At 33.7% G+C, this 142,500-nt stretch overlaps 3 protein-coding genes and 2 long non-coding RNA genes across 11 annotated transcripts; 1 reads left to right on the forward strand and 4 right to left on the reverse strand.

The window, feature by feature from the left end:
- Positions 1 to 1,743: 1,743 nt before the first annotated feature.
- Positions 1,744 to 3,360, reverse strand: LOC134238782 (uncharacterized). Of its 3 annotated transcripts, none has more exons than XR_009986088.1 (4): positions 3,295 to 3,360; positions 2,910 to 2,976; positions 2,563 to 2,614; positions 1,744 to 2,358 (listed from the first exon to the last, which is right to left on the reverse strand). It is a non-coding gene; the product is annotated as an uncharacterized LOC134238782 (long non-coding RNA). The 3 variants fall into 3 exon arrangements; XR_009986085.1 differs by lacking the exon at positions 3,295 to 3,360 and adding an exon at positions 3,065 to 3,236; XR_009986087.1 differs by lacking the exon at positions 3,295 to 3,360 and having other exon boundaries at positions 2,910 to 3,031.
- A 12,254-nt stretch (positions 3,361 to 15,614) lies between these two features.
- On the forward strand, positions 15,615 to 17,298 carry LOC134238807 (tubulin beta chain-like). Its single transcript, XM_062720921.1, has 2 exons — positions 15,615 to 16,244; positions 16,410 to 17,298. Exons 1-2 carry the CDS (start codon positions 15,723 to 15,725, stop codon positions 17,226 to 17,228), a joined length of 1,341 nt encoding a protein of 446 aa, XP_062576905.1. The 5' UTR covers positions 15,615 to 15,722; the 3' UTR covers positions 17,229 to 17,298.
- Positions 17,299 to 22,289: 4,991 nt separating this feature from the next.
- LOC134238816 (muscleblind-like protein 1) lies at positions 22,290 to 91,081 on the reverse strand. 5 transcript variants are annotated; one of them, XM_062720942.1, is made up of 13 exons: positions 90,928 to 91,081; positions 63,234 to 63,734; positions 44,420 to 44,599; positions 42,646 to 42,720; positions 41,287 to 41,331; positions 39,556 to 39,744; positions 37,696 to 37,932; positions 33,342 to 33,407; positions 32,263 to 32,422; positions 30,780 to 30,866; positions 29,987 to 30,093; positions 28,351 to 28,435; positions 22,290 to 28,127 (listed from the first exon to the last, which is right to left on the reverse strand). In XM_062720942.1, exons 2-13 carry the CDS (start codon positions 63,423 to 63,425, stop codon positions 28,009 to 28,011), a joined length of 1,542 nt encoding a protein of 513 aa, XP_062576926.1. In that variant the 5' UTR covers positions 63,426 to 63,734; positions 90,928 to 91,081; the 3' UTR covers positions 22,290 to 28,008. The 5 variants fall into 5 exon arrangements, 1 of the variants encoding a protein (XP_062576926.1); XR_009986092.1 differs by lacking the exon at positions 29,987 to 30,093; XR_009986093.1 differs by lacking the exons at positions 29,987 to 30,093; positions 90,928 to 91,081 and adding an exon at positions 87,306 to 87,431.
- A 5,812-nt stretch (positions 91,082 to 96,893) lies between these two features.
- Positions 96,894 to 98,281, reverse strand: LOC134238837 (uncharacterized). The gene is made up of 3 exons (XR_009986100.1): positions 97,969 to 98,281; positions 97,621 to 97,724; positions 96,894 to 97,395 (listed from the first exon to the last, which is right to left on the reverse strand). It is a non-coding gene; the product is annotated as an uncharacterized LOC134238837 (long non-coding RNA).
- Positions 98,282 to 138,955: 40,674 nt separating this feature from the next.
- On the reverse strand, positions 138,956 to 142,407 carry LOC134238798 (uncharacterized). Its single transcript, XM_062720914.1, has 4 exons — positions 142,257 to 142,407; positions 141,448 to 141,642; positions 140,250 to 140,309; positions 138,956 to 139,232 (listed from the first exon to the last, which is right to left on the reverse strand). Exons 1-4 carry the CDS (start codon positions 142,405 to 142,407, stop codon positions 138,964 to 138,966), a joined length of 675 nt encoding a protein of 224 aa, XP_062576898.1. The 3' UTR covers positions 138,956 to 138,963.
- Positions 142,408 to 142,500: the final 93 nt, after the last annotated feature.

Genomic DNA, 142,500 nt, shown 5'->3' on the forward strand with positions numbered 1-142,500 from the left:
TATGATCTAACAAATGCTTGTGTTTGGCCATTGAAACTTAACATAAATCTATTCCGAATATATCCATCGACAGTCTTGTTAACAATTTCATTTTAATAGTATGTTGCAACATCGTTTGTCAAAACACAAACATACGTAATTTTCAGCAGATCTGGAAAAATATAACCTAAAATGCAATGATTCAAACAAAACTGAGTATTGTGTGCCTTTCAGTATTTGAAATGTACGGGACCGTCTTGTGTTCTGGATTCATTTGTTTTGTTTCTTTTTCCTTTTTCTTTTTGTTTCGTTTTGGTTTTTTTTTTTACCAATTATAAGCCTATGAATACCTTGTTTTAAATTACCAACAACAATTAAATTTATATTGACGAAAAGTCGCATATTAAAAGTAAACAAACTGCAAAAAGGTTGCTAAAGATGAATTTAAGACACATAGAAATAAATTTTCTAGCAAGTGGTAACAGTCCACCACATTTACGAGGATTGGGGTGCATTTAGATGGATTTATGTGGTCATTTGTCGAATGGATTGTAACGATAATTTTGTTTCGCTCGTGTAAATGCAATTAATTGACTAAATAATAAAAAAAATGTCAGTTAGAAATGCGCAAAATGTACGTTACCATTCGTAACGTACATTTCAAATATAAAAATCAATTCTCTTCCACAAGCGTACGTTAGACACGCAATATATTGATACTATTTGAACTTGCATATCATAAGAAATGCATCATACAGGTTTCGTATTCAAAAATATATACCAGGTATCAAAATTATATTACATATAATTGACCTTAATATATTTTTTTCCTCAGCAGAAAGGTTTCTTTTCATTAATTTTGGGATTTAGCCGACCTCCAACCTTTGAAACTTTACTTTGTGTACACATTCGAGTGTGTGAAAGTATGAGAATACATGAAAATTCGTGCGAGATTCACCTAATTCGAATTTCATGGTAACGTACATTTCAGTCACGTACATTTCAAATGATCACTTTTCATGTAAAAAATAATTTTTAATGGTGTTAAGCAAAACGTCTTTGCCAGTTTACAGGATACAAGGGGTTGCTTATTCAGAGTCGTCTCATATTTTCTACTTAATATATATTCTTAATGGAAGAATATAGGTAACGTACATTTCTTTCTTATCTCTACGATTGAAAATGTCTTTCATTCCGTAAACATATTTATAAAAGTTGCTCAAATTGTTCAATTTCATGTTACATTATCTATGAAGGAGTAATTAACCCTTTGAAATTTCAAATTTAGCCCATCAATAAATAAAGGAGAACAAAACTATCAGGTGTATAATCTTTGTGTTTGCTTGCAATGTGGTTAAAATAGAATTAAGCGACAGGGACATTGCACAATAAAAATTATTTATTATCACAATGTATTTATTGTTATGAAAAGAAGTATATATGATACAAGGTTTAACTTATCAGAAAATTTTTACTTGAGAATCAAAACTATATATTACACAGAGGGGATTCAGCATAATATTTGCCTCGGCGACAGTAACGTACATTTCAAATAGGCTACTATATTTGAATTTTGAATTCCTTAAATACCCTTTCAGATCGATAATTATATGAATTCTTATTCATTGTTATATGACTATTTATAATGTTGATTTAAAAATTACATCAGTGGTATTTCTTCTAAATGAAAACGAGGCGACATTATTTGCGCCCTTATATTGAGAATGGGTGACAATGAAAACTGAAATAATGATAACATCACAATTTATCATAGATCAAATCTATATTTTCAAAATTAAAAAAAAATAGTTTCTTTTACAATGTGTTTTGAAACAAATATTACATATACACTTATAGATGTACAATGTAAGCACATTTTTTCAAAGTATTCTCACTGATTGACATTTCTTTGTAATAAAACAAACTATTTCTTTTTTTAAAATATGGCATTTGACCTAATGACATTGGGAGAGGTCATTGAAACCTCAACGGGGTATACAGTTACAATGAACTTCCAGTTGCCCATGTACATTTACATTTACTAGAGTGACAAACACATGTATTAAGTACAAAATATCCACTACACAACTATATTAATAAAAAGATCCAATAAATCAACACATACTATTTTCCCCGAATATGCCAAAGATCCTAATTAAGTTAGATCCGAAATTTCTCAAGTGTTTGCTTGAATCACTTCCTCACTGATATCCCATGAAATTCACAATAATAAATAAATAAAAGATGGCGTTATGTTAGAGGGTAGCAAAATAACTGGTCATGTCACGAACGGATTCACTTTAAGTACAAAGGCTCAGAAAGTTCAATGTTCATTGTTGATCATTCCCATAGACACTTCAAACTTTTCTGGCACAATTTCTGAAACAAAAGATGACCATTAGGATGTATTATCATCGATATTTTTCGCATATATAAACATAAATATATGACAAATAATAAAGCAAGGCTCTACAAGACTGTAGACAATTGCTTATTTCAACCTGACAGTTCAGTATAGGGTAGAAATGTAATTTCAATTCATGTGATTTTATTGCTCTAATCAGAAAATTTAAGAAATCTTACCTTTGTGTTAATTTTCATACTGCTTTTGTCCTTCTTGTGAGCATTCAGATTCCTGTAAATAATGCATGTATAATTGTGCATCATAGAATATGATAGCTATTTTTAATAATTAATGCTTAAATATTTATGTAAAATAATTATGCATAGCTGTGCAATTTATAGCATGTTTAGATTACCTGTCAGAATCCATTGTAACTGTTATGTATTTTTAGGAGAAGGAATATAAACCTCTTGTTTACTTGGTATATAGTAGATGCAATATCTTTATAGTTTATGCTAAAAGATACAAGTTAATAAAAACAATGTTAGGTTATTTGTGTTAAATGAAAATTTGAGCTGGTTCTCACCATTTTTACAAGCTGACTATTCGCCGGCGCAGTGGGAATCGTCTCGGGCACAGTCCACTGCATGCAACTATTAAATAATCAAAATAAGTGCTGAAAATGATCTTGCACATGCATTTAAAAATAAATATACTTTATTACATTGTACAACTCTTTACTCTGTAAATGTTGAAGAGAGGAACACTAAAATTCGATCCCAAACGAGGAAACTCGGGTTGAAATCCATCTTTATGAAAGATGTATAGAAGTGTAAAATTATTATAACAAAATTAAAATAGCGCTTGCTCAAACGATTTTACTGCCAGGCATTTTATGTGTAGTGTCCTGACTAAGGAAGTGTTCAAGGACACATGTTATACTATAAAAATATTTTGTACATTGTACCTACCGCAGTACCGAGTCGTAAAATGTCTTCATCTTCTGTCAAAACAGAAATTCGATCCAAAGCTAGTCATGATTCTCCTTTTCGCGACACTTTTCCGAACTTTCCTTCTGTACAATATCAACATGGCTGCGTTGAACACCCCAAAAATTTAAATTTCGGCGCGGTGTGTTGTTTAAATTAATTGCTCATCGAGCCCGACTTCGATCCCGATGTAATTGTACTATTAGTCGATAGTTTTAGAGAAAAATCTAAGTTATTTTCCATAGTTTTGAAAATCTACGTAAGGATTAAATAATTAAAAATGAATAAATAAACAAATAAATAAAAAATAAAATAAATAAATAATTTTTTAATGTTTCAACATATAAGTTGGTTCAACAATGTCGGGCCAACATTGCAAAGATGTCCATACTTCAATATTAAAAATAACAATGTTCAGGCACGTAGCAACAGGGGGGCAGGGGGGCCTGACCCCACCCCCAACTTTTTCCCCAACATTACCTTTACTACAGAAAATGTCCATTGAAAGGATGCCCCCCCCCCACTTTTTACCACAGTATAGTGATATCAAGAAAAAACAGCAAAAAATTGGAAGTGAGAGGAAATTGGCCTTGAAAAAAGTTGGCCACTACCCCACCCCCCCTCCCGCCCTTTTGCTTGTCAACTTTTTCAGGTAAGTAAAAAAAAATTTTGTGGTTGCCCCCCCCCCCCTTTTCAAAAACGATGCTACGTGCCTGATGTTGGCCCGAAAAGGGAACAATGTTAGTGCCCCAACTGTTGTAATGACAATGTCGGACCGATGTTGGTACAATGCCAATGCACCAACTGTTGTAATTACAATGTCGGACCGATGTTGGTACGATGTCAATACACCGACTGTTGTAATGACAATGTCGGACCGATGTTGGCCCAATATCATTCTGCCAACCGCGATATGTAGCCGATCTACCAACCATATGCCAACATCGGCCCAACGTCAGCTTGCTATCTGGGTGGGGGCTCTGGAAAAAAAAATCTGCGTACTGCAGAGCCGTGCTACACGTGTATCATTAGATCTATTTTTCCAATTATAGATTTCTTCCGTATAAATCCAGAACAGATGTAAAGTCCCAGCCATTATGGGTTATATGTATAAATATAGGCCATTTTTTTTAAAACGACAAAACTATATAGGCGAATCGGAGATAACATTTAACACTTTTGCTATGCTATCAGTCAAAGTAGGCAGATCATAATAGAAAATGTGAACGAACCTACATGAATATTCACTAAACCTAGAAATTGCCTTGAATTGAATTTCGGTTAGAAACACATGCATGTGGTCCACGTATTGTAGTCCTTTTTTGTAAAGGACAGCAACTTGTTTAAAGTATAAGGAAAAGAAATAAAGGCAAGGTGTATCTAGGTTAGGGGGATATCTTTTTTGGAAAATTGAGGAAATTCAGAAGGGGGCCTGTAGGCCTAGAGCCTTCAAAGGGGGGGTCCCTGGCTGAAATTGAATTTGAGCAAGCATATCTTGACCATATTTATGGCCATTAAGCTATTTAGAGTGCCTAAAATTGCAAAGCAAAACGATTTTCTGTGTCAGTCAAAATGCACATATGACAAGGTCTACCACGCATACCATGGCAAAATGCCACCACTCCTTGAACAGTGGTACGATTAAAACCCCAGTCACATTTCCAAAAACGACCAAGGCCGACGGTTTTTGAAGCAAAAATAGGATTCTTCGGGTGACAGTCGGCAGTTCATAGGCCGTTGTCTTGCTCGATTTTGACCTCTTTTTTTTTTTTTTTGTCGGTCGACCAATTTTGTGTCCATCGGTCCAAGTTATAATTTTTTTTCTGTAATTTATGCAAATGAAGCTAATTCTATGCAAAAATTAAGCTAATTTTATGCTAATTTTTGCAAATGAAGTTAATTTCATGCAAAGTGCTAAAATGAAGCTAATCGTATGCTAAGAAGAAAGTACGGTTTGAGCTTTATTGCGCCCAAAAAATTTAATGTTCTTAAAAAGTTATGAAATTGGCTTTAACAGTAGTTGAGTTGATGAATATGATAAATCAATAAAGAATATGGCAAGGAGAAGGACCTTTCTGGAAATATGACGTCATTAATTTGGTACTTTTTTTAAGTTAAATGCAGAAAAGCCTCAAAATGACTCATTTCTGTGCTAATTTTCCTTTAGAAAATAGTGTCTGCCACCGTCGCCCACTTTAATTTTTGAATATATTATGTTTTATGCTATGAAAAATCACATATCTCAAAATCTTTCTGGGCGACGGTGGCAGAGTATGTTTTCTGAAAGAAAATTCCACTGAAAATTGATGTATTCTGCAACTTTTTAACAAAATACGGAAAAATGCACAAGTTGATGACGTCACAATTAGCATTAAGGAGGTCATATGAGAAAAGCGATTTGTGTTTTCTTACTGCAGGGAATTCCTATGATTCAGAAAGAATGCATTTTGATTCTTTATATCACTTCCGTATTTTAGGAAAATATAGGGCTTAATTTTTGTTGAAACTGTACCTTGTTCTTTATGCAATTGAAGCTAATTTTATGCAGAATTGCGAAATAAAGGTATTTTTGCGCTAATTTATGCAAATGATGCATGTGCAAATGAAACTTTATTTATACAAATCGCCCAATTTTTTGCAAATATATGTTAGTTCAATATAATTTTTTGCAAATTTGTGTAACATTGCAAAATAAAGAAATTTGAAAGGTTTAAAGGTGTGCTATTGAATTTATTAAATTTTAGCTAATTTGTACTGATTTATTTAAATCTTTTATTATTTATGTATATTTACGGATTTCAAAATAATTCAATGTTAATTTATGCAAATGCCTAGCTGTTAATCTATTAAATTTTGCTTAATTTTATTTGTAAAAGGGGGGTTTTATGCAATTAATATAGAAATATAAGTACATGAAGGATTTTATGCGAAATACGGACAATTTTTTTCCCCTCAGTGTATGTTATTTTGGTCCGGCGTCGAACATTTAACAAGTCAAATTTCTAAAATGATTCAGAGTTTTATAATTTTAATATAACAGTCCAAATTTCTTAATTAAGAAAAACAACAACTTGTTTTCGTGCATTGAAATTTTATATTTTAGTTCCAAAACCTAAACTTTCAAGTTTCCAAACAAGATTAGTTTAAAAATTTCAATGTTTTAAATTTTTGCTTTAATAAATTTTCAAAATTCAAATTTCCAAAAACGATTATGGTATTTTAAATCTTTGAGTTTTTTTAATTTTGAAATAAATGTTACTAAAAACATTTTGTATTGTTTTTAGAATTTTACTTCAAAAAACCCAAAATTTGAATTTTGAAGCTATGTCAAAAACTCTCTTGGTCAAGCAATAGAGCTTTGATAATTAAAATATTGAAATTAAAAATTCAAATCGAGTTTGGAAATTTGATATTTTGGATATTTGAAGTAAAATTCTGAAAACTAAAAGGTGTTTTGGTAGTTTGAAATTTGAATGTTTGAACCGAAATTCTTAATTTCTAAAAATCCAAAACGTTTGAAAGTTGAAACTATGAGTTCGACGTAAATTTTAAATCATCAAAAGACGAAAAATGTTATTGAATTTTAGATTGTTAAACGTACACTTTCTGAACAAAGGGTGGATTAAAAACTCGAAAGCTTAAAATATAAAGATAGTTTTTGGAAATTTAAATTTTGTATGCATAAATTTAGTTTTTAAGACAGTAATCTAAATAACAATCAATTAAATTTCAAAACATGTTTGGAAATTTGAGGAATACATGTACTAGTGTCAAATTTCAATATATCAAATCAGTATGATTTTTTTTTTTTTTACTAATATATTAATATTATAATACGCAAAATCACTTTAGAAATTTAAATTGTTAAGTGTTACACGGACAGTAAACACGTAAATGATGGTAACATGTACATGTAACTATAAGTTGTGCATTTGAACCTAAAATTTAAGGTGCAAATCCGTACATAATAATACAGTTTTTGAATATTTATGAAAATACATACAGATTCATCTTAATCCTTTATCATTTGGTAATCTTTGTTGTATTTATTGTAATTCATTCAGATTTAAATTTTATATTAATTCATGCAAACTTATACATCTAGTAATAATGAATAAATTTTAAATAATCATTCAAATTTCCTCAAGATAAAAAGGAAAAGCTAAATACACCAGTGTCCTGTAATTTACTATCATTCCAATAAAAGAGCGTCAATTTGTTTGATCAACCGTAGTAAAATTTCACAAATCGATTGGATGTTTGATTTAAATGAAACCAATCCTACTTTGCGTACTAATCCAACAACACTCGATAACATTGGCCAATCATATTGAATAACTCGATAATATTGGCCAATCATATTGAATGACTATTACATGTAATCAATGCGGCATTTGTAGTAACACGTGTATGGCACGCCAAATTCACAAAAATGAGATAAACCTAGTTTCACAATTGATAAACTAGGTTTATCGACTGTAAACTGTAGTTTACAAACCGTAATCTATAGTTAACCATTCGTTAAGTATAGTTAACGATTCGTTAAGCATAGTTTTCATCTGTAAAACTATATTTAACGGTCGTTAACTATAGTTTACGAATGCTAATCTAAGTTTATCTGTCTGAATAAAGCGTTAACAATAGATTTTGTTGATAAACATAGATTCACGTTTGTAAACTATAGTTTACAATCGTAAACTATAGTTAAGAGTTGTTAATCACAGTTTCACAAATCGTGAAACTATATTTATCAAATTGTTAACTATAGTTAACGGTTTGTAAACTATAGTTTACAAATCGTGAAACTGTATTTATCAGATAATCTATGTTTTGCGATCGCAAATGATTGTTTTCGATGTTAAGTATAGTTTACGGTTGTGAAACATAGAGTATAATATACACTTATAAGAATACTATCCACCCCCCCCCCCCTTTTCTCTATATAAACACAACACAACATAGGTGTGAGCCAGACAAGCTTTGCAGGCAGCCGGCTTTTAATAATTTTATTAACATTCTTATGTAGCAAGACAGATTGACAAATCCTTATTATTTAAATAAACCATGACATAAACAATTATGCAAAATATCCCCATAATCGACATTAAAAACCGCCCAGGAAAAACCATAGATGAAATATATGAAAAAACTATGGAAACCTGTGTCCGAACGCAAGTGTTAAGTAATGTCTAGGGGTGAATATCGGACTTATTCATATAAAAAAGGAAAAGAAAAATACAAATATATATTTGAATTTAAACAATCTCTTCAAAAAAAAAAATCAGAAAAAAATAGTGCTCCGTGCACTGAGAAAGACTGGCTTAGAATGACCTTAACTTTACGCCACTGACCCTTTATACTGGCCTTCCTATGGCCCGCCTTGTATTACTACGCATAGCTATTCAAACACGTTGCTATCATACAACGTTTTCCCGCTATTCTCCGAAACGCGGGAAAACTCTAGTATAATATACACTTATAAGAATACTATCCACCCCCCCCCCCCCTTTTCTCTATATAAACACAACACAACATAGGTGTGAGCCAGACAAGCTTAGAATAAAATGTTCAAAAGTAAGCAAAAGCTGTAAACGCTATGAAAAAACTCAACAAAAATGCAAGATATTATGAAATATATATGATATAAAACTTTTTTTTTTTTTACAAACATATTTCATTTACCAAAGAAAAAAATCACAAGTCATAATCCTAAATTTTTCGAAACAGAAAGTCTACTTTCTAGGCTGTCTTTCACGTATCCATCTTTGGACGAATCTGATGCCCATCTACCATGTTTCTTCCAACATCGCTCGTTTACTTTGGAATTTGCTGCAGCCGTCGCACCTCCTGAACGCAGAGAATGAAGACCAATATTGATGTTTCCCATAACGGATTTTAGTTTTGACAAAATGCACTCCCTGGCCCTGGTATAACTAAGTTTTTTGTCTTTGTATATTAACTTTAAACCGTCTTTAGATTTAAACACGGACTTGAACAAAAAGTGACCAGAAGAAATGTCTATACTTCCTAAAGATATATAACGATTTAACATTTTAACTGGACAAGCCGAGGTAACACCAGCAGATATTAAAATTTCGTTTCCTTGTCTATATTGATCGGTTTTGCTTTTGTTGATGGAAATTTTCACATATCCGTCCATGAAAGTTAAATCTGAACAACGGAGAGAACTAAGCTCCTCGAAACGTAAAAATCCAGCAAAAGAAAGAAGAATCATACACAGATCACGCACTTCTAACAAATTTGTGCTGTTGACATAAGTATCACACAATAAAATTAAATCACTGGCTGTGACGATTTCCTTTTTTATAACTTTAGGTTTGTTATTACGCTTGGAAGCCTCTAATAAATTTTTAATGAAGGAGTGTTCTGTTGGATCCTTGTGGCCTAAAATAGAATGGGCCCACTTAATAGCATATACAGCACTGGAAATGATGTGGAAAGAACAACCGATGTGCAGTAAGTGAGTGAGATACAGGGAAATGTGAAATGGATTGGCCGGTATAGCTGATTTTCCTTTGTTTGCGATGAATTTTGACCATCTGCTGAATGATGAAATATATTTCTTGCTGGTGTTCACACTTCTAGATTTCATGATATATTCACACATTTTTGCTGCTAACACTGCATTGTCTGGAGATGAAAGGTCCACACCTGATGAAATCAAACTGTCCTGCACACTCTTTAGAACGTTTAGCTCTGAAAAATAAATAAATGACAAACTGTATATTATTAACATGAATCTAAAATTCGATTCGTAATGCAACCATGTCAAATACTTTGTGACCTCCAAATATACCATTTGCCCCTCTACCTCTTTCAGTTATCAAAGAATTGACCTTCTTCACTCCCTTAATAAAATAATCCCAATCATCCCCTTTGCGTAATAAAGGCCAAAATGGGGAAGATTTCCATTGAGGAATGATAAGAGTACCCTTTCCTTTGTCTTGTTTCAGTTTGTTTATTGTCTTACAAACCAACCTAGGGGGCGGAACCAACCAATTATTGTCATTACCCCAGAAATGCTTAAAAGCGTCTATCCCACTGGTATCTGGGCACCACCACCTTGAATTAAATTTAATACATTTAGTATTATAGTCTGTTGCAAACCTATCGCATGAGTGTATGCCCCAACAATTGTCAATAGTTTGAAAAACACTATTTTTTATTCCCCAGTCATCACTATCAAAACATCTACTAAGCAAGTCTGCTTGAATGTTTTTGCCTCTTGGCACCCAATTTATATCAAACACTATTTGTGAATTCAGAATTTTTTCATTTATTTTAACAGCAATATCATGCAAATGAGACTTTCTACTACCGACTTCCAAAATTCTGCAAGCACTTTTGCTGTCAGTATACCATGCTACGTTTTTGCCCTGAATACTTTCCCCTATAGTATTCAAACACCTGTTAATTGCTTCTAGTTCCCTCCACGTAGAACTTTTCAAGGATTCCTCTCCTGTCCAGAGACCTAGTACCTCTGTAATCTCTGAATTTTCTACATAAGCCCCAAAACCTGAATCAGAAGCGTCGCTAAAAACCTTTAAATCTGAAGATTCACTGCAAGTCTTAATTTCCTTACCATTAATTGACACTGCATTGTCTCTCCAAAATGTCAGTTCTCCTAACGATTGATCACTTAGTTTAATACTTGAATTCCAACTGTATCTTGTCAATATGTCTTGATATAAATATCTAGTGTTGAAACGAACCGCATGTCCTATAGCGTCTTCCATAGATATGATCTGACCCACAATACTAGCTATTGATTTCACCAGAAAGCATATGTACCCAGATTGAGTCTTAAATAAAATTTCCTCGATACACCTGAGAAGCTTATTAATTCTCTCTGAGGTTACTTTCAAGACACCGTTAACCGTATCCCATTTAAAACCTAACCATACTATATTTTGCTGTGGGTACCAGACACTTTTTGAATCTGAAATAATAAATCCCAACTCTGTTAAGTCTCTTTTGATAATATCGCTAAGTAAAAATGCGTCATCAAAATTACTACATCCAGCTAAGCCATCGTCCAAATACATGACAACCTGAAAACTCAGGGATCTCCAATACTGAACTACTTTTCTCATAAGTTTTGTAAAAATAAGAGCTGCTGAAGAAATGCCGAATGGTAATACATTGAAAACAAAATATTTGATAGCACCATTGATTTCCCATTGAAAACCTAGATATTGTCTATGCTGTTCAAAAATTTCAATGTGATGATACGCTGATTTTAAATCGAAGCTAAATAAAAAATCCCCTTTTTGAAAAATTTCTCTTGCAACTTTAACATCTTCCATTCTGAACGAAAAATCATGAATACAAGCATTGATATGCCTACAGTCTAACACTAAGCGAGGTTTACCTGTTTTGTTGAAAGCAAGAGTCAAAGGATTAACAACAAAAGGAACATTCCTTACCTGTGTTACGCAACCTTTGTCAATGAGCTTTTGAATCTCGGAATAAACAATTTTGACATTATCCCTAGCAGATTTGTTATTGTCCAAACAAACACTCTCTGGAATAGTTTTAAATGGAATCTTGTATCCGTTTACTATTACATCTAAAATGTACTTATCGGTTTTTATTTCTACCCATTTTGTCAAATGACTTCTCAAACGTCCAACTGGACTGACATTTTCATCTACAGTGGCCACAAAACGGCGTACATTCGTTTTTCTATCTAAAACACTAATCTTAGATAATACACTTTCTTGATTACTGCATATATTTTGAGCAATACTATCTAAATTACTTAACTTAGAGCTTGTCTCTTTGCTGTTGCTGGTGCATTCCTTTGCCCAATGACCGGCGAAACCGCATTTAAAGCATGTCCCCGACTTTTTGCTGCCCTCGTATGACTTGGTCTGATTTTGTGCGCTGTTGGACTTCTCCGGGTATGGGTTGATGCGTCTGGCCGCTCTCGCCTTTTGGATCCGCTCCTCTTTCAACTTCTTTTCGGCCCTTATTTCTGCCTTCAAAATTCGTTTTTCATCCTCCTCGTCAGACACTAATTCGTGCTGCGTGTATTCTTGAACGGTGCGCCATCCCGTCTTGGATGAGTCTGCTAATTTAATTAATTTTTGTCGCTGATGAAGAAGCTCTATACCTGAGGAAATGCAATTAAAGGCTACTTCTGGCTCTCCTTCGCTCAGACCCGTGTTGGCCTCTACCAGCTTGTCTCTAATGCTGTTGTTAAATTTGTACTGAGCCTCGTTTCCCTTTCGTTTAAAGACAAAAGCCTTGTCGTTTGCTGCTTGAAGTTTAGAAAGCTGTTGCTCATGTTGTTGTCTTTGCTGTTTCGTTATTTTCTGCTCCAAAGATGATAATTTGGAGTCCATTATCTCCGAAACTCGTTGTAGTAGCTCGTCGTTCGCCATGCTGCCCGAGAAAAATAGTGCTCCGTGCACTGAGAAAGACTGGCTTAGAATGACCTTAACTTTACGCCACTGACCCTTTATACTGGCCTTCCTATGGCCCGCCTTGTATTACTACGCATAGCTATTCAAACACGTTGCTATCATACAACGTTTTCCCGCTATTCTCCGAAACGCGGGAAAACTCTATTATCGCGTTAACTATGGTTTACAGATGTAAAATATAGATTAACGTTGTTAACTATAGTTTACAGTCCGTAAACTATAGTTTACAACCGATAAACCTAGTTTATCGACTGTGAAACTATGTTTTGCTCATTTTTGTGGATTTGGCGTGCCATAGTAACACGTGGTCAGTCAAAGAACGTTTTCTAGCTGTTCTAAAAGAGCACTTGTCATATTTGTTATGATTTGAATGAATGGGGTTAATTTTGATACGTATGAGAAAATGCAAAGCATGAAATAACAAACATTAAGCTTATACTTTGAAACTATCATGCTATATACGAGATATATATAGCGATCAACGTCAGCATTATAAGGATTAACTTGCTTTCCACATGTGATTAAAATGATTACTACATTCTCATGAAAAATCATTCAAATACGATTGGTCAGTATTGCAGGTGGTATAATGATTGCTGTTTTCTGTATTTCATATGCAAAGTAGTATAATTGCTTTCATTGAAATCAAACATCCAATCGATGAGTAGTATGGTTATCCACATGTGAAATAATAAGCACGCTTGCTCGATCATGCAAAGTGACAACCTGTTACTGGAATGATACTGAAAGATATAGAAATGAGAATATTTATTTGAAAAGAGATGCAAAAACTTTTTTAATTAATACAAACCAGATCAAATCATAATATTTAAAAAGCTTGCCGGTATAAAGCTTACAAATGTATTTTATTTTAAAAAATTGCCGTCTCATCAAAACTAAATCTGAAAGAAAAATAAATCAGAAACAGTGCATCTGTCAGATTACATATATGCATGTAACTCTTTGCGACATTCCACGAGTCCCAGACCTGTATCAAAGGGGGTATTTCAATAAATAAAAAAACTAAACCAATTTTTTTATTTGAAAATAGATTAAAAAGCCCTAGGAAATTAAAAGTTAAGACTGCATAGTACAAATCTAGGTCTAATGTTAATTAACTAAAATTTATTTACAATTTGCCAGTAAATAGCTTACAAATGCATTTTAGTGACGTCTCCTCAAACTATAAATCTGAAAAAAAAAGGCGGATTTCAAAAAGACAGAGGTCATTTATGAGATAAATACACGCTAACTCAGAAAATCTGTGTCCATAGCTTAAGGAAAAAAAAGAAGTGCATGAGCAGATCGAGGGGGGTAGGGGTGGGTCAAAGGGGCACTTTCATTAGAAGGGTGGGAGGAACCATATATAGAGAATTACGAAAATCAACTCGAAAGCATCTTTAGCTATCGCCTGCAAATGAGAGTTTTACAGACAATCACACACATAATATATGGATTTACCACTCTGACCTTTTGACCTCAAAATATACTAGTATTGTAGCTTTCCTTAGGCCATAAGGAGTTGTGGTATAAAAATATCATGATTGCAAAAGCTTCTCGAGATATCGCGCTGAGACGAAAGAGTTAAAAATGACAGAATTTTTGAATTATGAACTTGACCTCAAAATCAATAGGAATCTTTCTTATGTCATACATGTAGGGAATTGCTGTGTAAAACATTGCAAAAGCTCAAAAGCTTCTCGCGACATTGCATGGAATGGAACGTGTTACAGACAGACAGAAATACAGTTAGACGGGCGGACGTACAGACAGACAGACAGACCGAAATTAATACCCAGTGTTCTCCATTTATTTTAAAATATTTACATTTCCAATGTCTTTGTCTGAGATAAAATTACAAATTGCAAATGTACTTTATTTTCCCATCAATGTATTGGCGCGGTTCCAAAAAAAAAAAAAAAAAAAAAAAAAAAAAAAAAAAAAAAAAACACGTGTAGGGCGAAACAAACAGCTAGACAGAAACAGGGTTTGAAGCACTTGAATTGGCGGAATCAAAGCATGTAAATATAAGGAATAACTGGCACAGTTTTCAATTTCATGATAAGATCAAATCGATTGGCTTGCGTGATAATTTTATGCATAAACGCCGAAGGCGTTTATGCAAATTATCACGCAACCCAATCGATTGATCACATCATGAAATCAAAAAATAAGACAGTTATTCCTTAAGTACAAGGTTAAAGATCGATTGATACAGGTTAAGGGTTGATGTTAATGAACAGAACTATGTTAACCTTACAAGAAGTTTTGATTTCTAGGCGACATTTTTATCAATCGAAGTGGTCAATTTGGCCGTCAGCCGGTTCTTAGGGAAAACACTGAATGCCCCTCTTTCGGTTGGGGATATAGGGAATCGTCAACTGATAATAATGGTTATCTATTCTACAGGTCTGTTTTGAGTTATGTTATAAATTTTATTGCTAAAGCTTAAAAACTTCTTGAGATTTCGCCTTGAAATGAGAGTTTTACACACACCTATAATTTTTGAATTTACGACTTTGACCTTTGACCTGAACTCAAAATCACCCCCCAGGTCACAGTGTATTAATTTTGACCTCGAAAATTCTAGTCTTCACCATAACTTTGTAACAGTTGATGCTAGGCCTTTTAAAATTTTACAGGCATATTCTTTTAATTAAGTCCTTTCATTGCATACATGTTAGAATTGTAACCTCATAACCTTAACGCCACCAGTTGCCATACAGGGACATTGATCACTGTTTAACAACCAAATCTTATTTTCCTCAAAGCAAGTGTATGATAAAAGATTAATTTTTTTAAACAAAACTCAGTGGACATTGAACTTGACTTATTTTATTTCTGATATCACATATTATCATATATTAAGTTACATGTATCATCTTTGATAAGAGAGTGTAATGACTATTATAAAGTTTTTGAAGTACATATGTGCGTAGTAGTATAAAACAAAGAATTGCAATGAGAGAAATAATTCATGTTCAAGTTGGACAATGTGGCAACCAAGTCGGTTCGAAATTTTGGGAGGAAATTTCCCAAGAACACGGTATAAGCAACGATGGGAAATACATGGGGAATGAAGATATCCAACTGGAACGGATCGATGTCTTTTTCTCTGAGGGTCAAGTCGGATCTTACGTTCCTCGGTCGTGCATGGTGGATCTCGAACCCGGAACTATAGATGCTATCCGTAGCGGACCTTATGGTAAAATATTCAGACAGGATAATTTTGTCTTTGGTCAAAACGGTGCGGGTAACGTCTGGGCGAAAGGGCATTACACAGAGGGAGCTGAACTTGTGGATGAAGTGATTGATATCTTGAGAAGAGAGGCCGAGCGATGCGAGTGTCTCCAGGGTTTCCAGTTGCCGCATTCCTTGGGTGGTGGGACCGGATCTGGAATGGGAACATTAATACTAGAAAAGATTTCGGAGGAGTTTCCGGATCGTATGAAATGCTGCTATTCCATATTTCCGTCATCCACGGTAAGTTTAATTTGTATCATTTGGTTTCAAAATAGAAGTTCATAAAAAATATCTTTCGATTGGGTACATTTTTTCTAATGTATTCTCCATGTCGAAGGAAAAACAATAATATCTCTACTGAGTAATAAAAACAGTATGTATATCTATTATTTTTTTCTATTTCAGGTTTCCAACGTGGCACAGGAACCTTACAATGCAGTACTTGCCCTTCATCAACTTCTTGAACAATCCGAACAAACTTTTTGCGTCGATAACGAGGCTCTTCAAAAGATCTGCTTACAGAGCCTGAAAATTCGGAACCCGAGTTATGGCGATCTCAATCATCTCATCTCCCGTACGATGTCTGGAGTAACAGCGTCGTTACGGTTTCCGGGGCAACTCAATTCGGATTTACGAAAACTGGCCGTCAATATGGTTCCATTCCCGCGTCTTCACTTCTTCATTCCAGGATGCGCTCCACTGACCGCCAGGAACTGCGAGCAGTTTCGGGCGCTCAGTGTTGCGCAACTGATCAGGGAAGTGTTCGATTCGCGGAACATGTTGGCAGACTGTGACCCACGTCATGGTAGATATTTAACAGTAGGCACGATGTTCAGGGGCCGTGTATCTATGATGGAGGTTGAATCAAAGCTCATGCAAACTAGAAATAAAATGGCCAGCGGCTTTGTAGAGTGGATACCAGATAGCTTGAAATTAGGTGTCTGTAATGTTCCAAACACGGACTCCAAACTTTCGGCAACGTTCATCGGTAACAATACCGCAATTCAAGAAATATTCCGGCGCATCGTTGATCAATTCCATGTCATGTTTCGAAGAAAAGCGTACCTTCATCATTACAAAAATGAGGGTATGGATGAAATGGAGTTTACGGAAGCCGAGTCGAACTTAAAAGATTTGATATCTGAGTATCAGCAATGTGAAAGCATGGTCGTGGACGAAGAATCGCAGGAAGAAAATGACGAACACGGGATCAATGTCGAATGATGTCTTGATATACTGATATGCTCTTTGCGAGGAGATGTCCGCTTTGTAGTACCCTTGTGAAGTTGTTATTCCATTTATCTGTATACTTGCTGTTGTAAAATATTATACCCTTCATTATACCATGTGGATTGATAAACTGTTGTTGACCAACTGTCATTTCAAGACGACTATTATAAAGTCTGACCTCGTTTTCTCGAACTCAACTTGAGAGAAAAAAGTTCGATATATTTAAGCAATCGATTATCGAGGCTTAAATACTTTTAAAAGAACAAGTGTATGAACTTTCACATCACTTTGACATCTCCATAGTACTAGTATTCGAGATATCAAGGGTTCGACATACTGAAGTTCAACAGTAATTGGTTTCCTATGTTCCATTGATCATGGATCTGTTGCTGCTTTGCGTTGTTAAAACCGCTGTTGTTTTGTAGACTATGTTGAAGACATATTGATTTATAATATATTTGTAAGCCAGTGGAATATTATAGATATTTTTGGCATATTGAAAATCAAAAATTGGTTGGCCTATTCATATCTTATAATTGTTTTTAATTTATCTATAATTGTTTACTAAAATATTAACAGCAGTGAAGTAGAATCTTTTAGATTACTTTAAAATTCAGATATGGATACTTATACTAGGTCATTTGCAAACCTTTTTCCTTAAAAACATTCTGGTTGTACACGCATGTATTCCGAAGTTAATAATTGGGACATGCTTGAGTCTCTGTTTGACAATATTTCATGAATTTATTTGAAGATTTTTCCAACAACTGTCGGAATTTCCATGGGTACCTTGTGCGCTCCCACTGTATACCTATTTTGTGTCCTATTGAAGCAGAATGTTTTTTTTATACCTTCTACATGAAAAGAAGTCTCTTGTTGTTGTCCTTAGTTTAACATTTTAAAAATATATCGATGGCGTTGCTTTTAATTAACAATAAAATTCATTTTCATTCCTACGTCGATTCGATCTATCCCTCTGAACTGGAAATAACAGATATATTGTCGCTCAAATCTGTGTCATTTTTGGATACTTAACAAGAAAAAGACGGTGATTTAAGAAATATTCGGGGGCACTCTTGATCAATTCAATGTCATGTTTAAAAAAAGCAGAGTTACTTAAAATTATATGATATAATACTACATAAATGAAGGTAAGGATGAAATGGACTTTGGAAGCTGCATCGGAGGGCATTTGACAAATAGTATGAAACATGTCAGAGCAAACGATAGACTGTTTTCACTAACAAGAACATTATAGTTTGCATAGAAATTACCAAAAGCTAACGTTGAAATCCTTCTTAAATCGACTTATTTGTCATTAGTTTGCCTTGTTTAAAATTTGATTGCTTTCAGAGCAGGCTCTAGCGTATCAAATCAGTTGAAAGTCATAAACCCCACTAGTATATGCAATTTGTGTTGAAATATTGCTACATAAACAAGTTGACAATGGAAAATCTAAGTTCTGCCGTTTGTCATATACCGTAATTTAGACATTAGCTGTCCATGATCATCTTTAGTCAGTTAAACATTAAAAAGGATAGATGTGCATGGCTAAATCTATAGTGTCTTATATCGAGCTCACTGAAATAATACATCGAGTCGACATACCGATATAAATATGGAATATGAATGAAAGTAACTACTGTTAATTGAAAATCGATATCTTTTTAACATGCGAGTTTTTAATGAATTATACTTCGTAAATTTATACATGTATATAAACACGGCTAATAAATTATATAGGGAGCACAGTTATTTCATCAGACCCTGCATAATGTCAACAAGGACCTCAAGACCTCAAGAACCATTTTAATATCAACGCCAGAGTAGCTGAAAGTAGAATCAGAACGATTTCAACAAAATGTTAGCTGTCTGGTAATTTTGCAGATTTATTGTATGCTGTTCAACGTCTCTCTGAAGAATTTTTCACTCATATGGACACTACCACCACTTGCCGGTGGAGAGCTCCAGATTGTGTCCTATATTTGGCACTTACGGCCACTGAGCAGTGAATGATCTTTAATTTCGTGCCAGCAACTAATGCGACACGGAACCCCTGTTTATACGATCTCATCCAAAGAACTGGTCTCCACGTCCCATATTGGGATTTAAACTCGCGACGTAAGGATCAAATCCTCTCTAGAGTAGACGTTCTTACCACTGCGCCACGCGGGCGACGTAGACAATCAATCACAATATACGTAAATTTACGAATTGTACATGTATTTGCTTGCGTGGCACAGTTGTTAGAGCGTCTGCTCTAGAGTTGCGTAGTAAGGAGCCAATCTTTACGTCGCAGGTTCAAATCCCACGTGTTACGTTGAGACCGGTCCTTCGGATGAGACCGTATGAACCGAGGTCCCGTGTCGCATTAGGTGCTGGCACAAAAAAGATTCTTTACTGTTGCCCTGAGCACCGAGTATTAGACAGACGTACTGCTCTCCACCAGTAAATGTTGGCGTCTCCATGATTGAAAATTTTCGAGAGGGACGTTAAATATCAAACGAAATGGATTTTTATTAAGGAAGCAATTGTCTGTGATGTTAACAACTCTTTAACAAATTAATGGAATGGTTGTACAAAGCGTTCAACGTCTCTCTGAAGAATTTTTCACTCATATGGACACTACCACCACTTGCCGGTGGAGAGCTCCAGATTGTGTCCTATATTTGGCACTTACGGCCACTCAGCAGTGAATGATCTTTAATTTCGTGCCAGCAACTAATGCGACACGGAACCCCTGTTTATACGATCTCATCCAAAGAACTGGTCTCCACGTCCCATATTGGGATTCGAACTCGCGACGTAAGGATCAAATCCTCTCTAGAGTAGACGTTCTTACCACTGCGCCACGCGGGCGACGTAGACAATCAATCACAATATACGTAAATTTACGAATTGTACATGTATTTGCTTGCGTGGCACAGTTGTTAGAGCGTCTGCTCTAGAGTTGCGTAGTAAGGAGCCAATCTTTACGTCGCAGGTTCAAATCCCACGTGTTACGTTGAGACCGGTCCTTCGGATGAGACCGTATGAACCGAGGTCCCGTGTCGCATTAGGTGCTGGCACAAAAAAGATTCTTTACTGTTGCCCTGAGCACCGAGTATTAGACAGACGTACTGCTCTCCACCAGTAAATGTTGGCGTCTCCATGATTGAAAATTTTCGAGAGGGACGTTAAATATCAAACGAAATGGATTTTTATTAAGGAAGCAATTGTCTGTGATGTTAACAACTCTTTAACAAATTAATGGAATGGTTGTACGAAGCGTAGAAAAGTTATATATTTTGATATTATTGATCTTTGAAAAGGTTTTAACTTAATTTTTTTTTTTTTAAAAAGTTCATTTGAGGATTTGTTTGATAAATATTTTGGCGAGTGAGAAGGAATAATGTCATGGTTGAAAATTTACTTATTGTTTCTTTCTTTGCAATTATTTGTAGAAATTTGATGGAATCCAGTTGAGTTATAGTAAATCAAACCCACTTCCATCTGACTTTTTTGTTTTAACCATAACCATAAGGTTTTTCGTATTCCGGTAACAAGATCATGTTTAAACTTCTATACCATGTACTATAAGAATACCACTTTCGTGGGTTGTGTTTAGATGATTTTCTTGTATCATGTGGGTACTTTTTAAATATATTAAGTGATTGAATGTACAGATAATTTTTTGTTTAGGTACATGCGTTTACTCGTTCATTTTATTAGAAATGAATTAAACTTGTTTCTTTGTGAAGTCATCCAAGAAAGTGCAAGTTCTCGATATAAATGTTAACCACTTGGCAAATTTAACTTCACATCCAAGATACCACAGAGTCTGACACATCTGGTTCATACTTGGATATTTTACTTGCAAAAGACGTTAATGGTAATCTAACAACCAAGCTCTATGATAAATGTGATGACTTTAACTTTTCTATCGACAACTTCCCTTACTAATGCAGCAATATACCTTCATCACCTGCATACGGTGTTTATATATCTCAGTTGATTCGATACGCAAGAGCATGCTCTATGAACAGTTTCTAAAACAAGGTAAGTTATTGACAGACAAGTTGATGAAACAAGAATATCAGCAGTCTCGTTTAAAGTCATCGTTTCGTAAGTTCTTTGGTTGATACAATGACCTTGTCAGCAAATACAATTTATCATCGAGTCAAATGCTGACTGACGTTTTTCATACTAATTGTTAGTCCATTACATGTATTTATACACTGATTTGACGACGGATTCTTCCGTTATTTCCCGATCATGACAAGGAGAACACCGCGGGTGTGACCGGTCGGTAGGGGGTTGCTCACTCCTCCATGGCACCTGATCCCACTTCTGACGTTTTAGAGGTCTTTGTTTGCTCTGCTCCTGTTTTGTGTTGTTTTATGGACTTTTATATTGATTACTGTTCGTTATCTCCATTGCCTTCATCCAATGAATGCATTAGGGTTGGAAACTAAATTCCAGATAATTGCTTTAATATATCGTTCTTTTTTCAACAATACATTGTCTTAAACTTTGGTAACTGCTCTCTAATTAAATGGGTATAAAACTACGATCATCCATTTTGTATTCTGGAAAAATGAATAGGGATTCAAGATTGCCATTCGTTAGAAGTTGTCTAATGGCTTACTTGTTTTATTTACATGTACAGGGACGATTCCTTTAGCTGTGTATACTGCAGGAAAGATCAGTTTTGTTTTACAACTGACATGCAGCCACGTTTTTTTTTTGTGCTCCAGACTAATCGACCCTTTCATTTATTTTGTTGTCGAGTCTTACTGGTTAATTCTTTAACGTGCAAAGTGTACTGTGCAGAAAATTACAACCAACTTGGACACTTCCAAAGTTTTTTTTTTTTATGACGCAGCGGCATCACAAAGAAGCTTATGTATGCAAAAGACTTTTTTTTCCAAATCTCCCAAACAATGTAGGAGCAAAAAAGTTCTTTTTCTACGCTATGCAATTAGTCAAAGAAATCAGGAATCAAACGTATAGCCTCCTTGAGGTCCGAATGTCAGAGACTGGTCATTACCTGGGCAAAGGTGAAATGTAAATACCTTTCATTTTAAAAAATAAGTTTATTGACTACAACAACTTGTTGAACTTATTTTCTTGGAATTGAAAAAAAGGAATATCCATAAACCAAAAATATCTATTTACAAATATCTCGTAACAAAATTAAACAATTGCGACTCTCCTTGAAATCATCACTCACAATTTGTCCATAAATAATGATAAAAGATCTTTTGTCGAGTTTAACTCTAGAAAAACATTATGACATAAGACTTGGAAGACATAAGCCTTTGGCTCCTCCCATATATTATCGCAACACGAACACTTATAAATGCGGCAATTTAGAGTGCAAATCTAAGGCATGCTGGGATTGGCTAGTTCCGGCTACAGACCAATCATTTGATTGGCTACTTTTTGAAGCAGCGGAAGCTTGTGATTGGTTGCCCAGCATTAAAAGATTACCTAGCAGCCAACAGGCGAAAAGATGGTTAAGTACTATCACAATACCCATTACATCCTTGGCACTAGGAAATATTTCGGGAAACGCACTTAAAATCGAGATCATTTCTTTTCCAATTTACAATTCTTGGAATATTTAGCACCAACTGAGATCATAAGTAACAAAAATTATAACAAACTTTCTTTGAACAACTCTACAAAAAGGCAACTAAAGTTAGTGAACTGGGGGGTCATTATTTCTTTTAAAAATTATCTTGCCTGCTAGGTGCTTGATAAAAAGTACAAAAAAGCAAAATTATCCCTTTAGGTAAAAAAAAATTGGATATATACATGAGAGCAAGAACTACAAACGTCTCGCACAGACATAGCGCAGTAATTCAAAAAAAAGCAACGTTTATTGAAGCTTCTTTGCTCAGCCCTGTATAAAAAGCTGTAATAGTATGAGCCCCCAAAATACCTCCATGTGCCACCGACGTAACGCGAAGTGCAACAACTCAAAAAGGCTTTGTCTAGTTCTACCGAGACTAGTCGGAATCAATCCGGATATACACAGGGTCACTGTATTTACCCAGTTTGATTCCAACATTTACATGTAGTTAACAACACTTTCTCAGTCATGTTCAGTGTCTCCATACGTTTGTGTATTCTTTTATTTTTCACAAAATATTTGTCTTTTTTGCTTTTAAACAATTTTTTTCATCTTTTATCAATAAAATGTCTAGCACCTTGTAAAACAAACGAACCAAACTTGTATACTGAGAAACCATTTTAATGATCAGCACCAAATAAGAACAGAGCTTCTGATTGGCCAATTGTTCATCTGCTCAGCCAATGGGTGTTGTTGAACTGTTTAGCGACAGTTAGTGTCGTTAAATATAATATATATAGAAATGGCAAAAAGTTTGTAACTTTTAACTAGAATGGCAGCGAAAGCTGTGCAGTGTTAAATGCGAATCACCTTGAGTCAAGATTCAAAAGACGAAGATAGGCAGCGTTTTTAAAAGAAATCACCGGTAATTAAAGAAACATCACAAAGACGTAGGATTTCAATTCCATCTATTCAATGCCTAATTGCTTTGGTTCTCACATTTTCTGTCATAGGAATTTTTCTGCTTATGATTTGGTGATAACTTCAAATTTGTAAAGAGTTTGGCTCAAAACATTCTTTTTTCAGTGGATTTTTTTTTTTTAGCGTTCAATACTGAAGTTGTCCAAGTGGCCAAAACATGTGAAAAATAAAACCCATTATAAAGAAAACTCAGACAATAAAGGGAGAAAACGATTCCCATAGAAACTATTTACACGTTACCATGGCAACAGTAATCAGAAGATGTGAGACACTATATATATACACACACAATAAAGGACAACACAATATGGTATATTTTGGATTATATTTTTGAGTTTGGTAAATGGCGTCTCTTTAAGAGCCTCCGAAGCTATGCAGACAAACACAATAGTAAGCAAATGGAGGGGCGGATCTCAAAATGAATGAGATCGCGCCCAGCACAAAAGCACAAGCGAATCTACATGATATAGCGTCAGTTGAAATAGTGACCCGGGGGGTGCATGACCAAAATTTACACAGTCTGAAATAATCTAAACCAAGTAATATATAATATATATATGTAAATATATATGTATCATACGATAAAAAATGCTAAGAAAAAATTTACAATTTAAAATCCATCACCGGAAAAGTCTCATAATGAGAGATAATGAAGTCTACGTATACTTTCATGCAATAAAAACACAATCTGTGTGGATAAGGACACATAGCATGGAATAAAAAAAGAGTCTCTTTTTTTTTAAACTACAAAATAAAAAGAAAACATTTCATCTGCAGAAAGAAAGAAAAAAGTTTTGTTGCTTTTTTGTAAGATAAGAAGAGTTTCGTCTGTCTGCTGGCTTGTGAACTGTTTTACAGTTCTGCAATTACATTGGCTCACACAAAGCTTTGTCATTTAAGCATCAAACTAGGTCACCCTCAGAAAAAGCTACAGCAACATGCCAAAGCAAAAGCAACATTTGTGCCACCTGGAGGTAACAACACTTAGCAACACTGCTTTACTAAAGGGACCACTGCTAAATATGGTTACAAATATTCCAGTATTTCTTGTTAAAGCATGGTCTTATTGTCAATATACAGCCTGCAGATTGCATCATACTGAGGTGTTACAATATTAAATAGGGCACACATGTTACTTTTGCTACATCGAGTTGCCAGGACACCAAAATTAACCCTCGGCAGAGATTATACATATGAAGCAACAGGACTCAAATCATTTTTGGAGGTTTTCGTCACTTCTTAAAATCCATTTTTCGGAAAATTCGAAAGATTAAACAAGAAAAAAAATTGATTTTCACTACATGTGATTTATGGTTAGCAGGAATACTGTCATCTCAATACTGAGTATAAGTCTCAGGTTTACAAGGCAATGATTTGAGTCCATTGTTTTTGGAAAAATACACAGTTTGCATTTTTTTCTTTGACTATCAATCTACAAATACATGATACAAACTAGAAAAAATACATTTCTCAACACAAACCTAATCTAGAGTGGAAAAATATTTTGAGAGAACATTACATGTCCATTCATAAACACAATTTTATAAAATGTCCATATATGGGCAAAATGTCCAAATAAGGGCAAAACTTAATCTGCATATTCATTCATGTGTCTGACACACCCTTCAATAATCTGTACAAATCACAAACATAGTACTTGCACATTCTCCACCAATCATCTTTGCTCATAGTCTATTTCTAATACCTCTGAATTTCTGCATGAAAAATTATCAAAAATATATTTAAAATGCCTCCTTTTTTCACAATATTTTGCACAGTGTGTGACAATGAAACCTAGAAAAAAATAAGTAATGCCTCATGGTGCTTTTAGACCTATGAGCAAAGATTTTCAGGGATATAAAAATTAACATGATGATGAAATTTCATTACAAGTCACATAACAAATATTAAAATTGAATACTAGTATCACAAATAATGAAACAGTGAATCAATTCTTTGTAGTTTATGAAAAAATGTTGGCATACTTTGTGTATATGTTTGTAGTTCATATGCCCCATTGCTTACAATCAACCTATTTCTCATAAGTTAATTATATTATCAACTCCTTTAAAAAAAATCAGCAATTATTTTTCTCATAAGAAACAATCATATATCTTTTAATTGCAACAAGAAAAATGCAAAAATTAACAATGGACAGACAGATAATATGGTTTATAAAATGGAAACATGATTTAAACCAAATAACTGCTCCCCTACTTATTAAAGTGAAAGTAAATTAAATATGCCATTATTAAAAGTGAAAGTAGATATATAACAGATGAGAAAAAATTATTATGCAAAAAAACCTCAATGTGCCTGGATTCCCTTCTCTGTGTATCTGTACCCTGTCCTTTTTCTCTCACTTATAAAACGAATTTCTATTTTTAAATAAAAAACAAAAAACCTTCGAAACTCAGAAAAAGAAATTGTAAAAATTCCCCGCAAATTAACACCCCACTTGTTAGTATTAAGAGAAATTGTATCGGTATAATTTGGTACTGAGACAATAAAATATACACACTACACATATATATATCATTTATATATTTACATGAACACAAGTGTCTTTCTGATCCACACTGATCATTAATTAAAACACACACAAAAAAAATCACATCATGAAAAATTCTCAAAAAATGGCTTATTTAAGTCACATGACTTGACAACATGCACCAATCACATGATCACAATTAGAAACATACATTATATAATAATAATAATATTAATTTGAACTAAAAAAAATATGGTTAGGTTTTCAGTTTTCTGGAAGAATTTGTAATAGATTTCATGTTAGCAGTTAATATAGGGGGTTTGTAAAAAGGTAATCTTGGGAAAAGGTAAATACATGCATTTCCGAATATGGCACACGTTTGCTGCAAGATTTGTGTAGGTCTGGTGCTCTACTTAGCTCTTAGCTACATTACCTGGTGTTCGAGGTTCAGAACCCCTCTACCAAAACAAAAAACCTGGAAAATAGCACTATAAATTCCCACCAGGTCAAGGTCAAAGACCAGGGTCAAGGTCATAAGCGGGATTTCATTGCCCAACTACAGCACTATTTCTCCAACATGGCTAACCATTTCAAAGCTTGACAGAACTGATAAATGTGGCATTTACTGGGACATTCGAGTCAGCATCATTTCAATCTTTTTTTTCTTTTTTTAAAAGATTAAAAGAAAAAAGTTATATGGCACATTTTGAAAAAAAAAATTGTTCATATAACAGTATTAGTGTGCACCTTATAAAATTGCACTTTCATATCATCAAAATATATAATTTTACAACAGTTCACGAAAAACTAAAACTAGACCTATAACGACTCTAAATATAGATTCACAATTTTTTAAAATATGTGATGCGAACATTTAATTCATAGACTATATGTTCAAGCAAAGGATGGGTGCGTCTTTTTTTTTGTTATGTACATTGGCCATCTGAATAAAATAATTTTTCTCTTGTAGAAACAAAGTCAGATCAACTCTTTATCTTGACGAAATAACAAAACAAACAGGATATATATATATATAATAATGAATACATATGCACCATAATAAAGAGATCAAGATTTCTGTTGACTATGACTGTGTTTCTACAAGAGGTCATGACCTATTATAGCTATAAATAGCCCCATACAGCAGCCCTGGGAGTGCGGCTAAAAGTTCTAAGCAAAAAAAAGCAAATATTATCGTAAAATGTCTTTCTTAGCCCCGATTATCTTAAACAACTTGCGTAGTAAAAGGTGTGAAAAGATAATATATCACAAATGGTGTGGTTATTTACCATTGGAAAATGAACAACAATTGTATAAAAAAATTCTAAACACTTAATTAAAACACAGAACTTATCTGATATGATTCTGCTCTTGTGCGGAGTTTTTTTTCTCCCGTTTTTTTGTAAAACCAAACTTTCAAAACATATACTTTGATTCAAGTACCTCTAACAGGTATATTAAGAGCATAAGAAGCCAATTAAATTAAAAAAGAAAAGAAACGCATAATCATAAAAGAGGTTAAAGGTCAATATGATATGCTTTAGCACCACTGGATAATATGGCAACTGGAGATATCCGAAAAAAAAAATCAACGTTGGCGTTTTCCTCCTTGGGGACTGTGGCAGAGATCCACATGTCCCAGTCTGGTGTAAAGAAATTAGAAAATAAATGTCCTGTGTGGTGTACTGAGTGTTCCTTACGAGTAGACTCCCATTGCTTGGTGTATGATATTTGGCAAATCCCCGTCACTTTGAGGGTGGAAGGTTGACAGGGATGTGATAATATTTGCACATGGGGCGTGAGCACTTTCCTCGAACTGCATCACGACACACGGCAACGCGTCCATCCGTCACTTCAACAAAGTCTGAAACAGAAAGCAAAGTTGCTGAATAAGCTATTTAATTTGAAGATACCTTTCCAGCAGCTAGAGTGAGTATTTCCTACTGCAAATTACGATGCATGCATCAGTTACAAGGAACTTGAACTTCAAATTCAGGCTTGAGGTTTAAACTGCTGAAAAATATTTCAAACAAAAAGGAAATTTTCACTACCAAAAGAAGATCTAAGACTTTAAAGAGTTCTCTTACCTTGTAGGATGTGCACTTTGTCGCACAATGGCCGATTACACCGCCCCATCTTAAAATCTAGGCACACTGGGAGGGTGTCCAGCAACTGAAAGAGTGTATGTAAACGTCCATAAAATCCTGTCCCTCCCACCCACCACACAGGCAAGGGGGAGGGGGAGAGAACATAACATGGCTTCCCTCCCCTCCTACCAAACAGGCAAGGGGGAAGGGGGAGAACTCAGTAGAGAATATGCTGCATCCCCTACTGATGTTCTAGCTCATTTTAAAGGTTTCTCAAATCTAAATTAGCAGAAATAAATATGAAGGAAATTTTAGTTGTAGCTACTAAAGCAGTATAGTAAAATTAAAAAAAAAATTAAGGATTCAGGTCTTTTCATTCTACTCTTTTCTTTGATTTAGCAGAAAATGCAACAAAAAATAATGCTGATGCAATACTTTAGATGGAACAGTGAAAAAAAAAATTCAATAAGCATGCAAGGGAGTTATATATATAATAATTTTGTCATAAAATTAGAATGCAGTTAGTAAAATCATGATGTGTTATCATTTCCCAGATTCCCATCACCATGACAACAGATAAACCAAACGTCTATTGTAGCTTGTATCAAAGTAACTATGGTAACTGTCACACGTACAACACCAAATAAACAGAATTCTGCTTTTCGTTAAAATTATACATCATGCACCACAATGCTGTTATAATATTTTTTAAATGTGTACAGTATTATATATATCAAAAGTGAAACATGCAATGTTATATCAAATTCAATTAAGTCTAATTGTATAAATGTAATTGCTGGAAAAGTGGTATGCATATATTTGGAAAAATGTATATGAACAATTCTTAAGTTTAGTCCCCTTAGGTATCCCCTTTAATATCAAATATAACTCTTTTGGCAAAGACAATATAAAGTATTCCCCATCTAAACTATATTTCTTGTACACCTGCACATACAAGTACTTGCCATTCCATAACCTATTATTAACTTCAAATTCTCTGGTTCCAAAGATTTCAATTTCTTTTTCTTAAAATACGAATTCTCACTGCATAATTTCATGTCTTTCAGATGCACCTGCACTTGTTTTCTAAATCTCACAACACGTCATTGCCACATCAGTCAACGATTCACAGCTTTTATTTTGAAAGAATTTCAAAGAAATGCAAGAAAAACTAATCAGCCAAGCTGTATCTGGGAATTCCTAGCGTCTGTAAAATGTCTCTTAGCGTCATGAAACTAGGCTTGCGAAGAGAAAACACATTGAAACTGTTTTGCCTAGCTCTATATAGAGCTGAACTTTGATGATTTTCAGCTGAAAATTGAAAAACAAATGGCATTCTAGCTTTTTTTCAAAGATTGAAATACTACGCTGCAAATTCTATGGTGACAGGAATCATGGGTAAAATCGCACATGATCTCCTCTGTGTCAGTCATGGTCACAGAAATGTTTTTTTTTTGCGTCCATAAAATTCAGCATTCAAAAAGTCAAGACTGGCTACGACAAACACTTTGAAAAGTTTTTTTTCGCATTCACAGTCATTTCTTTTCAAAGGTGTAGTAACCACACTTGGCTTTTTAGACTACTGAAAAAAATGGTTGCCATGACTACACACATACAAAAGCCTGATGCATGTTACCTGCTGGTTGGAGTCAAAATAATTGACGTTTTGAGCGTTAGTAGGAATCAAACTGGCAGGGGCCGTCACCATGGCATCAGGCACGGCAGGGGAGATAACCAATGGCACTGTTACGTCGGGTATTAGTTTTCATGACCAGAATTACGTGCACATGATGAAAGCGATTTTATTTGAAAACCGCATGCAGGTGACCGAAGCAAGTTAATAAGCACACAGGTTAGAGAAAAAATAAAAGAGAAAAAAAAAAAAAAAAAACATCAATAAAATTAAAATATGTGCTGGAAATAAAAAAAATTAGTGAACAAAAATCAGTATGCATGATCTATGACATATTGGGATTGTTTGACCAAAACAAAAAAAAAGAATTTAATTTTTTTTTTTTGAAAGCTATCTTGTTTTTTATTTTTCCAAAAAATTATTTTATAAAATTGTACAAATCCCGCTATATCTTAAATTGGATCATAAAACATGTATGCATCAGAAATATGCATGCATGCAGATAATTAAAATCAAAGAAAAAATATTCAAATATATACTGATGTGACAAGTGCAAAAACTAAAATGACTGTTAGTAAAATTAGTAAACCATTTAGTGTATTATTTATGTAGGAAAATTCTAAAATCTCTGGACTTCTTTCTTTCTATATCTACTTCAGTCCGTTAAATAAAAGAAATATCAGAAATGAAGAGAATTTTTGAGAATTTTTTTTTCAGTGCAAGTGGAATGTCCTGTCTACAAAATATCATTTTCCTGTGTTACATATTTAGATAGAGATAAAGGGAGAAAACTCACTTGACACGGGTACGTATTGCTGCTGTAATGATAAGGCCGGAGAAGGTGAGCCGCTGGGGTATACTGTGGTTTGTGGTGCACTTTTGACTGAGCAACAAAAAACAGCCTCGTTAATATCACTGACCCTAACAGAGGAAATTCTAACTATCTTCCTTTCCTCTCTACTCCAAAATCCAAAAGGATGGATCACCTTTCTTGTACATTTAAAAGATTTCTCCACAGACAGTACAGAAATATTGTTTTCATTTAAAAATTTTGAATGAATTCAATCAACACATGTCTAAAAACATAAATAATTCAAATAGATCTCGATCCCATCTCAGCCTTCAATATACTATATTGTCATAGCTGCCAATAAACTTCTGAAGAGTATGATTTCAAAAACATTCTTTTCATTAGTCGTTTTATAATTTTTTTGCAAAGTTTCCTTGGTAATTAAAAAGTGTAGTAATTTTTATATAAATTTCATTAATTTTGTAAATTGTAAAAGGAGTCCCTTGGTTTTCCAGTTTCCTTTCCAGTAGTTTTATACAAGGCCTTGGGAACCAACAGTCCTTTCTTAATCCAATCAGACCAAAAAGACACGACCTTACGTTAATTAATGGGTCGCAATGATTGAGAGTAAACATGAAAAGCAAATATGGCAAGCAATTATAAAAAGATGAAAATTCCAAGGCTGCTTAAATGCTTATTGTCTCTCTCAAGGCATCTTTGATTTTTTTTTTTCGGTCGTATTTTACAAATTGCAAAACATGCGTTATCAAAGTCTTGGAAAACGAACAGCAAATATTTAATCAAGATCCTTTTTTTACCGCTTCATCCAACCTTACATAATTTTTCAAAAAGCAAATTTACTTCACTCCCGTATCAATTCATTTCAAAGTTAATAACCCAGGAATGTGGTCTCTAGATAACTGTTACAGTTAATTGAAAGAAAAGATGCTTTAAGAGAAATTCTGGTATGAACTTCTTCAACTTAAAACATTATTCAACACAGAATGATGCATAAAATTCCTAGAAGCTAATTATGAAATCTACTTAAAATAAAAATGACTATACTCTGTACTCAAGCCAATAGTTATTATTAAGGAAATTCCTCTAATTTGTAAAAAAAAAAATTCAGGCAACATGTAAATATGATTAAATTGATTAAAGCCAGCAGGAACATGCCATGCTTGTTTAGAATCAATTTGGCAAATAGATATGAAGAATGCAATGATCTAATATAGAGTTGTTTATATATTTACTTATAAATAGTAAATAAGACAACTGTGCTGATCAAGTATTGAAATTAAAGCTTTTTTTCAAAGGGACAATTTTTTTTTTTGCCTTTTAAATCAAATTTTTATTCATCCAATATGCAGATAATTTTTTCCAGTTATTAAAAAAAAAAAAAATTGTCAGCACTATATTGAAATTTCAAAATTGGAGGAACTTGAATTTTACTTAAAAATGACTTGAATATGACTTAAATGAGACTTACATGCTACATTGGCAGGGATAAATCCCCCTTGCTGAAAGGGCATTGCCATATGTTGCTGGAACATCAATGGATTTACTCCAGGTTGGTACATGGGCAGTCCCGTTTTCCCATCTGCCACGGCAACACGCTTATACGGAATCACTTGAGACACTGGGCTTTGCTAAATACAAAGGAAAACCATTTGGTTAGTTCTAAAATTAACCAATCTCTCTTTCAAGCAAAGAATACCCCTAACTCTGTCCTGCCATGCTAGCTACCTCATTTTTTTTAGTATATCGATTTTGGGATATTTTTGGTTTTTCGTTTTTTTTAGTCGCCCCAAGCCAAAATAAAAAAAGAAAATAATAACAGATTAGCAGACACAAAAAAGTTAATAAATATTAGAAAAATAAAATTTCAATGCCCGTAACACCCAAAATGCACTTATGTTCAGAATTCAGTCCAACCCAATATGTGTTCAGTGCAAAATACACAACTAAATATTCTAATATGTAGCATAGAAAATGACAGGCAAACTTATATAAAGGTATATATATTTCATTAATAAAACTGATCAATAGAAACATAATATTCAAGCAATATATACAAATATATAAAAGAATTGTTTACTTTAAGACTGAATCTACTTTTAAATTCCAAAATAAATTTATTTTTCCTTTAAAAACTTTATCTTATTTATTTCTGCATTCAATTTGCATAATCACATGACAAATTGCTTTTTGAAAATTTTTGTTTCGTTTTCGCTTTCGTTTTTCCTTTGTTTTTTTAAGACACTGAAAGAGACATTCTTTAGTTTACTTTCATGCAGAAGGTGTACAGTGCTTATGCTTTCACAAAAGTAGCGACACGCCAAGATCTCAAATACGATTCCTCGACAAACGGAGAGATTTATAGTTTCCCTGCTTGCCTCAGAATCTTATTCTCTAGATATTAAAAAGCTATACAAATACAAATATTTGGAAAAAAACCAAGCCTTAATATCAAAGAAACTATTCTGTTGTCAAGGTGACTGTCATGTGACTGTGCAAGTTTCCTGAAGCAGACTACAGCTACATGCAAAGCATGATGGGATATAGTACCAGTACTAGATCATCAGCGATTTCTCGAGGTCGCTTCTTGCTCGTAATGACCTCTACCACTTGCGGCTAATTAGTATGCAGAGCACATGGCGATTTCGGCCAATGAAATGGCGGCATGGCAGGGTGGCAGCACATGACAACAGCAAGCGGCAACAAGGCATGATGGGTAAATGAAAATAAAAAAAGAAACAGCACCATCGGTAAAAATGTCAATCTTCATGCATTTGAGTTTTTTTTTTGGGAGTCTTTTTTCTAAAACCATAAAAATTGATGTTTGAATCCAAAAATAAAAATTTAAAGTAAATTAAGCTGAAGTTAAAAATTTGGACATCATGCCTGTCTGAAAAAAAGATATATTTTGTAAAAGTTAAAAAATCTACTGAGGTATTAAAAAATTGGTTAAAATTTCATTGAACTATGGTATGTCATTGTTCCCACCACTGTTAGCAATTACAAAACTAAAAACATACGAAAGTGCCAGAGAGAGAATTCATGCACAAAGAAAAAGTCAGAAATTTTCATCTACAAGTGTAGAGGTCTAAAATATCTCTTTATTCTTTGTTTTATTTTTTGGTTAATTTTGATTTTCATCAAAGATGGGTTTGGTCAAAGGCAAAAAAAAAAAAAGGTTTGCTGTTGAAATGTGACCATTAACTAAAATGCTGCAAATAAAAGAAAAAAAGGCAGATTTATAATATGTCATCACAGTTTTTGGTTTCTATGACTCCTGGAACAAAGTTTATAAAAATAGCACCATACTGAAAATGCCTTAAAATGTCTGTCTTTAAAATGAATGATGATCATGATACATGTATCTGCAATTTCTAATGTATAGAAATATGCATGTGAATTGACAGCTAAGTTTGTCTGTTAGCCAACAAAATGTCAATTCACAGCTGTTCTTTCTGAAAAAAGGTAATATTTCAGCTATGAATCACTTTTATGAAATTCAACATGCATTAAAATTTACTACAGTTTTATATCTGTAATCAACAAGTGTCATAAATTGACTTTTTGCAATTAGACATTTTTATGAGTGCAAAAAAATCAACAGTGATTTTTTCAATCAGAAAGATAAAATTTCAATGTGAAATATGGATGAAAAATGTCAAAATTTTAAATTGAAATACAAAATCCTTTTCACATTTGATTTTCCAAATAAAATATAGAATATTTGACATTGCCACATTTTTTTTCACAACACCGAAAATGAAACAATTACTTGATATTCATAAATTTTTCAGGGCTTTCCCCACCTTTTCTCCTTGAAATGTGCGTTTATTGCAAACACTCCTGCAGACGCTTAAAAGTGCATTGATATTCTTCTCATAAAACGAGATAATTCCGACAGAATGCCATGTAGAGGATTTTATAGGAGTATTGAATTTCTTTATTCAGTTTTAAATTGTGTGAAGACAAATGTTGACACTGTCTGGTAGGCTTTGACCAGGGACTCTTGTGGGCCATTAAACTCATTCACCTTCTGTCTAGCTTAAAGCTTGACGCAATTCTCTGTCGTGTCTGAAAGCACAGACGAGTGTCGTGCCATCTATAACCTGCAGAATAGTGGAATTAGCCAAAGAAAAAAATGCCCAGAGTGCATTTTCATAAAAGTATTAAACAAAACTTTTTCTATGATAGCTAGGGCACGTTGTACAACTTTGACATTCTTTGTTTTATGAATATACACATGGCAATGAAGGAATATTTTTTGCACTTGAAAAAATTAATCAAGCACCAATTTCTGGGGCAAAAACTTATGTGAATAAATCAAATTTTTATGTTCAAGTGTGAATATTTGTTGCAAGATTGGAGAAAATCAAAGTACTGAAAGTATTTAAAGACCTATAATACTCTCACAACTTTAAGATTTTATTATTATATGACCCCCCCCCCCTCCCTTTTCATTTTTACATACAATGAAGAGAAAAAGTAATTGCTGGCTCTTAAAATGTCATTTAGAAATTTTTATTTGCCAAAATATGTATTCAAAAAACCTGAAACCTGAGGGGTTTTAAGGCTAAAAACGAGAGCAGTATATGACCGCATTTTATTGAAAACTTGGTTCAATAGAACTTACTATAAACACCCTTGAAAAATCAATAGTGAAAAAGATTTGCAGATATCTAAGTAAAAAAAAAAAATTAAATTTTCAAAGGAAAAAAAATGATCACATTTCAAATAAATCAAAACTAGTCTTCTCTTTTATCAATTCCTTTGAAAACCTTTGAACAAAATATCAGTCACATCAAAAAAAACAAAACAATAATTATATACATCTACATTGTCATTCATACTCATCCCATCGTTTTTGTCTGTATGCATTGGCATCAACATCAGAGGCTGGTGCATCAAAAGCAATTTTTTTTCTTTTTTTTTTTCGGTTTTACATCTAAGTTGATCAAATACAGACAAAACTCCGACTAAACAAAGCTCAAGCTTAATACATAAGAATATGAGTAATCTTATCCAGTGATATAGGTATATATATATAAAAATCACCAATCACAATAAAGCATATATCAGTGATATAACCTGTTGTTGTCAAACAATACAACCAATCAAAAAACAGCTACTATTAAAATATATCAATTTTATTTATATCAACCAATCAAACCAGTTCTGGCATGCTGAAGTTTTGGGTCACTGACTTGGCCTTCATTTGCAGAACCCCCATGAGTTTTAAAATGGAGATTGTAACAGTCGATCTGCAAAAACTAGCAAGATTTCGGACTTGATGTTTTATCCCCTCTTGCTTTTTTTTCTTGTACACGGTGCCGTGAGAGGAAAGAAGGTATTAAAAATAGGGTCTCTACAGGGTTAAGCGGAGTTCAAAGTTCATAGTGCACGCACAATAGATGTAGCAAGTGTCAAGGTCAGCGAAGCAATTTTTTTTTTAAACATATTTAATCAAAGTTTGGGACTTTTCCCTCTTTTTTTCACTGAAGTGTGAATTGCAAATGTTATATTTTTCAGTAGAAAGCAGCAAAACTAATATAACTAAAAGGGTAAAAAGCTTGGCAGATTGACTGGCCATATAGATCTACAGAGGTCAAAGGTGAAAGGTCAGGCAGATTTTGAAAGTCATTTTTGGCAATTAAAATCATATCATACATGTCAAGTGAAGTTCAAAGAGAAATAAAATATATCTCATTTATATATTTTAGTTTAAAATGTTGTAGCCTACAGGATCATTACAATAGTGGAGAATTATATGACATAATAATTTTCACCTTAAGAGGAGGTAGAATTTTTGAAGTGCTGAATCGATAAATTTCAATTCACTTGAGCAAAAATTAGTTGATTTTTTTATGGTGCTTTGATACATCTTTAGTCTTTTCAAACCTTGGATAGCATTGAACTTGACATGTATGGTGATTAAATTGTGCATTTTCTAATTCTAGCTTGTAGCATTAAAGCTCTTGGGACTGCTAATATAATCAAAAGAAAGAAAATTGAAATAAAAGAAACAAAATGGTCAGATTTTTGTGCCTTTTCCCCAGGTAGAGTAGCAGTGAATTAAAAGAGATAGGAAGGGTTGAAAGGTCAAGTCTATGAGGTTCTAAGGATAACCCTGACCCAATTAACAGTGTTAAAAGTGATTTCGTCAAAATCATTCAGCATAGCAAAGTGTCATCCTGCCATAGCATTGCCAAGAGAGACATTCTCTTCAGTGCCAAATAAATATTTCATCTTTTAACAACTTTTGGAATGTTAAAAGAGGTGAATTTAACATATCAATCAAAAATGACAGTTCATATTGGGAGATATGATAGATGTACTTAATGCAATGCAATGGCAAGGACCACAAAGATCAAATAATCAAAACTAAAAAAAATATTACGATTCTAATACAAAGTCAAACTACAAAAAGCAAAAAGAAGGAATACATGAATTAGCATTATGCATTGGAAAACAGTGACTATAGGAATAAGAATAATTAAACAAGCAGATGGAAAAACCACAATGTGAAGATGCAAATCATTCAGTTATAAATTTGTCCATTTCTAATTCCCATTCCAAATTCAATGTGTTAGAGAGAAAAATCAGAAATTGTGTTTACATCTTCACACTAGTATAGACATGGAAGATCTTATCAAAATCAGAGATTTTTATCAATCATGTTTTATTTTCTTTTTCATCCAAAATTTTATGATCAAATAGTCATCTGGCAATCAAGTTGTTTCAATTTTTAAAATACATTTTTTTGTTCATTTAGCATCATTTGAAACTTTCTTATAATAATTTCAAATTAGTATTTTTGAAAATTTTGTACAAGGAGAATTTATTTCAAGTTGTTGCTAAAATTGTTAAGTTCTATAACTCTGATTTTAACAAGGGGAGATAAGCCTACCAGAGCTTGTGCTGCAGAGGAGTTAGCTCTTTGTTGTGCTGCTTTGATCTGGGCCTGTAAGTGAGGGGGCGGGTGGAAATATTTACACGAATCTCGTGTACACTTCCCCTTAATAAAGTCCATACAAACGGTAATCTGGTTCTCGCACGTCTCGACTGTTACATTATCTGGGGGGTGTGCATAGCGACATTCGCTCGGCTGTCGCGTGCAAGACCCTCTCTGAAACTCTCGACATACCTGCAAAAGCATTCAAAAAAGGCCAAAACAATATTGTTAGCAACTACTGGTCTAGTTTCCTCTTTTTTTTCTATTTTCTTTCTCCAACAACAGCCCTCATTTGTCTAAACCCCTTCATTTTCTTTTTTTACATTACAATAAACAGGATAAACAAAGCGAAAAGCAAGCGTTTTCAAGGTCAAGGTTATAGATTATCTTATTTTTCTGCTTGAAGATAAAGACTGGTAGAAACCAAGGAGAAAAAAATAAAAGAAAAATGAAGGGGTTTAAACTTATGTAAGCATACACAATCCATCACGAAAAAAAAAATTGTTGGCAATCATTTTGCAAATTTTGAAATGTAAGAGCAGGATTATATCTTTGGCAATAGCAAAAATTTTTTACCTCGCATCTAACCCCAACTACATCTGAAAGAACTACAGAAAATGAAATCACACCAGAAACCTTACACAAAAACAGCAGATGGGCCATAAAAGGGGGGCTACTCTGTCAGGATCATTTCTTGACAAATTCTGTCTCCTATACCCCCAAAAAGTGATATTAGTAGAGTGATTCTTTTAAGCATTGAAATTTTTTTTTCTTCAAATAAAAAGTAAATCATTTTAATAATATTTTTCTCTTGCATCAAAAAAATTTGTAAATGTAAACACATATAAAAGAGTAAAAGTCAAAACGAAATTGGAATTTTGGTTTATATATAATTAATTAATCTGTTCACAAATGAACAAGCCTTCAAAATTTCCTCTTGCTGCAACTCTTAATTTTCTTTTTGGAAACATAATTAGTCTACAAATGACCCTAAACATGCTGGCCCTGTTAAAAACTACAGTTCTGGAAGCTTTAGAGGTGAACAGCTTGAAAGTGAGCAGCAACTAAACTGGTGCCCTCTATAGGTAGGTGTTAATTCTACAGTTAAGCCACAGAAAATCTTCTTTAAAAGTTCACAGTTTGTGAAGATAAAGTATCGATGGAAAGTGATGTTAGCAAAAAGTGCTCAAATAGGATTGTTCCTTCTCAACACCGCTAAAGAAATATCGAAATCTGGGGTGGAAATATCACATGGCAAAGGCCAAAGTCAGTTTTTTAGGTGATTAAATTAATAAGAGAATGGTACATAGGATAAACACTGCGAGGTAGATTACATATATATCTGTGTGGCTTTAATTCTGATTGTCAATGCATGGTTATAAAGGCATTACTCTGAAGACTGCATTTCTTTGGTTTGCTACATGTGATACACTGGGTCTATACACTTGCAATGTATAGAGGTCATTAAAGGTCATTTGCTATTTTAAAAATGTAGATACAGTCTATATCAATCATATACTAAAATAGCAGTACGATACTAGACATGCTGTCTTTGTATTTTGAACCACGTTATTATTATCCATCTGCCCACCTGCATGAGCTCTCCATGAATAATTTTATTATTTTGGTAGTTGTTGAATGTTGTAAATTTTTTCAATATAAATAAAAAGTAAAAAAATTCATCCTCCAACCCATGATAAAGAAAACATCTATCCTCAAAATACAAAGCATAGTAAACACAAAAAAATGCCCTAAATTGTACACAAATAACACATCAATTTTGATTAGTCAATCCATATTGACCAATCATCTCACCTCTAGTCTGTCTGGGCGGGTGATTTTATTCTGGGCTATGGAGGTCGCGGCCTGGATGACACCGGAGATTGGCTGGGAGGCGGACTCGCTGACAGAGGGCGGAGTCACGGATACCGTCTGCATCCCCACGTACGGATTATAGGAGATGGATGTTGGATTGGGAACGGATCCGGCAAGATATGGGTGTCCCTATATATACACAAAAAATTATTATCATGAATACCACCAGAAGTTTTAGACATACATTTTCCTTCATAAACATATGGGAGATCAAGTTTTAATTTCAAACTTCATTAATCAATTTTTAACTTTTATAAAAAATGTGCAAATTAAAAATCGAGTGCTTTTCTATAAAAATGGCTACAGTGACACATTTCAAAAGCTTTAAGCACAGCTTTAAACATTGAATAAATGTTTTAAAATGAAATCTACAGACACAAGTGCTTCTATATATTCTCTAGAAAAATGAAATATCCATATACATGTCAAAAGCAAACATCTTTATGGAAAAGTTTTAAAAACATAGTTGGAATTTAGAAAAAAAAAGTTGCATTTGTCAAAAAATATCTGAAAACAACGTGCTATATAAAAAATTGGTTGGGATGATATTCCCACTACAATCACGTAAAAAGGACAATTATGATATCGAGATAAGAAAAATATTTGATATAAATTAGCTAAAAATCACACATAACGACTGTGTTTTTCATGAAAATTTTACGAAATATTTTCATCCATCTGATATTTTATGCACTTTAAAGTACCACCCTAGACAAATTAAAAATTATAAATACCCACAAACGGCTCAAAAGTGTTTTTTCTTTTTTTAATTTCCTGAGAAGAAGATTGTAAAAGCAATTACTTTGCGGGAGGAAACCTACAAATTATAACATCGTCTGAGGAAAGGAAATGGCGGATTTTTGTTTATATCCTTTATTGTCGGATTGCAAGACCTAGCTTAATCCAGCTACATTGATTTTGTCATTTCATTGTTTTGACTGCAAGCTTTTTCTGTCATATAAATTGCCCGATTTCTTTAGGGAATTCGTAACATTTCTATTTGTCTTTTAATTATAATTATATAATTCGCATGGCCAGGTTCCAATCGTAATCTGTCATAGACAAAATTTCAATTCTGACACATCTTCCTTTCTTTAACATCTTTAAATTTTTTTTTTTTATAAAATATGTCATCATCTGCTCAAAGGTTTTTTTTTTTAAATGACAGATTGGAGAGAAAACATTCCCAGTTATTGCATAATCTCCAATACCCTCTCCTGCTGGGCCCTTATAGTTATTTTTTAATTAACTTGTCTCAAACATTTAGCAAAGAAAAAGTTGCTTGCTTTTCTTCCCTTACAAATCTGAAGAGTGAGTCAGGGCCAATTGATTAAGAAAATACAAGCAAAATTTTCTGCCAGACACTTTATTTTTTGACAATTTTTTTTTCTCATGAAAAATTGGTAACCATTTCCATTTACCCCCCCCCCCCCCCAAAAAAAAAATTAAGAAAAAATATTTGGTTCCCCCAAGAGCCTGAAATATTACAATTATGAAGCATTGCTTTGTACGAATACAAGAAGCAAAAATTTAAATCTAAATAGGATATGGCAGCGATGCAATGTTGTTTTTTTTTTTTTTTTTTTTTTTTTTAATTTTCTAAAGATGGAACTGAATTAATGATTTACAAGCTTGCTTTGAACAAAAGCAAGAACAGGAAGCAGTACTTGCATTTGTGAGGACCCCCCCAGACCATCCGTAAGCTCGGTCCGGTATCTGAAACAGCCAAAAGTCACATCTCGTAATTAGAAAAAAAGTGGAAGAAAAGAGTGTACTCATCTTAAAAAAAAGCTTACATGTTGTAAGAAGTAATCTTGTAATTGAGTATAAAAAAGTCAAAGGAGGCTATCAAACTTTAAAATTTTTTTTTAAAATTAAAATATAAAAAAAGTTAAGCTTTAATTCCTGGATGTGTGAGATATGGTGTTGCAAAAAGTAAGATTACTCTTCTTTAAAATCTTTGAGACTTTAAGCTTTTAATTAAACTTAAGACTTAAAAAAAAATGTTATAGTGTTTTCTGAAAATGATTGAAATATTTAAAGCAAATGTGGAAAGAATGAAAAAAATTCAGAGTGCATAAATATATTTAATATAGTAATATGTATACACAAAACTTTGCAAGGTAGATAACTCTGTTAATCATGATTAAAATAGGATAAGCTAAAATACATTACACCATACATCATGAAGCAATGAAAGCATACAAACCATCTACAAACTATACACAAAGGGTCAGTTGCTAATATATATGGTACATGTATAAGCTTATACAAAGTTCTTAAATCAGGACTTTTGTTGCTTTTTTCTTAAAAGTAACCACTCCCTAGTTTTATAGAACTTAATTTTCTTCATATTTGCTAATTAATAATCAATCATTGAAATAGTGAGTATATATATAATTGTAGAGAGACATGCATGCTCATCATGCACTAGCTTGTTAATATAAACTTAGGGTGAATTAAATTTTAAAAGTTTTATTTTTCACTGGAAAACTATAAATTGAAAAAAGGTTCAACTTTTATTGATCACTTGATCATTTTTTCCCTTATAATGTTTCCTAGCTTCTCTGACATTTAAACTTTTTAATTTTTGCTTTGAGGATTCAGGTTCATCAACTCAAAATTCACTTAAAAATATAAATTTTGCTTAATGCATGAAAGATAAATTTATTCATATATAAAATAGACACAAATTAAGCTTATAGCAAACAGGATAGCATTTTAAAAAATAGCATATAAATTTAACTTGAAAATTCTAAAAGTAATAAAAATCCATTTTTCCTTATGAGAGTTATCCCTCTTTTCAAAGAGTCAATGAACCTTAAGTATTGCTTACATCTCCTTCACACTTTCAAAAAACATTCTCCCTCCCTCTATTATTTTCAAGCCTCCACAAATTTTTCCTGTCCCTACTCCATAATTTTTCCTGTGTTAAATTCCTACTCCACAATTTTTTTGCTGTGTACCTAAAGCAACATAAGTCAGAGAGCTTGTGCCTGGATGACATAGAAAGGTAAAATCAGTGTTTACCATGACCGTGGGCAACTGCCCAGTAGGGTAGAGGGCGGGCAAGGCAGCCAAAGATCCCTTACTGCTTGGTGAGGCCTCAGAACAGAAAGAAAACATGCAAAAAAACCAATTAGTATCCATGTCAAACTGGTGCAAAAAACATAAACAAACCAATCATAGCTCTTGTTAGAAAAATGATGAGAATAAATGTAACAAGAGCTGTGATTGGCTGGGGTCTGAGATTTTTAGAACAACATTATTGGATGAATGATTAAAGGAATGAACCAATCACAGCTTTTGTTAGACTAAAAAAAAATCAAAATCAAACATTGCCAGCGCCATCTAGCAATAATATATACATGTAAAATATACATACAAATTTGAGTATTTTAATTTAAATACAAAAGAGAGCCAAAAAGAGCATATACAAATCCTGGAGTTAATTATTAAAGATTGGAAAGCGATATGAAAGAAATAAATGTCTTCTACTGGAATACAAATCTAGCTGGCGAGATCACTGAAACACACCATTAACAAATTATTCTTTGTCTTTCAGACTTGCAAGACTATTTAATGGCTTTTATCTATTTTCAAGATAATTCTCCCAAGAAATTTTGGCTTTACAAATAGATTATCTTACATGAGAAACAAAGTTCTCACTCATAAAAACAGAGATCTTGTACAATAAAAGTTTGTTTCACTTTTGAATTGAATCTATATATATTTTATAAGTGATTTAATTGTCAACAGATTAAAAGATTTTCTAGAAAAGTTTAACATGGAAATGGTTCAGTGTTTTGCCAATGTTTTTTCATCTATCATGAACAATTAGCAATTAATTCAAAGAAATAACAAAACAATGACTAATCAACATCTCTGAAACGTTTGCAAGCAAAATTCTGCAAGCCCAATCAAATTAGAATATGCTCATTTAAATGCAAATTTATCCAGATGTGTCAAGACATTTTGTGCATATATGCATTTTGCTAAATCTAGTTCGAGAGGATGCTTCTTAACAATGCTTTTCTTCGCAGCTGTTCATGCCATCCAAAAAAGTGGATCATGTTAGTTTAGCTGGTCTTTAAAATGACCTTTCCAGTTTATATCCAAACAGGATTTCTTGAAAAAGCTTTGCACTTAAAGCTAATGGTCTAAGTTCATTGTAGGAAAAAAAATCTAGCTTGAAAAACATTCCTTTTTTTCCCAAGGGAATCAGCTAACATTACCTTAAGCTTAATAAATTACAAATTTTTTTTTAATTTTTACTATTTTAACAAAACTGCACAAGAAAATTAAAGGCATATACTCAGTACAGAAGTTTGACATTAAAGTGAACTGGGTTTTTTTTAACGACAGACAAGATCGATGAATATTGTGTCGGAACAAACATATTCGCAAATCGCACCATTTTATGGCCAAAGAGCCCATAAAAATCTAAAAGCAAGCTCAGCTTTGGAAGTTTCAGTGTTTGCTGCAGATGTCTGCCATTAAAAAAAAATATCATTTGACAAAACTCTCTCTCCGACAAAACTTTAACTGTCAATGGCGACACAACTTACAACTATGAATATCCCTATTAGCTTAATTACGTACCCAATGATCAGGCATTGGGTAAAAAAAAGATTGATTCATCTTGAGAGGAATTTTGAGTTTTGGGGAAATGTATGTAAAACAAGAATTTCAAGCTTTAAGAACAATATTAAGATACTATAATGGCTTGGCAAATGAAGCATTAGCAATCACGTAGGTCTATATACATGTAGAATGGTACGTACGACAAGCCTGTTATACTCACAATGGTGGGCAACATCCCGGGCACAATTCCCGCTGACGGTAATAAATTCTGGGCTGCAGCAGCCTGCATTTGTAAATTTTTTAAGATTAGGTTATTTCGCCCATTCTGTAGAAGCTGTTCTCGTAGATGTTGAGGGGGGTGGAGATATTTACACGGAGGATCTTTCCTCTGACACTTCCCCTGTAAAGAAAAAAATTTTTTAAAATTATTTCAAAATTCAGATTTGAAATTTTTTAAAAATTTAAGGGCTTAATTATATTGATTTTTTTTATGATAAAAGCTTGAAAGAAAAATGACTGCGTAAATGTTTTTATTGAAATGGAACTGCTGAAGTCTTTCAAAAATGCACTAAGCCTGAGTGGAGACATCTCAAAATAAATCTGATCACAGGGAGAGAAAAATCAAATGAAAATTGCGGTTTCATAATAAGGCTTCAGAGACTGGAAAAACATCCTACACAAAATCCATTTTCGTTACTGCAGGAAGCACACTGATTGGGAAACATTTAAACTGTTGGAGAGAAAAATCAACCTAGTCCAGTCCTAGCCTAGCCACAATTATAACAACTCAAAACTCGACAAGGGTCTACTCTTGTTATCTTGCTAAATACTGATACAATTCGTGTTCCCAACAAAGCCTCTTGTTTGGTGCCCAGCAAGAAGGTCTGATTACCCTACTGTTCCCTGAATAGTATCGGAGTCGAAAATGGAGATTACCAGAAATAAGGCACATAAAGGGACCCATTCATGTAATCGGGTTTCCTTTTCAGTAAATATCACTATCTAAAGAAGGAAACTGTTTATTATCAACTGCTCTAATCAACTCCAATAGAAAATGTGGCTAATCAGCGGTAAGGAATCGGAAAGCGCAGGCAAAAACAATAGATGGAGAGTTGAACAACTATAGAAAAATGGCAGACCAATAAACAAATGACCATGGAACTATTGATACTCTGCTCAAAAGACTAATGGCTTTTCTGGGGAGGGGAAACAAGGAATTAAGACTTTATCAGGACTTTGATTGTTTGGAACATGTACGTTCATTATCGTCAGTGAGTGATTAATTTGACAGAACCTGCAGTCGTAAATCACAAAGTGATTTATTTCAACGACTTCTTGACAGTTTTCAACTATAGCTTTACCTTAATACTTCAAGTTTGAAACACTTACCAATAAATATTGGTAATTTATCCAATAATCTGATTCCTTTAATTGACCTATAGATGAAGTCAAGAGTGATTCTGTTTTTTTTTTACTCCAAATAAGAAAAAATAGCCATATGCAACTAGCTGTCCATTGATTACCCATATATTTACATGACCAAAGAAGATGGATGCCTTAATTGTCTATGTATGAAGAAGCTGGACTCATCATTAAATGACCATATCATTTTGATAAAAGACAAAAGCACCATAAATATAAAACCCAAGCCACTTACTTAATCTGCCTGGCCTTCTGCCAGTACCCTAATTTGATGAGGTTGGGACAATGCAACAAAAACTTTATGGAGAAAACAAAAGAAAAAAGTTGGGATCTACTCTGATTCAGATCGATTTGCAGACCTGGTCTAGACGGGATGTAAATGACAACTTTTATTCCTCAAATCTTCAAGTTACAGACCAAGTCAGACATGAATGCACTAAATATATCTGTCAGAGGGGGCTAACTAAATCTACATACATTCATAATTATAAGACAGAAAACTAGTGTTATTGAAATATATATAATTTATATTTTTTTGGCTTTTTTAAAACTTCTCAAAATTATGATCACTTTAAATGTACGGTTATCAGGTGAATTTTTGTTCCTTACTGCTAAAAGTATGTTTGAAATCCTGGGCACTGCACCAAAAAGGATACAAATCTAGTATCCATTTCTAATCTTGAAGTAGCAATAATTATGTTCCCCAAACGAAGTTGGGGAACATATTGTTTTTACTCTGTTTCTTATTATTAAGGTCTTCCGTTTCAACGGAAGACCTTCTTATTTTTCTGTTGTTTCTTTTCAACTTTTCTTATTATTATTATTCTTACCGATTTTGTGCACGCGATTTCTCGTAAATGCGTCAATGGATTTTCATGAAACTTTCAGCATTGATGACAAATGATATGAACTTAAGGCGTTTTTTTTTATTTTATTACGTCACTTCCGGTTCGGAGTTTTTTCGCGATTTAGTGAGTTTTAACGGCAGTTTTCTCAAAAATCACTCAACGCAGAAGCATAAAATTTTCTGTGCTGATAGAGCAACCTTTGGAGATATGTATTTGGCATATCTCAACCACCGGAAGTACGAAGGGCCGACGCTGGCTATTGTCCGAAAACAGTCCTATCAAGAATTTCAAAATTTTTAACACCTTTTCTACGATAACTTTTTATCTAGAAATATTTTATTAAAGCATGTAGAACAAAAGAAGTGTAGAATTTGAAGATATTTCAAATGATATCTCGAAAAAAGGGCTGGCCCCTAAAATTAAGGGCCAAGGGGAGCCGAAAGTTTTTCCTTTATATCTCAAAAAGTATTGAGAATTTGTAATACCTCGAAGAAGCAAAGTTGTTCAAAATGTCAAAATTAATCTATTGAAGTCAAAAAAATACGTCCGGCATCGTCACTTCCGGCCAAACCGGAAGTAGTTGAAAAACGCGTATTTTTGCTATTCTTGACAAGTTTTGGGGTAACATATGTCACTGGAAGCCTAAAACTTAATCACTTTTAACCGGAAGAAGCAAAAATTGCTTATTTCTGCATTAATCAACATAGCTTTAGATGATTCAAACCATTTTTAGGCGTTATTTCTTATTTTTTGTTAAAAATGAAAGCTACTTCCGGTCAAACAGGACGGAAGACCTTCTCGTTGCTTTGCAACGAGCTTTGCTCTAGTTATTATTATTTTTCTTCTTCTTCTTCCTGGAACTTTTTTGTCCGGGAATGATCTTGTAAACTGTTCGTCCGATGTAGATAAAACCTTTTTAGGGTTAGTAGACATGTTATGTAGATTTGCGGAATCAAGGTCATTTTGCGCGCACGTGCTTGCAAGAGCGTGCACGTGCAACACGTGAAATGACCAATATAATAGATATAGCCACAACTTTTTTTTTTAGATGAAATGCTTTGAAACTCATAATGTGAGGATATATAAGTAGTATAGACATGACGACATGGTGAAAATAGCAAGGTCTCACGCGCATGCACGTGCACTTCGCTCTGATTGGCTGCAACTAAAGTCTCAATATCTTTCTTGTTTTTTGACGAAATCCTTTGAAATTTTGAACATAGCCATGCATTAGGATATCCTACAACCTGAAGTAAAGCAATTATCATGAAAACACGTGCATGCACGTGCGCTGCAATCTGATTGGCTGAAACTTTAAACAGCTATAACTCCCTTGGTTTTCAACCAAACAGGATGGGATTCGGAATATAGATAAATATAATCGACTTCTACAAGTAGGTATGGTCACAATGCACATGCATACACGTGCGTGTACATGTGCTGCAATCTGATTGGCTGAAACTTTAAACAGCTATAACTCCCTTAGTTTTCACCCAAACGGGGTGGAATTTAAAACATAGATAGATGTAATGGACTTCTACTAGAAGGTATGGTCACCATGCTCATGTATGCACGTGCGTGCACGTGAAATGAGTAAAATCAAACATACACTTGAACGAGCGTATTTTTTAAATAATTTTGGATTAAATACTTTAATATTCAGTGTATTAAAAATATAGATTGTGTAGACAAGATGATATGGTCATGACGCAAATGCATTCACATGCGCACGACTGCAATGCTAAAATTCAAATGATTTTTGTACACTTCTTTGTAAATGTTGTTAAAATCTCAGATGAAGATTGTCTTATTTAATGAAGCTTACAGGGAATGTGACACTAAAAGGGAGTTGGGGAGCGTTTGGGGAACATCTGTAACGGTCCCCGTTACAATTAGCACTAGTTACTATCTATTTACCTGCATATAGGGTTTCTGCCTCTCATTGTTTGATGTGCAAAAGCATGTTCTACATACAAACTTTTCAAATTAAGTAGGTTACTGACAAATAAGTAATTGATATAAAGATGTCTACAATCTTGTATAAAGTCAACATTTCTAAGGCTGATAAAATGACCTGGCTTGCAAATATAATTTAATCAAATGATGACTGCAGGCATCTTTCAAATGAATTGTTAGGCCATAATATTTTCAAACTAATTGGCTTTTGTTTTTGTTTTTTTTCATTAAAAAATTATGTTTTCTGCTCATGTTACCTTCTTGATTTAAATTACTTCCAGTTTCAGTTACACCTCAATTGGTATGTTTCACTCCGTGGGACTGGCAAAATGTATAAAGTTATGAAACTGTAACTTTTAATTGTAGTTTGGACCTTAGACATCATTAAACATACATTATAATCCTTGGTGTTTTACATACTGGCAGATCATCCCAAAATTTCTCTATGCTTCACAGGATGACAAAGCAAGTTGATTTTATTTATGTAAAGGCTAGCGGAAAATTATTACATTTCTTAAATGGCTGTTCACTCAGACGCTGAATTTTAACAAATTTATATCCTAGCTAATCCATGTTTAAGATACCTGGCATCTATGCTATTCTTATTTAATAACAAAAGGGCAAAACTATTTTGTTTGGGTCAACATTCCTTACCCAATTGACTGGTAACGTAATTAAGTTACCTAATTACGAGCTTATGTAACATGTACCAATAAAAAGAAGACAGAGCACATCATTGTCTGAGCCGCAGCATTTACCAGCACTTAACAATCAATATATAACGTATCTCTCACACATGCTGAGAAAGAGAGGGGTATCGGCAATAAAACAGTTAGATGCAGATTTTAATTGCCGTTCCCATCTCTGTTCCTCCTTCGTGTAAAGTAGATACTCTGATAGTAAAGTAAATGGCACCTCCAGACGCGGTTTTCCAAAATCCCTAGACACTTTCCAAAAAACTCTATAGATATTATGTAATATTCCACGGAATGGGCAAAATCTTTCAGTCTGATTGGGGCAATTTATGAAAGCAGGCATAAAAATTTGGAAGCTAAACAGCTTTTGACATTTTTACTTGCAGCTGTTTCGTATTTAAATTTGTTTTTTAAATCCCCCAATGAATTTCAAATATGAGTACCTTTAGATGTTTCATTACGTAATTTTTTTCTGTTTTTGCTTTCTTTTATTGAAAATTTAATGTTTCTTAAAATAACTGCTGATTTTGTTTTCATTTTGGAAAATCCAAAAGTGCATTTGATATTTTTTTTTTCAGGAGAGACTGCAGATGCATATTTTCATGATAACTGGCTATTTTCTATAAAATAAGCAAATGAGACATTCTTATATTTTATTATTCCTTGATATATGCATAGTTTTAACCATGATTAGAGTTTGAAATCATATTATCAGGTTTCAGTTTTTATGACCCCCTTCTGCACTGCTGTCAAAAAGGCTAAGAAAACACTGTATACTCAACCAGAAAAATCATTAAATATTAACTCAGTAGTAATATTAATACTGGAACTCATTTTTAACAGTTAACATACACTTTTTTTTACTAGTTGAAGACATTTGAATTCTTATATAAATTAAGGTTAGACGCCCAATTTTAGTTGCCAGCTAAAGAAAATATATGTGAAAATTTAGATACACCTTTTCAATTTTAACTCTAGTAAAAACAGCTTATATATCAAAGCTGCATTAACGAAGCAAAAAACAATCATGGCCAAATCAAACAAATCTTCAAAACTCTTAGAGAAATGACACCCAATGTTGTCTCATAACAAGATTATTTCAGAAAAGGCAGGCTCTCGATCTGCAGCACTGCCATGGTAATTCTGCACTTTGGAATTTTGTCACCAAAGTTTGTTCCTAATTAGATTACTAGGATGAATAGCAACAGTTTATTCTTCTTCTCATCCACAGTAAAGTAGCGGAGGATTTTCATTACGTTTTTTCTAGGAAAGTATATTTGTCAATGCTTGTTGATACCGCAAACCTTTAGGGAACATTATTTGATACTGTTAGCAAAATGAAAATGAAATTTCTAAAAATGCTTTTCTTGGAAATACAAGTTTCATCAAAGTCATCACTGCAAATCAGCAACTTGAAATGAAGATTAAAAACATTCTCTCTGCCTCCCCCCTTTAATCATGCAAAAATTCCCTTTTTAATACCATCCTGTCACTGTAAAATCTAAATATGCCACTAGTATCTACCAGAAGCTGGTGCCTTTACAGAGTTGTCTTCCTTTTCCATTTTCATTGTCTGCTATTATTTTCAACAGCCATTAAATCATATGATAAAACCAACACCCTCCCTTTCAAATCTCTTTTCACTTTCTATGTGTAATGATGAATTACAATTAATATTTATAAATTGAAAGGTAAAGATAAAGAAATTTGTGATTGAGCTAACAAATCATGGATGAGCCTATAAGGACTAGATCTTGGACAAATCAAATGAAGGCCAACAAAATATTTTCGAATCTTGATGATTCATTACAGACATTCTTCTAAGGACAGAACTTGTCTTCTAAGTTAGGGTATATTAAAAACTCTCCAATAATTGCTAATGCACAGTCACACTAGAATCATTTCTCTTGGGCCAGGAAGGAAAAAAACCCCAAATGACATTGAACTTTAATGCACAGGAAATTACAGTAATGCTCTACAGATCAGCAGCCACCTGTCAAATGACACTGACTCCATGATGGATTAGGCTTGGATCGGAGACCAGGTCAAGGTCAAGGTTGTGTGTGGAATCAATTCCCCAAAAGTCATTGCTCCCGACTGCATCGGGAGAGAGTAACTTTACCTGCCAACTTGAAATGTTAGGTATACCCCTCAGAGTCCTAACTGACCACAAACTAGGAAGTGACATTCCAATTTTGTGCAGATGGGATGAAGTGCATTATTTGGTGATGTTCCTGAATTTTTCCCTAGCTTGAATATATACTGACATGTTGTTGGACAGGACGATACACAAGGGGGTACCAAACCACATCTCCTAATTACAAACCTACGGTGACAATACTTGCTGTTGACATACTGCACTATAATGCATGTCCCTGTAGTGTTGTGATGGTGAAATTAGTATGTAATCTCACTAATTCATCTACTGTCAATCAAACTTTTCCCAAGATCAGTTAGCTAATTGTGCATTCCTCTTAACATTTTTCCCTTACTGTTTCCCGGTTAGCTTTTTTGTTTAATCTCATTAAAGTGTGTCTGTTGGGAATTTATAGTTATTATAGGGCAAGGGCCTAAAATGTTTCTATGAATATTTTTGTACCAAGCTCACTATCTCAAAGATAATGTAAAAAACCACAAGCAAATAATTTTTTGTACTTTTATGTAATTAAGGGAGTTCATTTATGGGTTAAGAGACTTATTACATCTCCTGGAAAAAGAAGAGCTCTGTATAAGAAAATAGGGATTCATTGCAGCTACAATACAAATGGAGTCCTTTAATGTTCTAAATATGGTTTATTGCTAATACTTCATATTTTCCTAAGTATCTATTGCTTTTTTTTTTTATCATTCAGTTTCATCAAATTATAATGTATATAAATAAAGTAATTTCAGACAATAAATGTTAACTGTGTGCATCTTTCAGTTGAGTTGAGAATTTAATGGTGATAATCTGATCTTGATCATGTTGATAGATCCCAATGATAAAGTCAATTCAGTAAGGACCCTTCACCAGAAGCTCTCAGATGTGATTAGCGGTGATGGACACTGCACACTTTTTCTACTAACTCCCAGCGGTCAGTCTGGCTATTCATTAGAAATCTCTTCAATCCTCAGGCTCTGCCAGGGCACCGGTCAAACCTAGACAGCTGTTGTATTTACTTGACCAGTGATGACCTCCAGGTGACCCCCGTCTGCACTGACCATTAATAAACAAACAGTGTGGACAAGGAGGCCCATAAACTCCCTTGATTTAAATGTCAATGTTGATATAGTAAATCAGATTATCCACGATTCTAAGATAATCAAAACACTGCCCAGATTTTAAGTTTATGGATACAAAGAAAATGGACCAAAATAATGTCTATACATTAACTACCAAGAAACAAATACATGTAAATTTATTCTTCAATCATTTACTGAGCTCATGATAAAATGTGAATGTTGAGTGTATTGGCATGGCAGGTGGAGACCTTCTAATATATTCCAATGGGAAACTCTGAAAACTCAGTGGTGCCCCCTATAGATCTACCACAAAAGGGTAATACACAGTTTTCCCCCTTATATGAAATGAAAACAAGTTCTAGTCATAGGATTCAGAATTGAATGAACTAATTGAAGTCTGGAATCTTTGTCAATATTTATCTGTTTTATTCCTCTGAAGAAAAGTTTTACTCCATTATATCTCACAACTACTGCATGCCTAGAGATTGTAAAAACAAGCAATATGCTAATGCTGTGACTATCATACCATTTGAAATTGCTTTATTACAGACCCCAAGCCTTCATTATTCATAATAAAAATTCAAATCCCAGGCCAAATTCTGAGCAAGGCTTTATACACATGATAGAGACTCAAATTGATTCAAAATGCTTTTTTCTCTGTACACATTCACATAAGGACTCATTACTGCAATTCCCTACTCAAAAGAACCGTTTTCCATTTTTTCTGTCCAAACACAATAAAATTCCAACCTAACTTTTTTTTCCATCATTGGTAACAGTAAAACAAAGTATATGATCAATCCACAATATAATATAGATTGAAATTACGGAACCTGAGAACTATTAATTTTTCTGGGTCATTTGAAACTCCATTCCCAGTTATCTGTTAATGGCAAGTGTTACCTGGTGTGATGTTGCAAGGAACAAAAAACTTAGATTTTCTGGAGGCTTACGAAAAATTTTTGCTCTCTTAATGGATAGTGAAACAGCTTACATAATCAAGCGATTTGATACCTCTGAAGCTCTTCGGCATGTTTATTATCTAATACTCCCACAGCACAAGATCGCGGTTATCTATTTCGTTAAAACACCTCGACATGCCGTAAAAGAGCACTTTTTAGACCCCGCTAAAACAGAAACTCGCCCCAAACATCAAAAAAGTTCTGAGGCTGGGATTACCTATAACAAACAACTCGAGACCTCTCGTTTGTGTTCAAAGCTGATGGAATTTACATGTTTTATTCGGCAGCTGTATTACAGGGGCCAGCTCCGTAACAGATGGAACACCGTTAATAGGTTCAATTCTCTAGCGACCAAGTGTTTACTTTACATCACAAGTTCAGCTATAAACACATTAAAAACGCAGGGCCTGGACAGACTGCTGTAATGCTGAATCTACAATTTCTATCAAAAAACTTAATTCATTTTGTATAGGTATATAAATTTACAGATATTTCCCCAATGTTAAGGGCCCTTTTTTCTTTCCTCGAGCCAAAGGGATAAATGCTCTAATAGGATATGTTCAAACACCATGTACTGCAACTTGTCAGAAAGATCAAAGGAAAAAGAAAACTGGCTTTTCACTGACCTTTTATAATGGCATGTTTAAACGCCATAATACCTCATACACAAGGGAGTATTTGGGCAGATATCTTTTTTTTTGGCAAACTGTGTATTTGTATATATTCTTCATTACCCTTGACTAACAGAATTCATTTTTTTCTTTCATGTCTCACTAAGTATAATAAAGTGAAGTTTTATAGCGCACTTTAACATATAAATTTTTGCTAATCTTTTTTTATGATAAAAACAGTTTTCACTTAGCAACTGAAAGTCTTCCAAAATATAAATAGCCTTTAATCATGACCTCCCCTGACTAGCTAGTTATACTAAGGAAGCATGTAGTCCCCAATTACCTGCAGGTCTGACTGTCCAGACATATAAAACACTGATAAGTACTGATATATAGTCTATTTATAAATGTACTGGTAGATTAAGAAGGACCAGGGCCCCACCTTTTGTGACCAAATACAGTTTAACCTCTTTATCATGAACTCAGCGGGTCCAAGAAAAAAAGATCAAGATATTTGAAGATTCTAAATCTATTACCTAACGAATAAGTGTTTGGGACTTCTAAATTACTTTATTCATGATATCAGTAATCAAAATACCGCAGGTCAACTGTATATACAATTTTAGACATCATTTTTTGGCCATAAATACTACATTTATCATTGTTCCCCAAACTCATAATCTGTTAGGCCCCACATTTTCAAGAATATTGGATCCACCACTGAAATGACGACCCTATCATCAATATTTCCCAGGGGTCAAGTTTTCCTTAGACTCGATTAAAATTAGGGTTCAGTCATATCATACACAAATTTAAAATGGTGATCAGTGCATACAAATTAATATCAATAGTAAAAGTTTTTCTTTTGAATTATTGGTCTTTTAAATTTTTCACTATTTACGGAAATCAATACAATTACCCTATCTACACACTCTGTGAACTTTTTTAAACAGACCAATTGAGCGAGTTTATCATAAAGCAACCTGACATTTAAAAAAAAAAATTCCAGTTCATTTCTCACTTATCACTCACTGTCATAATTTTTTGTTCATTAAAAAAATCAATGCCATTTATTAATATTTTTCAAACCAGTCCTTCATGTCCACCTAAAGCCAGTCATTGAACAAGACAAGAAATATGTCTGGCAGACATTTAGAACATAAAAATAGCTTGCACATTATTCACTTGTTTAATATTAATCTCATAAAATTATGAAAACTCCCTTCCCAGCATTATATCATTGTCAGTGGACATTCACACCTGGTCTACACAGGTATCCTCGTCAATTTCTGCTCACCTGAAGGTGTACATCTCGTCAGCATCATATACAGGTGATCATAGATATATATTACCTGTGTGTGTAACTTACGCAGGTCATTTAAGGTGAGGAGTAATTATGCTAGTAAAGGTATATGTACTTTTTCTCAAAGCACTTTAATATGTATAATATCAAATGTACATGCAGATTATTGGGGGAAAAGCTAACAGGATGCACTTTATATACGTGTACTTTAAGTTAATCAGCCATAAAATTGCATTTAACTGAAAAATATTGAATTTTTTTTCTTTCCTAATATTACAGGGACCTGCCAATTTCCACAACTTGTGAACCAGAAGATTCTGACAAGACTGTAGCTCTACTTTTATATGATTTTGTGTGATAATTCAATTTAAAACTTCAGGATTATAGTTCGAAAAAAAAATCACACAAGAATTTATCATTTGTGTAATAATGACAATAGCAGAATAAAAATATGCCTTTTAGTCAAATGCTATGTATGTAACATAAGACACAGGGTTTTTATAATAGTCTGTCTGTCTGTCTGTCTAGCTGTTTATGAAGAATTTTTGAATTGCTATCCTACCTGCAGTGAAGTCCTGATGTGTAAATGATTTATATATATGAATTTTTATCTGCCAAGGGAGGAAAAAGAGATGATAAGGAGGTTTTCATTGTCAATGACCAGATACTGTAAAATCACATAATTTCGTGGGGTCAAATTTTCGTGGTTTGAGGAAAAAGTCTTGTTTCGTGGGGATTTGATTTCGTGGATGAAGAATTGTTGAGTAGTTATGTATGTAACATTTTACATTTTGTAGTGGACATAAATTCGTGGGCATCTTCATACCTCGAAAACAATGAAAATTAAACCCCCACGAAAATTTGTGATTTCACAGTAGTTCAGTTGTTGGAGCACCTGGCTATACAGGGCTCTCGATTCTCTATAATTGGGGCCGATATTCGGCCCCATTCCCAACGTGAAAAAGGTACCTTTTTTCCCAAATTTAAGGATAAAAATTCCCAATTTATGATTGCTTCAAATTCATTACTGTAACAAAAAAGCATATCTTTGACAGTCGTAAAAGCACTGTTAAGATATGAAGGAAAGACGTTCGTGTTATGAACTGGTAGTTTGTTTATATGCTGGAACCAGTTTAGTATGAAAACGAAAGTCGTCTGTAGTAAAGTAGGTACGACTTGTTCATTCACAACATGTCGCAGAATGTGAAGATCTATGATGTCAGGGCTCGAAATTAATGGAAAATACTCTTTGAATGAAAATGAAAAATTGCGAGTTAAAAGCGACCTGTGTTCGCCACCTTTTGTGAGAAAAAAAGGTCTTGTAAAAAATTCAGATTACCAAGACTGAATGAGAAGCACTAGGCCTACAGGTATTTTATTCACTATCTTGCTATTAGATTCCCTAACAATTAAAAATAAAATAGGTACCATGCTCCTACAGTTTATAAATCCCCATAATCTTATCCATTTTGCAGCGCTACCTGTCTTATAATTTACTTTAAAAAACGATCGTTTTTTTTTAATCCGAATTTCCTCCACTCCTTTCTTTATGGTAAATACAATCAGATAAAATGTAACGTTAGATATTCCATTGAATTATTTACGATCTCTAAAACAACTTGAGTAAGAAAGTTATGTAATTTTCCAAAAAATATATCCCCAGTGTATTGAATGATTTCATTTTAAATTTATAAAGATGATTTTTTTTAATTCAACAACTGATTTACTCTGTATCTGTTCAGATTTCATCTGTAATAAAACGGCCTAAATGCTTCCAAGAGGTTAATTATTATTATTTTTTTAATAGATTATTTAAATCTTATATGAATCACTATAAGGAGAAAAAAATGCTAGGAAAAGTTAAAAATTACAATTTGATACTAAAAATAAATCTGCTGATATTTACTACACTAACTACAGTGGTCAAAAAGTTAAGTTTGATCCCTGCAGTACTGTTGTCAGTGTAGAAAAAATATTTCTACTAAGAGCAAGACAATGATGTAGGTTTAAATTATGACTGGTAAAAATTTCCCAATTTTTATAAAAACGTCGCTTTTTTCCCAATTTCAATGGCCCAGGCCCCAGTACCAAAAATGGGTGTGAGAGCCCTGCTATAGTGATATTGCAATTGTTGATTGGTCTGTGCCCCCCAAATTACATGTATCCTCCTGGTCTCTGTTCATGCAGTACTCAGCAGTAGAGTTAAAAAACAAAACATTTCAAGAAACTTTCCCGCTCCCTGTTTGATTAAAAAGTCAAAGAACAAGCCTGTGGCTAGGTTTATGTAAGGAGTAAATATTTCAGTAGTGTTTTCTTTCTATAAATGGCTACTTTGCATGACAGAAAATTTCTAGCTGTTCACTAACCCCAAGAATGAATGTAAGGTCTGAATACAGAATGTCTCAAAAACACCTGCAACATCAAGAAATTAAGACGTTTTCTGAAAAAAGAAAAAAAGAACAAGGACAAACATCGCCACAGTTTGACCCCCAAGTAGTAGCTCCTCCATCAATCAATCCACTACAAACCATAAACAATGGTCCTGTATAATTAATGAGCTCCAATGGGATCATTATTTTCATTAAGTCCCTAAAAACAAGGAAAAGAAAGAGCTCAGGTTTCACTGAGAGATGTTTATCCTGTGTAAACTAGACGGCTGATTTACCTTTCAATATACCTGGTCAAGGTGATTAATCAAGGTTTTATGTCATTGGCCTGTCTTTTATTGCCTTGGTCAATATACCACACTGCCAATCAGTCAAAGTAATAATTGTCAATTATCGCCTCCATAAACACTGTACACTGCTTAATCAGCTATCCATCATGTGCCACTTACTAAGATTTGCAGGATGTGGATTTCAATGGACTGACCTTTCCTTAAGGAGTCATGCACTCCATGTAGAGTTAAGTCCCTTGATCCTTTTTTTTAATCATAGATACCTTTCTTGGAGGGTAAAAGAAAAAGAGAGAAAACATTGTGGAAGACAGCCCTGATGCTGAATCACTATATATTTATATAAGAAGATTTCTGTTCTGAAAATGGTTAATAATAGTCTCCACTCCCTAATTTAAAATTTTCCATCACAAATATAGCAACAAAATCCAAATAAAAACTTTTACAAAGAATTATACAAAAAAAGAACTTATTTATGGCCTGCACTGACTGTCTCAAAACATTTCAAACTTCAAATCATGCCATTGAAGATGAAAAAAAATAAGATAAACCTGTTAGAATTTGTCATCTTTCAAAAAATTGTTCATCAACGAATAATGAAAAAGCCTTTTTATAAACATTTATGTGATGAGAATCATACTTGATCTCCCTGAAGCTTGCTAGTCTGTGACAAGTATAGCAAAATAATTAATAGACCAATAGGATGGGTAGTTTTCATTTTCTGCTATGCAAATTCCATTTTTATTTTTATTACGCAATCATGAAAATGGCTCTCTCCATGTGACGGCCATAAAAGTTTTGTGTACACGCAGCGTTACGCCATTGGAAAATGCAACAAATGTCAGAGTTTGACGGCCGATGGCTTGACAGATATGATAACCAATCAGTACAGCAAATTGACAAAAACCGTGGCTCTATGCTAATCCAAAGTCCGCTTTAGTCTCCGACAATGCGATTTATGGCCAAAATATGCCACTCTTTCTCATTGGGTTCTATTATTTAGTGATGCTTTTCCATCAAAACGGAGATTTACATCCCCGATATTTTACATCACAATGGATTAGTTAGTCATCATTTTGTAGTCAATTAAAAAAAATTACATCAGAAATTTTAGAAAACCGGATATGATTAAGTGGAGAGTCGTCTTTTCTTTATGTTTCAAATCTCTCCATTAAGCACGATTATAACAGCTTCTTGATTCTAATTCAGTGACCATTATTAACATTTATAACTGATCCGCTATCTTAAAATTGCATTTCTTTTCCCTGATTTTGAAGATGAAACAGTTGCGCAGAGAAATTTATATGCCATCTTGAAATGTTCACTTCACTATCTGCATCATCGATCTAGGATAAAGGTCTATATACATTTACGTTGCTACATTTTTGCCCCCATAAAACAATTTTTACTGAGGAGAATTATGCTAACATGTGTCGGACCGCTGAGGGACGTTATGGGTTAATTTCTGTCTGTGATGTCATAACGAAATCCCCCGAGATTCCATCTATCTTAACTTTTGCGGGCAAAGAGAAAGGCTAGACCGATTATTGCATTAGATTATTCTTTTTCAGAGACGGCATATGGGACTTATTTGGATGAATCTGTGATACTCTTCTCAACTACGTTTAAAATCTTTGCATATTAACAAAGCAGTAGGATGTGATGTGTGAAAACTATGTTAATAAATGGAGAATTTGATAGACAGACACATAAACCCTTACAGTATGACATAACACATGGGCATTAAAAGTCAATTAAAGCAAAAAACATTATCTTCTGGTGTATCAAAAACCTGCACCATAATCGTGCATATTTTTGGAATGAGAGCTTGAAAACATAAAAACTTGTTTACATCTGTTCAAAATACGACAACACAAACTTTGTAAGATTAAACATGGAATTTTTCCCAAAATAGATCTGTCTAAGAGTTTTCCTTTAGATTATAACTTTCTGGAACTTTTCAGTCTTTGACCTATAGGTCATGACCTTGAACTGGTGCTCATACTAGAATTTTCTCTGCTGTGATTTCAACGGGGGAAAAAGCATTTCAGATTCCTAGACAAAAGACAATGTTTCTAGATTACTAATCACTAAGTAGACAATTAATGTCATTAGTAAAGTCATCATACATCAGCGTAATAGACAGAAGATGGAAGATTACCGAGAAAGTAAATCCTGCTAGTAATGTTAAGTTGTGCACTAAATAAAAAACGAGACTGACAGAGAGATAAATAGATATATATTACAACAGAATTAAGATGGAAATTAGTTCTGACAAAACATTGCATGTATGTCTTACTCAGAGCTCATCCTCGTATAAAGACAAATGTATGATGATGGGAAAAGTCTAAAACATAGGGTAATGTTCTGCGAGAAGTACATTAGTATCTTATCATGGTAGTATTATGTCTACCGTTATTGAAGATCCTTTTGCATGAAGAAGTGAAACAATAAAGACTTGCCAGCAAAAAAATACATCGAGACGCCATTTATTATATTTTTTGGCAAAGAATTTATGTAAAATGCAGACTTGGAGTCTTATAAGGGAAAAAGAGTTGCGCTTTTAATGTTATTTTTTTCTTTCTAGGAAACCCAATTAAACAGACAGGAAAGCCTGATTTATTCATGGTCTGCTTATAAATGGCCTTTGAAAGACAATTTACCCAGATTTCTGAATAACAGTCACTGCATATAGAGACCGATAAAAATATCTGAGAGAATAAGCCCCAAGGCGAGTTACACAACGTAACGCAATTGCATATTAGATGTACCTTTGTTATATTTTTCGTCTCATCTGCAGCTGAAGTCGTGCGTGCACTTTTCCTCTCGTTTAATTTTTTTTTTCTGATCATTGTTATATTTAGCTTGAAGAAGCCAAGTCATGCCGAGAGAGACAGAGGAGTGGGGTTTTTGATATATGAAGATGAACATCTTGGCCGATTTTTTTTCTTTAATCAAAGACTTAAACATTTAAGGCTTGCACAATAAAGAAAAACATGGTGCAGGCTCTGCTTATATATCATTGTGAGCTAGCTGGCAGGTGCTTGCTGTCAGCTTTTTTTTTTTTTTTGGCAAAAGCAGCCAAAATACGCTTATAGGCTTAAGTCACATATTTTGAAAAAAGAAATGAAAAAAAAATTAAGGCTCTGGATATCAATTTAAATGCTTCTTGGACAAAATTCTATGGCTAAGGGATCTAGCACAGATGGAACATGGTACATGAATTAAACAGAGATTTTTGCCATTCACAGTGCACTTAAATGCAATGAAAGACATTTTATTATTTTCTCTTTCTTTCCGTCTTTAAAAAAATATTACAATTAGATCGATGGATGCACACAAACATATACACAAAATCTGCCAGTTCTGTTCCATGTAAAAAAAACTTGACAAATGAACAGGATTAGGGAGGTATTCATGAAAAAAGGGGAAATGACTCACAAGTTTGTTTCTTTAATCATGTAAAAGTATGTTACCCTCTGGAACATTCCAAGCGGTGTAACAGATTTTGAGCAGCTTTCAGCCAATCAATATATAATATTCTCCTCATCATAAATAAATTTTCAAGACTGTGGAAAGTAATTGGCATGCACAAACAACATAAGAAACGTGAATAAAAAAGAAATTTCGACGGCAATAACTGAAGGAGAAATGATACTTTATTGCCGCCTTGTTATTTGGCAGTGAAAATTGCGACAAACAGAGCTCTTCTGTTTTCCCTGTACCATAAAAGTAATGGAGAAAAACAAGAACGATAATATCATTTCAAATGGTTATCAAAAAAAGTCAAAAAATCCCTTTTCAACATTTTTTTTTCTTCCCAATTTGCTTTGCTTCTTTAAATATATCATATCCTAAATTTTCAAACAAATTCTGTAGTCGACTATCAATAGAAAAAGTTAAAAAATAATTTAGCTTCACATTTTCAAGCATTTTATGAAAATGATTAGTTGAATCTGTCAACAAGCCTGCCCATAACAATTTTTTTCCTGACATAACATTTGTCAATGGGGAATTTTTCTACAGCCAAGAACTGTTTATTTTCCATTAATATTGTGATGTCATAATTTTTCTCTTAAAAAATAAAAAAAAAACCCAGACAGTTATTTTTTAAATGCTGTGCATCCATCTCCAAGATGCATGCATTGCACATGATTAATGCAATGCACACTTGAACGCTTTAGTCTATCCTCAGGAAAAATTCACACAAAATATTATATTTAGTTGGCAAACACATTTTATTATTTGCCGGAATAAGAATCAATACCTCTTGTCTTTTCGAATACAAACTAATTCAATAGATGCCTTGATCCTTACAATATTAGTTTAGCAGATCCATTAATTGCATCTCTTAAACTATTCTCAACTTTATATATGTCTCAGGCAAACAATATATTTTTAACGTGTTCTCACCAATTTCTAAGTCAGACTGCATGCTTTTACCAATGCAAAAAGATTCTAATACATTATAATATCTTTTCTATGAGCCCTATGAAAAACTCCTCAACACAATTATTCAGAGAATAACTCAGTTATAAGATTAAGAAAGTTGAAAAATTCTGACATATTTTTATTTCACCAGTTACAAAAGCATGCTGACCCAGAAAAACCCCTCATTATGTAATCAATTAGAAGTAGGAAAATAAAGGCCTCAGACACATCAATTAATCCTGACAAAGGTTTAGTGGAATCTGGAGCAAAATAGTTAACATAGCCGCGTAATTGGGAAAAGGCATCAATCCCTGGTCTCAGCAAGCTTCAAAGTGTCTCAAACAGCGCCCCCTTATCTTCTAATGAAATCCTCTGCCAAAACGCAATCATGGGCCCCATATACTCAATTAATCTTTTTTACTAGAGAGTTATAAATCAAGGGGAATAACTTACAGAAATTTAGTTGAGGAGAAAGAAATCTTTATACCGGGGCTAAATAGGATTAAGAACCACAAGTCCCTTGCTAAACCAACATTTAAATAACTTGTTTAAGTGGATTATCCAAATTGCAGCTTGATATAAATGGATTAGCTGTGTTTAAAATCAAGTCTATGGTCTGTGAAATATCTTAAACAGCTCTTTTTAATTTGATATATTGGTGCAATTTCTTGCACTGATGTATAGTTAGATTTGATTAAAAAAAAATTTAAAGCCAATCAAAAAGAAGACTAATGGAGATGCTATATGCTGATGTCTCCACATTTCTTTGCAAAATAGTGCAATAAAATTTTTAAAAAATCACTATGCAAAATTATTATATTTTTAAAAGCTGGGCTTAACATAAAGTTCATCAAAAACGATTCATTGATCTTTATTTGCTAATCAATTGCTGACAAAAAGAGTTACCTACCTTGATGGAGTCGAAGCACGCCGTCACACGGCCATTTTGAACTTCCACGTGAGGTGGGGGATGTGCAAATTTACACTCTGTGTCCGTGCGTGTGCATTTGTTGCGCTGGTACTCTCGGCAGACCTCTAGAGTCAGCCAGCGCGAGTCCTTCACGTTACTTCCGATTGCTAACAAACTGTTTACCATGGCCATTACAAGAAGTCACACCGCAATGAAAGACTTGTGGGTTTCTTATAAAACAGACACACAAACAAAATCCGGTACACGAATAAAATGTAAAACGTCAGTGAATAAAAAATGAGAGAAAATAGAATATGTCGTCTAGTATGAGGATTTTTAAAATCTCGATTGCAATTAACAAGGGAAAAAACTAAAATATAAACCACTAATAATCAATAAGTGTAAAAAACATCCAAAATGTTGTGCACTATTGAAGAATGGCGTTGAGCTGGGTTGAAAGTTCTCTTAGAGTTGTATTTCTTCCAAACTTCACTGAATAATCTGCAAAAGAAAAAATATAAAAATAAACTGACAAATTCATTATACTGAGCTAACAAGTCAAACAGGCTTAAATGACAAATTACTGCGACAAGCACACTTCTCGGTTAACATGGCAACTGTGATATATAAACAAGTTCAATTTTCCCTTAAAATCTTGCTTCTGTTTAACATCATAAAATGTAAAACTACTCATGCTATTCCAGACTGATTTGCTATTACCTCCTTCAAAATAAAATAAAAGCCAGGTTTAAAATTGAAAGTGAAATAAAAATCTCGCGTTTGAAATTAAGCAGGCCTTAGGTAGCCATTTTAAAAATGAAAGTGAGGCCCTTGGCCCACTGTTCATCACTTTCAATTGCACCAACTCCTGCTGGCTCTAGCTTTATCATATCAAGGGTTTGATAAACTGTCAGAACATTGAAACAAATACATTCATTTTCATAAAGCGTTGGAAGGAAAAATGTCAGCTCATTTAATGGCGGGGAATAATTTTCAGTGAAAAACATGTCAGACGTCTAGGAAAGTTCCAGCTGTTTTCAGTATGTTAACAACCGAAACTGAATCATACACTTCAAAAAACAAAACTTGTAAAATTATCTCACAATTGGAAGAATTTTTCTTCTCCGATTTCGATGGCTGCCAGACAAGAAAGAAAAAAATGGAGGAGAAAAAAAATGACCTTAGTCACCACTAATCACCTGCAAAAAAATGGAAATTCTTCACATGTACAATCACAACTCCAAAGTCACTTTGAGTGAAATATACTCCACAGGGAACTAATATTCCAAAGAATCAGGGAAGAACAATGATGCAGAAAGTCCCCACTCTGAGAAGAAACAGCATTTTTACCCTGCTTGGGGAACATCCATGTCACATCTTAGACTCATCAACACCATCAGATAAAGCCCAACAAAGAGGGGATGAAGCCTCTCTCCAGATTCCACAGAGGAGGGGGATAAATGAGGGATGACACATACAGGTGATAGAAATCGAGACATACCTCCATCGGGTTTACTTGTAGTCAGTAACCTAGCACTTGAGGTACAACGCGCGTACATCAGTACCACAAGAACAGCATGTGGAAGGGTGAACAAAAATCTTGCGCAGTGACATAACAGTAGGCATTCCTTTACCTCTTCTAAGACGGAAAAAGAACTTAAGACTTCGAGGTCTCAACGTCTACACAGATTTCCAAAAATTAAAAACAAAAGCTACGAACATTTTTTTGTCAGAAATAATCTTGTGGTGGTGATGTTCCAAAAGTGAGTCACTGTGGGGTCATTTAAGAACACAATGAATTTGAAACTGAACAGACAACATGGAAACAGACAAGGACACTCATATAATTAGACATGTTAAAATAAAAGTAATATTACCTCATCAAAATTTGTCCTTAATTAACATAAAAACTGGACTAATTAACCCCTCATCCCTTCAAGCACAGATCTAGTTTCCAATGTTATCGTGGACAATCCAAACTAGCCTCATGGTAATTTTTGTTTGTTTGGCGCTTTCACTCGGAGCGCGGTTTATCTGCTGTTTTGACGAACCTACTTGCACGTCCCTCTGTAACTACATTAACCACTTCACTCCGAATTCGAGATTTCTATAACATGCAAATGAAGTAACATCAGGCCTTAACACCTGAGAAATTTACCTGTATGGGTCGCTATCAATATCATCGCTTAAATCCCATGTTGATTCATCATATTTAAATTTTTTTTTACGTCTGTCTATTTTTTAAATTTTAGAATTAAATGTCCTTTTACATGGCAGATTTCACGCGTGCACACTATCATGCATTGCAGCTATAGTCCCAGGGCTTTAATATCTTCCCGCCAGATTTCCCACACTGAATTTTGTTTTCATTGAAGGGGTCCAAGATTAAGAGGTAAAAACCCAGGAATCATTCCGAAATCACATTGCTATGCTGCAATATTGGGCGCGTTAATCCTCGATCAAACAGTTCAGACTAGTGCTGATATGGATTCAACATGCCATGGTGACCCAAAATTTCTCATTGTACGCTTACATGATAAATTCAAGGCCAGTACAAAAGCCATGATAAAAACACCTCGGAATTCAAAAGCTCGCGAACAGAATAGAACACCCTTTAAGGTAGCATCTCATTAATATACCCCTCGACTGCCGTTGGGTGAATAGTTATTAAATTCTCGACAAGAAGCCTAGCCAGGGCAGTGTAATTGTCCTTTATGTGCTGGGTATTCATCGAGCATTACCGTGCATTCATCCGGGCCCACATTAAAGGTGCACTTTTGTATGGGGGAAGACATATTGAGATTTGATATCTTGAAAAAAGCCATTTGATGAAAAGACATATTGATTTACAGGTTAGAAGGGCTACCAGTGATAAATTTTCAATAGGTGAAAATTAAAAGAGGTACACAACGCTATCTCGTTACCTTACGTAAACAAGTCTTTTTTTCCAGCACCTGCATCTCCCAATGAGAATCAAACAACCCGACCCTTATTACACAACGCGGGGTCCATTTTTACTCTCAAGACGCACAAACAAACTGTCATGGCCGCTCTCAGTAAGACGTGAGAGGGAGGACTTCCTATTCACTATGCACAGTTTTTGGTAGATTACGGGGTACTACTCCCTGACTCACTGTTCAAACACAATAAAAACCTCAGGTAAACATCTACTTGTCTGGTTATCAGCACTGGGCCGCAGATTACAGAGGATCCCCCCCTCTACATGTGGGGGCTCTCACCTTCTTATATCTAGCTGCTGCTTTATCATTTGACTTTTTATCAGGTGAAAGGTTAAGTACAAACTTGTGGTCAACTAATTACAATGGTCCACCTGAAGTGACCATGTGGGATGAAAATTGCACTTGCATTTTTAAATGTTTTAATTTTAAAAAAGTTTTATAAAAGGATTCACCAAAAATGAAACTTTGGATACAGTAGCCAGGTAGTGTTAGAAGAAATTGATTTCTTTTGAACATTTTCTGAAAATCACAGGAAGATCAATACATGGTTTTCCAAGGTAAATCAGGAATAATTTTAAAAGATGCACATGGATGACTTATTTTGTTTACATGGGACCCCACACATCCAAAACTATTACCGTTACATACCGTGCACACATATATAAGGATTATATATATAATATATATATATGCATCTCTGAGTTAAATTTAAAGCTATATTAAAAGCTTACCTTAGTTAAGTTTTTAAAAAAATCTCAATTTTCCCATGAAAAGATTGTTCGTGCGTGCTACCTGAAATCTTCCCAAGAATATGGCAATAACTTCCTGTGTAAGACAGTTGCTTAGATTTGCTTTCAAGGTGAATTTCCCTATTTGTTGTGGCATTATGTGCACCTTTAATAATATTAACCTATTTTTCTTTACAAAATCATCAGGAAGTTACCACTCAGGGAAGCTAGGTGCCTAGTTATCCTGTAATTTATTCTTTTACCCTAAATAAACAAGGGTATTTAAAAAGTGACATGTGATATTTTAATATCCTTTTTAAATGATAAAAACAAATTTTTTCCTTATGTTACAATGGTAAGATTAGAAGGTAATTCTAAATGATCCTTTATTTTTTTCCTCCTATTTCAAAAAAGAAAAAAAAAAAATGATAATAAAAAAATATAAATTAAAAAAAATTTTATTGTACCTTTGAACCGATTTAATCTTGGGGACTTGTTCTTTTTGATCTTTATTCAAATTCTTTTTTTTAATCCCCTCAAATTTTGAAGCTAGGAGAAAAAGAATGGAGAGTCGCCATGGACCTAATAGAATTATCTGCCCCTTGTAATCATAGAATAATGAAGTGACAATACTCCTGCTCTCAGTTTATTAACCAGCCTCATTAATGAACATAGCCTCTGGAGAAATGAAGACTGTCTACGATAATCTAATAATATCACATCAATGAATTTACCCTATTTAGGTCCCTTTTTCCGTGATTTGTATGCCGTTAATAACCCTGGTATAAACAGTATATTTTTTTTTAAAAGTCTGCTAGATTCTAAAAATGGCTTCTTAGTTAATATCAGAGTTTTATAAATATTTACACATATTTACATATTTTATTTGACAAAATAAAAAGCAGTTTTAATAATTTAGGGGGGGGGAATCACATTTTTTTTTTAAATGTCCAGTTTCGTTTCAGACTGTTTCTTAGAAAAGGAAACAACTTTTTTGTCCGATTTATTAAAATACTCCATACCAAGTTATAAATTGAATTCATAACTAAGTATGGAATATTTTAATTCAATTAGGCAAATGTACATGTACTGAATAAATTTGTACAATGTACTTTTACAAGATCACCACACTTTTTTTCTACGAATTTAAAAAACCACAAACAAGTTAAATATATGCAGAGGCACTGCATGTATAATTACACAATCCAGTTTTATATTCATGACTGAATTTCTATAAATCATTTACTGAAACCCCATGTAATGTATTCCGTACCGGCTGTAAAACTAAAACATATAAAACCTGTACGTATTACGCACTCTTGTAAAACAATGTCTGGTGACAGACGAGGGCCTTATCGCGAGAGAGAACCTGTTCAAACATTCCTAAATAGCGGCCCTATTTATCCTCCCTTCTTACCCCAGACAACCTCTTCCTGGAACACTTGGCCTTACTGTGAACTCATGCTGAGAGAGAGAGAGAGAGAGAGAGAGAGAGAGAGAGAGAGAGAGAGAGAGAACGGAAAAAATCACACCAAAGGATGGTCCGTACATGTAAATATTCTGAATAATATTTATTATTTTAAAATTAGCAATCAGAATTGCAAGTCTTTTTCTTAATTTTTAAAGAATTGGGAATTAAGAGTCCATCATAAAATTTTTTGTCTGAAAAACAAAATGACAGTTGAAAGAAAAGGTATGTTCACAGAACTTTCCCAAATTTTTTTTTTTTTAATTTGCATGATCCATTGATGGTAATTTTATTAAACTTTTTTTTTTCAAATAACTAATCTAAGACTGCCCTAGGCTTATGAACTTCTCATTAAAAAAAATACTTATTGTAGTTTTATATTGTTTTAAACTACTCAAAGCAATTCTACGAATGGGTATAGTAATATGATATGCTTTATTCATTAACAAACTCTAGCAAAAAATGTAACTCTGAATTTCCTACAAAGGGCTTAATAAACCAACCAATTCCTACCTAATAAATCACTGGCACACCTTTTTAACTAATTGGTAAATGTTCAAACAACCTCCACCTTACATGGATCTTAACAATTTTGCAGTTCACCTTAAATCCAGGGGACATATGTGTGCTACTACACGTTTATCCACTTCTTCAAGAACATCACCATCTATTCCCAACTCCTAATAGCAGTTGTTCAATATGTATCATTACATTAAAATTTTGTACAAAAAAAAAACAACAAAAAACAAAAAAAAAAACCCTGCTAAAAAAACTTTACAACATCCCCCCATTACCACCCCCCCTTCATCCCCAGCACTTTCTCACCATCCTTAAGAACAGTGGCTTACCTGCCTCACCTGAGCATCACTGTTAACATGTTATCCCACTCACTTCAAAATTACAATTAATGGTATCTTAGACAATCAACAAGTCACATGTTTAAGATCCACCTAAGATTAACCCAACAGGCCAAGCAAATCAATACCTCCCGACACAAAAGTAATCAGGGTTTTAAAAGGGAAACATGGGCCAGCCTGACTGACATGATCAAGGGGGGAGATTGCATATCAAATAAAGGCATAGCTATATTACAACATTTACAGAAATTCGTGTTTATTTAATAGGATATGGTTCTGTGAGGTTGGAAGGGTTAAATCTCAAGTTTGGTGGGGTGGGGTGATGGGGTGGGGGGGAAAGAGATGTTTAAAGGGATGTAGAAAATGGTGGTCAACAGCATGTGATGGGAGATATCTTTTTTAAATCTACTTGAGATTGACTTGGGAATAAGGGAGACTGTCCAATTTAACTAAAAACTAGATGCTGTCATGAGACAGTAATACCCGCACTATGGTGTTTGCCTCTAAATATACACTCATTCATATTGGACTTTCCAAGGAAGAAGTCAAAATAATTCTATAATTATCACCGTACATGTATTCGTCAAATTGAACATAAAATTTTCAGATGACCATATCAACTCTGAGCCTCACATATGTATTTTAAAATACTTAATTCATAACCAGTCTGAAATAACAGAATTTAATTAATGATTGAAGTAAATTACTTAATTAGATTCAAATAAATAATTTTCCCATAATTTGAAACTTTTTAAATTTACTTTCTCAATGACATAAAATATTATTTTAGTACAAAGCGTTTTTGATGAATTTATCAAAATGTGCAAACTGATTTTAGTATTTGGTCGGGAAAAAAACCCATTGAAAATACAACCCGATTAATTTGTCAATGCCTATCTCCCCCCCACCCCCCCCCCCCACACACACACACTCTCTCTCTCTCTCACTCTCACTTTTTTTAAAAACATAGTTTAGTTTATTATGATAGTTTGAAATTTGTTCTTGTACTAAACAGTTTTATTTTTTACATTCACATTGGGTTTGCGTCACCCATTATCATATTTATAGATATCACCTCTCGGCACACCTCGGCCAATTCATACTGGCAACGGAATCAGCAAAGGTTTGTCGAATGAGATTATTTAGCACATGTATGCTGACGATGCAGTGTGGTCAGTTAAAATCATTTGTGTTTTAATTGGATTATATGGATTATATTTCATGAATTCGTTGTCACGACCTATGACATTCGGTAAGTACAAGATTTAGTATAGATTGCATAAAAATAAATAAATGCAAATGGTTAGGTTGAAGTTCAAAAAGGGTCAACATGGTCAAAGATCATCGCATGCCACAGTCGACAAATTTCACATTGTCAAGTTATCTCCCGTTGTGGACATTCAGTATATAACAGACGCAGATCCAGAATTTTTTTTTCAGAAAGGGGGGGGGGGGTGTCACACCTCAGTCAAAAAAATCAGCCCAAGATTTCCTGAGATGGAAATAAAAAATAATAATAAAAACAATGATGGTGGAGTCCCTGTTTTCTAAGGGGGAGGATGTCCAAAGTCATTTTTATTCTCTACAGTACATATATAGTCTTATTTAAATAACTGCTAATTCCAGGGGGGGGGGTCTGAACTCCTTAGCCACTGACTCCCTGTACCTGAAATGACAATTGATCTTCTAACTCCATAATAGTAGAAATTTTTTTCATTTGACTATTTATACATATTTTGTTTCCTATGTTTATGTATTTTTGTTTGACCACGGAAACTTTAACCTTGCCCATATTTTTTAAGTGGATTGGACTATACACATGGCTTCAATATTTAATAGGTAAATTTCTTTTGGCAAAACCTTTTAATGGGTACCACCAATTTTGACCTCTTGATCTCTTGACCTTGGAGTTTGACCCAATTTTACAAGAAAAATACCTTGAACTTGGCGTAAGTTTTGAACAGGTGGTGCTAGGACTTTCATGCTCTTACATGTGTAATCATTGTGAACTTTCAACAGGAGAGAGAGAGAGAGAAGAGGAGAGAGAGAGAGAGAGACTTTCCCTTTGATACCAACAATTTAGACCCTTTGACCTTGAGAGTTTGACTTACATTTGAGAAACTTCAACCTTTGCCAAAAGCTGCCATAACAGTTGCTGTCACAACAAACAAACAAATTACTAAAAAAAAAACACAGAATACATGTACATATTTTATATTCAACAGATATACATCTGGTCATATCTCTAGTTCTCCCTTGAATGAGACATGGTGATATAAATTTTAAAAAATAATTATAAGAGTTGAAAAGGTTGTGCATATTGAAATATACTAAGCTCTGCGGATGAATTAGATATAAGTTTAGCTTTATTTTGCTACACAAAGCACCTTGATTAACTATTTATAAGCATACTGTTTTTTGAAATGTACTGATTTCTGTTGTCCATCTGTTTATCTGCAAACTTTTCACATTAACTTCTTAAGAACCACTGGGCTAATTTCAACCAATTTACATTTAAATATGCAGGGTACTTTTTAAGCGCCCGGATCGATAGATCCCGGGCGTATATTGTTTTTGTCCTGTCTGTTTGTCTGTTTGTCTGTTTATCTGTTTGTCTGTTTGTCAACTTTAACCTTGGCCATAACTTTTGAACAATAAGGGATAGAGACTTCATATTTGGTAAGCATACTCCACTAATAAAGTCCTTTCAAATGACTTCAAGGTCAATGACCTTGTGACCTTGACTAAGACTTATATGCTAAAAATAGCTTTTTCCACTGTTTGTCATAACTTTTGAACCATAGGAGATAGGGACTTCATATTTGGTATGCATACTCCACTAATAGAGTCCTTTCAAATGACATCAAGGTCAATGATCTTGCGACTTTGACTGTGACCTATATGCTAAAAATAGCTTTTTACACTTTTTGCCATAACTTTTGAACCATCAGAGATAAGGACTTCATATTTGGTATGCATACTCCACCGATTAAGTTCTTTCAAATGACACCATGGTCAATGACTTTGTGACCTTGACTGTGACCTATATTCTAAAAATAGCTTTTTCCACTGTTTGTCATAACTTTTGAACCATAGGAGATAGGGACTTCATATTTGATATGCATACTCCACCGATAAAGTCCTTTCAAACGACGGCAACTTCAATGATCTTGTGACCTTGACTGTGACGGATATGCTAAAAATAGCTCTTTACACTTTTTGCCACAACTTTTGAACCATAGGAGATAGGGACTTCATATGTAGTACGCATACTCCACTGATTAAGTTCTTTCGAATGACACCATGGTCAATGACCTTGTGACCTTGACTGTGATCAATATGCTAAAAGAAGATTTTTTTTAACTTTGTTGCCGCTGGGCGTGTAGTGTTTCACAAACACATCTTGTTCCAACATAAATCTTCTTCTCAAGAACAGCAAAGACATTTATTGTCCCCATTTTTGCTAAAGGTAGGGTACATTAAATCTCATTTGTTTGTCAATCTGCCCATCTGTCACAATTTTAACCTTGGTCATCATGGTCGTATATTTTGAATGAGAAGAGATAGGACTTTTATATTAAACATGTGTATTTAGTATTACCATTCTACATACACTATGATTTTCATTACCCATGATCTTGAAGTTTGACCTAATTTCCTTAAAAAATTAATTGCTTTGAATTGATCATTTTGAAAGATAAATGAAAGGGCATTCATATTACCTGTGATAAGACCTTCCAAAATGTATCATGACTTTTTGACTCTGTGACCTTGACCTTGAAGTTTAACTTAGTTTTCATTAATGTTGTATTTCCTTTTCATTGAGAAGAGATTTGACTTTCACATTTCAAGTGAACATTACCCATAACAAGAGGCTCCCAACATGCTATGATTTTTTACCCCTTGACCTTGATGTTTTAACAAAATTTCAAAAGAGTGAACTCTCCCAAAAGATGATAAGACCACTGTTTAAAACAAAAAAGGAGTTTAGGGAAGACTGGGCTTTTTCCATAAAAAACGTCATTTTTCAACCCTCATTTGACCCCCCGGGCAAAATCAAAATTCCGAAACCTAACTGCACATCTACATGACCCAACCAACCATCTCCCAAAGATGATTAGGATGCTGAATAAAATGTAAGAGGAGTTCAGGGAAGATGGGGCTTTTTCCATAAAAAACATCATTTTTCGACCCTTATTTGACTCCCCGGGGCAAAATCAAAACTAAACCTACCTGCATATCTGCATGACCCCACCAACCATCTCCTAAAATATGATTAGGCTGCTGAATAAAATGTAAGAGGAGTTCAGGGAAGATGGAGATTTTTGCATAAAAAACGTCATTTTTCGACCCCCATTTGATCCCCCAGGGCAAAATCAAAATTCCAAAACCTTACTGCACATCTACATGACCCCACCAACCATCTCCCAAAAGCTGGTTAGGCTACTGAGTAAAATGTAAGAGGAGTTCAGGGAAGACGGAGCTTTTTGCTTAAAAAACGTCATTTTTCGACCCCCATTTGACCCCCTGGGGCAAAATCAAAATTCCAAAACCTTACTGCACATCTACATGACCCCACCAACCATCTCCCAAAACCTGGTTAGGCTACTGAGTAAAATGTAGAAGGAGTTCAGGGAAGACGGGGCTTTTTGGACAAAAAACGTCATTTTTCGACCCCCATTTGACCCCCCGGGGCAAAATCGAAATTCCAAAACCTTACTGCACATCTACATGACCCCACAAACCATCTCCCAAAAGATGATTAAGCTACTGTGTAAAATGTAAGAGGAGTTCAGGGAAGAAAAGTGTGACAGACGGACGGACGGACGGACGGACGGACGGATAACAACAATATAAACTTTCTTTAGAAAGTGCGGGTATAACAACTTTTGGAAATATGTTATTTATAAATACTCAGTAAAGTACATTGAAAAGCAAGGAAGCTGGGAGCAAAAGAGAGCAAGGAAAAATGGAAACCTCCAAATAAGATCCAGAGAGAGAGAGAAGATTGATTAACTTCAAGACACTAGAAAAAATTTCAGTTTCATATGGGAGAAATATTATAAATTGGTACACTGCTAAATATACAAATGACTTCTATTTTAATGATATTCTTAGAAAATGCCACACCGGGACTCCTTATAAATGCATGCATACTACAACACTATCGTAAATTGCGAAAAAAAAACCCCCAAAAATCACATTGTATATTTTAATTATTGATAGCTATAAATAATGCGTACATTTCTCATAAGTCCCTATGGATAATCAGCTTCATAATCCATCATATTAATTGTAAAAATTGAAACCCGTCGGAAATACACTACGCCATTCAATATCGGCTCTATTGTAAAAGTCCAGCTGATGAAACACAATAGTCTTCAAAGTGCTTTACATAAATAACTCAAGACCTTTGACTCATTTTCAGCTATTATGAAGGTAATAGATATTGCATCTGTTTATGACGGCTTGTTCAGACATATATTGACACATATTGACACTAATCCGGGATCCCAATAAAGGCTATTCTAATTTACAATATGTGCATTTTCACACTGAAATCTGAACTGATCGTGAAATTATGCGTAGGTCCAAAAGGGGGCAGCAAGTTTCATGGATGCTCAATGAAAATATTGAATACCCTGTGATTCAACAATTCATCAAAATTCTGTAAATCAATGAATTATAAATCACAAATATGAGCTCTGATTTCATACTAATATTATCAATTTCTTTTTCAGATTATGTAAATAGAGGCAATTTAGGGAGAAACTGAATGTTGATGGGCAAGGGTTATTCTTTCTAAATTTAATTTCTAGAAAAAATCAAAATTCTAATTCACCTAATAATCTCGATTTCATGACTTAAATTTGCATTTTCATCAATTTACATTGCGGGTTTGCGATTTCTATGCCTGGTGTAATTCTATGTTGGATCGATCCCCTGATCACCAATTTGGTCCACATTTATGGACATCTTTCTTTCTCATTCATGATCCAAAAAATTTGTTTCTCCCTCGATTTTCCTTGACAGTACTATTGATCAATAACCTCGCCTTTTAAAAGCTAAGGGAAGACTTGTCGGAAAAATAGTGCAACTTTTCCCTTGGTATCAATATATTAGTGGTTGTATAAACCTTTTCACATGTATCTTTTTGAAGCTGGAAATGAAAGCGAATATCAAATAAAAAGTGGATACTTTTTTCCCCTCTGTCTCTATTTTCTCTTTTTTTTTTATGTATTTCAATGCCTGTGGGCTGAGACTACCTGTTTAAAATTGATTGCAATATGTCGCCAGTTTTCTGATTTGTGCTACAGATGTGACACAGTCCAATCAACTGAATTGGAATGCTTCATCATTTTCTTATATTGCTTTGAACAATGATTCATCTCTCTCAAACAATTTAACTGCTCTTCTCTGCTCACCCCTAAAAAATCATTCTCTTTTGCATTGATTGACCTCAAGAGAGCTGAGAGCAGAGAAAATTCAGAATAAATTTCATCACAGACATTTAAATATGAAAGTATTTGACTGAAGATGCCCCAAGGAAATGAAACCTTTCCACTTTATTTTTGATTTAATTGAAAAAAATACCAGAAGTCTCTGATAAAACTGTAGCTCTACTAGTACTGTAGCATACTTGATTCAAAGGTAAGAAAAGAAACATTTGGACAATTGAAAAAAAGAAATGGAAAAAAAAAAAAAAAAAAAAAAAAAAACAGGTGACTGCTACATTGTTCCAAAACAATAAAACAGAAAAAAATTTGCTGGGCAAAATCTTGTATGCATGAATGTGTACATATCAGCTTCCAACAGCTTAAAGGGACTGGGAAATCTGGAAATAGGATAAATTATCAGGAGCTTTTAACAGACCATAAAAGTTCAGGAAACGTTAAAGTCACAAATCAAAGGCACTGGCACTGCCACCAATCAAACACATGATTGAGTTACATAATGGCAGCTACCTTCAACATGACGCAATAATGTTCTATTCTGCCAGTGATGAAATCATTTTACAGCATTGATTTCCCATCATATAATTCTCCCCTTGCGAAAAAGAAAATGTCAAATATTCTTTGTAATGCTATTTTATTGAATAGCAACAAAGTAATAAAAAAGCTTCTCCCGATACATTGAAAAATTGATCAGGATCAATCAGAAGCTTAATTTTATTTCAGATCTGGGTTGATCTAGGTTGATCAAATGCTTTTCGTGCCTCTATCTTCCATTCAATGACCTCCAGAAAAAACATCAGAGGCAGACAATATCTGATCAAAATCACAAATTACTGATGAATCTATTCACCCCAGACAACGGAATAATACTCTGATTTATTCTTTAATTTCCAAAAATGAATCAGCCTCCTAAATCTCCGGTCTAATCCTTGTGATTCACGTCCATATCGTCTGCCCATTAGACTAAGGTGCTAAGACTAATTAATTACCATACCTATGCAGGGGGATTCTCCCGGCATCCCAAGAGAACCCGGTTCCTGATTTTTGATCGATACTGTGCTTGCACACAACAAAAAAAATGTCCCTATAACATACCATTATCCTTTCAAATTAATTGACATCAAACCTCGATTAAGAGCATTGGCACCAAGATCTGATAAGGAAAGCCTGGGACATGAATTTATGTTAACCTAACGGAAAACTATGAAGATGGTAAAGAAAAAAAATCCGATGTGGTGCATCATAGAAGATTAAGACCTTCCGCATTTGGACAATGCACATTTGAAGAGAAAGTGCTACATCAGAAACATGCAAGATAACCTCATAAATTTAATTGACACTTATTGACACTGAATTCAAATTCAATCTCTTATATTCAAGGAGTGGAAAGCTAAGTAAACATTAATTACCTCCCTTTATACACTCAACTGAACTTTAAACCAGCAGACACACGGACAGGGTTTCTTTCAATTAATTAAGAAATCAGGAAGAAATCAGGCCCAGAAGCCTGTAAATATTTCTGTTTGACATAACTCCTTTAGGAAGATTAAAGTCAGACAGGGTACTTATCAGAGTTCTCTGGTCAGACACTTGTATTGCGTCCCTCATCAAAGATTCAGTAGATCTGGGGGGGATCAGCTGATTCACCGACTGTTGAGTAACAATAGAGTTAATCACTTTAACATTGTAATCACTGGTGTTGACTTCGCTGTTTGGGAAAGATGTAATTAAGCTAAAATCATTTTTTTTCTTATTAATTTTGTTGGACCAGGGGCATGTAAGATGTAAGAAAGCTAATCAGGTTGGTGAGTGTATAAAACATTCAGCAACTGCATGATCGACTTTCCAAAGAGAAAAGAAAAACTTCTGAAGAAACTATGACATATATGTCAAAATCAGATACAGCATATTTGGTTCATTGTACATGTACACTGACAAATCAAAAAGATCGAATAAAAATTAAAATTTCAAATATAGTTAAAATAATAATACATGTATGTACTGTAAATCACTTTTTATTCGTGAGAACTTTATTTTAGTGTAATTACGCGAGACTGTATACTCGCGAAAATTTCATTCTCACGTATAATAAAATTCCTTAAGATTATAATTATAGAGCAATGACCACAATTCATGAAAATTTTGTCTCGCTAATAAAGAGTCAATGCAATGTATATCTCGCGAAAATAAGGTGTCGCCAAAATTAAGTGATCTACAGTATTCAGAATGTGAATACATGTATTAACTTTTTGTTTTTCAGTCATATTGTGACAGTATACGTACTCAATGTCACGAATCATCAGAAAAATGAGCATACAATGAAACACGTGCACCAAACGAATTTTGAAAATCATCATGGCGCTGCAAAAGAGATTTTATAGTCATGTTTACATATGTTTTCTAATGCCATTAGTTTCTCTCATCCAAAACAAAATAAAAAACAATTCAATCCTTTGCAATCATTTTTGAAAAGAAAAACATCCATAGTTTTTGTTATTCATCTTTTTAAACATACAATGTTGTTGGTACCTATAAACTGACCAATAGATCTCATTCAGAAGATGAAAGAAATGTGGCGTTTTGATCATCATAAATGATAAAGTTTAATATTTAATCACAGAGAGAAACCAACCCAGTCTTACTTCATTTCGTTTATAACCAAACGTGTGGCAACAAAACACTCATTATCTTATGAATAATACAAAGTGTAAAGCAAGTATATTTCATGTAATAAACATGATACAGATGCTTGCTTTGTGCACTGTAATATACTATTAAGGTACGGAGTACTTTTTTTCTTGTTTTCCAATATTCTATTGTCGTACTTTTTTTTTTCTTGTTTTCCAACATTCTTTTTTTTTTGTTGTTTATTAAAATCTTAAATACCAGCTGCTAATAAGATAAAAGAGAATTCAAATTCTGAATACCACGGTACATTAATTGAAATGAGACTGTACATCTTAACAAATCTTTATAATTTTGAAGTGGTAAATTTTGTATAAATGCATACATTAGAATTGATATATAAATACATATGTGTAATAAATAATAAATAAGTTTTTGGTTCAAGTGAAATATTTAAAAAAAAAAAAAAAAACAACTCAAATAAATTTTTAAACAGTCAAAATATTTAGTGTCTTTTTAAATTTGTCCTTGTGTGTTTTTAAAAATACATATTGATCTGAAGTAAAATATATAAAACACCTCGATATCTTTTGACAGGCCATTGGGCAAATAGATAACGCTCTAGTCGGAGTACGATTTTCTTAATGATTTTTATAATCCTACAGGACTGTTGCCATCTCTGTTGTACTTTTATGAATATTTTATCAGATTAGAAAAATTTTATTGAACCGCGTCTAAGGAAGTCCTAAGAAATACAATGAAAAATCCTAACAGTAATTTAAGGAGACTTCCATTAATATGATATCTTATCGCCGAAACATATAAATAATTAAATAAGATCGGAGCAAGGCCCAGAATGAAGGACCCTGTAGTATATGGAGGTGCGTCCCTAATAATGGATTAATATAATATACTTGGCTAAGAAAACACTTGTTAGAGGGCTATCAAGACAACACAAAGCCAGCACTGGCTGGAAAAATGTTTATTAAGAAAACATATCAGACAATAAGATCAATATTTCCTAAGGATTTGTGTGTTGTGTTTATATATACCCTCTTGATAGTATGGCTTATTAACTGGACAGTTTACATGTGCATATGAACAAATTTCATACAACGGTGCATCTCAAGTCTTACAACTGCAGCTTTTCAGTATATGTGTTCTTAGCTTACACAATGATTCAGACATAAAAAGTTTTTTTCTCTCCCCAAAATATGTTCTGAACACCATGTTTTTGCTGATATCTAAATGCTGAACAAATATCCCCTGAAATAGTCTCACAAGGCATGCCCCTTCCAAAAATTTTTTTTAAACCCTAAAAATAAAACTGCCTTTCACTTTATTTATACATTTTATCATGATTCTTCATCTTTACGCCAAAACATACAAGAACACGCAAAACAAGCCGAAGATATCAAGGAAAATGGAGGGGCCAGGGAGAGAGAGATGCCAGTCATTCCAGCGTTTTACTGTAAGGAATGCTTAACAGTACTCACTCGCTAAACATTTTGGCAATGCAAGTAGGAAGAAGACGTAGAAATGAAAACAGCTCCGATTTATCGTCGGGGATATCTGACAGCGTTACCCTCACTGCCATCATCAATTTCACTCGGGGAAAGTTATTGTTTGCATTTATACGTGTATATATCTTATCTCTCTGAAGCAGGGTAAAAAAAAGAAAGTGAAAAGAGAGGAAATTATCAAAATAGTTTCACTTTTTTTTGCACTTTTCTTTAGAAAAAAAAGGGAAAAAACTATTATCAGTTTATGTGAAATATTTAAAATTTTGGGGCAATAAAGATATTTTTTTTTTTCAAAGATCAATATGCCTGGATAAGAATAGTCTAAAACTGTATAACAAAATATATACTAGCTGGCCCGTATTTACGATGGACTTTTCAATATTCATAGCAGTGAGATGTTAAAAGCTCTTTTCCTTCTCCATAAAGACTCTTAAAACACTTAACATTCATGTGCTTCTGAAATATTTTACATACTCAGATTAACCAACACATGAGCACAACCCCTGCATCAAAACATTACTGCATGGTAACAAACCGACCCCTCCTCTTCTAGAAAGAACCATAAAAAATAATAAATAGTCAGCACCCCTTTAATTTCTTATAAAAAATTCAAAAACATATGACCAAAATAAATCATAACCATTTTTCTCACCCCCAAAAAATCCCAAGATCGAGCCCTTCCAAAAGTGCCTTTCTACGGAAACAGACAATGTGTTTCGCATTAGAAAAAAAGGCTATTAACCTAGCGGTCATAAAATAAAAACTTTTACACAAGTACGCGCAACTCCTGTGTTTTTTACATCCTCTATACCTGCTTTCGCTGGTCTCCTTACATCATGCTCTGCAGCACTGATTTATGAAAATGTCAGAGTGACCTAAATTTGACAAACAGCAGACACGGGGAGGGGAAAAATTAAATTCCATGTTAATGGCTGCTGCTCTCTCTTTCAAATGGACCTGAAAATTGTTAATTATCTACAGATTAGATATAAAACTTTATTTTTTGCCTTTCCTAATGTCCACTACAGTACTTCCATCCAGACTAAATTGGCTGGAAGCAACAAATGGCAAAACACAACTAGAAGCTAATAAATCTGATGTTGCAATTTTTTTCCTATAGAAAGTGGCACATCAACTTGTAAGAAGTCTAACCACATTCCTAAAATATCTTCAGTGTTGAAGCTTCTGTCACTGCAACTTGGCATTCCCAGACAATTACAAGAAGACAATGATACATAACTAGAAACGAGGCGTAACATGGAGAAAAATTGCTGCTTGATCCAAGAAATGGCGCAACATCATGGTGGACTTAGTGACACATCTGTTTTCTTTTCTTTGTTAGGAAGAACTAAACAATATGCTTTTTGTTCCAAGAAATATTCTTGATAAGACGTAGGATGAGCTCATGATATGAAGCCTTGATACTTGATTTTAAAGATAAACAAAGAACATTTATTAGATAAAAAAAAAAAAAATCAATTCTTTGAATTAAATAGTTTCTAGGCCAGGGTGGCCCATAATTGCACATCGCTAATGTTTTCATCTATAAAAGGCAAAGAATATGCAGAAAGAGTGTTTTTAAAACTTATGCAATTCTTCATGCAGACAAAATATATTCAAATAGCAATTGGTTTATATATGGCATATTTTGAAACATTATTATGTATATAAAGTTATGAAACTGCATGGTGCCATTGGATAGATTAATGCATGTACCAACTCATCTTCTATTCAAAGAATTTCAAAGCTCCAGTGAATTTATAAATATACTCTGTCTATTACTCTGAAACCCAAAGCAGAAAAGAAATCCAAATCATTTTTCAAAAATTTTGAATTATGGCAAATAAAAATTAGAAGAGTGCATTTGATCTTTAAGGAGAAGTGACGACATTGGGAAATAATATATGACGTCTTTGGTTCTTAGTTTTACGATTCCTCCAGAGTATACTAAACATAATGTAGATCAGTGAGACATTGAAAATCAAAGACAAAAATGTATTGGTAAACGTCAATACGGCACCTAACGAACAAAGATTTGTCTCCAGAATCTATTAACATGGTGACAACAGTTATGATGGTGTGCAAAATTTCTTGATGCATAACATTTTTTTTTTTGATAACGACATGAAAGGGGTAAATTATTTATCATAGAAAAAAACAAAGGTTTCTTTCTGCAAATATGTTGTGTCAATTTTTGTTTTTTGAAAAACAGCCAATATTATCTGCTAAAACAGGGTTAGATGATATATAGGGTGATATTTCTTTGCTTTTTTATGCAACTACGAGGACAGGTTTTGCACGTTCTTGGTTAATACATGCATAGCAAGGTAGTGTCAAGAACCCGTTTTAAAAACACATATAATACTTTCTAAAAGTCCAACTCATGTACCAGACAAAAAGCTGTTATAAAGAAGTCATTCTGTATGGGTGCATACCATGAAAAAGAAGTTAATACTGTTTACAACTTTTATTTAAAATACCCTACGCAGACTGCACATTAGCTATTCAAGGTAAACAAATATTTTTAGGGTAAAATTTGACACTGCCCATTAAAGTGTGTTCATACAAAAAGTACGATAAAATAGATGGCATTTTGCAGGAAAAAAAACTTTGTAAATTTTATGACCTTGGAATTAATTTGGGCCTAAAATTGCTAGCACAATTTTATCTCAGCTAGTTGACAGGAAAATTAAATTTTTTAAATGGTTTGTGCTGCCAATAAAAATCAGGTAACCCATTTCTTCTTTCAGATGCAAAATGAGTCTGATAAAATTTAATTAATACATTAATTTGGATTCCATTTAAAGATCATTATAAAATTAATTAGATTCTGCAAACCTCAGACTAAGATGCTCATTGCTATGTATTAAGGCTTTTGAATTCCATGAATTCTAAAATAAAATCATATTCTTCAAAATAATCCTTTATAATAAATAATACATGTGCTCATGCAATGTCCATTAAAAGCATATTTATTACAACATTTGTTGATATTTACAAGTAAAACATTAAATTACTTTGATAATCTTTTTTGGTAAAAAAAAAACAAAGCAAAACAAAAAAAAAAACAACGGGATCATAAATAAAAAACTCTGATGGAAACATTTTAAAATTTTAAATATATGTTGACTACACCAAATCGTTCTTTAGAAAAAAATCATCAAGAAACATTAAAGAATTGGCACTTTAAATTATTTACAAATCAGATTGTTAAATTGATTTTAAGAATTAATTGACTTCAAAAGATAAACATATGCTTAAAGTTCCATAGGATGACTATATATTTAAGCATTGCCAAATTAAAAAAGATCGACACTCTATTCCACGTGCTTGTCGGTTATATACACAGGGGCCATGCTGCACTAACCTTCTTCCAACACACACAAAAAAATTGCGGCCATGAACCCTTATCAGGATTAGACCCTATTGAATTTTTGCGACAGACGGATATGACTTATTGAACATTTAAAGCACTCCAGACTTTGGTCTTGTGAATAAACAACCACACAGTCAACTCTGAACGGGCGAGATTTTTTTTTTTTTTTTTAAACCACTTACATCCACTGGACAAATATAAATAGCAGACTTCTTTCCGTTAATGGCAATCTTAGAATTAATCTTATATAGAGGGAGAATATGTCACTTCACTCTTGCAGAAGGCTGATAGCATGCACTTATAAAAGTAATTCTCTAGAAAAGGAAATGTGATTTGCTTTAAACATGTGTTAACAAGAGTTACATACAAAAACGGGACTTTTAGTACAAGTCAGAGAGAACTGAAAAATTACAGTAACATGGAATAAAATCAATCTTATCTTCTCTGAGGTGATCCTAGGGTCAAAGTTCAAAGGTTATCAAATATGGCTCCCAGACAATGTAAGTTGATTATGTCATATGACCTTTGACCAAGCACATTGAGTCATTTCATCTCCTTTCCTTGTGGCAATTTGCAAAATGCAAATTAAATGAAAAAAATTCTCTCAAGCCTGATTATATTATGAAATAGTCAGAGGATTGTCAAACAAAAAAGTACATTTTTTATATCCTGCATTAGAACATTCTGGATTTGATGGAGGTTGTAGCTAGTTGCTTGTATAAAGAGAATATGAAAGCTTAAATCAACTTTCCAAGTTCTACAACTTTTACAATTTAGTTAATTGTTGAATGATGGCTGAATATGACAGATCATTATGTATAATCATTATGGAAGACATAAATATCTTTCCAAAAAAAAAATATTTTTGTTTTTCCATGGAGTGATTAATGCAAAACACTTCAGATAAAAGTGAAATCTGCACCCATCCCTTGATTTTTAATCTAGGATATAATGAAACCTGCACGCATTAATTTACCTGCATTTTCTATAAACACAGGTGAGTTGATCACCAAGTTAATGAAAATCTCTCCCCCCAAAAAAAAATCAATAATCCTCCAAATTAATGATCCTCACATCTGCCTATAATGTCCTCATTGTTTCTGGGGGTATGGCACCTATAAGGACTAGGAGGGTGAATTTTCTACCGGTTTATTGTCTAGCGGTTGTTTATGCGACCAAGTCTTATGTTGAACAACAACATAATGAGAATTGATATGTGTCAACACGCTTGATTGATGAATATAAAGCTTTAACATGCAGCAAATTAGCATTTGATTAATACATATAAATTCACTAGAGCTGGGCTCATTGACTCCATACAATTATAGCTATATGAGCGTGTCTAGACTTTCATCAACCCTATCCAGACACAAAATAGACCCCTTTATCATGGCAATAAATCTTAATTGTGTTTTGCAAACAATATTATATTTTTTCTCCCCCCTGAATAAACACACAATGTAGACGTTATGCACTGCATTGGTTTCCGATTTGGATGATAATGTCAAAAAAATGTCCAGTTCGTCTAGCTGTCAAAGTAATCAAATTTTCTGTGAAATTAGAAAAAGAGAGAAGGGAATATTCATTCTAAAGAGATACTTTGTTGCTTTACCAAATCGAAATACATGGTCCTTTTTTTTTTCAAACTGCCATTGACCCTCTAAGTCCATGGTTGCAACAGACCCATTAATTGTTATGATAAAAGTTCAAAGATCAAATTCTGGTCAACCTGCATCTGTTGCCCCAAAACAAGCCTTCTGCATAAAAAACAGCTACGACGAAAAATGCTACATCTGCTGTCCAACGTTTGTGGTCCCCATAATACGAAAAAAAGAAAAAAAAAACCTGACTTCATCACCGATACAATATACACCCAGAGACCTCATGCAAATATTCTGCAGGTGCTCTTCTTCATGTCTACCACCTTTACATAATTTACGAGGCAATCCCAATGCAGTTCGGTGCAGTATAAATTTTAAATCTTTGTGTACATGTTAAACATACAAACAGTCATATAAAAGGGAAGGAGAGAAGGGAGAGAAAAGGTGCAAACTCTTTTGTGCAGCCTAGACAGAAAAATCCAAACAAACAATTAATGAAGGAAAAGATGTATCCGTTATCAAACCGAACAATTTGACGTAAATGCAGACAGTGAGTGATAAATGTCTTCGGAAAAAGGTCTGCACACGAATCCTGACAAACCTCTTCCGGTCTCGTCTCTGTTTTTTTCCTTATTTGCCTAGCAACCAATCACAGCATAATTTTCATTTGCCAGACAACTGAGAAATTTTATGCAATTTGCAAAAAGCCCCAAATCTAGTCTTTAGAGTTTCTAGACAGCGGCATTATGTAACCATTTACAGAAAAGCCTAAGTCTGTTATATATAGGACTGATTAATGACTTGAAATTGATTAATGATGTCAGGGTTTAAAATGGTAGCATTTATTTATGATTTTCATAAATCTTAACTGGTCATGTTACAAAACACAAAAGAAAGTTCAAGTACTTTTCTCTCTGTCTTTTAAAATGAGTGGAAAGGAAATAAATTAATGGGCACCCATTCTGCCTTTGAAGCCTTTTAGTGAACCTTTTTTCAAAAAGAAAACTTTTATTTTTGCCTTAATGAGAAGATAGAATTCCCCCTTTATGACAGCTTCTAATAAAATGCCTCAACTGCAGAAAGGAAATTTGCCCAAACATTCTAAATTGGTTACAGTTTGAAATTACTTTGGAGCGCCCACTAATGAATAAGATTGCGTAACAGGATATCGGCGTGACAGGACCATCTCTCTGAAAGGCCGTAGATTGTGGGCACTAAAAGAAAGACAAGATTTTTTTTCTTTTGGTTTTTTTTTTGTATATGTACGTCAAGGAAAAATGACTTCCAAAAATGAACCAAATCCTCACATCTTAATTTATATTATATCAAAAGACTCTATAATTCTAAAGCATGGTTTATCTTCCAAACTGCCACTCCTCCAAAACTGACAATCTTAACATTTTCTTCCTTGTTCGCTGAAATTATGGTCTTGGCTGTCCAGAATTTTTTAAAAAATCGGGTTCCAGACAAAATCAAGATTAGGAAGAAAATGTCTGTAAATTGAAAGAATTGTATTTCCTTTGACTGTTGAAATAAGAACATGCACCAATGTCTTGGAACTTAAAAATTATGACAAGAAATATTTCCTGGCCTTTGGGGTAAAAACAGCTGACATTAGTTGTTCCTTGTCTTTTATCTGTAATAAATTCAGAAATTCATTTTTTTTTTAAATTAAATATCTGTTGACAAGAGAGTAAAGAAAACTAAAAAATGTTCCGTGTTAGGGGCAAACGCAGAGAGGAACCTGAACAAAGAGCTGTAACAGTTCTCGGGGTGATATTGTTCGATGGCCAAATCTCGGCAAACAGAATTCTCCGACATCTTTCCCTTCTCCACGACAATGTCACATGATCCGCTAAAGCTATTGACATAGACCAACCCCAAAACAAACATCTTCTTCTTTTCTTCAAACACAAGACGTCCTGTTTTACCCGTCACAATGTGCCTAATCAATGGGGATAATTAAATTCGACATAGGATTACAGACAACGCAATGAAGTGTCGTGTCTGGCAGAAACCTCATCTTGAGGGCCGACAAATCGTCCAATCAGACCGACTTCTGTTAAGTTTACCATAACTGCTTTTCACAAGTGTTACAACATTTTGCTGTTCACTTTGCACTTTGCAGCACATCTGTTGACCAAATTATTACATGTGTAACGGTTTGAGCTCTGGTTATTGGTTATGGGTAGCTCAGTTGGTAGAGCATTGATGTACCTGACTATTAATGCTGGGGTCTAAATCGAGTACGATTCCCAGTCTAGCCATATGCATTTTCTAAATTTTTACATTAAATAGAAAACTTTACTCTTTAAAAAATTTATAACTGTTAAAGTTATAGTTTCTGTTGTATTAATTAAATCTTTTAAATTGTCATTCAAACGTTTACATATTTGACATTTAGACTGTTTCCATGACTACTGTTTGAAATTTAAACCATTTCCTTTCATACATAAAATTGAATCTTTACCAAATTTACCTCTGTCAAATTGACATCAAATTGTCCACGCATTCTCCATTTTTACAAATTTAGGTTAAATGGTCTCCATAACTACCCATTCTCCTAGTTTTGGGATAATGTCTTATAAATGTGGTCTAGCTGTTAAGATAGAAATATTTTAAGTGAGCCCGGTACCCATTAAATCTTCCCTATTCTATCACTGACTTCCAATGGAACTTATAATCCCTGTACAAAATAAACCTATTCAAGGTTTTTGTTCAGCAAGTTCTTAATTTCAACATAAAATTCCGTCTGAATTCAATTTTTTGTGAGGCTCTTTGCTATACATGATTCTATTCAGTACCACCCGGTATGTAAATAAGCACTAAAATGTGATGTTGAAAATAATGAAAACCTGAACTGTATTTACACAGAACCCAATGTTAAATGCAGTATTTAGGATATGTTTTATTCATTTTACTCTGAAAAGTAAATATCTCGGTGTTGAATTCACAAACTGTCAGTGTAATTAAAATATCCCGATTTCCCGTATACCCGGATATAATGAATGGGGGAAAAAACTTCAGTGACAGATTTTGAGAGTTCATTGGTTGGATTAAATATTTAAAAAATCTAAAAACATAATTTTTTTGTTAAATGTGAAATTAATAACATTATAATTTCCTTCTTCTGTCAAGAAATTCTTCCTCATGTAAAGATAAGCCCAGACAAACAAGCTTCTGAAGAGTGGCTTATACTTCCCTGTGGAAGTCCGAAAGAGAAAGAGTTACAAAACAAATGACTTCCCTTATCTTCAATCCCAATTATTCTTAGAAAGAGAAAGAATGAGAAGGCAAATAATTTTCCTCTTCTTCAATCCCAATCTTTAGAGAGGGATAGAGAGAGAGGGGGAAGCAAATAATTTTCCTTTTCTTCAATTCCAATCTTTTGAGAGAAAAATGAGAGAGAGAGAACAAATAATTTTCCTTTTTTCAATCCCAACCCTTTAGATAAACAAAGAAATGTAGAGCAGTTTCTCTAGCTTAATTTCTTCTTTTCATGTCAAAATTCTGCAAGAAATATAGAAGGAAAAAAATCACGCAAATGCTATATAAACACAACATTTCCAACCAGACATAGAATTTTTTTCTCTCGATGAGCCCCGCTGGCAGGTCTGATTTTGTGATTCAATCTCCCTTGCCCTGCTACGCGTTTACTATTTACACAAGATTCTTCACAGCCTAATAGTAGAAAATTTTTGTTTTCATCTGAAACTAATAAGTGGAAGAATTTCTTCCCTCCAACGTAATATTTTGAAGAGCGTATTTTCTCTAGCTGCCTCCATTTCCTCATGACGTTCTTATTCAACGGTTTAAGTACTCTTCTAGAATTTTAAAGCAGGCTGTTTTTGAAAATGTACTTGATAATTATCCAGTGAGCATATTAATTATGAAGAGTACTGAACAATTTAGGAACTGCTAGTACTAAAGTGGGTAAAAAAAAAAAATCTGATCAGCTTGTATAAAATGACTGAATGGTTGACTATCCAAGTGCATTATTTTAATTATTTTAAGCTAATTAATTCCTATTGATATTATCAAAACCCGGGCCTACTATTTAGTCTAAATTAAGGCAAATATCAAAAATATTATTAAATATAATAATTGTTTTACGCTTCTATACATATTACAATACTGTTGATTAATCACTTCAGGATGTTTTTAAAATATATCATTCTTTTGCATCAGTATTCTATCACATCAGATAAAATATTCATAATCTCGACAACTCTCAATTTTCAGGCCTTTGAAAAACAAGTCCCTGTATATACACAACATTAACTTTCAAAAATCAATGATTTTCCTATAATCAACTAATCCTAGGGGGAAATATCAAGCCTCCGACAGTCTACATACAACTGTTTGATCCGGGTGTATATATCAGACCCGCGTGTACGCTGAAAAGAAAACCTAATGAAGCAGCTCATCTCTAAGCTTCTAGATCGACAACCCGAGAGTTTCGGCTCAAATATATCACAGGTGAAATGGCGAGGCCCAGGTCCGAGGCGAATATCCCCCGCTCAGATGTCTCAGGTGCTAAGGTGAAGCGCAGATCGATGGCGGGGGGTTTAGATTTCAGCCAGATAGCACGACATCACAGCTTTTTTATCCCTCTAATTTAAAAACTTTGTCTTAAAACGCATGGTTATCGGGCCAAAACACAAGAAAGGCAACAATAACAAATAGAGAGGGTTTTTTTTTAATGGAACATGGGGTTAATCCTGATAATCCTCAACACTGATTTTTTAATGGGATTTTCCAGCGAGAGTGAATTATGCCGATTAATTTCTCTTAATTATTGGCAAGGACTGATAATTAGTTAATTACATTTGAATAGGAAATCTGTCTGCCCCAACAGTAATATTATGTTAACAATTGCCAGAAAGTTAAATTTTATTAATTAATGCATGTATGGGTAGGTGCAATTTTTTACCACATCCTAGGAAAACAAGAAAAAGAAAACATGATTTGTCAACCATTGCACTTCCTTTCGACAAACAACTGTTGAAGATTCTCGAAATGCGTCATTAACTGTTACTTTGTTATTTCAAGAAACAAATGTACCATAGGTGTCAATGAAAAGAATTTAGCTATAGTAGCTTAAACAATCACAGACGTAAAAAACCTATATTTCTGACCAAGGGCCAATGACCTCAGAAATATGCTTACCCCACTACATTTAAAATTGTCAACACAGCCTTTTGTTAAATTTAACTTTAGGAAAAAAAAAAACTCCACCAGGCGGGCAGACAAGAATTTTTTTATATATATAAAAAATGGCTTTTTGCAGAAAACAGGTAAATGGAAAAAATTCTAATGAGATGTCTTCAATGACGCATACTAGCACTTTTAAGCAAACGTCCATTATGTTCTCAGAATGCGAAGTTCTGCCATTAAACCAAGAGCTGGGATTCTGAAGCACCGAAAAGCATGCACAGGATCAAATATTACAACACGAGTAAAATGTGTTATTTCTCCTGGCAAAAGTTAATGCGCATGTATTTTCTCTCTCTTTAAGTCACGTGCATTGCTATACTCAAATGATCTACCTGTGCAAATCTTTTTTTTTTTTTATTTTCTCAATTGAGGAAATACAAATTGAACTACTTCCCTTAAAGCTCCTATTTCGAGAGAAACAGTGATCAAATTCTTTTCTTTCAGTTTTTTCTCCCGAGATTAAAATCTGTCGTTTTGTACAAATTTCATACCTTTTCCGTCCCATTTACTACCAACACATAAAGCCATCCACTGTATAAAACCAAACACTGAAAACCTAAAAGTACGGACTTGACGACATTTTTCTTTTGTATTTCTTTTTACCCACAAATCAATGGGAGAGAGATAGCAGCTTTCATTTTACAATAGCCTAGGGGAGAGAGAAACCTTCCCTCCTAACTTGCTTTGTGGTCATCTGCAAGGTAAAACCACTGACCAAACACAATAAAACTCAGACCAATGGCTAGCCAATGTCCTCAGCTGACCTTAAATGACCACAGACTGTAGCGGTAATCCCGCCAGTCAACTGAAGATTTAGGTCACATCTCCCTCTATACTAACACACACAGGCTGCCTAACACATAGATAAACAAGGACAGTCTTACCTCTCTTAATCATAGTCTGAAAATCTCTACTGCTAACATGTTGGTACACTGAATAGATTTCTAACACACTGTCACTTCATAAAAGCATGTCCTTCTCTCTAAAAGTGGCTTCAACACACTGAAATTAACCTAGACACAACGTCAAGTGCTATAAATAAACCCCGCTTCTGATTGGCTCAAAACTAAACAATTTTTTTTTTTAAATGAAGCAGATCACATAAACACACATAGAGAGAGAAGAATCTATACAGACTTCATTGCATTAATCTCTGTGCAGGGCAGAATGTTTGCATCTCCAATTGGCCAGCAAAACTATGTGTGTGCATCTAAAATAATAAATTGACATGTTCTCACATCCAAGATTACCCGCCAGAAATAGAAACCCGGGAAAAATCCAGACACACAGAAATGTACCGGCTCTGTTAACTATTAAAATGCTTTGGATGCCATCACAGAATATCTCTGCCACTTTAACATCCTTTGAGATAAGTGGCTGCAATAGGAGATCAGTCATCAAAATTAAAGTCAAATGAAAAAAAAAAAATCTATCCCGGCCAGTGTATAAATCTTTCTTATCAATATTGAATTCCTTTCTTTCTATATAATTAAGCATCTGCAGAGATTTTCTATGTTACTTGCATTTTGACCAGACATAAAATGTCTGCAATGCTTTTCTGGAATGTGACGTGTTGTATCTATTTCTGTTGATTAATCTAGGTTTTACACCTTAATCCTATTATAAAAGAAAATTATAATACATCAATGGAAGAAGTTTTTTGTGCTCAGGCAAATAAAATATTTGAAGTCAACTGGGTATTTAAAGATTTCTTCTTACACTCAAATTAATGAGCTGCTCTGTTCAGAAAATGCAACATCAATTTGTATTTTTAGAAATGAAATAATTTTAATTCTTCGGCAGTGCAATTTTCCCAATTTCATTGACTGTTACAATGTATTCTTTTAAATATTTAACGTTCAAATACCATCTTAAGCTGACTAAGTAAAAATACAAAATTAAATCCATTTTCAGTAAATGATAAAAATTAAGACATTAAAATTCTGTGGCAGCTATAGCTCAATGACTTATTCAAACATGTCATTACAATATACTATACATGTATATGATTAATTACAACACATGAAAAAAATGGCAATAATTAAAATTCATAATTTCAACCAGGATGCAAGCATTATTAATATAACCCAGCTTTTTGCTTGCATAAATTAAAATAAATAACTTACCTACATTTCTTTTAATAAGACACATCTTCCATTTCTTTCTTTCTTTTTAGGCATCTGAAATTTAAAAAAAAATAAGGTCATTAAAAGCTACAAATTCAAAAAAAAAAAAAATAAAAATAAAAATATTAATCATGTTTCAAAAGATGTCTAGTCTAAATAACAATAAAATATTCTAGTTTTGTGCACCTATATTCTTGTTTTGTCAGAATCTAATGGATGCAACACGCAAGGCAGATAATTATAATTGCATAATGTTTTTTTTCATTAATTAACTTTTGCAATGTTAATTGTAAGTAGTGGGAAAAAGGGACAAAAATTATGTTCATAATTTAGGTTGACATATTTTTCCTCTGGATTAAATGCAACAAAATCTGGGGTCTTCATTTTCTTTCTCTTTATACTGTTAATTGTTTATTACAACTAAGCTGTAATACGGTTATATATCCACTTAATAAACTGCTACGTATGAGGTAGTTCTAAGTAAGATTATATGCTTGTGGTACACATAGCTTGCCTGACCTAGTAGCCTCTCTCTAAAAGAAAAGAAAACAACTTAAAGGAGAAATATTCTGCTAAGGTTATTTTTAGCTAAATAGTATTCAAAATTGTTTAAATTATAGTTTTTGACCAATTTTAACCAACACTCTATACAATTATTTGAAAAAAAAAGAGTAAGTTGAACATCCTAATTTTTAATATTTTGGTAAAATATTATTTGCACCATTTACAACAAAAAATCTAAAACGCGGCCAAAAATATTTACAAATCCCGGACGCATCTATTTGTTTTTGTTTTTGTTCATCAGATGTCCTTAAGAAACACAGCATGCTTTCATCAAATGAACTCTGTAATTATTTTAAGCTAGAGCACATCTGTAAACCAAGGACCAATCGTCATGCAGACTGTCGTGATTAGAATTGTAACCTTGACAGTTAAAGCATTTAAGTTTGGAGGGAATTATCTCATAAATTCACAACTGTTTTCATCTTAAAAAGTACACCTTGGTTTTTTTTGTTACTTACACTATAATTTTACCATTAACTTTTATTACCTAAGAATTTGTTAAATTTTCTAGAAGAGTTTTGTATAGAGACAAACTAAATAAATCCTTTCTAAATAATTTTTAGAAATTTTGCAACAATAAAGGGGATGTAACTCTTTCCCTTGTGCTTAGATTGACCAGTTCTGTCCCTTGGCTTGCAGCACTTTTCATGCACCCGGATCAATAGATCTGGGGCGTATATTGTTTTTATCCTGTCTGTCTGTCTATTTATCTGCTTGTCTGCAAACTTTAAACTTCGCCACAACTTTTGAACCATGAAAGATAGAGACTTCATATTTGGTATGCATACTCCACTAATGAAGCTCTTTCAAATGGAACCAAGGTCAATGACCTTGTGATCTTGACTGCGACCTACATGCTAAAAATAGTTTTTTTCCTGCAAACTTTCACCTTATTCATAACTTTTGAACCATGGAAGACAGAGACTTCATATTTGGTATGCATACTCCACTAATGAAGCACTTTCAAATGGAACCAAGGTCAATGACCTTGTGACCTTGACTGCAACCTATATGCTAAAAATAGTTTTTTCCTGCAAACTTCAACCTTTGTAATAACTTTTGAACCATGAAAGATAGAGACGACTTCATATTTGGTATGCTTACTTCATTCATTAAGCTCTTTCAAATGAAACCAAGGTCAATGACCTTGTGACCGTGATTGTTACCTATATAGCTTTTTTTTAACCTTAACCATAACTTTTGAACCATGAGAGATAAAGACTTCATATTTGGTATACATACTCCACTAATCAAGTTCTTTCAAATGTGACCTATATGCTAAAAATAGTATTTTTCAAACTTTGCTGCCGGGCGCAAGAAGTGTTTCACAAACACATTTTGTTTTTACAATAGGTTTGAGACAGATTTTTTTACCTACATATTATGACATGAATAGATATCTTTATCTCTGAGTATTGTTTCTCTCCTCTGAGTCTCTTGCTCTACCTCCTTCTCCTGCTCTTCATCTTTTCCCCCTGCTGTCTTTCTCTCTCTCTCTCCAGCTCTCTTTCTTTCTCCTGCTCTGTTTCTCTCATTCTTAGTGATTTTTTTTCCCTCTCTCTCCATCTCTCTACCTCTTTCTCTCTCCTGCTATGTCTGTCTTTTTATCATTCTTATTGTCCTTCTCTCTCTCTTCCCCCTACTTGGTCCATCTCTGTTTAAAGACTCTCTCTTGCTGCCTCTGTCTGTCTGTCTACTGCTCTGTCTTTGTCCTATCTCTTGCTCTCTCTCTATCTACCTCTTTCTCTCTCCTGCACTATGCCATGTCTGTCTTTCTGTCTACAGTTCTATCTCTCTTTCCTGCTGTTTATGTCTTTCTTTTACTGTCTCCCTAGCTTTCTTTCTCTCCCTCTTGGTCTGCTTTTCTCTCTCTCTCTCCTATTCTGTCTATTTCTCTCTCCTATTCTGTCTCTATGTCTGTCTCTTTCTCTCTCTGTCTTTTTGTCTGTCTGTCTCCCCTCTTTTTATCATCAGACTAAAAATTCAGATTTAGAATGTGTTATTATAATATTTTTATTTTATTTACAATAAGTAGTTGTTTTTACACGTGTAACAGCTTATATATCCCTATCCTCAGTAACACAGCTATTACTAACTACATAGAAATGTCTTACAAGTGTTCATTATTAATTGAAAGAGGAAGAAATAAAAGTTTATCAAACATGTTCACTTTGTAATCTCGGAACACTTGGTGAATTCATCACACCGGAAAAGGAAGCACTCTATTTCACACCCCTGTCGGAAGTTTAACTCAAACCCACAACTAACCAACAGAAATATCCTCACTAAATAATAAGAGTATGTTCACTACTGTTAAAAAGTTAATTCACTGGAAGTTAAAGTAGAAAGATTTTTTTTTGTCCCCCCCCCCCCCCTTTTTTTTTTTACATTTTAACCTATATGATATCAATGATAAATTTATACAATTAACTTTGAACTTAAATTTACTATTTTCATGCATCAATATAAGCCTAAAAAAGTTCTTGAGAGAGAGAGAGAGTAATGACTCCTAAGAATAGTGTTCATATGCAAGTTAGTCTTAAAAAATTTGAAATCTTATGTTAAATATATATGGCCTTCAAGGTCTGCATGAAAACAGAAGTACAAAATTAAAGGTGCACAAAAATTCCTCTCAGCTAATTTGTTCATGCTGCAATATGATAATTATGTATTAATTTATACAGATAATGAGCACGTGCTTCTAAATCTCATGCATATTTTTTTTATTCAAGAAGTATAATCACTACCTTCTTTTATTCCTAATATGCAACGAAAAAGATTAAGTATCAGGAAATAATTCAACAGCTTATAACCTTTTTATGGAAGTCATGACAATACCTTAATATAGAATTCAAAATCAATGTAAATATCAATGCATATTCTAACTTTGAACAATTTGATTTGTTGAAATTTGAAATAAGCTACAATCATCATCTAAGTCACAAAGGTCCATCTTCATCAGCAAATCCCCCTTTTATCCTATATGTTCCTACCCAGGAGATGAAAAATATGAACAACAATAACTAAATGTCTTCTACCTGAGAAATCTATATTTCCAAAGGAAAGACTACACAGTTAACAAAGGATTACACAGTACTCAAGAATTATACACTACCTCAGGAATACACACAACCTAGCTGAGGATTCTACACAACCCGAGGATTCTACACTACCTGAGGATTCTACACAACCCAAGGATTCTACACTACCTGAGGATTCTACACTACCTGAGGAATATAAACACCTGAGGAATATACACACCTGAGAGGAATCTGTATACACTTCTTGTGGGATCTACACTCCCTGAGATATCTACACTACCAGAGGATTCTACACTACCTGTGGAACCTACACTACCTGAGGAATCTACACTACCTGTGGAACCTACACTACCTGAGGAATCTACACTACCCCAGGAATCTACACTAACTGAGGAATCTACATTAGGGTACCTGAGGTATCTACACTAACTGTGGAATCTACACTACCTGAGGAATCTACACCTGAGGAATATACACTACCTGATGAATCTACATTACCTGAGATATCTACACTACCAGAGGAGTCTACACTAACTGAGGACTCTACATTCCTGTGGGATCTAAGCTATCTCAAAGGACTCTATGCTACCTGAGGAATCTACTCTAGCTTAGAATTAATCTCAGTTTCAAGCTTAGAAATCTACACTACCTTAAGGAAATCTTCGCTGCCTTAGGATTAACTACACTATAAAGGAAATCTAAATGACCAGAGAAATTGACACTCCCGCACCTCAGATCTCCACATTTTTTTCCTTATTCAAAATAAGGAAAAAATGCGGACGGGAGTATTTGGACTAATTTTCCGCATTCATTCCAGATTTTCGTAGATTCAAATTTCCACATTTTCTCCGTATTCAAAATATGGAGAAAATGTGGATGGGAGTATTTGGACTCTTTTTCCGTATTCTCTCCAGATTTCCGCATTTCCATATATACAAAATATGGAGGTATTTACTTGGTTGATAAAATGCGGAAATACGGAAATCTGGAGAAAATACGGAGTTAATCACATGGTTATAAAATGGCTAATAAAACCGCTACATGATGCATACATACATAAATATTTACAAAATCATCAACAATGTGCAAAATTATATGCAATTTATTATATCATTATGAGAAAAAAACATATAAATGAATGAACAAAATTACACATTATGTTCATGAGCAATGTATTGGATCTTATATCTTTGACAAACAAATAGGAGCATGTATGGAAAAAAAACTGGAACTCTTATTTAAGCCACAAGTTCATCATGGAAAAAATGTGGCATTTTTTAATATTCATATTAAATAAATGGAAATTTATTCATTCTATTTAAGCAAAAGTGGGAGTGAAATGTTCAACACTATTAGGTATTGGGGAAAAAATAACAATTGACATAGCATTGAATATTTACAAAACAAGAAAAAATTTTAGACATCTTTTATCAATCTGGATCACATTTGCCATTTTCTACCTGCATCCCTGATTCATATTTCTCACAATTCAATTTATATCTCAGGTCTGTGCTTTACACCCATCTGTCCAATAAAAATTTTCTTCAGACTTCTTTGTAATTTGTAAGGTCTCTGCATGTTTAATTTCTTGCAGCAGCACTTGCAGTCGAATTGGCAATTCCTATCAATTAAAAAAAAAAGTACTTAAATTATAATGGTGCGATATTAATAAAATTTAAATTCATTGCTTTTATTCCTTTTAAAATCTTTTTATAAACACAAGTTTGGGTTCTTCAATTTAATATCAATTAGTTTAAAATATTACGGTATTTATAATAATGACAATCATAGTTGACTGTTTTTAATTAAACAAGCAATAAAAAAAGAAAAAAAAGAATATATATACCTCAAACATAACCATCCATGGACCAAGCTTTAAGCCCGTTAAAATCGCAGTAAGTTGAATAAGCACTTATTCTTTTTCAGAAATCTCCTCCTCATGCACAGACGCTACCAAAAAAAAAAAAAAAAATGTATGGTAAATCATTGCTAGAGATTACAGCCCATGGCTCCCCAAAATTAACACCTTTAATTGTGGTTAACCATAATAAAATTCTATGAGCTGATTGAAAGATTTGAATCATGGGCATATTGGCTGAAACGTACGTAGCCAGTGGTAGCTCAGTCCTAGGCCTAGAGTGTTTATTTTCATCATCACAGTGACACACATGTTAAAAAAATATGACTGACCTACCGCATATGAAATACGTGTATCTGCATCTTTTGGTTGATACAGCAATACGATCTCAGGCTGTCTGGTCAACAAACTTCTTCCTTTAGACAGAGCAGACGTTGCAACATGGAGGCCAAGGTTAAATTTTGGCGGTCTGTTGTTTAAATTAATTGATCACTGAGCCCGACTTTTTGAAACATTCTTCCGATCCCGATCAAATTGTACATAACATTCAGGAGAAACAGAGAACTGCTGTTAACTCCAAGACAGTTTTTATGCACCCAAATTTTTTCGGGGCGCATATTGTTTTTGTCCTGTCTGTCTGTTTAGCTGTATGTCTGTCTGTTTGTTTGTCTGTTGTCAACTTTAACCTTCGCCATAACTTTTGAAACGTGAGACTTAGAGACTTCATATTTGGTATGGATACTCCACTACAAAAACACTTTCAACTGACACCAAGGTCAATGACCTTATGACCTTGATTGTGACCTTTATGCTAAAAATAGCTTTTTCGAACTTTCGCCATAACTTCTGAACCGTGAGAGATAGAGACTTCATATTTGGTATGCATACTCCACTAATTAGGCACTTTCAACTGACACCAAGGTCAATGACCTTGTGACCATGACTGTGACCTTTATGCTAAAAATAGCTTTTTGGAACTTTCGCCATAACTTCTGAACGGTGAGAGATAGAGACTTCATATTTGGTATGCATACTCCACTAATTAGGCACTTTCAACTGACACCAAGGTCAGTGACCTTGACTGTGACCTATATGCTAAAAATAGCTTTTTCGAACTTTCGCCATAACTTTAAAACCGTGAGAGATAGAGACTCAATATTTGGTATGCATACTACACTAATAAAGTGCTTTCAAATGACACCAAGAACAATGATTGTGTGACCTTGACTGAGACCCATTTGCTAAAAATAGCTTTTTAGAACTTAATGTTGCCGCCAGGTGCTACTGTGTCTCACAAACACATCTTGTTCTTGATGAAAAAATTCTAAGTCCAGAGCTCCGTATTTTTTCCGGATGAAAAATATTCTAAGTTAAGAGTTCAATATTTTTCCAGATGAAAAATAGACTAAGTCCAATTCTCCGTATTATTTCCGTTTATTTTCCGGATTATTTCCGTATATTTTCTGCTTTTCCGTATTGTTAATTCTCTCCGTATTTTTTTCCACATTTTTTCCATATTAAAATGAGGAAAAAATGCGGAATAATGCGGAAATCTGGAGATCTGAGGTGCGGGCTAGTACCTGAGGAATCTACATCTAAAAATCCATGCTATTCCTTTGAATATTTTTATAAGAAGTTCACTTCTCTCCATATTCCTATGTAAATATGTAAATACTTATCCCTCATTGCCCCCCCCCCCCCCCCCAACACCTTGCTGTCATGATTTGAACAAACCTTGAATCTTCACAACATAAGAATACGTTTCCAGAATTTTGCATATTTATTGATAAAGTTAAGTTTGTTATTACCAAGTTTTGCTGAAATCAAGTATTTTGAATCAAATATTTTGAAGATCTTATTTTATATTCACAGCAAAGATAAAATGCCAAAGTATTTTTCTGAAAAACAAACTTTGGGAATAATATTTTGAGAAAAAAAAATTTAACAGGCAAACATACAGGCATTTGGTGTACAATTTCTACAAGAGCTCACCAGGCCTTTCAGCTGCCCATTAAGGGCTTAAAGTACACTGGATGATTAAACAACTTGACCTTGACTTTAAAATTCAGCAGTTCTCCAAAATTGTGCCATTAATGTCAGAATAAATTAAGGAACATTTTTGACTGAGACTTTGGAAATTGAGATACCTGATAGTTTATTTTTTTTTCAGCTTGAAAACATCATTGGAATGTTTATATATACAAGTGCCAGTTAACATCCTAGTAACTATTTTTTTTCTAGGGCAAAGAACAATTTATTCCTGATGTGTGCATTTTTTATGCCAATATATTCAATTTTAAAGCATATTAAAAAAAAGCTTTAGAAAAATTAAATGCCATGCAATGTTAGGAAGTTCTACACCATCTCCCCATCTCCTTTAAACAAAATCAACTGCACCCCCAGCTGAGTTGGAGGTAACACATAAACAATACGTAGAAAATATTGCCACTTGGAGCCCATAATGTTCATCTTGTTATAGGACCACATACTTATCAATAATATTTCTGTTTATTTTGCATTCCTTCTGACAGAGCTGGGCATTGTTGTGGTACACAGTAGCTATTTGTTTTCGTCTCAAGTGGCTACATCCTGAGCTCAGCTAGCCTACCCTTCCTGATCTATCTCGAGCCTTCCATGGGCCCTCCATCCTTGCAGTTGACCTCGGCATTTTTACGACTTCGACATCATTATACTAATCGACTGGCAGCTGTTTTAAAGCCTTTTTAACAAGTACCTGTCAAATACTCACTTACTCCAATACACAATAAATGTTTCTCCCCCCAAGATGGGGTAATTAACCTTTTTTGTTCCATTTCCACCTTTATCAATGGGTGACATTAACAATGACCATAAGCTAACTTTTAACAAATTAAAATTAATTACAGATAATGTCTTTTTTTTTTTTTATTTTTAATTTTTACTGATTAGTGAGGGGATGGATGAAATATGGAGTTTACCTAGGCGTATCACAAAGAAATCAACGAGGTCAATGACCTTTGCTGTGACCTTGAGGAGGGTCGTTAACCTGGGCAGTGGTCTACATGAGGACTATTTGGACAGCTGATTATTATGTATCCTCATAGACAGCTGATAAAAAGGGCATATATACAAATTACCTGTCAGGTGTTTCACCTAAATACAGTTACCTGGCTAAATATAAGATTGTTTAATTCTTGATTTCGCTGCATTTTAATTGTTTTGAGTACGGCACATGTAACATCTTTCTTGTCAGCATATGATAAAATGTTTCTCCTTTATCAATTTATCAAGGGAGGGATGAGAATAAGGGGATTAAATACATTTTCTAATAAAAAAGTTGAATATCAGAAGGAATAATATAATCAGTTATTTTTAAAACAATATCATTGTAATTTTCATAATTTTAATGAATGTCTCTTGAATACAGGTTTAGTTAAATAACCATTTTTTTTTTAAAAATAATATATTTTCACAAAGTCTAGTATATTAAAATACAATAATGAATTCTTAATGGCACTGTAAGGCTGTCAAAAAGTGGAGAAGGCGAATTAAGGGTTGCATTTTGGGCAATTTTGCTGTGAGACAGCTTTATTTTTGCAGTTTTATTGAAGTGCTATATTCAGTGTTACTTACTTGAAAAGAAATTGACCAGGCAAGGATTACACCTTTGTTATTAATATCACTGTGTAACCTTGAACTTGCCCAAATAGCCTTGTGTTTAAGGACAGTGACACACAATCAGCTCAGGAATAAATTTTATGAGGTACCAATTTCCTTTTTTTTTATTATTAGAATCTGAAAGTTAATCGTCCAGAATGTTCTCCATTTTTGCCAGTGACCTTGAACAGGCCTTGCCCAAATAACTTTGGGTCAAGGTCATCATAATATACTCTTAACATAATAAGCAATCTCTCTTTCTCAAGTCTTTTTTATCACCTGCTCTTCAATACAAAATTGTTTCAAGAATTAAAAAAAGAATTGGTTAGAATTAAGAGATGATAAGGATTTAACATTTCATTAAATGCATATATATACATACTGTACATGATAAAGAAAATTTATTATTGATTTGAGATAATTTCAGGACAAGAGTAAAAACGTCAGTGTGTATATTTTTTGTTTTTAGCTTGACCACATAAACCAAAATCAAAATAGGAAAAGGGAAAATAAATTATTTATAGAAAATAAATGCCCATTATTATACGATTATCTATGTACTACTGTCACATCTACAGGAAATGTTAAAGAGCCCTTGACTGACTTTCATACGCATTAAGTAAAAATTACGCAAAAAATTATGTGCATTGTGAGCATTTTGGCTTTATTATACGTCACTTCATAAAATTATGTTTGCTGATATAGCTGATATCGAAGTCGTGCATTTCAAATGTAATTCAAAATTTACAGTCAAAACTAGGTCAAGGTCACAAATCAAGGACAGAACTGCTAAATATACACCCAGTAGATTCTGACTAGACTGTTTACCACTAGCTGGAACTTAAAAAAATAGGACAACAGTTGCCTTTCATTTGGACAAATGGAGCATTTATTTTGAGGGCTTATATCGTCATTCAGAAGTTTGGAGTGCAGTTTCATATTCAACTAAAGTTGCCCTTTTTTGCAATTAGTTTTCATATGAAATAAGATGTGTTTGCCAAACACTGATGCCCCCATATAACAGCTTATGGTGAGGATTGATTGATTGTATGTTGTTAAATGTCCCTCTCCAGAATTTTTCAATAATACGGAGACGCCACCACTTGCCGGTGGAGAGCTGCAAATTTTGTTCTATACTCAGAACACAGGGTCATTGAGCAGGGAGGGATCTTTTTCTTGCCAGCACCTACTGCAACATTGGACCTCAGTTTATAGTCTCATCCAAAGGACCCGTCTCCGCATCCCACAGTGGAATTAAAACCCGCGACATAAGGATCAACTCCTTACTTTGCAAAACTAGAGCAGACCCTCTAACCACTGCGCCATGCAGGTGACTGGTGAGGATTTATCAAATGCAAGTTACATCCTAAGGTAAAAGGGTCAAAATTGTTGGTAACCAAAGGAAGGTGTTGTACACCTGTGGAATATGAAAGCCCTTGTACTAATTGTTCAAAAGTTGTGGCAAAGTTCTTTGTACGCGGGTCAGAGTATCTAACTCTAAGGTCAAAAGAGAAAAATACATTTATGGTCTTGTCACAGTGAATACACTTGTGAAGACCAAAGTATGAAAGCTAGCTATCATCAAATATTCAAAAGTAATGGCCAAGGTTTAAGTTTGAAATTTTTTTTGTAAAAGTAGGTAAAACTCCAAGGTCACAGGGGCCAAGTTGGTGGTACCCCAAAAAAGGTTGGCCTTGTCATAAGGATTATACCTGTGAAACATTAAAGCCATAGTCCCACCAGTATATGAAACCCATAACCCCATCCACTCAAAAGTTATGGGCAAGGTTAAAGTTTTTGCAGAGACAAACAGACTGATGGACAAATAAATGCAAAAACTATAAATGGCCCAAGTCTTTGACTATGGGTGCATAAAAAAGAGAATAGGTAAGAAAAATAATACATGTACATGCAAAAGAAATATAGAGTCATTCAAAATTTATATCACATTAAGAGGGTTATCTGAGACATGGCCAAAGAAAAAATAAAGAATCAATGCAAGCAAAGACCAGCAATGTGAAAGAAAAAGATTTTTTTCCTGGAAAATCTAATACTTCTTTCCCTTTTTAATCCCTCAAATAGCCATATTATGCAAAATAAATGGATCATTATACTTGCAAAATGCTTAACAAGAAATCTTTCGCAAGAATATATACTTCCACTGGCTTTGATCGAAAATATTAGACTCAAAATGGATCATGTGCCTTTATATGAGCACAAACTAATTTTCTCTAGAATTTACTCCCCCCCCCCCTCCCCCCAACTTGCTTTGCCTGCATGTTGCCACCTGGCTGCATGTCTTTTACATATCCTGTTTGGGAGCTAGGTCTAAAACTTTGGAACTCCCTAATTAGATTGAATTTGAACATCAGTATTAATTCTCATTGAAATCCTTGTAGAGTTTGTAAAATGGTATGAATCTGATCCAAAGTCACGAAAAAGTGGACTCTTGAGACATGGTGAGAACCTTTTACGGTTTTAGATGCAATTTCAATGTATAAAACTGCAAGAGAATGACATGTTGCAAAGCATGACAATAACAGCAAAAAGTGATTGAATCTGTTTTTAGAAACCAGTGCTCTTAAGTCATTTTTTTTCTTTCAAATTTTATCTATTTGGAGCAAAATTTCGACTATATATGGGCTATTCTTGCATTTCCCATAATTATTTAATACATCTTTAAGGATGCCTTAGGAAATGCATCTGACCTAATTATTTTCCAACTGCATCAAAGGGAAGAATTAAAAGTTTTTCTTGGAATATATTTTAACCTCATATCCCCGAAATGTCTTTATAATTTTAAGGTCAGAATACAATTAAAACACACAAAGTATACATTACCATTGCCAAAGAAGTAATATTTACTCAAATTGGTGATTATAATTCATTCCCTTCATTAACTATAATAAAGCATTCTGATCACTTGGGATAAATACAATAATTTTCATCTCAAATTTTCAAGAAAAACATTCTAAATGCCATATTTTTTGACTTTCTTATGATTTAAATTACTGCAAGGATGTTGAAAATTCAGATGTCACAATTTAAGATTTCATGTGACGTACTGATTAAAAAGTTTTCTTTTTCAGAAAACAATAATCTACAGGACCAGCCCCTTTAAAAACCACAAATTACAGTTGAAAAGCTTGTACAAAGCTATGATTGATTGCCTTTCAAATCTCAAATTGCTTACACTACATAGAAAACAGGTTTTTTATGCATTTTTTAGCCGCACAAAAAACAATCCCATGAGTCAGTCAACTTCCTGTTTGACTCCTGTTGCAGAAGAGAGTCTGCACCAAATCCAAAATGCATACTGTTTTCGAAAATCATTGTAGACATTATTGCATAACTTCTCATAAAGACGTTCCAATACAAACATTAGAAATAATTCTAACAAGGTCCTGAAAATCTAAACAAGATGTTATTTTTTTCCCTTCATAAGTTTGCACAAATTCATTTTGATTTTAACCATCAGAAATATTAATTAAGGATAAAAAAGCTATTTATTTCAAATGTTATTACTCATTAGGTTTACATTTTTTTTTTATTTCTGCGATTACAAGAAGATAGTAGAGTTTCACAAGCTGAAATTTGAATTACCAAAGTTAACAGACATATCAAAAGTGATGTCCTGTGACACAGTATACCATAATTTTACAAATATATTTCTATATAATTTAAATATAAAATTTTACAGATTAAAAAACTATTTAACAACAGTCGTTTATTTCATTATGATTTTCCTGCAGTCAATAATTTAAAATTTAATTTTCAGTCAACACTAATTTGTCGAGTCACAATAATGACTATAGCTTTAAAACAACAGCTGTTTCCTTTTTAATGTATAGTTATGTTTTTTTTATTATTTATTTTTTTGTCAATTAAGTACATATGTGCAGCAAATTTTTTCCAACACAGATAAGCAGGATTTGAAATTATATACATTCAGCAACATTTTTACTGCACTATAGCTCCTAAAAAGCATAATTAATTGAAGTACACAAAAAATAGCAAAACAATCTACATATGGTATAAAGTTTAATACATTTTACATGTACTATTGTAATATCTAGACATATAATTAAAAAGAGACGGCCAAAAATATAATAAGGCCTAAAAAAAAAATATGTTTGTTTCCTGTAACCTGACCGACCCATTCAAATTATCCCCGGGTGGATTTTTTTTTCTGACAAATGGCAAAACTTCGTTTGATCAATCAGCTGATTCCATTTATTAAATTTAAAAAAATAGCTTGTAGCTTAATTTGAGACATAAAATATGTCAACTTAGTGTACATTTACTTTAAATATAAAGAGTAATCATTATTGTAACAACAGTTTCCCCCTACAACTTTCTGAAGTTCGTTTTCTGCCGCTTGGCAGCCATTTTGGATGCCATATTGGGTGTCCACTGTAAATATAACACCTGGTATTTTCGCTCCGGGGATGTTTGACCATTCATAAGTAAAAATAAAAAAAAAAAAAAAAAGAATTTCCGACCTACCGACCCTTGATTTTTTTGGAATGTTACAGGAAACAAACTTATTTTTTTTTTAAGCCTAAACAAAATCTAAGTCCCCCTCAAAACAACACCGCAAGGTGTCAAATCTTGGATAAAGACTTTAGCTATTAGGTTTTTCTATACTTATAAGATTTCAACAGGAATAAGAACAGCAAACTTGACAAAATCTTTAAGAAAAACAGAGAGAGAATGGATGAAAACTTTATAGTTTGCTAGCCTTAGTGTTGCAACGAGAAAAAAAAAAAACTATAAAATACCTAGCCAATGTCATCATCGTAAAAAACACAGATAATGAAAAATTACGTCAACCAAAACTAAAGGGACCACAGACCATCGGCTGCGCGTAAATGTCAGCTTGTCATACGACAGATCGTAAATCATTAGCTCCGAAATTAATTTCTTTGTATAAATACAATTAAATATTGTTTTAGAATGGCAGCGTATGCATTTTCTATACAGATAAGTCTGGGACAATATGTCAATGATATGTTTTATTGGGCTAATATGCACTAAATGTGACAGTTATGTGACTAGGTGAATTATCATAAAATTAACTGAATTCAATTTTAAAACCATCATTTCATTTTCAATCGCAATAAGATTAAAGTTGTCTTATTTATGTTTATATATATTGTAAATAAATTAAATACAAATGAACTTAAAAAAAACAAGAGAAATATCCTAATTAAACCAGCTAAATTATTATTTTTTCAACTTCCATGAAAATTTCAATCTGTTTATACCTCTAACTTAAGGGAGAGTTCAAGCAAAAATAAAATCAAACAATTTAGACTTTGTTTGCCACTGAATAAATAAATGACATTGCCTCTAAACAAATCACTGAGTAAGTAAAAGATATTTTTTTTCATCTAATAAATTCCCTAATTCTACAGATACGATTTCTCCTGGATATAGATTGCATTCTTTGATTTTACAGTTACAGAGCGAGAGGTCGATAACAATTTCTATATTTATTTTCAAACATCAAAAAAAAAGTTTGATGCGCAGTTGTCAATCCCTGTTGTCAACAACACAGACATATTACGATTGTTGTAAGATAACATCTAACAACCATCAAATGGCTGCACAGACAGAAAAGAATCCGTTTGTGACAGATATGGATATTTTTGCTACTATAAACTTCATATAATTAACGGTATGCAGACAAATACAGTGATCTTATAGACTCCGATATCTATTAGTTGATCCAAACAATAATAAGTTAACAGAATAAAGTCAGCCCTATACATGTATATACAAGTATATCTATATTTTGAACCCTTCCTACAGACCCTGGAGGGTTGAAGGAGGGGGGAGGCACCTTGCACACACCTACACCCTTTTATTTTTCAAATTCAAGAAAAATTATGCCTATTTCATTCCTGCCCATCAGAATCTTTAGAATCTAGAAGCTTTAATAATCTTCAAGAATTTTGACCCCTGGGCTTTAGTCCCTAAAACAACTGTAGGACTAGAGCAGGCCCCTAGATCCCCAAACTAATCAGCTGTGTACCTTCCCTTTAGAAAACTTAAGTCTCAGACCAGCTTCCCCAGCAAAACTTGACTCTGAAAGAAATGTCAGTCATAAAATATCATGAACAAATTCATACGAAATATTTTCTCCCCAATCTACAATTCTTTCTCCAAGCTATATTCTTTCTATTTTGAATGGAAAAATAAAATGTCTGCATAATCCTTAGCACCAAGAGAGAAGTGCAAAATGATTCATACCCCCCTCTCCCTGCATTATCTGTGTAGTAATTTTATTTTGCAAGAAATGCCTGCAAGGATGCATTTCAATGGTGCAACAAGTCCGAAGCAAAGCTAAGTAGCATTCGCTATAATAGCAAAAAGAACCAAGAACTTCACACGCAGACATTCCAAGGCTATAAAATTATCAAATTAATTTTAAATGAGGCTATTCAATTTTTAAGACTACTCCGAGGGTTGCATTATCATGACTCACATAACACCAAAGGAGCCAGTTTTTGCACACTTAGAGCTCAGAATTACATCATGTTAATTCCCTTTTTTCCAAAGCTTTTCCAGAACTTTTGAATTTGGATCTGCATGCACGAAATCAGAATTTCATTTCTCTTCACTTAGAAATCAGAATTCTATAAAGAAATAAAATAAAAAATTAAATGTTTGAAACATCTAAAATTAAAAATTACAAACATATTATACAGGCAAACAAATATAAACCCCAATCCTATTAAGGATTGTCTCTACAATATAATAATGACAATAAATGACTTCAAAGATTCACATAACCTTGAATGTTACTAAACAACCCATCAATAAGGTAATATAATTTATGCATCAATTTAAAATAGTATCTTAATGTCTTAGAATATTACAATGTTGATCAAGCAAATCAATCTTTACATTGTAAATTCCAGAATGTTCTTTTTTCAAGGTTTATATTATTTCTGGAGAGAGAGAGAGAGAGAGAGAGAGAGAGAGAGAGAGAGAGAGAGAGAGCTAGTAGTCTTTTTTTTTTAACAAGTGCACTAAAAAAGTGGTCAAGCATCCCCTCGTAAATAGTCACATTAATCTAGATATAAATCCTACAACTCACCAATATACATTAAAGTGCATGACTCTATCCCCTCCCACTAAGGGGTTAGGCCATAATAAAAATATTCCTAGATTCTCATCCCTGCCCGCCCCGATTTTGTACCCCCACCTCGATTTTTTTTATTTCTGTTTTTCTTCGGCTTAATTCTGATCGGGAACGGTATCCATCTACCATTCTACTTTCCAGCTGAAAAGATGGTAATTGCTGTAATACATGCGTATATATTTTAAACAAGGGTCATTGGTTGAATAAGATTGGTGATGATGTGAAGTAAGAGATTACTATGACTTTTATTGGGGTATTATAGATAAAATTACACCGATTGACCAGGTCAATAAAAAATCTGCAAAACTGAAAAAATATAAAACATAAAATAAAAGCCGCCCGCCCGCCTCGATTTTTAAAAAATTCGGATGAGAATCTAGCAATTTATTTTTTACGGCCTTATAAAACTTTTTATGAGTTGATTGGATTTTTTTCACTGGGTCAAGCAAAATAGGACAAAAAGAAATTTAGTTTTGCTAAACAAACCCTTTTTTAATTGAAAAAAAAAAAATCAGATTTAAAATGCTATTCAGTTAATTATGGGACATTTCATTAGTGGGACTGATGATGGCCTCATGAACTTCCCAAAGCAAATGCAATTTTTCTGTAGAAATTAATTACTGCCATGCATGAGGCTATACCAGGTGCTTTAAAATTACAGTAATGGGAAAAGAAAAAAAAAAGAACTGAAAATAATCCTTTTCTTTTTATTTTTACCCTATCAATTGGCCACTAACTTATACTACTATGAATTCTCATATTTATTCAAAATTTTTTATCATACATGTTGCTACCAGCATTTTGAACTCATAATTTCTAACTGGAGTGTATGTAAAAGTTACAAATCCCTGACCTTTCTGCTTGCAGGTGAACACCAAAGCACAAATCTCTGTGCCTTACGCAGAGCTGTAAGTCACCTCATAAAATCACACCTCATTAACGTACCTGACCCGTAGATCTTGGCTCGATCCCCCCACCTTTTGGACTTTCAGACACAGGGTGCAATAAATGTCTCCATCATTTTCAGTCCCTAGACTGAAATCCAACAAATAATGCGCAAAAACGACTTTTATCTCTATACATCACCTGAGTTCTGATACGTAGGAAGTCCCCTGTTTTTATCAGTCTCTGTCCCTACAGCTGATCACCGCTAACATTAGCCAGGACAGACTTTAATGACCCTAACTTGTACAATCCAGTCTATTCTCTTCCCTCAGCAATGCTGCAGTTTGCCAGAAGTGAGGCAGGGATACACAGAACCATGAGATGGAACTGTGATACGCTCCCCTTGTTCTACAGGGTTTCTTCCTACAGTATGTTTGTCTGTCCAAACTGTCCTCTCCCCTCCTGATGAAGTACTCAGATAAGGCATTATATGTCTCGGAAAAATACTGAAATATCATTTGTCTTGCACTGTGCCACAAACAGTGGGGCATTTCTAGACAATTTTTTTCCCCATTGAAATAGAAACTAGTATTTCCAAGATTTTTTATGAAAAAAAAAGACAGGAATTTTTTTTGTAGACATGTTCATGTATCAGTGTACAAAATAAAATTGTCTCTGGTGTCAACTTACTTCATTATTAAGAGAGAGAGAGAGTCTGAGACTGTATGAATTTATGACCTTGACCTTTTGACCTCAAAATCAATAGGGTCCTCTTTAGGCCATAGGAAGTTGCATTGTAAAATTTTATTGCAAAAACTCAAAGTCTTTGGAGATGTCATCTAGAAATGAAAGTGCAATTCACATAGAGTCAGAATATAATGAAGTTATGTCTGACCTTTTAACTTCAGAATCTAGGGGGGTGGGGTGGTGGTGATGTTATTCTTTAGACCATAGAGAGTTGTAATATAAAAGAATATAATTAAAAAACCTCAAAGGTTTTTAAAATTTTTTCCAGAAATGGAAGTGCGACACACAGACAAAAAGACAGGTAAAATTTGGGATAGACATTACACTGAAAGACTGATGGACAGACAGACCCAAATTAATATCCCTTATGTTAAGCATGCTCACTCTTCCATGCCACCTGATCCCACCTCTGATGTTTTGGAGGTTGATGTTTGCTCTGCTCCTAATTTTGTGTTGTTAAATGGAATTTTGAGCTAGAATACGGTTCGTTATCTACACATTCATATTTCATTTAAGTAAAACTTAACAGAATCAGGGCCACATATATATAGCCACTAACCAAAAGGTTAGGGGTCATACAAAATGTTAATTTAGAATATTATTTTATTTCCCTTCATTTGCAATATCTGTTTATGTCAAAATCAAATCATGACAGTATTTAGATCTACCAGATGGCTTGGCTATCACATTATTGTTATTAATCCCTTGAAGTTTAATTAGTTAATCTCTTAGTCAATTAAGTTGCCTAATTATCTATATCTGAGGCACGACAGGTGTGACAACAATTATCACTCTACCTGTCCATGTCACCTACTCTTTCATTGACAAGACATTTGAGTAAATCACCTTAATTACTTAGATCAACTCAAAGGCAGTTATATATGTATATGTAAAATGTTTAAGAAGTCTAAGTCAGAGGACAGAGAGTCAGAGTCAGAGATATAGAGTGTGTTAGCTAGAGTTAGGACATGCAGCTAGCAGACCCAGTCTTAGATATGTATTATATATAATGTACATATTCCTGTAATAAAGACTGATAAAGACATTTCTACTTATGTCTTAATCCTTGAAGGTTTTATGTCAAGGACAGTAACCAAGTCTAATGGTTACTGCGTGACCGAGTGTTGTAGGGTGCACTACTTATTCCAAGTGGACCCCTACCCTCCCCAACGGCCGGTCACAAGGTGGTGGAGAATCCGGGTACCTCTTATCTGCAGCGTGCGAGTTTCCCCAAGACATTAGCCAGAACCCAAGAAAGGAAGGACAACTCCTTACACGACAGTTAATGGTGAGTACAGTCACTTTCTTTTGTACACTTCTAGGAACCATTTCTTTATGCTTGTGACACCATTGAATATTTGTATAATAGTACTTAGGTGATTAAATAGCAAAAGGTTTATAATGGATTGTTATAGTGAGTGTTCAAGAGAGATCTGTACAGGGACGTTTATTGGTAGTCTTTCACCAGATAATCCCATTTTATCATTCTCGGTCGATTTGGAAAAAAATCTCCTCCCGGTTCAAATAAGACGACATGATATTTTTGCTCTAGTTGATACTGGTGCTAGTTTTAGTTGTGTGTCTAGGAGTCTTCTTGAAAGAATATTCGGTAAAATTTCCTTATCAAGTAGTCAAGTAAAGCACGGAATAGGTGTTTGTGGAGAAATTCACAATGTGTTAGGAACCACAGAGCTAACTTTGAGTATTAGTGGTCATCAGATACCTCATACCTTTCATGTGTTTGAACGTCTTCATCATCCTGTTATCTTAGGCATTGACTTCTTAGAACAAAACCATGCTAGGCTAGACTTAGAAAACAAAACAATGACCTTGCATAGGGGAATTATTGAAACAGAAATGTTACAGAATCAAAATGTTGAAGAAAGTAAGAGTTTAGGTAGAGCAAAATCGGTACAAGCTACACACATTGCTCCATTCTCAGAACATCAAATACCAGTCAAAATATCACAAATTCACAATCAAAACAACATACTTCTGGAGCCTGCAAAATTATTAATCAACAAGCAACTGCTAGGAGCAAAATGCCTGTCCAACATACAGAACTCACAAACATACTTCAGAGTGCTAAATCCAACAAACACTACGATTTTTGTACCCAAAAACACCTTGATTGCATTTGCATACCCAATCACAGACGAAATTCATGCCATCACATCAAATGATCAAGCACAAACACCTTCATCATCAGAGACATTGGAGCAAAACCATGATCCATCTGAGTACAGAGAGATGGCTCAGACAATGGACATAGACATTTCAAATTCTGACCTAAGTAACCAACAGAAGAACAGATTACTAGAATGTTTAGGGCGAAATCAAGATGTGTTTGCCAGAGATATGGCCGAGTTAGGAAAAACGGATATGTACCAACATGAAATTGTTACCCATCCAAATACAAAACCGATAGCATCAGCACCTTACCGTCAAGCTCCTCAGATGAGAAGAGAGATTGAAAAGCATACCAAGAAGCTGCTAAAATATGACATTATTGAAGAATCTACATCTCCATGGCACAGCCCAGTTGTGATGGTAAAGAAGAAAAATGGGCAATACCGCATGGCAATTGATTATAGGAAGCTAAACAAGTGCACCGAATCCATGTCCTTTCCTCTTCCTCGATTTGAAGATGTGATTGACACTTTAGGAGAGGCAAATGCCCAAATCTTTTCCGTAATCGATTTAGCCAGTGGATTTTACCAAATTCCATTAGAAGAGTGCTCTAAACCAAAATCAGCCTTTATCACTCATCAAGGTGTATACCAATTTAAAAGACTTCCATTTGGCTTGATGAACAGCCCAATTTCTTTCCAAGCACTCATGACGAAAGTTCTTCAGAATCTACTATGGAGCACAGCTCTGGTGTACATAGACGATGTCATAATTTTCTCAAAGTCATTTTCACAACACCTCGAAGACTTAAATGCAGTATTCTCTCGACTTCGACAAGCCAAGCTATCTCTTCAGCCATTGAAATGTAAGTTCGCCTGCAAACAAGTGACATATCTTGGCCATATCATCTCTAAGGATGGTATTCAAGTGGATCCTGAAAAAACAAATGCCATTGACTCCTTCCCAACTCCGAAATCTTCAAAACAGATCAAGTCTTTCTTAGGAGTGTGTAATTACTATAGAAAGTTCATTGAAGGTTATGCCAAAATTGCATCCCCACTAACGAGACTTTTGTCCAAGGATGTGAAGTTCTTTTGGGGACCAGAGCAAGAAGCCGCCTTCAACACTCTCAAGAAAAGACTTACATCGGCACCAATTCTGAGATATCCAAACTTCAAGAAGCCCTTCATCATCTCCACAGATGCTTCAGACCATGCCATTGGGTTTGTGTTGGGACAAAAGGATGACACTGGACGAGAACATGCCATAGCCTATGGAGGAAGACAACTACACAAAGAAGAAAAGAAATGGCACATTACAGAAAAAGAAGGTTTAAGTCTAGTTGAAGCTGTCAAACAGTTTAAACCATACATCGCGAATTCCAAATTTATAGTTTACACAGACAACATTGCTCTAAAGTGGCTTAACAACATAAAGAACATGAGTGGACGACTTGGAAGATGGTCACTTTTACTCCAGGGATTTGACTTTGAAATACTTCATAAATCAGGTGTAACCAACCAAAATGCAGATGGGCTATCAAGAAGAGAATATGGTATCAGTCAACAACCTTCAGCATCACTATCAGAGGATGATTTAGCCAACAACATCAACTTCTTAGCAACTAATGAGTCAAACCTTTTAGCTGTGACACTAACATACAAATTTGAAAATGAAAGACTATGCAACATACAAACTTTGGCCCCAATAGACAATGGACAAATCCCACCTACAGATGTTCCAATTACTCCAGAGTTACAAGAACTTCAACAAAATTGTCCTGACTTTGAAGACATTTATAAATACAAATCTGCGAAAGAAGTACCACAGAATGCAGGATCAGCAAGACGAGTTGTAGCAGAGAGCTATACATTTGAAATTGTGAATGGTATCCTGTTTCATCTATACCATGATAGAAATCGTGCTGTACCAAGACATCAAAGAGTCATCAAACAAGTTGCTGTACCAAGATGCTTAAGAGATGATCTCCTCAAGTCATATCATGATTCCTTAGCTGGAGGTGGTCATCAAGGATATGAAAGAACCTTTGAAGCTCTGCGTCTAAAGTACTACTGGCCAAGAATGTATACTGATGTCCTTGAATACACCACTACTTGTGAAAGATGCCAGAGGTCTAAAAGAGACACCCATGCCAGACCAGCACCACTCCAGCCTATGCCAATTGAAGACGTCTTTAGTCGAATTCACATTGACATTCTAGGACCTATCCAAAAGTCATCTTCTTCAAAACAGAAATACAATTATATTCTATTAGTTGTAGACAGCTTCTCCAAATGGTGTGAAGCTTTCCCAATGTATACAGAAACCAGTAATGAAATTGCCAGCATTCTGTTCAGAGAAATCTTCACAAGATATGGAGCACCACGCACCATAGTTACAGATCGCGGACAAGCCTTTCTGTCAAAACTTATTGCAGCTCTGTGTGAACTATTTCAAATAACCAAGAAAAACACAACGGCTTACCATCCTCAAACCAATGCTGCCTGTGAAAGAATGAATAGCTTCATACTGCAATCACTTAGAGCATACACTGATGGCAAATACGACAACTGGCATGAAATACTTCCTTCCATTATGATGGCCTACCGAATGACACCTGCAATACAATCTACAGGACATTCTCCATATTACCTTTTATTTGGCAGAGAAATGAGACTACCAATAGACACCGCACTTATTCCGAAAGAGAACATGTCTAGAGACCATCAAAATCATGTCAACAAAATCATAGAAAATCTCAAAACAGCCAAGACGATTGCAGCTGAAAACATTCAAAGGCATCAGGAGAAGTACAAAACGCAACATGACAAGAAAGCACAAATGCCAAAATATCAGACAGGAGACAAAGTCATGCTGTATATGCCAAAGGTTCCTCCTGGAATTCCACCTAAACTATACTGTCATTGGTTTGGACCATATTACATTCTACGGAAAGGACCAAATCATACCTACAAATTGGCAAAATGCTCTGACGATAAACCATTGAAAACCTTAGTAAACGCAGCCAGACTTAAAGTGTACAAGAGCCCTCAAGACCGTCCAAACTATGAGACTGAAGCAGAAGATTCAGATACAGACACTTCAGATACTGATGATGAATTGGATACTCCTGCCAGTGATGATGTTATTCCACCTTTAAATCCAAACCAACCTCAAAAAGTACCCCAAACTCCTATTCCTACCCTTAATCCTAATCCAGCAGACAGACAGAAGCAAGAAAGTCAAAAGAACCCAGCACCTGTACCTGACAAAAACATTAAATTAGTTTTACAAGCTAAGCGACAAAATGGACATACCTGGTACAAGGTATCATATCATAACAGAAGGGGAACACAGTGGAATCCTTGAAGGTTTTATGTCAAGGACAGTAACCAAGTCTAATGGTTACTGCGTGACCGAGTGTTGTAGGGTGCACTACTTATTCCAAGTGGACCCCTACCCTCCCCAACGGCCGGTCACATATATCTGTCTCATAATCATGGCTTAATCCTGTCAACAAAAATTTATTTTTAGAACAAAATGCTAAAACGACAAGGTTTTCTCTCTATATACAAAGGAACTAATGAAATCGGATAAACCGTCCTTCTTTGGGGTAATTTACTTGTTGCATTTGACAGCTGAATGTACAAGCCAGACTTAAATGCACAGCAAGCATATAAAAAACCTTCTATCCAATTTTCTTCTTGATTCGGTATAAGCGGAAATTTTTATTAGTGTCTAGTGACTGATAAAATATAAGGTTATGTAATGCCGAACCTAATTTGGCTACTGAAAGCCTGGAGTTATGGAGGGTGCTAAAAATAAGGACATTATTCACATCGGTCTACCAAATACCATTAAAATCAGACAAGTAGCCATGAGGAAAGAATTGACTTTACAAGAAAAAAATGAAAAAATCTCATCCATTGAATAGATCAGTATAGATTAAAAAAAATATTTCCATAACAATAAATTCAAATGCGACAGCCGTTCAAATAACCCGGTTTGGTTATATACTGAGTAGTATTTTTTAGATCTCATCAGTGCACAAAGATTAGAAAGATTTAAATTTTTTTTTTTTGTAATTTTTTTCATAATTTCAGTTTACTTAACACTGCTGTGTGCTGAAACCAAAAACAAGGCATAATATGAAGATTTATCTCTATAGTTATTTATGCATTCAACATCTGCGAAAATAACTGTCTTTCTTTTATAAAGACACCTACGACAGTTTATGAAACATTGCTTATGTAAAGTCTTTCTTTTAAAGTTATGTAAATCCATTGATAACATCTGAAATCAGTAATAAGACCAAAATACCTCTTCACTCAACCGAGAATAATTTTTTTAAGATCAAGGTCATTTTCCAATTTTTTTTTTTCTACCAATAATACTTTGTTAATATAGATTATTTATTTTTTAAGTTAACCCATAACAGCAACTCTTTAAAGAAATTATGATCGTTATCAATCATGAAATATGTTCAGACTATCAAAGAAAAGGGAGATTACTCTCTCATTTTCTTGATCAATCTCATCAATGCAATTGTCATATAACAAATTTATTCTGTTGCCTACAGAAGCATTGTAAATATATGGACAGACTGGTTCAATACACTAAGACAGTATTCCCTTGATTAATGATACCTCACAGAGAAAAAAAAACTGCTGAAATGTCAAGCGGAGAATTCCAAACCAGCCGATAATCAGGGGTTCAAGTACATAAATCTGAAATCAACAATTGCCCTGACATGTGTAACAAAGATAACCCAGAGTCCATTAACATCATCTTGCGGAAAAGACCTCTTCTTTTTCCAATTCAATCTCATATTGATCTTACGAGTCCGATGCAAAAATAAAACCCCTGGCCTCTCATTTCCCTCCGATTGGTTTTAAGTCTCTCTTTCAGAGATAAGGGAGAACCATTCCATATCGCAATGTCATCGCTTGTAAAACTAATGGGGTGTTTTGTACCAGCATCGGCCGCGAGAGCTCTGTGTATCTAGCTTAATGAAGCGAGTGACCATTTGTTTTTTACCCTCTCCCGGAGATAATACCGGGTACCTAATGATTCACCAGCCTCCGTTTCACTTCAGACCTGTCATCAACAAGTTTCACGACAAAAAAATACAACAAAATTACTCATGACCCTGAGTCATCGTAACAGACTATCTTTTCCATTAATCAAGATTATGTAACTGATGGGAAGATTTTAATACTCCAAGAATTGAAGATGACTCTCTCCCTTTATACAGAGTATGTTTTTTGACAGATATTAATTTAAAGATTTTTTTTCTACCCATTTTCGTTTTTTCCCTCGCATTACATATTTTCTTTTCGTGTGATGTAATTTTCCTCTGTCAACAAGTGTCTGCATGGATGAGTCCCAGGTAATCAGGGTGATTATTGCTCTTGTCTAAATGTATGATGACACATTCCATGAGTAGATTAAACCTGGATCCACAGCATCAGCACAGGCAGAATTCTGAATCAACCACATTATCATTTGTATAATAGAATGGAATTCCTCCGTTGATTATAATCTTAAAACAGGTCAATTAATTTGAAATTGCTTGATGAATCAAACCACTGAGGAATCTCTTTTCAAGAAATTAGGTATATTTATATAATGTTTTTTCTCAGAATTAACCCTCCGCCTTCCTCCAGCGATGGAAAAAAAGAAAGAAAAAGTTAAGACTTTATTTGCAGAGTCAGATCATTTTACCTTTCATTTATACCCGAAGCCAAAAAAAATTTTTTTTTAACTCGAAATTAAAAAATAAAAAGCACAAGCAATATGGTGTGAACATTTTAACACTTCAAGATCAACCTATATACACATTTGAAACGAATTTAGACAAAACAGACAAATGGCTTGAATTTAAAACCACAACCATTTTTTACGATTAAAACATAGAAAACAAGCAATTTGATCCAATGGGAAAATAAAAATTATCTTCATCACTAGTAAAGCTCTGCCCTCCCAAGATTTCGTAATTTATTGATGGGGGCCATGGGAATATGACCCCTTCATTAAAATTAGTATGAGAATTGTCACATCCATGATCCATTAACCCCGTCTATCAGGGTTTTCTAGAATTACATTGTTAACACGTGTAAATATTCTGCAGAAATCTGAGTCCTTCAATCCATTAAAATCTCAAATTCTGGAAAAAAAAAATCATTAAAAAAACTGGCATTTTTTTTTTTACTTCAAATTAAATGAAGTGTTGCTTGAAACATTTGCTGGAAAATTTATAGGTATATTAATATTAATTTTTTGTGTTGCACATAATGTAATTGGCAAGTCAAGGGAATTAACTCCTAAGTATCTAAGCATTATAATGTTTATTGAAAATTTTTTTTTCCCTTGCACAACAAATTTATAAACAATTCTTCCTAATAGGATATTTTGCATTAAAAACATAACATAACATTACTGTAACATATGCAATTAATAAATGTCCCATTCTTTTTATATCTTTCTTTGTTGATTTTTGTTCCAAGATGTACTTTTTTATTATGCTTTAATTCATTTCATCAGTCAGACTGCTTGAAGAAATTCCTATGCTACTATGATAATTCTGTGGAAAAAAAGACAAGTCAACACTAGCTGTTTTAATTATTCAAAATTTCAATACAAAATAACAACACCAAGCATATTAAAGTATTCCAAAAAAACTTTATTTATATTTCAAATACTAGCTGATACTAAAATCATATGGATCCAATGAAAAAAAATTATTCCCCTTGCGTCTGCAAATATTATTAACCAATCTTTAAAATCAACTTTTTATCCTCCTAAAACATCCCCCATTATGGGTCCATCAAAATAAAACAAATTCAAATAAATCCATAAATCTGAGCTGAATACTTAATTCAGCGGACTCCACTGTTCATATAATTCGGATCCCTAGTTAATGTATTCCATATTAAGCCTCCTTAGATCTTATCTTGATGATGATTTATTGCCGTGCTTCACAACTAATGAACCTCTTAATGCAATCAACGATCACAAGACCTTTAGGTTTCTTTGAAGAGCCCGATATGGATTAAGCCATGAGTTTCCAGTTCCAAAAGGTGGTTATTTAACCTTAATTTTATAATTCTAAAATGTCAGATAGTGATTCTGAAGAAATAATCCAAAATGTTTCGAAACAAAAGTGCTTATCTAGCTTGTCAATATGGAATTCACATCCTAATGTTCAAAGTACTCACTTTACATTTTTGTTTGTATGTTGATTTTTTCTTTTTTTTGGGGGGGGGGGGGGTTATATTGCAAAATGCTCAAAGAAATGATGGACTTTAAAACACAGGAAAAGAAATAATACTCCAAGAAAAAAAATCCCCAGTTCTATATAAGAAATAATAAACTGTGACACTCAGTAGATCAAAACTTTGCAATCTAGAACAATGCCTTATTTTTTGAAAGGCACAACTACATCACATGATACTCACTTTAAAAAAAAAATAAATAGTTACATGGAAACCCTGTTTGACATGAACAGGAACACAAATTTTGTGACAAAATAGAAAGTGTCAGATTTCATAGTAATAAAGAACCTACAAAACGTAGAATACAGTACAAGGGGAATTTGAGTAAGGCTCAGAATACAAAGTGAAAAAGACTGCACAGGAGTTGGGATAAACAGTTTTCACTGTACATACAAAGTCAAGACATGTTATAGTCGTAAGATTACATAAACAAAACAATACATTGTATTTGTAAACTCATTATTTTTTTTCAAAAAATGTAAATAAGGCTCCAAATGTAATGACTTTATTTATCAAATTTGATGCAATTGACATTTTAGAGTCTGCACTAAAATCACATCAGAGGCAGTGAAGATTAGCAGCATCTGGACAGTAAAAGCAACTGAAGCAACATGATGCCTCTCAATTAATTGTGAAATGAAACAGCAAAAGCTACAATCCCAGTCCATAATGACACTGAATGACGCGCAATGAAATCAGAAGACCATACAATTTCCCCTCTCTCTCCGCCTGCTTCAACAGATTATATCAGAAAAACCAGACTGGCCAAATCGCCTCGTTCAGATATAGAATGACAAAGAAAAACCAATCAAACACTCAGTCCAAGTCTTTATATGGTAATGCAGACCGGCAGACATCCTATCTAAATGCACATCAAATTCGCACAGTGCATTAAAACCCAAAGCTGGATAGAAATACACCACCCCCCTGTACCACCGTGATAATGAAGATAGACCATCTCACACATTTGGAGCGGCTAGTGAAAGCTACAGTGGCAGATACTGGGGGCTGTCACATCGCATTAGGCTGCTTTTACACGAACGGCAATATTTCCTTGATAACTTGTGAAAAATTAGTCTCCGATTTCTTCAAATCCATCTGTTGGCCCAACGAGGGAATATCATTGAATACAAAAACTTGGTCTTTCATTGAAGGATTTTTACTGTATGCATGTCCCTAACATATCAAATAAAATGACAATATGTGTGTAGCACTTTCCTTGGACTCCTTTACTTTTCGGTCCATACTATTTACACGAACACACTGCATACTAAGTATTCATGCACTCTCGGTCAGTCACTTACATATGTAGCAAGCAGATTATGTTCTCATTGCAAATCAAAATGCTCTCGACTGTAGAATTCAAGGAGATATAGTCCTTGAAAAGCCTTCCAATACTGAGTTTAATTGCCTTCCAATACTGAGTTTAATTTACAAAGATTCTTAGATAGGGTGTGTTAATAAAAATCTTATATATTTATATTAAACTTTCTCATTTCTTTTTTAAAAATGTATGAAACCATAGAATATAAAGTCTATTTTACATCATCTTCAATTTATTTCAATTTATAAGGAGGGAGGGGGGTATTAAGGATTAATACAATATACCAAATCAGGCATCCGATTGATTATTTGTTGTTTAACGTCCCTCTCAAGAATTTTTCAGTTATATGGAGACAGACCACTCCTTGCCGGTGGAGAGCTACAAATTTTTTTCTATACTTGGCACTCAGGGCCATTGAGCAGGGAGGGATATTTTTAGTGCCAGTGCCTACTCCAACAGGGGACCTCCATTTATATGGCCTGATCCGAAGGACCGTTCTCCACATCCCTAAGTGGGATTCAAACCAACAATGTAAGGATCACCTCCTTTCTTCGTGACTCTGCGCCATGCAGGTGACGAATTCCGACATGAGATCAAAGTTAAATTCTGACCAGAAATACAAGTTCATAAACATTAAATTAATATGCATTCTGAATGACCTCTAAAACTGTTATTTAAAATAATTGAAGATTTTTAATGGTTTAAATGTAATCAAAATTAAAATTTGATAAAAATATTTTGTATTTTCATGAAAAAATAAAAGGTTCTACATTTGTATTAGATGACAGATAGGAAATGTTTGCTCTATATATTGCAGGTTCAATCTTTTTTAGAGATATTTCTTCACTCAGTTAAAAGTAGATTGTGGTTTATACCATAAAGAATTCATCAACAAAATTAGAAACTTTTTTGCACTCAAATAACACTCTCTTCTCGTTGGAAACTCAAAATCACTGCATTTGGGACATTCCCATTGGAGATGGCATCTAATGCCGGATCTAATTGCGATACAGTCTCGAGTAGACTTCAGATCAAGCTGAAATCCGTCCTAAAGACGGGCAAATCTCGCCTGCGAGCAAAAAAGGAAGCCAACTTGGGAGTTTCCCTTCCTATTGGTATTAAACCGAGCTGCACTGTTGCATGACATTTGTAATGAACTTTTTAATCATGATGAAGTTCTCTTTGAAGAAGACCTGCGTTCTGCTGTAAAAACAATCAGAAGAAAAAGAAAACGTTAATCACTTGGTTTCGAGATTTCCTGAGGATTATCTCAAAAGAACCATTTTGGGACAGATTATGAAAACCATTATTCTAAATTTCCTGCATTACATTTTCAGTCCTGGTTTAATTTATATTTCTGACTGTCACTTTCTACATTGTATCCATGGCAACCGAAGGACCGGTCTCCATGTCCCACACTGGGATTGAACCTCTGACCTTTAAAGGATCAACTTTGCGACTCTAGAGCAGACGTTCCAACCACTGCACCATACAGGTGACCAGATCAGTAGTAACTTGGAACTTTCTATAATTATACAGAAGAACACATTTTTATTTACTGTATGCCCTTTACATACTTCCCATGAGTCAATTTTTTTAACACAAGTCCGGACGCCTTCATTCAAAAGATATAATGTCCACAAAAAATTTATATGATATGTAATAATTAACTTTCAATGATTGTTCAAGAGAGCTTAATTTCGCCCCAAAAAGCTAGCACAACCTTGGGAATTTAAAATTATATAGAAAGTTCTCACAAATCCAACATGATTAAAATTGAAGAAATCTCAAGAAAACTATAAAATTTCTAGTCTTATCTACAGTTAATTTCTATAGAGTTAAACAAAAGAAATGGCAGAAAAATTATTTGAGATAATATCCAATCCAAAGATCAATGACCCTGTCTGAGAAGAAAAAAAAATCTTTAGAGCAAATCAGTTGATATAAGGCCATGATCATTACGGAAATTGGATTTTTTTTCTGAAAATAAAAAAAGACGTGATTTAAAAATACAAATTTTATATGGTATATTGGCCATGCTGTAATATTATAAAGTTCAGTCACCTCTCAGTGAATTCTGTCAGCATCTGTTTAATTGCTGCAGATTTTGGTCAAAGAACCAGCAAGACTAACACTTATTAGCTGTAGAGAAAAATGACACTTTGAAAATTATTTTTTTTAAATAAAATCTTAATTATTCTGACTTCATTTCGTGATATTTTTTTTTATAAATATGTATTCAATTTTACAAATACTGATAAAACAATGTATTGATCAGAGTTTCAATAGAAAATTAATAACAAAGGCCTACATAATTAATATTGGTATAAAAGAAACCATGTTGAGCATCAAAAAGAATTTTCAAACAACCGTCGAGACACATAAAAAATGACCTTATTTTTGAACAGTTTCCAATATGAGAAACCCTTTTTTTCTCTTAATTGCAAACAATATAACTCCGAAATAATTTCGGAACCTGTGATATATTAATGGCTTCAAACTCCCACTACATCTTGGCGACAATTTCCCTTTGCTACAGAGAAAAAAACCTTTTCTTGTGACTTAGAATAAACTTTGTGCACCAAATAAAAGGATCATTTTGCTGCATGCCCACTACAGTTCACCTACTAAAATTTTCACTTTGAATTGCAGAAAAATGAATGTCTGATGAGATAGAAATACTTCTGTAGGGGAAAAAATCTGTGAAGTTTTCTAAATTATTAAAAAAGTAATGGCGCACTTTGTGCATTGCATCCTTGAGGACTTCCCTCAAGGTTGAGGCCCCAAGTAACAGACTACATACCATTTACATTTAGAACTGCAGAAAAAAATATAATAAATTGGATGATGTTGGAGAAATTATTTCAATTATGTCAAATCAATAAATTTTCCAAGTTTTATTATTTTTTTATTCTGTATTTTTTTTTTTGGACCTAAATCTGCCTTGAAGTTCACTCGTTTCCCTGGATCAGTTCTCAAAGTATTTCTAATTTTTAATAATATTTACATGTACATACAGTTTTTCACATAAATCAATTTTTGAAGTTAGATCATAATATTTTAAGTGTTAATTAAAAAAAAGATAAGAAAAGAAAAAAAATTGCAATAAAAAGATTGTTGCAATTATTTGGTTATCTACAGTTGTTACACGTGGCCGGCACATTCCTGGCCAGAGTCGGAAGAAATATACAGTACTGTACTGAGCTAGGGAGATGCCGATGGACATATACCTGGTTAACACATCCTTATATTGCACTTGTCATATAAGGACATTTGAACTTTAATTTGCATGGGTAACTTTAATTCTAACACAATATCAATGTGATTTTTTCCTTTGAAAATTATATCCGCAACAAATCTGCGCACTGAGATAATCTGGGAGGAAGTTGTTACTTGCACGCTCAGTTCAGTGTGGTTGGATCCATTATGAAATTAATCAGCAGTAAATATTAATTAAAATTCAAGGAAATGAAGGTATTAAAAATTCAAATATCAAAGCACAGCAGTTAATTTTTAGACATTTATCTGAAATTATTGCATCCCCATGTAATTTGATGGCATATTGGACAGACATCGAACCTATAGAATTGCGACTTTTGAATTTAGTGAATTGAAATGAAAAACCAGAACAAAATTGATCACAAAAATAATCAAAGACAAAAGATCACATGAATGGGGATCATTTATAAATATTTACATTCAGTGTAATTTTCTTTATGAAATCCATAAGAAATCCACGACGTTCAAATCTCTATAACACACGCGAAACCTTGTCACCGCGCGTTAGAATACACAGCAGGAACTATAAGCATTTTCAATACTTTAGGGACACCAAAATGTAAAATGTTTTATTTCAATTTAATGAAAAACTATAACCCTGAAAAATTAACGTTAAAATTAACGTAATGTGCGTTAAGAATTAATTTGTCACTTTTTTCCCTCGCAATGTTTGTTTGCGTTATTTAACTTTGCAACGTCATTTAACGTTATTTGACATCACAAACGGCTCTTACATTTAATAACCATGGCAGTTTTGAAGGGCGCTAAATTCACATTTAAGATGAACGAAATAAGCAATTATGAAGAAGGAAAATTAGAGAATGTAAATATAAGCATTGAATTCATATTTTGGGATGTCTTCGGTCCTATAACACACCTGGCCGTGCCGACAAATTACCATACCGCGCTAACGCGCGGTATTCAATTTGTCGGCACGGCTAGGTGTGTTATAGGACCGAAGACATCCCAAAATATGAATTCAATGCTTAAATAATACAACCAGAAATATCTGATGAGACTGTAGCTCTACCGGTTTGTACTTACAACAAAGGGAGAGATAAGTACAGTAGCACTGGACTTAAGGTATATGCAACGTACAGGAATAAAAAATTTAACCTGTTAATTAATTCAGATTAAATTTCTATCACGCCTAATGAAAATATTAAGTGAAAACTATAGGCCTTACAACATTGATTTTTTTACAACATAAAGTATTACAAGCTGTATGTGACCCCTTCTTCAGACCTAATAAACATTATAATACACTTACATTAAACAAGCTATACTGGGATGAATAAGAATTTTTTACTACAATTCAGACAAAACCAAACTTCTTTTATAAGTCGTGAGGATAGACATTTCTTGTAAAGCAGCAGCAGTTTTGTTTAGACTACGACATCAAGGTGTTAACCTATCAACATTAATTCTTACTGATCAGTCCGTACTTTGGTTCTTTTGACAGCTTTCTCTATTGTACGTAATATTACGTAAACATTTTGTATTATGCCGAATTTAATTCTGTTAACTATAGTCCACATTCACCTGTCGGTAATCAGTAATAAAATATTTTTAATTAAAAATTTATCGTGTGTTAAATCATGACCACTCAGTGCTTTGCCCCCCCAAAAAGACTGAATCCTTTTAAAATTTATTCTCCATACTTCTTTCCTTGAAATTCACATGCATAAATAAACAGTTATTTCAAAATAAAATTTTGATATAAAAATTATGGTCAAGAATTCCACTTTTCAATTGAAATGACCTTTGTCTTGTCTATCGACAAACCTAATCCAATTGTCAGTCTGTTACATATATGCCATATGTGGTCAAAAGAAACCTTATAAGCAGGGGTGTGCAATAACCATCGCTCGACACCCAAGTCTACCAATTTTAGAGGTCGATCGGGCTATCATAAATCTATACTGGGTTAGCCCAGTTTTTTTTCAATTTCCGAAGAAAGTTTTAAAAATCGAACTTGTTCACCCTGTCACACATTTTGCCCAAAACACTCAAATTTAGATTTATTCCGCGCAATGTAGAAAAAAAATCTTGATTCCCAATCTTTATACACAGCTTCTATCCGATTCCCATCAACCAATCTAGCCTCGCAACTCTCAGGGGAGACCACTGAGTAATTCAAAGTACACCACAATGGTCTCCCAACAATACAAACGTCAGCCCATAGGATGACACTAATGGACATCCACTTCTCTTTCATGTGATTTCGTCAGAGAATACCGACTGGTTTTTCTTTTATTTGGGTATAGATACAAGATGTCTAGATTACTTGGTGTAAATGTGACACATTTGGTGAGTCAAATCCATTGGGTGTTTGCCCTTCAGACAGATATATATAGTCAAAGGCGAAAATGTGAATACTTCTTGGAGGGACTTGTTTGTTTAATGCTGTGAATTCCTTAGTGGATAAAATCATGGTTAGGGCTGGAAATTTTGTACTGCAATACTTAATTAAGGTCTTCCGTTTCCAACGGAAGACCTTCTACTGATTCTGATGATTAAGATTATTCTTATTATTCTTTTTTTTTTTTTCTTCCTAGACGCCAACTTTGAGGCCTCATATCTCACTCATTTCTCAATGGATTTTGCTCAAATTTTCAGACATTATAGACGATAATAAACTCTATCAGAATGCTGTCTAAAATTTCAAAAAGTCACTTCCGGTTTTGAGTTATTTCCCTTTAAACGAAAATTTATAGGCTTTCATTTCCAGACAAAGGCTCAGAGACCACAAAAGCTGGAGCAGAAATTTTACTGGTTTTAGATAACAGAAGGATTGAAGTTGTGCACATCGGTTTTTGTTTTTCGATTTCTATATTTAAAATGGCGCTATATAGGGGTCAAAAATTAGAATGATTAAAAGAGCGAAAATTAACACATATTTTCCTTTTTATCTTGAAAACTAAAAATATTTTGTTAAGACATGTAGAATAAAAGTTGTGCATAATTGCACGAGCTTTCATTTAATATCATTTAAAAGGGGCTGGCCCCTAAAATTAGGGATCTAGGGCCCTTGAAAGTTTTTGCTTTATAACTCAAAAAAGGTAAATATTTCGGAATGACTGTCGATTATGAAGGTTTGCTTTAACATCTTATTATCTCATGAAATTGTTTTGTTCGAGTCTTGTTTTAAATGAGCTAGATACATGACCCATATATGGACAGGTAATTCTTTTCACTCAGCACGTAAACGCGAGCTCCTCATGCGTGTAAACCAAAACAAACTTACTATAAGTGATAAACATGGCTACATTGGATGCTAATATTTTTTAGAATAAGGTTCTTGAAGTGTTTTGTGTTTTTCCCCCAAATTATCATGATTATTCACTGACAATTTTCCCTTTTATTTCATTTTTTTTAAAATCGTATAAATCAAGTCTACTAAAAATGGAAGAAAAGATAATCTTTTCTTCTTATCATATAAAAACAAACAATATAGTGAGAAAATAAAACATAACTGTAAAGCATTTACTATTCACAGCCATTAAGTGCACGCCTTTTACGTTCACCTTGTTTGTTTACGATTATATAATTTGCCTCCCTCGATAACGCGGGGTAAAGTCGGTCACCGGGAATTAATCGGCGTGTTATCCAGCGACCCCCAGTCATATACACAAAAGAAACCACAGAATGGATAAATTTAATTAATATGTTGAATCTTTCAGATTATTTCATAGTATCTTTGACTGATTATGTCGCTAGTGCATTTCATTCAATAATTTATTTGCTGAATTAAATGAAAGTTGCATATAATTATTTTTTTTTATAGCAAATGTTTTTCTCGATATCGAGGTCATGATCTGTTTCACTTCAAATACCATCGAAAATATGCTCCTTTGATTAATTTCTACTAGTGATAGATTTTTTGTATCTTAAGTTAAATGTACATGTATGTAATTCAATTTACGTTCTTTTGTCGTTGTCCTTAAAATGTACAACTGTATACGTCCCAATTATACAAATATCGAGTGTTTATCAGAATACATCAATACAAAATCCCACATTCACACGCGCCTCCAAAATATGTAGATTGAGACACACATGCGTAACTTATTCCATTGGACAACTAATTAACCTTGAACAAATAATTATTTTCTATTAAACTTGTAATTTTTTGCGAGCAGGTTTCCGTTTATTTTTTCTTTTCAGCTCTCGTAATGCTTCATTAAGGTTTTACGGAGACATATAATGTACATGCATGCAAGTACAGAACATGCATGTTTTATAATTAAAGTATAATGCATATGCAAGAGTGCCCAAATATACGCATGTAGAGCCTAATCTGCGTTTGAAATACAGACATTAGAGTGAACTAATTATAGGTCCCCAGAGTTGATTATGAGTTGTTTTTTATAACGGGTAGCCCATCCTGTCCAGTCATCGTCACGGTTTGTAACCTCGTAATTACACAGGTAAATACTAAGGTGTCAATCTATATATTTTCACCTATATTTTCCCCCTAAAAAAATAAATTACCGAGAGATGTATCGTTTTCTCCTATCATATATTAATTGACAGTATTTATGAACAGCTGCTAAAACATAGGCCTGTGTAAACGGTAAATCAAAAGAAAGGAAATCTGCGGTATGAAAAACAGAAAATATATATAATGCCTCATTCTCTGAAGATTACATTGTCTTCAGATAACTAAAATACATGTACCAGTAAATTAATGTCCGTCGAATTTTATTTTAATGATGACATTTACTGGTGAGTACCTGTACACGCAGTGTGTCACTTTTTCTAAGCCTTCGCCCAAACGAACAATTTAGCAAATCTTGAATGAATGAATTTACACTATCCCTTCCACATATCCACACACATTCGCCTATACCTAAAATCTAATAAAAAATCAGATTTGTGACAATTTCTTTATTTTATCAAGATCGGTTGTAATTAAGAGATCATGTAGGAGTATTAATATTAGTGCCCACTATTGCAAACAGTGATGTATCGTCACTTTGAAAAATTACGCACTTTGAAAAATATTTTCAAAGTGCGTTAAATTTGGGACCAAATCAACGCACTTAAAAAAATAAAATTTCTTTTCAAAGTGCGTTAATATCAACCATATAAACGCACTTTGAAAAATGTGTATGGCTTGGTCAATATTCTTGCAAATCTTAGATATGATATAAATAATTGTACCTGTTTGATAACTCTTCGGTATGGTCACTTTACGATATGAAAGTGGGCGATTTTGATTTTTCCATACATGTACTTTGAAAATTCTTTCTCCCTTAATTATTTTACTGAACTATTTTTTTTTTTTTTTTACAGTTTTCATGCATTTTATGTAAACTAAAATTTATTGAAAAATTTTAACGTCATACCAGTTATATTGTTGTGAAGCATAGGCATCTGTACCGGGGGGGGGGGGGGGGGGGGGGGGGGCACACAAACGTTTTGCAAATACATTATATAGGCATTAAAAATTGGGGAATTGGGGCTTACCTTGGGGGTGTATCCTTTTTCAATTTAAATTATTAAAATCTATAAGTCTAGAATTTGTTTTATGCATTTTTTTTCAAAGTGCGATGCCACAATGCCCTCAGTTATGTCATTACAGTTTACATCCACCTCTGTTGCCTTGTGTCAGAAAGTTTTGCACCCGAGTCCTTGTTCACACGTGCGTGGCCGCAGAGAGCCGCGGGCATGTCGGTGTTAAAAATACATCGTGTACTCCGATAGTTATAAATGGAAATAATTGTAAGTGTACCAGTAAGTGACGTTTCCAACTCAAGGGAAAAACCCGAAAAGAATATTTCAATTGCACAATTTTACGGGAATATGCTTGTACATGCAAGTTTAATTATTTACATGTATTCATGTTTACATGTACAAAAGTGGCCAAAATATATGCACACTTTTGAGAGATATATCCAAACCTTAGTCTAGAACAGATGCTCTAACCCCCTGTGCCACACGGGCTGTGCTCAGATTTGAAGAATTAATTCAAGACATTTTCATCAAACTTTAGTATGCTAATACACTTTAACCTTGCACTTTCCTGTGACCTTTCCCTCACTTTTCTTTAATTTGCATTTTCCTTAGTATCAAAGAAACCATTTGAGATATTTTTATGTAAGCTTATGCATTATTTGAAGGGAATTTTATAATCTATATCAATTTTTTAAGATTTCAATTTTTAAGAAACTATTCAAGAAATTTTCAACAAATGTCATACATTAATACAGATTTTAATGTTGCATTATTTACTAATATACACTTGGCGATGCATTCATGTCCTATAGACATATTTTTAGTTAAATCCTTAGCTAAATCATAGTGTTGAACCTAATAAATTCTTCCGATTTGATACTGTATATGCTCAGAAAAAATAAGGCTGAACATATCCATTCATTCAGACAAGTCAAGGTTACTGACAGAGAAACTGTAAATTCGCTACAGTATTTGTACCTGTGAAACATTGTTGATACATGTATAATGCAGGGTGGGACATGACATTGACTCAAGTTCAAGGTCACTAAAGATAAGATGTTTTGGCTGGATTCATGGACTAAAAGAATATATAAAAAACATGTGTGTACTTTTCCAGTCGGTAATACACATACCGTATGATCCCTATTAACCACCCCTGCCCCCATAAGCGCCCCATAGGTCTTTTTTCAATTATTAGAAAACAAGGGCCCCCTCTACAGTGATTAAAATCATCTAGAATCGTATCAAAAGTCTGCCAAAATTTGAACAAAGTGAAAATGTAACTTGTCTATTATCCAATTTCTCAGTGGAAAATGAATCATATCACATAAATTGGGTGGATTATCCTCACTTAAAGTAAAGTTCGACATTATTTTAGCTGTTCTTTAAAATTTTTGAAGTATAAGAATGACATTAAATATTAATATAAAGAGAATACCAAAATAACCGCCTCCTTTTCGAAATTTTCTAAGCGCCCGGGGCGGTTAATAGGGATTATAGGGTATTAGATTTTTATAACAGAGTTTGTCATTGCTTGACGCAAGGTCATTTAGAAAGTTCAAGTTCACATACATTCCTTTACAGCGTTTTTCATGGCAAAACATTGCTTGACGCAAGGTCATTTAGAAAGTTCAAGGTCACATACATTCCTTTACAGTGTTTTTCATGGTGAAACATTGTAAGTTTCTTCCTTTACAAGCCTTTAGGTTGCTTACTTGTATAACTTTAAATGTGGTTTGACCTAGACTCAAGGTTACGTCTTCCTATCCGTAGCTCCAACGGAAGACCTATTCGTTGCTTTGCAACGAGCTCGGCTCTAGTTAATCTATCTGTACATGTATTAATTGTATTGCAATATATATTACCAGTAAATAAAAATCAAAATGATCTTAATTTTCTAATTTAATAGCTTTAGTTTATTAACATAGTGTACACAAGTATGATACATGTAAATAACCAAATGAAAAAAATTTCTCAGTGATTTATAATTGATATCAGCATTCGAGTCATTAAAGTGGTACAGAATGATATATAAATATCTGCCTGAATTTTCTACTCATGTATTCAGATTTCATCCATCTATACTATTGCTAGTAAAAGACTAAAAGTGCTTTTAAAAAGCAGAAAAATTAATTGGTCCATGTGCTCCATGCACTGAACTAGCACACATAAGAATTACCCTGACATAATATATCACTTAAAAAGTACATGTATAAGCATAATAAAACTTGCATAATGACTTAATTAAGACATGCATTTTGATCAATATCTCCACTTTAACTCCTTTCCCAATTAATAAACCCTCTTCGAAAATTTTTAAATAAGACAAGCACTTACTTGACTTTCAGGGGATGGGTGCAAAGCTTCTACATGCATGCAGACAGTGGTGATTCAGTTCATTCTTCGGTATCACAGCAAACCAAGAGATCTTTAAAGAAAGAAATTAAAAAAGTGCAAATAAAGGTGACAATTCTATTTTTACACCTACAGTGATGCAAAGTCTAAGGGGATAGTTTGAATATGCAAAGTAGGGGTGAGTCAATTTATCAACAGGCAGCAAATGCGCAAGACGCAGGCAAAGCACCCATCCCAAAAGATTTCTAAGAACGGCATAATATGTGCTCAATTCTGCAGATTAATTTTGCACAAGGTGCAAAAAATGAATGAAAAAATGTGTTGACCCTTTCGGGTGAGAGAAAAAAAGCTTCGGAACCCCTTATTCTTGGTTTGGAAATAAACTTGGTGACTCACGTATGTTTCACCTTACATGTTGATTCCAATCGTTACATAATCTATGATGATGTCATGGAACAGGGAGAGAAAATAAATGACAATAAATTACGTCCTTATCCGTGAGGATCTAAGAACTTCTAGCTCTGATCTGATTCAAAGACATGCACCATGATCTGCAATATATTATTAAAATGTGATTCAGACCTTCCATGGCAAGTTATGGTGCATCAATATTTTTTGTAAATTTTCCTAGGATTAGGATCTGATTTTTTCAGATGATTTTTCCTTTCACATTCTTTATCATACGGCAAAGTTCTATTTTTGATTCCACTTTAATCAAGGAAAAACTAATTAAAGTACAAGACAATTCAAGTTTTGGTTTTAGTGACAATAAGTTACATGAAATATTGGTTGCATTTTTTTTAAAAGAAAAATTAAGAGGCTCATTCAAAAAATATGTGGACTTTCTCTTAATTTTTTTCATTTCATGTCATATTTTATGACCAAATATTTTGACAATAAATTCAAATAATTTGATTTAAAAAAAAGAATATATAATATCTTGATTTTATTCAATAACTAAAATTTAAAACTGCAAAATGTGGGCATTTGGGTCATGAAAAAAAAAAACTTATTTGCAAACATTAACCATGCATTGTTCATGAAGTACCATATTATGTATAAAATTAATAAAGGCATTGGAACATTTTACATAATGAAATATTTTGAGTTCAATTTATTATTTTTAGCTGCAGATATAGAAAGTTTGCTGGACTGAAAAATTGGAATTGAAATCTAAGAGGCACAAGACACCCACAGAAGAAATTTTATTGTACACAAAAAGTTGCAGTCCCTTTTACTTCACGAAAATTACAACTAGTAAAATATTTCTTCGCAGATCCAGAGACATAAATGACATTTATGTCTAGGATGGATCTAAAAAATATATAATTAAATTGCATAACACCAGGTCAATGAAATTGCAGATTTATTTCAATATTTTGTCTGGAAGTGAAAATGGCCTATTTTTCATCTTTTGGTTTATATGGTAAGGCCAATAACTCTTACATTGTCACTACAAGTTGTGTACAAAGTACTTATCTATAGGCATAAAAATAAGTTCTGTTTGTTAGGTACCCAAGATCAAAAACCTATATACTTAATCTGAAATACCAAATATATCAATTAAGTGTTGCAATACTATAATTTTTCTCTCTGCTCATGCTGCTTCTTCAATCAATCCAGACTGACCAAAGATTCCGCCAGACCGAAAGTGGAGCATTTTTTGTACAATTATCCACTGTTTTGAACAGAGTAGTTATGCATTGTCATAAAATTACTGACTAGTACAGGACAAAATTATTTATAGGACAAATGTTGACTTATGATTTAGATTCTGAAATATAATGTGGCCTAGCTATATGTCTGTTACCCGTGCAAGTCACACATGGCCCCAGTCCTTAATTTCTTCTGCCATGTAGCTATAAAATATCTTTGTTTTTAAAGACAGACTCAATCAAAACAATCACCTTAAATCACGGTCAAATCCTGGAGATTCTTCGCCATGCTTTTTGGTGAAAGATACTGCACGTGGCGCTAACCACGTGCATGTTTACTCTAGTGCGCATGCGCTCTGAATGACATTTCGGCGCGTACTATTTGACAACTTTCTATGCGAAGAAAAAAAAATATAAAAATTTTGAAATTGTATTTGTTTTGTCTTCTTTTAAGATTAACATAAATAACATGAATAAAGATAAGATATGTTTTATTACTAATTCAGCGCCCAAATGAGCATAAAGAGAACAATCTTAAAGAAAGACCTACAATATAGATGAAAAAAATTATTTAGACATGCGTAAATAAAACAAAAGAATCTATTTGGGAGGTAGTAGCAATGTCTGTACAATTAATTGAAAAAAAAATCATGATAAAGAATAAAAGTACTAGCAAAATAACAGCCTTAGTAAATTTATCTATGCTAATTTTTGATTAATTGTTAATTATTTTTTACTTTCAAAATACTAATATATATTTTCATGCTGTTTAACTTATTAAGTGTACTAGTCTTATGTATCTAAAAATTGTTATTTTCAAAAATATTTGATAATTAAATGTTTACATGTAACCTGTTCATAGTTTAGTGTCCTTGTAAAAAGAAAGATAACTCATGTAAACTAAAATCTCCGGTAAAAGTAATTGCAAATTGATAGTCAGTAGGCATCAGATAGCGAAAGCTTTAGATTCAAGTTAATACAAATTGTTCCTCCTGGATTCTGGAGGCAAGGAGGTCGAAGAGATCAACTACGTGAATAATGTCCATTTGCCCTCTTACGACTCAGAATGAAAAAAATAATAATAAGTAGGTAAGAATTTGTTCGCAGAAAATTCAATTTTTAATGCCGAATTCTTATAATCTATTTTTTTCCGAGACTATACAAAATAAGTAATTGCCTCTTGAAGTTTAAGAAAAAGTTTATTATTTACATTCAATTGCATATTATCAAAGGAGAGCTGACTCTAATTTGATTAAACTATTGCCCCCCCCCCCCCCCCCCCCCCCTCCTCGGAACAGGGTGTGTGAGGTTCAATGGGAGATCAAAGTTTTATAGGTTACCTCATCTTGAAATATTCTAAAATTTAAATTCAACAGTTTGTAAAATTACTCATATCATTTAACTAGGGAAGCATCCGAATTGTAAACCTTAATTCCTTTTTTAAGATCTTGTGTTCCAACAGTTCTGTCCTTGACGTATAGGACTTTGAAATTCTTTTGGATGACTTTACCCAGAATATAACTTTGGAATGGTTGGATTGTCATAATTCACCCATTGGTTCCTATATACATTTAATGACTTTCTTCTAGCTTTTTGTTGTTCCCTGGTTTCGCCAAAGCGAAGGGACATTAAATCTAATTCGCCAGTCCGTCTGTATATCACAAAAAGTTTAACCTTGGTCATAAGTTAGAGAGAGAGGGTATTTATGTTTCGCATGAATATGACTTGTGATTTTATATTTTTTGACCCCTCGACCTTGAAGTTTGACCTAAATGACAAAAAATTACACTACTTTAAATATGTCATAACTTTTGAAAGAGGAAAGACAGGACTTTCATATATACTAGCAATTTACATGCATAGTATCTAAGACAAGACCTTTAATTTCTTTAAAAGAAACCGTATCAGTACTATGACTTTTGATCCTGTGACCTTGACAATGAAGGTTAACCTACTTTTCAAAAAGTTTTTTTTTTCTTACAGCTTCTGTTTGAGAAGAGATATAGCTTTCATATAATTGGAACATGTCAATGTCAATTACCTGTGACAAGATGTTTCCGAGGATGCTATATTTTTTTTAATCTTTAACCTTCATGGTTGAGCTAATTTTCAAATACATTAATTTTGGTGATATCTTTTGAATGACATACGATGGACAGTGAATATTTGACACAATATGCCATAAAAAATGGCATCTCACCCGCTGAGACACCGAAAGTGGGGTAGGCCTACTATAATTCCTTGAATTTTCTTGTTCAATTTTTTTTTACTCTTTGAATTTAACATTGGAATTTGAACAACTTTGAGAAACTTTAAATTTGGTCATACCTTTAAAAAGGCTGTAACAAGATCTTTCAACATTTTTGGTCTCATGATCTTGGAGTTCAGTTTACCATGAGCTGCCACACAAGGGCATTAATATTCCTTTGTATTGTGCATTCAAGTTTGGTTAGCCCGTGTCTCTTTGAGACTAGCTACATGTAGTATTGGGTCATATTTTAGAGTTAAAATGTTTTCCAGGGGATTATAAATACATGTAGTAAAGATCTTTTTAAAATCTTGAGAACTGCAGGGCTAAAGTGACTCAGATGACTATTGTGGTCGACGGGCCTCTTGTTATCTCACTTGAGCCGAAGGCTCAAGTGAGCTTTTCTGGTCATATTTTGTCCGTCGTCCGTCTAGCTGTCTGTCCGTTTGTAAACTTTTCACAATTTCGACTTCTTCTTAAGAACCACTGGGCCAATTTTAACCAAACTTGGAACAAAGCATACTTGGGTGAAGGGAAATTTAAATTGTTAAAATGAAGGGTCGGGTCCTTTCACAAGGAGAGATAATCAAGAAACGGTAAAAATAGGGTGGGGTCATTAAAAAATCTTAATATTCTTCTCAAGAACCACTGGGCTAGAAAAACTGAAACTTATCCTGGGGTAGTGTAGATTCTAAATTCTAGATTGTTCAATATAAGACCCCCAGGGGTTGGATGGGACCACAATAGGGAATCAAAGTTTTACATAGAAATATATAGGAAAAATCTTTAAAAATCTTCTTCTCAAGAAGCACTGGGCCAGAAAAGCTGCAACATATGTAGAAGCATCCTGGGGTAGTGTAGATTCTAAATTGTTCAAATTATGACTCCCGGGAGTTGTGCGGTGCCACAATAGGGATTTCAAGTTTTACATAGAAATATATAGGAAAAGTCTTTAAAAACCTTCAGAAAAGCTAAAACTTGTGTGAAAGCATCCTGGGGTAGAGTAGATTTAAAATTGTCCAAATTATGACCCGTAAGGTACGATGGGGTCACAATATGTATTTCAAAGGGGACATCTCGTTAAGAATAGCATGGTCAAAGCTTCTCAGGTGAGCAATATGGTTCATGGGCCTCTTGTTTTTGTAACAAATTTTTGTTTTTGTATCCCAGTCCAAAGTGAGCAATTATTACATGTACTTAGTTCTGATGCTTTACAGAATATTGAAATCAATTATCCTAAGTATATTTCTGATCAACATTTGAGCAAATCAGCTGTTCTTTTGCACCTTTTGGACCTCTGAGTCAATTAGGTGACCCATGTCTGTCTAGCTGTGTTCATCTATTATTGAGTATTGTACATCATCCATCCAGCAAGATCCAAAAAGTCTAATTTTTTACTATTTTAAGCCTTTATACTTGAGAGCAACATAATTTAAACCAATATTGGTAGAATCTACATGTACAAGTAAAGAGGCACAAATTGTAGTAAAATTCCATCATCTTTGACTTCTTATATAAGAGGTTTAAATTGTCAACAAGCCATCCGAATCAATACAAAATTAAATATTCTTCATATTCCTGAACTTCATGCAGGCAAATTGTTGACATGGTTCTGATAAGCAGAGAAACCTTCTACTGATTATGAAGTTGTTCCAAGGTTGGGTTATACATTCAAGATCTTATAAAATGTTCATCTTTAATATTGGGCAAACTAATTACATCCACTTAATTAAAATGAGAACTGGTCTTCTATCAGAATCAGCAATGAAAAAGGCCCATTGGTTCTGAATAGAAGAAAATGCTAAAAGTTTACTACAACAATAAGGCTGATGGCTGACAATGGAAAATTTTTAAATTTTGATCAGAAACGCTAACTTCAGCTTTAACCTTTGATGAGCCAAAAAGACAAAACAAAACAAACTTTAAGGTGCAAACCATAACTTATTTTCACACAAAAAACATTTATATCACAGTCAAAATAATCATATGGCACATTCATTCAAAACAATTATGGCACTTTAATATCATGTTATAACAGTACATTATAAAAAGAGCACAAGAGTCAAAACAATCATGCCACATTCAAATCTCCTACCAGTTATATAATATAAAATTACATCATAATCAAAACAATCCTAACAGCCTCATAGGAATTATAATGCTATGGAATGGCAAGGATTTATATCATTATAGTGATTGTCATTTTGATATACAATATATTAAAAAAATAAACACAATTAATTTAAGTGTAGATATGAACTTTAAGAGATTAAGTTTCACAAAAAAGTTATATGAAATATACAGCTGCTGTATGAGAATCTGGTTTCACAAAATGAAAACATCTCTTTATGGAAAAATTGTAACAACAAGAAAACAGAAGAGCTGCATGTCATTATTTTAAAAATTAGATATATATACCAGCCAGTGTACATGTATATCTTCAAAATGATGAATGAAATATATATATATATTGTTTAACAACCATGATTTAAAAAGACATAGGAACAGAATATAATAAAACGGACATTAAACAATGCCCCATACTACAGGTTTTGTTTTTTAAAATACAAGTTCTCTCTCAATCTAAAAAAAATGAAGAATTGCATAGATTTCAATTGCACCAGCTATTGCACCAGTTCACAGACACAGCCTCAATCTAATTTACATACTTTTGAACATAAGTAATAAACTGAAAATAATTGACCTCAAATTTTACTTTTCTAACACTGGTATAACATGATGGGTTGGAATAGTTTACGCTTTTTCATAAACTGTTTCACGACTGAGGAAAAAATATGTGTTTGTGGGGATTTGATCTCATGATTGGAAAATGCTTAGTTGATGCATATGAAATATTACATTTCGTGGTGGTTTTGAAATAGGGGTCTCACCATACCTCGAAAACAACCAAAATTAAAGCTCCTCGGAAATAAATTAGTGCTTTCACTGTACTCTAGAGTGGCATAGACAATGAAATTTACAAGATTTTTACCTTTTAGCTAGATATTATTTTCTTTGGTGGACATTGGTTTAGACAGCTGAAGAATGTCAATACTTAAAAGATGCACATTCATGGTTATAGGTCTAAACACAAAAAGGCACAAGCATTTATGAATAAAAAATTTTAAAATTGGTCTACTAATTATAAAAATTCTTAGTTTGATTACCGGTAGTGTTTTGGTTTGGAGTCAGAAAACATATGTTCTGAGAAGCAGTGTTCTCAGCCTTGCATTTTCTGAGTTTAGTGAAGCATTTTCTGAGTTAAGTGCAGCATTTTCCCAGACCAAACTAGTGTTGTCTTCAAGAAGATATTGGTTTCTCTGCAGTAGTAATGGCATCTGGTCCATCTCCTGTGTCATTCTTTGTATCTGGTCCATCTCCTGTGTCATTCTTTGTATCTGGGCAGTTTGATTCTCATTTTCCAGATAAGAAGCAGCCAACATTCCCTCAAGCCGGCCTACAATACAAAGAGCAAATTGAATACTCATTTACATTGTTTTGTACCCACAGCTAATATGCACTGTTAATGAAACAATGTACATTTGCATTTTCTGTACCAATACTAAACCTGTAATACTGAACTACATGTTGGGGTGTGCAAGGTCCTGCTCTGAGAAAAGGCATTTCTCAGGTATAAAAGTTAATGAAAAGATAATTTATTTTCAAAAAATGTTTTGTCAGTATCATATCTTAAGATTTTAAAAACTGTAAAACAAATTATCAATTGATAAGGCATTCAATAAAATAAAAGAATTAAATGTGTTATTGCTGACATTTCATTGTACAGGGTGTCCCATAATATATGATACCATTTCATGATTATATAAAATATAATGTAATGAATTTTGAATAATAACAAATGCACCATAAACATTGCATATACTGTCCAATTTTATTCACATAATTTGATGAACATTGAAGGGAACACGACAAAATGAGTTCACTTGGAAATGCTATCATTTTTCAATTATGTCCCCTACATTACGTCCAATCTGGGTAATGATCATGTCAAGACATTGCACAGAATTCAAAAAACTTAAGACAACAGTGCGGTTTTCTTTGGTTATAATCTGTATTTCCAATGGAAATATACCTTTTTACAAATTAAAGATTTAGATTTAGGTAACAATATCTTAAGACTGGATTTGATAATTAGTTTTAAAATGAGGGTATACCCAGCTTGTTTGTCAATGATTGCCGGTGATCCAGTTTGCTTCACATGCATTTTTAGCATTTTTTTGACGTAATTATGTGGCTACATTATTCCAACTGTGTGACAATTTTTAAATGAAATTATTTGTTGCTAAAAATTGTATTTATTCAAATATTTAATGGGACAAAATTCAAAGATATTGTTCAAGACTTGCGTTTATGACAATAATTTAAAATGGTATCATATATTTTGGGACACCCTGTACATTTGCAAATACATGCACTAGCTAGTTTCAGATCTGGAATAGGAGCTAGTATTTACCTAAATTACCTTTAATTTCTTCATATACCTCCTCAAATTCCTCTGGACATGGTCTATAACCTGCAAGCATATAAAAAGAACAAATTAAATTTATAGATGTTATTGGTCTCTGTTTTTTAAATGGTCTAAAGAAGACCCCTACAGTGATAAGGTTGAAATGTAAAATGTCAAGGTCATAATATTAAACATTCTGTCTCTGTGTAATCTTTCATTTTCAGATAATATCTTTAAGAGCCTCTGTGCTTTTGCAATGAAGTTTTATATCACAACTCATCATGGTCCAAACACGATCGTTCATAATTTTGAAATCAAAAGGTCAGGTCAGAAATTTATACCTTGCAAGTATCAGTTTCGATATGATTACTTTAGATTTTGAACAGACTTTTAATATGATTAATGAACATTAATTTAATATTACAAACTTCATATGGCTCACCCCATGTGGCCTCAAAAGATCAATATTGAGCATGAGGTCAATTAAAAGGTCAAGAAAAGCATACAATAACAAAAATCCAGATAAAAATTTCAATTTTTCTTGAGTTTTCACAAAAAGTGAAAGAAGGAGGGTAAAAGTTAAATGATGCACATTTTTAATCAGCTTGTGTGTTCTTTATAAAATATTTTTGAGAAAAACAAAAAAAAGGCTAAAATACTGGCTATTAGCCCCTTCACGGTAACTGCGGTACTACACTCTTGCAGGGCAAAATAATAACGTTTGGCGAAGTTTTTCTTGACAGATATTTAAATGACGTATTTTTAACATTAACTTTTATGTCATATTTCACGAAATCATATAATTTTGACCTGCAAAAGAGCAGTACCGCAGTTACCGTCAAACGGTCTATTATTATAGAAAGTTTCAGCTTATATGAATAATGACCCAATTAATGACATCACAATGACATCTTACTTCAGAATTAAGTAATGAATTTCAGGGTCAAATATAAGCCTTAGATAAAGGTTGAATTTGATTTACAAAATTTTGAAATAATTTAATTTTACCATGAATTCTTCATGATATGCATTAACTTTTCCCTTTTTTCAGGCAGCAATTCTGCATAATACATTATAATATTTGAACAACAGCCAAAATAGGAAAAATTAGCCACCCTCTTTCAACAGGGTATATATCAAAGCTTTCATTCTCTTTTTAATTTTGCAGTTTGCCAAAGATTACTTCACATTAAGGATCTTATACCTTTTTTCCCAATGCACTCTTCAATGACTTTCATTAAATCTGGCAAAGTATATCTTCCTGCAAGGCTTTGTTGCAGGTCTGCTAAAGAAAAGTCCACTGGCAGTCCACCTGTCCCTAGTCTTCCAAGGTCTCTCATTCTCTTCAGGTGTTCCACAGCCCCTAACACTTTCTTGGGGTCTCGGTGCATTTCAATACCTGCATTACAAATGAATGTTAATAAAATATGACCATTCGTTTTTATTTTGTGTTGAATGGACGACATCCATATTCTTGAAAGAAAGCAAAGATTTAAACATAGAAAAAACCTTTGAGTTGAAAACCCCTATGTTAACAAACCTTGAAACCACGTTAGGCACATTAGAAAAGTTTATATTTCTTACAGAAATAGAGACTGTGAAAGGAGAAAACAGTTTCCATGGATTGTTTTTATATAAATCTTTATCTATGATCCTTAAAATGAGCTTTAAAGGTCCGCTTTTGAAAATTATAGAGCAAAGAATGTCAGCAACACCACAACTTAAGGTAATACATTCGTTATCTCCATATCCTTCTTCTTACAACCCGTGCACGTGTCATTAGGCCAAGAAGACTTCATTAGCAACGGATTTTACAAATATATTTTCCAAATGCAAAAAATCACCGCTTCGGAGTTGAAACCCCATATGTTACTTAACCGAAACCCCACGTGTGCCCCTATACACGGTGATCCCCCAAAAATGAAATTGTCATCAATATGGACCTGAACTTGAGTGTTTATGCTTACAATTATTTGGGAAGCTGTCTAATTAACATGTAAAGATGTCACAAACCTCCTGGAAGATTGTTCAGATATTGTATTGCCTTCCTCAGATCCTGAGCTGGTACTGCACTACCAAAGGGAGTTGATAGAAAAACTTCAGTGATGTAGGGTTTCTCGAGCTCTAAGCTGACCTGATCTCTTTGTTGTTCTTGGCAATGCATCACCTTTATACAAGCAACAAAAATTGAACAGTTATGGAACAATCAATCAAAATTAAAGGTATATATACAATTAAGTATATGCAGATTAATAGT

Source organism: Saccostrea cucullata, unplaced genomic scaffold, assembly GCF_032062105.1.
Source record: "Saccostrea cucullata isolate Sc308-1 unplaced genomic scaffold, CSIRO_AGI_Scuc_v1 ctg2059, whole genome shotgun sequence".
Lineage (NCBI taxonomy): Eukaryota > Metazoa > Mollusca > Bivalvia > Ostreida > Ostreidae > Saccostrea > Saccostrea cuccullata.

Excerpts from the sequence above, each read along its gene's own strand:
- LOC134238798 (XM_062720914.1), bottom strand. The coding sequence starts at position 142,407 with ATGCATTGCCAAGAACAACAAAGAGATCAGGTCAGCTTAGAGCTCGAG. Across the intron at positions 140,310-141,447 it reads AGAGTGCATTGGGAAAAAAG|GTTATAGACCATGTCCAGAG; the intron begins GTATAAGATCCT and ends ATATGCTTGCAG. Across the intron at positions 139,233-140,249 it reads AGAAATTAAAGGTAATTTAG|GCCGGCTTGAGGGAATGTTG; the intron begins GTAAATACTAGC and ends TTTGTATTGTAG.
- LOC134238816 (XM_062720942.1), bottom strand. The coding sequence starts at position 63,425 with ATGGCCATGGTAAACAGTTTGTTAGCAATCGGAAGTAACGTGAAGGAC. Across the intron at positions 42,721-44,419 it reads CCGGGATGTTGCCCACCATT|GCCTCACCAAGCAGTAAGGG; the intron begins GTGAGTATAACA and ends TTCTGTTCTGAG. Across the intron at positions 32,423-33,341 it reads TCGCTGATGATCTAGTACTG|CAAAGCCCAGTGTCTCAAGT; the intron begins GTACTATATCCC and ends CTTTGTATTTAG.
- LOC134238807 (XM_062720921.1), top strand. The coding sequence starts at position 15,723 with ATGAGAGAAATAATTCATGTTCAAGTTGGACAATGTGGCAACCAAGTC. Across the intron at positions 16,245-16,409 it reads CCATATTTCCGTCATCCACG|GTTTCCAACGTGGCACAGGA; the intron begins GTAAGTTTAATT and ends TTTCTATTTCAG.